The sequence below is a fragment of the Homalodisca vitripennis genome, chromosome 5 (assembly GCF_021130785.1).
Source record: "Homalodisca vitripennis isolate AUS2020 chromosome 5, UT_GWSS_2.1, whole genome shotgun sequence".
Classification (NCBI taxonomy): Eukaryota; Metazoa; Arthropoda; class Insecta; order Hemiptera; family Cicadellidae; genus Homalodisca; species Homalodisca vitripennis.
The window spans coordinates 111586388-111725000 of NC_060211.1; the positions used below are offsets into that span (position 1 = coordinate 111586388).

The 138613-nt window shown below is 33.2% G+C and overlaps 3 protein-coding genes across 4 annotated transcripts; 1 reads left to right on the forward strand and 2 right to left on the reverse strand.

Annotated features, from left to right (window-relative positions):
• Positions 1 to 10014: 10014 nt before the first annotated feature.
• Positions 10015 to 33393, reverse strand: LOC124362705 (probable serine hydrolase). Of its 2 annotated transcripts, none has more exons than XM_046817422.1 (3): positions 33118 to 33393; positions 15562 to 15698; positions 10015 to 13186 (listed from the first exon to the last, which is right to left on the reverse strand). In XM_046817422.1, the coding sequence occupies exons 1-3, from the start codon at positions 33159 to 33161 to the stop codon at positions 12342 to 12344; spliced, it is 1026 nt and encodes a 341-aa protein (XP_046673378.1). In that variant the 5' UTR covers positions 33162 to 33393; the 3' UTR covers positions 10015 to 12341. The 2 variants fall into 2 exon arrangements, with proteins under 2 accessions (XP_046673378.1, XP_046673379.1); XM_046817423.1 differs by lacking the exon at positions 33118 to 33393 and adding an exon at positions 19648 to 19707.
• Positions 29880 to 94559, forward strand: LOC124362706 (tetraspanin-9-like). Its single transcript, XM_046817424.1, has 7 exons — positions 29880 to 30050; positions 71604 to 71679; positions 73437 to 73628; positions 76821 to 77000; positions 78495 to 78606; positions 89529 to 89665; positions 92690 to 94559. Exons 2-7 carry the CDS (start codon positions 71617 to 71619, stop codon positions 92780 to 92782), a joined length of 777 nt encoding a protein of 258 aa, XP_046673380.1. The 5' UTR covers positions 29880 to 30050; positions 71604 to 71616; the 3' UTR covers positions 92783 to 94559.
• LOC124362707 lies at positions 93214 to 112868 on the reverse strand. The gene is made up of 4 exons (XM_046817425.1): positions 112828 to 112868; positions 106852 to 107029; positions 105572 to 105697; positions 93214 to 95205 (listed from the first exon to the last, which is right to left on the reverse strand). The coding sequence occupies exons 2-4, from the start codon at positions 107023 to 107025 to the stop codon at positions 95116 to 95118; spliced, it is 390 nt and encodes a 129-aa protein (XP_046673381.1). The 5' UTR covers positions 107026 to 107029; positions 112828 to 112868; the 3' UTR covers positions 93214 to 95115.
• Positions 112869 to 138613: the final 25745 nt, after the last annotated feature.

A 138613-nucleotide genomic window follows, 5' to 3' on the forward strand; every position in this document is an offset into this window, starting at 1 on the left:
TCTCTTACTGCCGTGTTATATGTTATATCCTATATAGTCTAGTACATTTTTGGACACATTAACATGTTTTTATAACATACTCTGTATCAAGGTTGACCGTATAATCTATGCTGTAAGCTTTTATTACAAACACTTCCCACAATATTATTACCTAAATATAAATATTTAAAAAGTAGAAAATATTACAATGAGTTCATGTTTTATGGCACAATAGTATTTTAATTACGAAGAGTTATAAATTCCAAACACGTAGTCCGTTTGTATCAAAACAAAATATTGTTGTTAAATAACAAAAGTTATTTAGTAGCTAAAGACTCATAAAACATAAATGCTATTGCTATAATGAAATAGATGCAGGATAAAACTGATGTATATTAATGAACTGAATTAATGTTAAATAACAATTGACAGAATTCTTTTCCTGTATTTGCTTGCTATTATAATTCTGCCTTAATTTCCTCCAATAGTAAATGCTCCTCCTCACAATGGTATTCCCTTGTTATAATCTTCCAGCTGTAGTATGACCTGGACACAGGTCTATAGCGATTCTGTGTTGTATCATTAAATTAATTTATAACTAAATTGTATGTGCCTTTTGTTTATTTGTATTTTCACTTCAATTTACTGAATGTGATTTTGGTAATTCAAATAAAATTTTGTAACCAGTTTAATTGTAACACTTAATTTTTAACACCTCTGCCCATATTGTGTGTACAATTAAAATTGACATAGAGCCTTTGAGTTCAAGAGATGTTCTCCAAAATAATCCCAATTCAGCTATTTTGATCTCTTTGACATAGTGGTTTTTAGTGTTATACCTCTAATGTGATAAGAATTTGTAGCTTGCTGTACATTCCTATAATGATTGGTGAGTATAAAATTTGTAGTTAATTGGTAACATGACCATCTTGACCAGAAGCATGTTATTACGCAATTTATTTTACACTTCATACTACATGTATCTGATAGGTGAAAAAATTTAGGATAGCAACTATGATTCAAATACAGCTGAGCATATATATACTTTAAATGGTATTTTTTTCATACTACAACAGGAATATTTTAAAATCTAAAATGTAAGCATAAGTAATGTACGGTTGAACATATATGATTCTAAAGATATTTAAAGTTAATAACAGGTATACATAAATATATTATATGTCTTATATTTCCTGTAAATACGGTTTACTGCAACACTTGTAGGTACAGTTATAATTAGGATAATGAAATGAAATAATGAAATGAAATATGCCTTTATTCAAGAGGCGGAGTTAGGACTATTTAGCCCTCTCTACCACTCAACCTCACATAATATGCAGATATATATATATATATATATATATATATATATATATATATATATATATATATATATATATATATATATACATATTTACATTTAATGACCTTAAAACTATAACAAATTCAATTTTAAATTTAAATTTAACCAAAATATATACTACTATGTAATAATTAAAAATCAAATTTATCAGCTGAATATGTAGAAAATTTTCAAACAAAGATAAATTAAAACTTAAATTAACAATTTACTTTTTAAATAATTTCTTGTTATTGCTACATTCATTCTCTCAAACACACAGCCTGACCACAAGCACGCCACGAGCACCGCCATCCGTCACCCCTACAGACCGCCCAGCAACAAGTCCCTGACCCCCGCCCCAAAACGAGCCCGACATTCTATAATACGGATATCATCAGGAAGAGAGTTCCAGAGGCGACATGCCTGAACAGTGAACGACCTACTGAAGAAGTTCGATCGATGAACAGGAATTGAGAGTAACGTGGATCCCCTTCTCGTAGGTCGCTCACTTATATCGGAAATAAATTTGAAATTTTCGGACAGGTAAACAGGTGACTTGTTTCTGATAACTGAATGTAGAGTTGAAAGAATGTGAAGTTGGCGAAGTTGTTGAAGTTTCAGAAGCGATAGCTGTTTGAAAAATGGAGTCACATGCTCATAACGTCTGAGATTGAAAATAAATCTGATACAATAGTTTTGAGCACGTTGAAGCCTGTCCGAAAGCTCAACAGTCATGTCACTGATCACAGCGTCACAGTAGTTGAAGTGTGGCAGTATGAGAGTTTTAACCAGCATAACCTTGACACTGAATGGTAGATATAAAGCAAAACGTTTTAAACTGTGAATGCCAGCAAATACTCTATTACACGTTATCGTAACCTGGTCATTCCACTTAAGACTTGAGCTCATAGTAAGACCAAGATTTTTTAATTTGTTTTGAAAATTTAGTACGTGGTTATTGAGTTCAAGTTTTGGTGCAACGTTGAAGTCCAAACGGTCGATCAATCTTGGGTTTCCCAATACCATTGCCTGCGTTTTGTCTTCATTTAATTTCAGCCCATGTTTATTTGCCCAACAAGCAATTGATTCAATGTCTTGATTGAGTAGAACCATAAATGTGCTCAATTCATCAGGCGAACAGTGTACGTAAATTTGTAAATCATCGGCATAAAGATGAAACTTAGAGTGCCTTATAATAGATGTGACGTCATTAATATAAATTGAGAACAATAGGGGTCCAAGAACAGAGCCCAGTGGAACACCCCGTGTTACGGCTTTCCATTCAGATATTTTTTCCTTTCTTTGACACATTGCTGTCACCCAGTAAGATACGATTTGACCCAGTTAACACACTCATCGGAGAAACCATACTTCTTTAATTTGATGAGGAGAAGGGGGTAATAAACACAGTCGAAGGCTTTGGAAAAGTCAAAAAGCAGTAAAATGGTGATTAGTCTCTTGTCCATTGCCAATCTGATATCATCGGTGATTTTAATTAGGGTTGTGGTGGTGCTGTGATTAGGCCTGAATCCAGACTGGTATTTAGATAAGATGTTATAGGTATTCAGATAAGATGAAATTTGTTGATGTACCACTCTTTCAAGGCATTTGGAGAGACAAGGGAGAATACTGATTGGACGTAGGTCAGAAGGGGATTGCGGATTAGACACTTTTCTCAACGGACTAATCAATGAACTATGTTATATAAAAATGAACAATTCATACATTTTGAAAGACTAAAAGAAATTTGACCCATACTGAGCCTTTTGAAGTTGGACTGTAGAAATGTATTCATGTTTGAAAATAAAGGTTACAACTTACTTCCAAAAAGGTATCTTTAGTGCTATAACTCAAAAGTCAAAATCTACTAAATTATTATGGCATTTTTGTAATTGAAAAAAACTATAAACTGAAAAACTACAACATCTATAATCAATTGTTTTGCACTCAAATTTTATTCGTGTTTAAAGAATACATATTATAACTTAAACACATAATTATAGTGGTATATACAAAAAACTTCTTTAACATTATTTTGAAGTAATTTTGCCAATGCATAATGACCATATTACAGGACCTATTAGATCTATATTGAGTTTTGGATTCAGATTGATATCTATCGACTATTAAGAGAGAAAATAACATAACAGCCCACGGTCATTGGGATTCTCATCTGTTTTAACTGTAAGTATAGACAAATTTTAGAAATACCCAATCTTTTACATAACCGGTCTATTGTAGTATATTTGTCTGCAAAATTATTTTTATACTTTCAAAACATCCTTAAACTATTATTTTATAAATTCTTTTCTTAATCATTTCCTACATGATACGAATAAAATACAGGAAGCCTTGATGGAACTTTAAACTCAATATACTTAGTTTGACAATTAAACCAAATTTACAGATGTCAGACATTCGTAGGTAGGATGTGTAACTTATCTCAAATATATCCAATTTCCCTTGTCTACCTTTATGTTATACTGTAATGATTCTAACTGTATTTAAGATGGACATTTGTTACTGAATCATCAGCCAAAGTTGAGTTAGCTCAGCTGTGAATAATCTAGCTCTGATATTTATAAGAACTTCTGTGTTGATTGGTTTCCTAAATTCTCTGGTGGCAGTATTGTGTATGTATATATTATAATCTAGGGAATCGAGAGCCAATTTTACATAGTATAAGCACACAATCTAGGTTTTCTTGAAACTAATAGAGACATTTCTTCCAAGAAATAATTATTATTAGTCAGCTATTACTATGTATGACTGAGCTCAAAAATGGTGAGGGGGGTTTTCAAAAAGTGTTAAAAAAATATAAAACGATAATTTTTTTCAAATCATATTTTTTCTTAGCTTAACAGCCGATCATCAGACATATAAGTACAGTAATAGTTATATCACCAACAGAAAAAATACATAGGGGACTGAAAATTCGTCACCGCCAGCCAAGTAATCAGTCTATAGAGTTAGCAGACGATTTAAACATTTATTTATGCGTCTTATCATTGGTTTTGAGAATATCAAGCTAAAGAAAATTAAAATCTGAAAAAAAATAGTCTATCTTTATTTCAAACCCTTTTGATATTTTTACTTTTCGAATCTGCTGAAACTATCATGGCTGACAGAAAGAAAACATGTTGGTGTGCTTGTACAGTGTAAATTGGATCTTGGCTCCTGGACTATATTATTATAAACTGTGCTCCGCATGACATCTTCTTTAACAAAGGAAACAGGATTTTTTCCGGACATTTCCATCGTTCAGTGAAACAAAAAATCAGTAACATTACGTTTTCAAGATCTGCAATCTGATCTCTTCAGGTAAATAACATAATTACAAACTAGGATTAATTAAAATAAACTAAACAAACCATATCAAAGCGTTGTGTCACAAGCTAAGTCAGGAATCACAACCACCATGTTGTGTGTCAAACTTCACTAAACTCTAAAACATGCACTTAATAAAAAACTATACTCAACACTGATCATTAAAACTAAACTACAGAATACAGGTAAAAATACGTCTGTACTAGTCTACCAACCCATCTTCGACTGACCAGAGGCTATTAGCAAATGGCAATCGTCACGGCAGAAAGAAACCAAGATGGCGGTAATATAAAGGAAGGGGACGGAATGGGTCTTTTTTATTATTATTATTATTGGTTCATGCTTTGGAGATGATTATGATGTTATGATCACTAATAAAGGTTCTTGTTCTTGATGCTAATAAAGTAATTTGGCCTGAAAATTAGGCTCTTAAGAATGTTATTGTAATAGAGTAAAAATATCCTCCCATACAATTATATGATGGTAGCCTTTAAATACCTTTATAATTTTTAACCTTTTCATAAAGACTATCATGCATTTTTTATTTTCTGTTTTATCATTATACTATATTAGTTGTATTTAGTTTCAATGATTTAGGTTTCTCATTTAATTATTTATATAGTGTTATATTGGATACTCAAAGCCACACAATATGTAATTTTTTTGAGACTGTTTCAATGAGCCCCATTAATTCAGACTTGAACAACCAGTATCACACACATCACAAGTGAATATCAAAGTTGTACATGCACTTTGGTGTGTTGTTAATACATTTGACCAAGTGTGGACAAACAATGTATTTCCACAGAGCTCAGACTGATATTTAGATAACAATTGAACATGTTAAAAATAATATAAATGTAAAATGCTGATTTTTCACATCTAATGAAAATAAGTTAAGTTATATTGATTTTTTTACTTACAGACTTATATTTTAAGTATACTCATAATATAATTATGAAAACTAAGATTAAAAATAAAATTTTTGTACAAATGTTATCTTAGATTATATCTTCTGAAAATATGGTTATTCAGATTAAGTTAGAAACATTTTAATATTTTACACTTTGGAGATGTTTTCAAAATACATTTATTTAAATCACATACTTGGTCTAGTACTGCAATACAGCTTTTCAGAGCAATTTTCAGGGGACTGTGAGATCAAGAGTCTTTTTCAAATTGGCTAGATGTCTTCCACCAGAAAACTTTAGATGATCATTATCAACTTTGGTAGGTCCATAATCATGTTAAACCAAAATCCATTTTTTATAATGTTTTTACTGTTTAACACCTTCACTGCTGGTATATACTGAGTGAGTATATGTATTCTAAGAAGACAGCAAGCACAGCAGGGGGTGTGGCCTCAGTCAACATGTTAAAGATCCAAGTAATAAATTAAAACATATAAATTATATGCAAATACATATCTCGACAGAAAAATAATACTGTAATAGGACAAGGAACTCATTCAACTAAAATAGCACAATTCTGAATAAACACTGTGAATAGTCTAAAATACTGTAAAGATTAATCAATTATGAAAGTGAATTTAGTCACTGATTTAAATTTGCACTTAAGTATTTATTAAATTTATGACACATGGGTTGTGTAAGCAATTTCAAGTATCTTTGATATTTTAGAATAAAATTATGTTAGTTTAAAATTTTAGGAGTAAGAATTACATTTTTTTAATATTACGTGCCTTGTCCACAAAAATTACAAGTCTAAATATTTTACAATTCTTGATTACTAATTCAGACTGTGGACAAAGAAAGAATGTTCAAGGAGTGTTTAGGGGTTCTCCTTTCTGGACCAAAATATTAATTATAAATCTCAAGCTTTTCTCTATTACCATTTCCAATTCTGAAACTGATACAAGAACATGTGTTTTGCTGGTTGTTTATCTGACCCAGAAAACCTGTAGAAGGCAGCACATGATTTAAAAACAACTGTAAGCCATCTATTTCCAACATGCAAACCATCCCCTACCACAGTATGAATTGTATCAGTAGAAAGGCTCATCAAATGCCATATAGATAAGAATGTATAATAAAGTACAGAAGGGCATTTGGTTCATTTAAGTGTCTAGAATAGGAATTCTCAACCTGGGGGTCACGAAGACATCGGGGGTCACAGAAAAAAAGCTGTTTTTGTTCAAGAAAGATTACCAGTTTATCCTTGAGTCCATGATGTTTTGGTTTCCAGGTGACGGTAAATAAATGGGTTCATTGATTAAGTGCACAGTAAGTACTTTACTGCACATGATACACTGCAGCATATTTTCAAGGGGACGTGAACCCAAACTTCAAATAACACTTGTATTTTATTGTTATTTGAACGACCTTGTTGCATACAGGAAGCACTTACTTTTAAAAATTCATCCATTAAAAAATTATTTCAAAACAAGCAAAATAAACACATGAAGAATAAGAAACGTACAGGTTAGATTGGGCAGACAGAATACTAAGTCATCGGCCACCATGAGTTAGTTCATAAAAATCTCCCACATTTAGTAGCACAGGCTGATTGTGCTTGTCCGCAGGCTTTATAAAGCAATACAAAATTATTGGTTTTACTTCTGTACTTTATTAGTGGAAGAATAAATTTAGTTTTTATCAAATATTTAAATATCAAATAATACCATAAAATAAAACCGTAGCATTTTAGATGATATGAGCCCTAGTTACTTAGTGGTGTTCAACGTCACACTCCCTTCCCCTCCAATTGCAATTTATAGTAAATCAAAATTTCAGAACACAAAAAGGGTGTTGTAGGATCAAAAAGGTTGAGAATTAATGGTCTAGCACTGTTGAGAATAAAAATTTAAATGTTTAATTTCTTTAAAAATAAAATATTGTTAACATTTTAAAATGGTTTAGAAAGAAAAAACAATAGAACAAATCAAATATATTTAAAATGTAACTTATATACATTTTTATTTTTCTACACAAAAATCATTTTTATTATGAATAAAAAATAACGGTCAATAGATTACAATAAATAAATGCATAGAGGCAATTATATAAAATGTACAACTATTCTGCTATTTTACAGAACACTACTACAATAATTATGATACAAAAATCAATTTTAGTATATGTAGTAATTTTGTATAAAATTAAACATACAACATATGTCGACGTTTTCACATAAAAATAAATTTTCGACAAACCTCTGATAACAAACTCCATTTATATTATTTCGGTATTCTAACTAATTTTCTCGCTATCTAAACTTACATAAAATGCTCACTAACAAATGTTACAATTATTACAAGAATGTGGCGTGACGAATATTAGACACTCAGTAACCAAGTATTGATACATTTAGAATAATTGTCATCATTGACTGCAGATATGGGATCCCCATAGTAACCATTATTAGGTACGGCATGTTTGGTAACATCTCATCCCGCAAGAAATGGTTTTCTTTTGAGACTCTTCCAGATTTAGAGTTAAATAAGAGTTACCCCCATAACCGTCATTTCCCCCAATGTTCAGTGAGTTCACAGTAGTAAGGGTAAAATTCTTGATTAACACACGTATCAAAGCTATTTTTGTCATTTTATAGTAAGGTTGGTGACACACACACACACACACGCACACGCACACACACACGCACGCGCGCGCGCGCACACACACACACACACACACACACATATACAGGCCACTCTGTTTAATTAGTAAATTCTGATCGACTAAAATTTGTACATCCAGTAATATCCTAATTGAAACCTGTACCTCCACTAGGTAAACAAGTTTGAGTTATTTTTCTATAATTTTTTGAATGGACAGCTTAGTGAATACATTAATATGCCTTACATTAATGAAAATTTTAATAGCTGGCATTATCAACAAAAGTGAGTTTGAATTACTAAAGAAATATAGCTAAACCGGAATGAGGACCAAGCTAAGGAAGCTGTTTGATCTTCAAAGTCATCAGAATTAGCTACAGTTATTACTTGTAATTACATCGTTGGAGACGTTCAAGAGAATTTATTGGAAAGGACCATCTAATCCTGTGGTTGGGAGGACTGGACATCCGTTGGGGAAAGAGGGTCCAGGAGCCCTCCTCCATAAAATGTGAAATAAATTGAAACTTAAAAATATAGTTTAAGACCACTTTGTAAAAATTTATTTCCTTTCCAATTTAATATTAAAAACATTTTACACTTAAAAATTGTGTTGAATATTATAGCTTACTTGTTATCTTTTAGCATGCCCAAAAAAAACTTTGTTTTATTATTTTGGAAGTAGTAGATTTGAAGTTATATTGATTTCATTTGGAACTGTATGTATAATAATTATTATAAAATATATAATAAATTTGTGTAAGAGTCATTACCCAATCCTGCACTACACTGTATTTAATGATTGCTGGTTGATTTTTGACTGTGAATAGTACAAGTGTAAAAACAAAGATCTACCTGAAAACATACCCAAATACTCTGAACTCTCATTGAATTCTATCATAATATATCAATTTCAATGAAAAATGTAAGAAACTGGCTGTTATTGTTTTGCAATACTGTTATATTTTTATCGTACACAGATTAATTTTTGACAGTTTATTATTTAGATTGTTATTTCTCTAAGCTATGTATAGTCAAAATATAAAATATAATGAAGAAAATTCATACAAATTTTAAAATTTCACTGACACTGATGCATGGCAAGTGATACTCGGTGCTCCCTCTCCTCATATCGATGTCAGAACACAATGGCACTTGTAACTAATGTTGGTTTTTATTGCTTTTCAAAATTATATTATCTACAAATTGATATTGAATATTACTTCTAGTATCTAATGTTATGCAGTTCACCACCACCATCACTGACCAAGGTCGCAGACACAGCTATAAGCCTCTTACTGTAGTCTCTTCTCTGTGCGATCAATATTGTATCTCTTAAATAAAGTCATGATTGTGTCATAAAACACAATTGTGAGATACATTTTAAGCCAAATACAGAGTGAGACCGACCACCCATCCAGGAAGTATAGCGGCTGAACCTACAAACTTATCTCTTTGTTTTATCGAAAACCCCCATATTTTGATCCCGAAGAATTTAGAAAACAATTTTTAACATCCTCAATGGAGGAGTAGGGATCATTTTTTAAACATTTTCAATGTAAAGGTAGGTTCAGCCATACCTCATTTTAAAGGTCTCCACTCATTATTAATCATTTTGAAAAAAAGTTTTTGCTTAGTATACACAGAGTGGTCCATAATTTCAAAGTTGTACGATTTCACAGTTATTGCCTTGTAAAAAAACTTAAGTAAATCCAAATTTTTATCCAAAGTTACCAAAGAGTACTCTTTCTAAAAGCATGTTAGTTGTCACTTTTCAGCTCATTTCCATTTTTTGAAATAGTTTAAATTTAAAATGGCAAGGTATGACTTTCATTACACCTATCAATAGTTCTCTTAAAAACTGAAATTTTTTATATTTGTACTTGTTGCACACAAGAATATAAAATGGTAAACTGCAATCTTAATAATCATAACAAAAAATCCATCTTTAACCCATTTACCTAACTTTTGTCTGTAGCCCGTAGAGCCCCTGCACCAGGAATTAAAATAGTAGAAATTATAGCATTCCACTGAAGCAGTGGCGTAGCAAAGGGAGGGCGCCGGGGGCAGGCCGCACTGGGTGTCACCTTTTTTGGGGTGACACTCACTCGGTCTCTCAACTTTAAGAACAATGTACAAACAAACAAAATTAATAAATCGCTAGCACAAAAATTTCTTTTTCGGGGATTTCTCCACTAGCACTAAATCAGCTCTATGTATAATTTGGGAATTGCCGCAAAAGAGCCTGACGCTGTCGTGGGGGATTCCCCGTCGCATACTAGCAATCTTTGACGTTTCAGTTGAAAAATTTTTCATTTGTTTCGTGAAGTGTGTTGTGTTCGGTTGGCGTGAATTGTTAAACATGTATTATTCTATAGTGATAGATGATAAAAAGAAAAAAATAAATTATATCCATGATCTTAATCATATAAAATTTGTTGCTTTTTACTTTCAATGGGGTGACACAACAAACTTCCGCACTGAGTAGCTACGTCACTGCACTGAAGTCATTCTATTTTTGGTTAGAAGCATTGTAACAAATGTTGGTTTTTCATCTTTTTCTTTTCAGAATTATACTATCTACAAATTTATATTGAATATTACTTCTAGTACCTATATTTTTTACTAAGTTAAAAATGCCTTTAATATAACTATATATATAAAAATTAAATTTAAAAAAACAACTGGTTTTTGAGGCCAATAACTATTTTGACATATTTTATTTATGACTACTTCAAAAACACATAAATTTATACATCAAACCAAGGTTTAAAAAATTAAAAATATACAAATACTAAAGGATTTTCTTTGTCTACACAAAACTCATTGTTTATGATTTGTTTCAAATTTTAGTTGAAGTGAAGAACTAAAACAAACCTATTTAATAAGAATATTTTAAAATAAATTAACACCCTACATTTACAATAAAGTTTGGAAATATATATATTATTTAAATAAAGATTGGTTCACGAAATGTTACTACTCCGCCAGGATTCAAATTCAGATCTCTCACTTGTTGGACTATAGTTTGTCTGGAGACACAAGAGCCCCAGAGGTTTAGGCTACCCCAAACGTGCACACATTGTCACACATGCAGCCCTGCTTAAATCATAACGTAACTTTTATTTCAATTAAGCACATATTAAGCTTTAGTTCTCAAACTGTTAACTTTACAAATTTTAATTTTAGGTCAATATTCTTATAATGTTTTAATTCTGCATTTAATATTTCATTCAAAAAGGGTCCAAACATGAAATGAATAAAACGTTCCTGACGTATCTTAGAAAAAAAGGGTTTAATGATCAACTAAACTTTGTGATATAAGTCGTTAGACTTTATTTCAACAAACACCTGATAATAAAGCAAATAATTACTATATATTATAAAGTTACAAAAACATAACGATATTATTATATTGTTAATAATTTTTTGCTGAACGAAAATGCTTGATATTTACTAAAATGTACAGTTAAAACTATATTTTTCCTAAAACTTTTAATGGTCTTACTCTATGCTCAACAGGGACTCCAGAAACAATTTTATTGATACAATAAATTTTGTTACTATCAAACTTACACTTTGCTTTCAAGACTATAAGTATAAACAAATTTATAATAATAGTAAATTAATTTAATACATAGTTTTGTTGTCATAATACAATGTTTACACAGAGCAGTTAATTACATTTAAGACTCTTTCAATCAATGACATTTCTTTAGCACTTAGCAAACTAAGGCCTCGTATGTGTGTCATCAAAATAAAAGCGACAGCAGACAGGCCGAGCTGTGCTTATGACAGTGTTTGCACGTCAGGGCATAAAGGTTACCTAAACCTCTTGAGTTTCTGGCAAACTATAAGCCGTAGAAAAAATGTTCATGGTTGCAGAATATCAGATCAATATACAACATAAAATTAATATTATGATTCTCTCTTTCCTTACTACAAATCACTATTTACAATATAATACAAATTATATAATGTATGCCTGTCAACATACAGTTTCATATAAATACTGCCCAAAACAGTATAAAACCCTAACCAAATTACAAATTAACTTACACTCTGGACATGATAGTAGCATATTAATATTAGAATATTTTACATTATTTTTCATGTATAGTGTTATAACTTAATATTCCTATAGAATTCGATAATGATAGGGGCAACTCTTTCAGGGTTTGTTAAATGTACATGATGAGGACCTTCAACATTAACCAGCTTGAAAGACTTGGCTGACTCAGTAACTGTATTGATGAAACCTGGAGAGTTTTTCAGGGAATAATCAAAAAATTTTCCTTCAGTAGTACGCAATACTAAATAATGACATTTTAAATTACGTGCCATCTCAAGACTTTGGTTTTCATCCAAACGTTGAAGAGAGTGAATTTTTACTTTAGGATCTCTTGTGAGTGTATATTTGCCTGACTCCTGATGAAACATAACTCCTCTCCTCATCAATATATTTACTGCATCAAGAGTTAATGATCCCCTACTTCCTTTGAGCCACCGATCTTGAATTTCTTCAATGGAGTATTTTGGGTTTTCACTAGGGTCTCTTCTTGACTTTGTAACACTAGTATCTATGTATTTGCCAAGCTTTATCATTTCCCCATCTTCTGAAGCAAATGGTTTGATAACATCCAATGTAATGAGAGAGTTTACGAATTCTGGATATATAGACGAATACAAAAATGCTATAACTCCACCTTCTGAATGAGCCAAGAAGTTGAGCTTTTCTTCCCATTTGAAATACTTCTTAACACGTTGACAAACCATGATGTAATTAGCATTATGATAAAGCATTGCTTCAGGATAGTGTGATGAGAAACCATGACCAGGGGAGTCAATGGCAAGAATTGGCGTAGATTCTGGGAGTAATTCGAAAAGTGGATCAAAAGTTCCTGCATTATCCTGCCATCCATGAAGAGCCAGAATAGGTTGTTTGCTGGTGTCTCCCCACCATTTGCCTATAACCAATAGCACAACTAAATTTCATACCCTTTTCAGTAAATAAACCTTAAAAATACAAACTTATTAATATTTTTCTGAAAAAAAGGTAAATTATTAAATGAGCAATCTAGAAGCTTTTTAGTCTTCTAACAATTTTTAAAATATAAATTTTAGAACTTTCACTGTTATAACCAACTAATTAATCAAATAATCAATTATACTGATGGCAAATAAATAGAATTAATTAAACAAAAAGAAAAAGAGTAGAAGGCCCAAGATACAGACTGGATGAACTCCATAAAGCAGATGTTATTGTTGCTTTAAATTTAGACATATTCAATACAATCTATTAGATATGATTTGAATCAATCAAATGTGGTTTCACAAAATTTAAATCTGCAAGAATTCGATTTCATTTTGAAAAAAATTATTTAAAACTATAACTCTGTTTTTCATTAAAATTGTGATATTTATTTTCAGTTTAACTTCTGTTACCAAATGAAATGGTTCTCTATGCCATATTGAAATATTTCAAGAATTTAATTGTGTAAGTAATGTTTGTAAGTAAAGCAATTTAATACTTTAGAATAGAAATTGCTCATTGTCATAATCTGATTTAGGAGAAAATAGAAGAAAGTTTAAATTGTTGTTGCAAAAGTCTGTGTTTGGTTCTGATCAAAAGTTGTCCAAGACATTTATAACTAGACTGTTTGTATGTCTCAATGTATAAGTGTGAAGTGATAGACTAGAACAACAAGTGTGGAAAAAGAATGTTAGAAAAGTTGTAGACTTTAATATGTAAATACACAGTAATTTTAAGATTATGTTATTGAAGAATAAAGGAAATTTAGTGTTTTTAATTCCAAAAATAACATATATGGCTCTCTTTTACAATTTTAATTAGCATAGAATCAGCATTGTGTTGATTATAGCAAGGCTAAATAAATTGCTGTGCTAACTTCAGTTTACATATTTTGTTCAAATTGTGCAATTGATATAATTCCCCCATACTTCAAAATAACTAGATTTAATGGAATAGATTGTTTTCCATACATTTAAATTTATATTTTAAGATCATATACTAAACTTTTTCAAAACAATGACATTCTACACCAGTTTATAATAAAAAATTAATCATAAGTTCCTCATTAATATTAGTCCTTTACTCTTGACTACTGAGTTTCTTGAAACCTGTCACCACCAGGGCCGCATTTACAAATTCGGCGCCCCTAGGCCTACAGACCAGAGCGCCCCCCCCCCCCCCCCCCAGAGGACTCTGATTACACTGACGTAGAAATCCAGTAAATTTCTTAATTACGTAATTTTGATGAAAGATAATTACAATAATATATATATATGTATATATATATAATAGTATATATACATATATAGGAGTGTTTTGAATAAATAAAAGCAATGAACCAATGAATGAGTCAACGTCGCACCCCGGACCTAGTTGACCTTGGCCACCCGCCCCGCCGAGCGCCAACACCACCCGCCGCCGCAACTTTTTTCTTTTGTGTACTTTAAAATTTATGCGCCCCCTAAAATTTTGCGCCCTAGGCCTGGGCCTAGTGGGCCTATAGGGAAATGCGGCACTGGTCACCACAATTCAACTCATAATACACTTTTCTTCATTTGACAGTTTTCAAGGTATAATTCTGGTTCACAAATTTATCCAAGGTAGCACTAAATCAAATTTTTTTGTGTTAACTATCATTGATTATACTATTTTGGGACTTACTGTGGACAAGAGAAGCTTTAAAGCATGCAATTACACATACATACATTTACACATATCAGAACAAAGTATTGTTTTTTTATACATTGTAAAGAATGTAAACTGAGTAATATTTATAAAAGTTCATAGAAGGCAGAATTATAGAAATACATTCTAACTGTTCCACATACATAACTTAAATGATCGCTATTCTAAAACTTTTATCAAATCAAATATTGTCGAAAACATGTAGGAGGACTCATACTATACTCTGTTGGAATCAATTAACTATTATATTTTAGTTACCGTGTCCACTTATAAATTTTTATACCACTGAACACGATGACTGTGGTGGATACACCTAACTACTATGTTGGCTGGCCTCACTCAAGTCGCTACAGGTCCCATGCAACAGTGAAAATATTACCACTTTTTACAGCTACTATTTTGAAACTTCACTAATAAACTAATTTATCTCAACAAAGAAAAAGGAAGCAGCAAGCCTTTTAAAACCACTTGAACTGAGATTACTTAATTGCCCAAGCAAGTAATATGGATTTTAAGTACAGCAACACACAAAGAAGATTACATCACATTACCCTTCCTTATATTAGTATTAGTATTAACTGCGGATAGCTGACACTTTTTCCTTATTGCTGGATGTTGGCTCACCTGCAATGTGACCCCACGGAACAGGAATCCGAACTTCAGTGACCTTATTTATATTCAATCTGCATGCTCTTGACAAATGAAGTTCTCTGACTAACTGTTTGTACAGTCGAAAAACTCTGGGTTTATTGCTAAGAATTCTGTAAATAAATACAATAAATTAACTAACAAATCACTTACATTTCTTTTTAAAATATTGTTTAATTCAATTGAATTATCAAACACTTTTTGAGATAAGAAAGGTTTTAATACTTGTATATATGAATTTTTTAAGATTCAAATTATAACTTAAGTCAGCTAAAGTCAGTAATAGCCAATACAAAATTGGTTAACGGGAAAACAAGATCAAGTACCACATAGCACAGATGTAGGAGAAATAATGCTCAGCGCAATAAAAGTAATTCCTCTTTTAATGTTCTACAAATTTTTTATTTGTCATTACCATCCATTTAAACATAGTATTGTATTCTTTTTCCAGGAAGAATGAATGTATAACAATGTGATACGTATTTTACCACTCCAGATATTAATTTTGTATTTAACCTTTGTGGATGTTCTTGAAACGTCCTGTCATACTGACACTGGTACTAAGGTAAATTTTACTTATACTGAGGCCACCCATTCAGAGCACACTACAGCTGTCATAAGATAAACAATGAAAAAGGAACTATTAGTTGTACGTTGAGTAGCTGACAGTAATGCCACTGGCAATTAGCACAGGCTGTCTCAGTTAAATGCTGACAAACGAAAAACATATCTCAAGATAGTATCGACCAGTAAAATTAAAAAAATTTACTTGATCTGATCACAAAGAATGCTTGAGAGCTAAAAATATCACAAACACAGGCTGTCTCAGCCAAATGCTGACAACGAAAAACATATCTTGAGATAGCATCGACCTGTAAAATTTAAAAAATCTAGATGGTCAAATCACAAGAATGCTTGAGAGCTAAAAATATCACAAGATAAAGTTATGAATAAAGCAAGTACCAACAAACCACATAAAAGGTTGCGTTTGTGTGCCCCGCCATGCGATCCAATGATCTTGACCTAGATCAAATCAGTATGTACCAGACAATATCTCCCTCAAACTTGATATATATCTTAATTTAGGGTTGGTCGAGGTGGGATAGTTGACACGGATGGTCGAGAGGTGAGCATGGCTCTCACCCACTATACATTTTTTACTTTATGTATTAGCTTTCATATTTAGCTTTTATTTGTTACTTGATTTTTTGTATTTTCCATGGTTTTTATTTAATGAATGTTTTATTTATTTAATAAAACCTATTTACAAAGTTCTCCTTACATAGGCTACTGAAGAAGTATCTTCACATTAAACTTTTATATAAAGGTATTAGAATTTTGTTTAGTTCCTATACTGAACAAATAAAAGTTTGTATACAGTGTATACAATAAAATAAGTTTTATCCACTCTTTTCAAATTACAAAACATATTAGAAAATATATCAATAAAAGTTAAACCGTATTATCATAAATAATATTACAATATATTTAAAAAAAATTTAACTCACAAAATACAATTAATGCAAATGTATAGGTTAGTTTATTATAAAATAAAGCAATAAAAATTATTATGTCCAGAGTCAATCACTCAAAGAAAATATTAGTTTTACTTTTTGTAAGCAATTAATATAAATTGTCTGTCTCCAGTTCTGCTCTATTGTTGGTATTGCACTGATCGCAGATTGCAGTGTATTCCCCTACAAATGAGACAATCTATACATTTTTCAGACCTGACTGTTGTAAAACTTTTCTTTCTTCAGGTAAAATTCACACTTTAAGCTCTCCCAGGTTTCTTAAAGGGTCTTATCTGGTCTTGGTTCTCTTCTTTTGTATTCTCAGGTACCTTTATATCTCACTTCAATATACTGATAAAGTAATAAAATGGTTTGTTCAAATTTTCACTATACAGCACAATTATTTTATCTACTATAATTTAAAATGCCTCTATACATACGTACTTGTTATAAACATAAAAACTTAGACGATAACTCTTCAAAACAATCATATAATCTGAGCTTGAATTTGGGTACTATCATGAGAGATGTTTTTTTTACACCAAAAGTGTGGAGTGGTGCCAAAGGCCGCACTGATGGCCAGGAGCATTTCCATTGACACTTCTCAACCTTAGATCACGTTCTAGATCATCCAACGTAATCTGAAGAAGTTGGACGATCTGGTATGTGATCTGAGGTCGGAAAAGTATCGATCAGAAATGCCCCTGGCCATTAAAGTTGGCTTCGATTGCGCCATCCTGCACTTCTGGCAAAAAAATAAAGACATGCCTTGTGATAGTATTCAAATTCAAGCTCAGATCATGTGAACGTTTGTCAAGGTTATCTTTAACTTTGGTACTACTAGTAACATATTTACGAAAACCTAATCTAAACCTACTTATATCGCATAACTACATTGCATAGTGTAATATTTCAATTCCTAGCCCCATTGCTTGCACGAAATATCCTTAACTTTTACTAGTTACTGAGTAACCTAAAACCAGAAAGTAGATATGAAAACACCAAATCATTCAGCACAAATGTTACTGAAGTAAGAGTATCCCAGTAATGGGTTACTAACACTAATACTGCCCATCTGAAATGGCCACAAGTACTATGGTTATGTACATGTTTTATTTGTGTCATAAGGTGTTAAGACACGTTTATCCTTCAAAAGAGTAAAAAAGTAAGAAAATGTTAAACTGTTTCTGTTGTTATATTTTACAAATACACAAAGCCTGGACAGTTTTTTTATTCACTATAACATTAGCCTATTAATTTTTATACTGTAATTTGAAATCCCTATAATGAAATTTGGTTTAAGTAGGGGTAGGGTACGATAAGCGGACCCGGTTTTTTATATCGAAATTGGCAAACGATATTACTTAATCATAACCACCGATACAATCAATCGATACTGATTAATTAAATATAGCCTATAACTGATTTTGAACAAATACGGTAACTTAAATAATCTATATCAACAGCTGTAAACACTTTCAAATAATACATGTAAGGTAATATTTCAATTTTACATATAAGTAACATTTGATTATTAAAAATGGCAGTCAATTTTAGAAAACTATGTACGACATTGCTTTAAAAGATGATAAGACATGTTTTACGTGGCTTCAACATGCTGGACTTGTACCGAAAAATCCATTATGTGAAATTTGTGGGAAAGAAACAACTGTAACTGTGAGAGGAGCAAATATGGTCTTCTTTAGTTTTTCTAATTTTGCTTATAATAATTTGTTTCATCACTGTAAATGTAAATATTAAATCCATATATTTTAATTTAAAACATATGATTGTTATTGAGGACTATAGATACTTTTATATTGATTGATAGTCTAGGATTTGAGATGCGAATATTAGGTATCGATGATTACATTCTTCGATATAAAAAACTGGGTCCGCTTATCGTACCCTACCCTTAAGTAGTTATATAGAAGATTCTTTACCACTTTGATATAACTTCAAAGATTATTTATACAGAATATCAATGACTCGATAATCATAAATATCAATCATTCGAGTGTTGGACGGTTATTATACTGCAGCTGTAACAATAGCTGGCAATGTTCAACTATGAATATCTACAGGTTAATGGTATTATATTTCGATAGTTTAGATATTTATCACAGATAGTTGATTCGATTGTGTTGGTGGCCGCTTAATGCACTGCAACCACATTCAATAATAAATCATGAGGATCTTTGAGACTCAGTTAGTGACATCACTGTCACAGGGTTCAATTTTCTAAAATCTAAAATAAAGAAAAAGATCCTTCCTTTCTGAAAGTATTATATTATTTATTTTTCAAGGTCTTATGGGATAATCTGAGATAACTGACGTTCTACTTAATTGAACAATATTAGGGGACTAGTATTTATCTTGTTATCACAGGTTAGGTCAAAGTTGTTTTTATTGGAGACCTTAAGTCTTTAGATTTTGGAAAATTAAAAAGAACTGTAGGCCCTTCTTAAGTAACATATAAATTTGTCTCTATCCAGCTCTCATGTGGTTGTTAGATAATTATATACTTTACCGTGTATACCAAACTAACCTCATTCTGTTTTAATTGTTGACAGTGATAACTTAACTTGACTTCACTGGTCCAGCCCGCCGAGAGCTGATTACAATCATATGTTTTCTTTCCGCTTCCACACGCGAACTTGGATATTTGCATCAGATGTGTTTGGAATGCTTTCGGATCGTTCAATGCCGTATAGATTAGCATGGGCGTTTTGTTTATTTGTATTATAATCAATTATTTGTCATTAATCAATGATTCGATCAGTTCTGTATTACATGTCAAGTTAAGCTGTTTTCACCTACAATTTATTGATTTTTCAACTACATTGTATTGGGAATGTTACAGGCAACACTTTTCACAAGTGGAAGAAAACATCTCCTCAAACCATCGTGCCTTCTTGAGTCTAGTTAATTGCACGGAAAAATGCTTTAGCATGCTCTCCTACTTGATTCTCCATGGTGATCAAGCCATAGACAACTCAAGCAAATGTGAGCTTTTCTCCAGCTACTTAAGTGCAGTGTTTTCTCCTCCTTCATTGAATGCCTCTACATTCAACAACCCTGCCCTTGACTGTCTCAACAACATCAAAGTCACTAAGAACGAGATTTTACTCAATTTGAGCACTTGGATATCAGCAAGGGAACTAGTCTTGACAATGTCTCGCCTTCAGTACTTTTCCATCACCGGACCCTTCTAACTGAGCCTCCTCACGCACTGCATGTTCAATGAATCATCGAGTAAAGGTGTCTTTCCTGGAGCATTGAAGAATGGATTTATTATTCGTCCCTGCAATGTAAGGAATTATCACTCGATAACCATTATCCCTGCAATTGGTAAGGTGTTTGAGAGCATCATAGTGTACAGACTCAATTTTCATTTTTCTAATTTAATCCATCCTTCCCATCATAACGTTGTACGTGGAAGATCTGCAGTTTCCAACCCCTTGCTCTTCTAGGAATCCGCATTATCTGCCTTCCACAAGTAAAATCACGTCGACGCTATCTACATTGATATGGAAAAGGCCTTCGACAAAGTCGATCACACTATTCTTTTGTCAAAGTTGAAGGGTTACGGTATTGCTCCTACTCTCTTAGGTGGTTAATTATATCAGTGATCGAACTCTTGTTATCAATATCGGCGCCGTGACATCTTCTCAGTTCTTTCAATCTACTAGGGTTCCACAAGGCCCGATACTAGGCTCATGCCTCTTCAATGATCTCCTTTTGGTAGTTCAGGCCAAGGTGTTGGAGTTCGCTGATGATTTAAAAATCTTCTCTGAGATATCCATGGTTGAGAACTGCAGAGACCTACGCGATGCCTGGTTGAAAGGGGATGGTGTACACGTAAAAAGATACGAGGTGTGATCAAAAAGTTCCAGGACTTTTTATATACTATGGGAATGCAATGTCTCACAGCGATGAGGTTGGCAGCATTGTATTCCCTGACTCAACAGTAACACAGCTGTGTTTGCAGATCAATCATAACATCACTGAAAGTAACATTAGCACAGTTTGTTTGAGATTAGTTTTATAGAGTTTGGCAATTTTTTTTTTTTTTTTTTTTTTTTTTTTTTTTTTTTTAATGAAAGTGAATGTGAAAGAAGAGCAACGTGTTTGTGTAAAGTTTTGTGTGAAACTGAACAAAACGTTTTCTGAAACCTTTTTGAAGTTACAAGAGGCTTTTGGTGAAGAATGTCTAAGCCGATCATGCTGCCATCAGTGGTTCAAAAGGTTTAAAGATGGCCGAACATCCACAGACGACGATGCTCGTTCCGGACGCCCTTCAACGTCAATCAATGATGACAATGTTGTTAAAGTGAACGCTTCTCGTACGATCAGACCGTCGACTAACAATCCGTGAAATGGCAGAAGAGTGTAACATTTCATTTAGGTCATGTCAGGAAATCTTAACTGAAAAACTTCAAATGCGTCGTGTTGCAGCAAAGTTTGTGCCAAAACTGTTGACTGAAGACCAAAAACAACACCGAATTCCTGTTTCTTAGGAACTTCTTCAAAAGGCAAATGACAACAAAAGCTTCTTGGATCATGTCATTACGGGAGACGAGACATGGGTTTTTGGTTACGATGTGGAAACAAAAGCCCAATCATCACAATGGATATCGAAAGGCTCCCCAAGACCCAAGAAAGCACGTCAGGTCAAATCAAATGTGATGGTCATGCTTACGGTTTTCTTTGACTGTAAAGGTGTCGCCTACTATGAATTCCTTCCACAAGGTCAAACAATTAATCGTTTTGTTTATCTTGAAACCCTCAGAAAATTGCGTAATGCTGTGACAAGAAAGAGACCTGAGCTGTGGCAAAGTGGTGATTGGGTCCTTCACCATGACAATGCTCCTCTGAATTAGTTATCCGTGACTTTTGTGTAAAAACGCAATGACTGTCATTCCTCAGTCCCCCCTACTCACCTGACCTGGCTCCAGCAAACTTTTTTTTCTTCCCGAAGCTCAAAAGACCCCTGAAAGGACGAAGATTTCAAACAGTTGACGAAATTAAAGAAAAAAACGACGGAGCTGCTAAACACCTTTACAAAAGAAGTGTTTTCTGGGGCCTTTGATCAGTGGAAACACCGGTGGGAAAAGTGTGTAGCTTCCCAAGGGGAGTACTTTGAAGGAGACAAATTCGAATAACCTGTATGTTGTATGAATAAATGTATAAAAATTCAGTCCTGGAACTTTTTGATCACACCTCGTATCTGTTAATCCAACTAAATGTTATACTGTAACATTTCACGTGATCCAAACTCCCTTGCTGTTTACATACCTCCTCTCCAACATCCAAATTCTGAGATCTCAGAGGATTAAAGACTTAGGTGTTCAATTTGACTGTGGCTTGGGGTTTTCAGGGCACATTGACAGTATCTGTAATCAGGCCAACAAGATGCTTGGTTTTATATCTAGATTTTCAAGAAGAATTAACAATCCAGTGTCTCTGAGATCCCTGTACTGCTCATTTGTTAGAAAGCTTGTGGCATTCGCTAATCCTGTTTGGTCTCCTTACACCAAATGCGCCAAGGATAGATTGGAGGCTTTCCAGCGTCGCTTTGTTCGTCTGGGCGATGTCTGAACTGGCTACAACTATATGGATGTTCCTGTGCAAATTTTAACTAGCGAATTTTAATTAAATCTTCCATTACTTGCCTAGTGTCGCGGCTGATGTTCTTTTACACCTGAAGATAGTCAATGGCCACCTGCAGTGCCCCGAACTTTTTGCTGAGGTTAATTAAAATAAAATAAACTAAAACACAACTCAGCTTAGAGATACAAACATCGTATTTTAACTCTCGTATACCTTTTATCTGTTACCTTTCTCGGGTATTTATAATAACACACTTTAGAAATTTAAACTGTAACGTGATAGATACCATCTTGAGCATTATTTTCTTCATCGCCATCACTACTAGGGGGTGGGGTAGCAGCTCGCACTGAGACATTAGTATAAGCCCTTACGAAAACTTGAAACACGTTCTAATCTTGTTCAGACAATCATAAACGGCTTCATTACGAAGGCGCTTAGACGGAAACCAATCAGCGAGTGACTGAAATGAACATGATTTGTAGTACATTTAATTTGTGTTTAAAGATTTATTCATAAATACTTAATATTGACTATTGTTGATGACTTACCAAACTAAATTAAAGTGTTAAGTTATGTTTAATAATGTTGCTTATCTTTACCTAAAATAACATCAGTTATAAATTAAAGACATTAAAGTTGTCTACTGTCGTAAATTTTCCTTATTCATATGGATACAAACTGTATGTTATAACTGATAAATCATTAATATTATCAAACCATACAGTATATAATATTTAGCGCAATATTCCTTTAAAAATCATCATTTTATACTTAATTGTTCAAATTTTCTCGGGGGAAGGAGTCCCAGACTCTCCTATCATTGGGGGATATTCCATACCCTCAAAACACGAGTCCAAGGCCCGCAACACAGGTATGAGTATAGGTGCCTGTATTGTATAAATCCGGCTCTGAGAGGATTACAGGTTTTTGCACAAAAAAGGATTAAACTATATAGAGTCTTACAACAATATGACTACCAAGAACTTACCATTCTGCTGTTGTGCACTCCCAAGCTCAGTGAAATCAGCAGACTCTATGTACCAGTACCCAGAGGCACCAATACCAAATTTATAAACGCTAAATGAGGTCAACCCAATAATTATTCTTCTGTTTGTTGTACATATGTTACACTCCACGTCTTGAACGATTTTTATCAGTTTCAAATTGTTTTATTTTCAATCAGTATAAAAATTATATTAAAAGGTAAAGGACTAAGATAAACAGTTTTAATGCAGTGTATATAATGATAAGTACCTTCCATAGAAAATATGTCAAACATGATAATTCACACTGACAGTACTTAAAAAAAGAACTGTAAAGAAAGTAAATTGATAATAATTACATTAGTTAATTTGTAGTAACTGGTTTTAAATTAATGAATATAAACACCAAGCCTTAAATAATTAATAAATATATGCTAGCATTCCATTCGGTGGTACACCAGTAGAGCCTATAGCTGAAGCATAACAAAAAAATGACTATTGTAGGCCCGGTCACCATATGTAAACAGATACGTATCTAAGCTATATTTCAACCGGGAAAAGAACTTACATTGGCATCCCTTCCTTCCAAAGACACAAAAACAACATTGTTTACAAATCGTTGTGTGAATTGAAGGTATAATAAATGATTGCTTGATGTCAAATTCAAAAAATGTATGTAAAAAATTATTAATAAACGTTAGGTCAATTATAATACAATCAGAAAACCCACAATGTTTTGAAATCACCCTTCCTGTAAATGTAACAATTAACCACAACCAAAGATCTTCTAAAGTGCAAAATTTAACTATATAGGATATCAATCATATTTTTAAATGGCCAAATATTTCTAGGAGAGAAATGTACAAGTGACTGTATATTAAGAAAGATTGTCCAAGGATATTTTCCTGCATCAAGCAGTCGTAGCCTTATAACTCAGAAATAAGTTTTTAATGAAACTCTTAGTCGTAGTGTTACAAAAAAGAGGATCAGTCTCCTCTTGAATATTAATCTCATTCAAAATAGATTTAAAATTGTTGAAGACAATATATTTAATACAACACTTGAAATTACAATGACAATTAATAACTTGTGAGAGCATAAATTTTATACTAAAATTTTAGGTGGGTTATTGCACAACTCCTACTGAATATTGGTGAGATCGAATTAAACCAAATAATACAATAATTAAACTTGTTACATCCTCAGGTGAAATAAATACAGATTGCGCTTTCAATGGAGCAAAAACAAGCTGATCCACGAAATCGCTGAGTGGAAAGAAGTCCAAGTCTCACTCGCCCCCAGCTGTTGTCAACAAAAAGCGCCACGAATATTAAGTTGAAATGTATATGATATTTTAGATAACCAAATCTAGAAGCTTTTATATTGTATATATATATATATATATATATATATATATATATATATATATATATATATATATATACGTAAAAAACGTTACGGAATAATGTTATACCACTGTTTTAATTCAAATCTATTTTAGGCCTAAAAGTGAAGTTAAAAATGTACTGTGCCAATTTCATTATTTCTTGACCAGGAAAAATCTAATGAGAATGTACTAGATAAAAGACTACATTTTCAAGCCTTTTTTGTCAGATGAACCGTTATCTCGATACAGGCCTCGCTCGGCACACCGCCAAGCGAATTGAGACGCGTTTTGTTGTCGAATGCCGTGGGCCGGGAGAGTATTGAACTTCTTGCCATCCAACTCCTTGGAGGCCGGCTTGTTTTTCAGAGCTTCTTAACATTGCCTGGTTTATAAAGCCCATTTTATACTTTTTACGAGAATGTAACGCGTAGCCGAACAGCGTAGCGGCACTCTGATTATTGTTTACGTTCTACTTGACTATTATAGTTTTTGTCATTGAACAACCTGATCTAAAATCTAAACATATTTGATATTTAGCAACACATTGCTAAATTCAATATATTTATTAATGTTTTATTTTCAATTAAAATACCCGCGATGGCTGAGCCGTGTGAAAACACTTATACCAATATTTTGGCCCATGAAAGTGATTTTTTTCTATAGGTAATGATTTTTTATGGTGCTGGATTTTTATCCACAGATGTCTTGTAGCAGTGCCCCAACGACATGTACCTCTATGCCTGATATTCTTAATCGGATAAGAATACGAAGCGAAGAAGTTCAATCAGATTTTGATTAGGATACGTAACTAGTTTCTGGAAAACAACATCCAACTGTGGTAATAGAATGCATTTCTTTTAGGCCTTCATTAATTGGCAATAATATATTATCTTATCAACGTCATCTGGTTAACAAATAATTCCAGTTATGATCAGAAAGCGCATTTTATATCTAGAACAATAAAGTCTATTATTTGTTCTTTGGAACAAAGTCTTTGGAAAGCTTAGTGCCCTTAACTGCCATTAACCAGAATGAGTTAACAATGAATTTTAAGGGGAATGCAGTCGGTGGATGGAACTAAATTCTTCAATCGAGTATCTCCAAAATGATTTCCTAAACTAATATTGTAGTGCTGAACAATAAACGAAAGCACAGAGTTGAGGAACAGCTTAGTCATCCTTTACCTGGCACTATAACATGTGATTCAATTCTACGGGACTTTCCACTGGCAACTATTCCAGTACTAACTGCAGAAGACTCTACCGCCAGTCACAAAAATTACCCGCCAATCTTCACAACACCTTCTTCAACCTCCATTGTGAGTTGCGTGTTCCGTTGCCATTGACTTTACTTTCCTGATTCACGATGATCAACAAACGCTCATGTAGAGCCTTAAACTAAATTAATTAACAAACGAGAGTCTCGGCCAGTTGAAACTCAGGCCGGTTGCAGACCTACCAGCGGCGTGTGAAAATACTAAAACAAAAAATTCTGAACAATTCTGTGTACTTGGAATGAAAAACTTGCTCATGTAGCACATTCTTTTACTATGAATGAAAGCTGAATCTATTTAATTATTTTTACAATTTAAATTATATTATATCAGATTTGCTTTAGCTTTAAAGGTTTTTTCGCCACAATAGTATACCACAATATCAATCTTTAATAACCACAATATGTAATTGGTGTGGTATTGAATAACTAAAATTAATCTAAGGACACGAATCTGACATATTTCATATAAATTTTCAAATTCGTCCGCCTTCTTTAACTACCTCACTGCGATGGGGACTAGTCATAGGTAGCTAGGCGAGTTCCCTTTGCTGAGGTTTCCATCTGTATATAAGGAAACTAACAACATTTTCCTTTAAAACACAGCTTACAAATACTACAAGCCATTTGCAAAGTAAATGTCATATTTTAAAATTTTTGTTCTAGTACAAACAACGCACCTTTCGATTTTGCTTTGTTTACAAAACTTATATAGGTTCCAAAAGACTCTCGGAAACTACTCTCGGGTACAAATATACAACACCGATTACATTTTTTCTTAAGTATATTTACTGGGTATATAATGCTTCCTGAATTGTATATTAATCCGCTAAAATTAAACGATTATTAGTGTACGCGTCCATAGGAATAGCCCCTTCCACCCAATACACTGAAATTAATATAGCTCAATTGAATTTGCTCGTGAAAAAGATAATAAGAAATAATATTGAAAACGTTCAGCTACAACAGCCTTCATTACTTTCGATACAAACTCCGCATCACTGTCCAGTGTCGTAGGACTTCCTCCATTTCAGTTTAAAAATCAGATAATATAAAAATGTGTAAAACTTAAAAATGTTCTACTTCATCACTGTATGATACAGAACTTTTTATTGTACTTATACATTAAAGGTTTACAGTCGAGAAGCAAGCATTCAAAAAATGATTTCTCAAAAAAAAAAAAAAAATTCATAATTGGCTGATTACTATTCTCTGTGTTGAATCACACGAGATTTAATGATTAGTTTGAGTCAAAACAATGCTTTCTTCCATTAAATATAAAACTGATAACTAAAAAGTAAGTGAGTTTCCTTCAAAGCCTATGTTTATTCAATCAATGGACCAATCGCAGCTGCTCTTTTATGTCACATGTCCAGTTGTCATCTGCTATTTCCAGCAGATTGCTTTGGATTTATTGCAGCAGATTCCTTTTGAGAAATCTCAAGGAAGTGTAACATACACAAGCCAGCTAATTTAATTTCCTTAAATTGGCATCTAAACTTAATTTAACTTAAAATTTCATGTGAAGACATTGTCTCACAAAAATGAAGTATTTTACAAAGTAAAATATTTGTATTTTTTATTTAGTCTGCTTTTATAAATTTCCAAACCATAAATAGTAACGTTTATATTTTCACACTACATATTGAATATTGAAATTTTTACTGCAGTATTCTATCGTGTAATTTTTCATTCGTAACGAAAAGTTTTATTAGACGAAACCAAACACACTAGTCCCGGTGGATTCCATTTTGAAGTAAGAAACACGAGCTTGTGCTGACTTATTTAGAGGACTAATTTAGATTCCATTTTTTATATTCTAAATTGTTGAATGAAATTAATATAATAACGGTTAGCCATATTTTTAACATTTATGTAGTAAATTAAAATATTTATTTCTTTCCACGGCCAACACGATAACCTACCACAATTCTTGATATCCACCTACACAAAACTGCCGAGGTTAGCATAGGAGTATAATTAATTATTCTAAAGCGAAACTGTAAGTCAAGATGTAAAACATTATGATGCCCTATTTATGACTGTTGTCAACCATATTCTTTATTTACTTAGTTAAAATCATTTTTCAACGGTTAATCGTTGTGTTACATTATCTCTATTTCAAGAGATTTAGATTTTATACCCTGTAAACAAATATAACTTAAAGTCATGGTAACATAACTAGGTAGTGATTATCTCTCTATAGTATTTTGTCTCGCAGATTAGAGGCGTTGTTGTTAACGGGAGGAATTTATAAATATATAGATTATAGCTGTTACCCGCGGCTCCTCACGCATTTCCGTCGTACCAGGGACAACATACGCAAATCGCTTTTAAATTATATATAAGTATTCCTGGGTTATTATGGTAGACATCTATATACACAGAAACCACTTATGAATCAATAATGGTTTATAATAAATATAAAAACTTGTTTAATACAAACTCCAGGTAAAACGTTAAAGGCTACTGGGCGGAGGCCTGTAGTTGTAGCGAATCAGGGTCTAAATGAGTACGTATTATAGACAATAATTTAGAAGCAAAAGTACAATACATCTGAGTTAGTAGATCAGAAAATCTAAATACTTTATGTTGAAACATTAAGGGCAGTGGGTGGGAAGCCCTAACCGTGACCACCTTTTGATGTACATGAGACCTTTCGTGTATCATGAAAATTTGTACATAATAAAATTTTATTGGCTTCTAACTTTACCAGAGGGTAACACTGAAATCGGAAAGCAAACCCGTTTCTTCGTAATCACTGTTAGTCAACATGAATTGTTGCAAAATTTCACGCTTTTCGGTTCTGTGGTTTCTGAGAATTCACTAGATAAACATATAACAAATTGAAGGCGTTTTTAATTCGCCACTATCATTATCAGTGGTGATAATAAGTATATTATGTGTCTATTCATTCTTATACCCTCTGAATATTAAAACAAGAAAAAACAATTACAAAGTATTTTTATTCAAATATTCAAGTTTTATTTAGATTTATACATATTTAAATATACATCTCTTTAAAATAAAATAAAACCTAATTGGACATAAAAATAGTGTTTTTACATAAAAAAAATACTTTTATTTATTGAAATATCATCATTCTGTTTTCTTATTTAGATTCATTTAATTTACATATCAATTATATTAATATCCTGTTAATTTGTAGTTCACTATTTGATTGTTGATAACTCTGTATAAAGTTTATCTCTAATAATTCATAATACTAAATATACGATTCACGGATTTTAATTTCTTAAATACTGCACGATATATTTGAATTTATGTGTAGGCCTAGTTCGTGAAAATAGATCATAGAAAATTCCTTTTGTCTGCATATTTATTGCTTAATTACGTATGATAATAATGTTATGTTATGGTTTAATGCACTGCGTAGAGAAACGTTTTGTATTCCTTTATCGATATTCCCTACGAAAGGAAAAGATAATGGTTCCTACGCAACAATGATTTGCAGTGTAGTACAGCTGAGATATTTTTTGTTCTGTTGGCAGCAGTGAGATCGGCGCGCGGCAAATCAACATCAGCAGTTGCCGGCCGTCAGTCGCCCGGCTCGAACGCGTGGTTCAAAGTTTGTACGTGTACAATTTGTTTACGAAAACGGTTTCATCAACTCAATAAGACGTGTTTGAGATGTGATTTAATATAGACGTATTTCTGTGTGTGTATTTCTGTCATGTAAGTAGTAAGTTGTATTTTTTAAACATTGCGTTTATTTATGCTGGCTTTATTTTCATTTTTAACAATGTGTTTTGACAATTTTAAAATCTAAATACTATAGTACATAGACAGTACCATAATCAGCATGAAACTTGTGGACTATATAACTTACTATCTTCTTCACTTTTTGAATTTTAATGAAGAATACTATTGGTAGACATATTAAGACCGTATTTATGATATTGTTAACTTGTCATTAATCCAAAATGTTTAAAATTTGAGAAAACTTGTTCAAGGCATAATATTGTAAGCATCATTATGGATATTAGTTCATATGCAGTGTAATAATATTGCAATCATTGATATTGCTTACTCCGCTACAAGATGTTTACGCAATTTGCTGTACTTGCAATCGCCTATGATTCAATATACACAGCAATATATCATGAATACCAGTTATTGAGAACAGTACATAACACATCAAAGCTCAAATAAATTTAAATTCCACCTTTTTCTCGTTGATTTATATAATTATTAATGGGGCAAAGGGTGAGGTATTTTATCAGGAGTTTTTACATAGTATGGATAAACGACCAGGCTTAATAAAATTGCATTAGCAAGTTTTGAGTTATTTGAATAAAGTGGCTGGCTTAGAACTGTACAATTGGCATAGCGTACATTTTTCGATTGTGTTCGACATACGAATACACCACATCTACACTACACTACATCGCACCACCTGTTAACCCGCCTTGGCTACGCCATTGTATAAAGTTTTACTCTGGCAGATACTTTTGGTGAACTCAACGTTCGTAAAACGTTCATAAGAAAAGTATTTGTCTGTAAATGTTAGCATTTCCAGCAGGTCTACATACACTGTGCGTTATCAGTAGGTTCGGTGAGACAGTAGGCCTACGTATGCATAATCTTTATTTGCTTAACTTTATGACATGTTAGGTCATATCAGTACCGAGATGTAGATAATTTTCGTGTCTATATTACTTCGGTTTTGCAATTCTCCTGAAGAGAACGACGCCGCCGTGACATTTTTGGCACCATTCCTACCATTGTTTGGGTAGCGCCCAAGGTTTGTTGACGCCGAGAAACGCATTAATTGAATTTGACACCGTTAATTTTATGGTTACAAACTCTAGGTTGTGCTGCTAATTGCCGCTGCTGTAAGCGTCACCACGGTAGATAATGTCTCGGAAAAAATGCTCCTCTGCGGTTCGGTAGAAGGTTTAGTAATTTCGAGTACGCTTTCTCCTTTAATCGTTCTGATGAGCCGAGCTCAAATGTTTTCTCCCCACAATAATGTCTGGAATTAGACACGGAGAAACTGAGCATTCTGGAAGACGAGGAAACTGCTTGTGCTCCTCTGTTAATGGAATGTTTAATTCACCTCACGTAAGACAGTCGTAGAGCAACCACTGCCTACAGTATCCGGGTGGTGAGGAGGCAGAGATTTACAGATGAGGACCTTGAAGTGACAGCTGAGATGAAGATCATGTCAGGTCGAGTGAGTCCACACTCCAGAGCAGGCAAGGTCACTTATGTAAGTGTCCCCTGTACGTCGACTGTACGTCAATCGTACGTCAGCTAAGGAAAGCACTCTTCTCTAACCTCTAGAAGTAATGTACATGTGCAACCAACCAAGATAAAACACAATACGTGAACACAAGCGTAAAGTTGAATTAAGTAAAGATGAGAAGGATATATTTTTCCGTTTTTTACTGTACGATTTATGCATTTGTAGAAAAAAGCACGAGTTATGCTATTGTTTATAGAAATTGTTGAAACGTATACCTAATAATAGTACCGTTAAGTATTTCTAGACAGTCTAAAACTAGCGAATTTCTTATTTCATTTTGTTATTACTTTTAGTAAGCTGTAGTACGGTAACTATTAATGTATAGATACAGCACGTCTTCGTTTATATATATATATTTTTATCAACATTTTCTCTAACTCACCGACTCACTACCGTATCGAGTGGGACAGTCAACAATGGATCAATATAACCACGCTAAGAACAATGCTAATGTAATGAGCTATTGTTTTGAAGATAAGGATGATTGATTTCACTGTGTCGCTATTGTGTTCATATGTATTTTTCTCGCTTTTAAACGTGCACCTTTCCAATTATTTTACTGTAAAAAAGAGAGGCGAATACAACAGAATTCACGAGAATTAATTACATTGACAATTGATTGGAATTTACATCATTAAAAATATTTGTATGTTAGGGTATGCCTTAAACTTTTAAAAATGCCATAAAAAAATAAAAATACCATTAAAAAGGTATAATATTTATTCCAAAATAAATAAAAAGAACATTTTTGAGCAACAGTCAACAAGAGAATAAAACAAGTAGAATGCATAAAAAAGTCCTACAATAAGTAACTGAAATAATAATGTTCTGGTTAACCTAAAGTTTTGTTAGTATCATATTTCCTTATTGCAATTTGGGGCTTTACCTGGAAAAATAAATTTACAAAAAAATAATTTCATAGCATCCCCCTTGCCATAAGGAATGTGAATACGTCATCTTTTTAAAGACGTAGAGGTTGGATTACATCAGATAACAAATTTTTAAACTAAGAACAAACCATTGATAAATAAATTTTATGACATTGAATGAAAACTACGTTCCCGACAGTTTTAATAGTACAGTACGATACTATCGTATGTGTTATGGAATATATCAGTTACAAAATATACATTAGAGTATATTGAAGACCAATATTAAGTTGGCTAATAACTATTGAATATCTAAACGCACGTGGTGCCCTTGAAATGTTTTAGAATAACTGGATATTCTATAAACAGTTAACTATAATTTCCCTCCTTTGTATCAACGGAGTATAATAAAATTTGAGAGTTTAGTATTGTATGTATCTTTCGGACAACTTTGAATTGGGGTTTATTAAAAATTCTACAAATGTATGTGATAACTTGTGCTTGAATCTCCTGGTAACTTTCGTTTATGACACATCACTTTTGTATGAAGTATGAAAGGACTCGTGTAGTGGGATATTAGCGAGCGTAGCGAGCTGTGTTGGCTGCAAAGTAGATAGGGGCGTACCTTAGTTTGTGACGTCTTCCTTCATTCTTGATGTAGGCGGCCATGCTTTTAAGTCCTGACTTATAACCGAATTCACTGGTTGTCCATTGTTCTGAAATGTTCTATGAGTTCGGCTCCGGAAAGTTTGACGATGGCGGCCGACAAATATGACTCCAGGTGCTAATAGCCGAACCCAAGAACGCCAACCGGATGCCCACGCAGAGTCTGGACCGGACCGCGCTCTCCCACAGCTTCCGGCCTGCACCGACCGCAGTCCTGTATCAGAAGAAAGTAAAGGAAATGAACGCTACTAGAAACTAACCCAACATTTATTCCACTCTTTAATCAACATCACAAGATATATGACAAACAGTGTTTGGTCTTCACTACAAACGATTAAGGGGAGGTCTCGTTGAAAAAGGACGCATTGCTTATAAAATTGAGATCGTGGTTTTCTTGTTTAAAATTTGAGGTCTTCCTTTATGAGAACAATACAAATATTACATGAATGTACATATATTTCAATGAGAAAAATAATTTTGAATTCGCGTTGACACTTGGATTTCGATTTGCGCGACCAGAACTTCGATTCCGGTTTAGCATACGAGTACATGTTTTATATTAGTAGTGAATCTAATTTAGTATTGTTATGCTATATTTTATCTCTCTTTTTCTAGGTAAACGAAAAATTTACCCTAATTGTTGTTTATCTGTGTTTTGACAGTTGGTAATAAACGAATTGTGTACAATTTTCTTTTTTGACTTCAGTAAAGTTGATAATTTTATACCTAAAGTGGCAGTGGAAGCATGTAAACGTACCAAAAACATGCCTCATATCATTGCAGTGCTTCTTAAAAAAAACCTTCCGAAAGTAAGATAAAATAAAACTATAAGATAGGTGTATTTTATTTCGGTTATAAAACGTAAAACTATATTTTATAAAACGGTCTATTTTTGGAAATAGAATTTATTCATGCTTTATTCGCAAAACGAGTGTTTTGGCAATTTTCGGGATACAACTTTGAAATTTTACATGGTTATTTTGTAAGTACTTAGGATCAAAATTATGTATGGATCTTTAAATATCTGGTTTAGTTTCTTTGATCTTAGCTTTAAAAATAATAAAACGCTTCTTTTCTTTTTAGATCTTTTTAGTGGTTCAAATACATGAGATAGTTTAGAATGAATGCATAAAGTTGTGGCAGATATTATGGAGTTTGAAACAACACTTCAAACATCTTCATACAACCTTTGTTTGGGTACCTTAGGCGTTTTTGTAACTCTTTGCAAAACAAGGTGAGAGGGGGAGTTGATATGGGTGAAGAGGGGTAGTTGTCAGATTGCTAAAAATTATATGTTTTTGTCTCTTGATAGAGTATTTACGTAGTCAATGAAAAACGTTCAAAACATTGCAAACATTAATTGGCTACAATTTTCATGATCAACACTATTTATATTTATATGCCTGGTAGCATTAGAAATACACCAACTTCGATGGCTTACAAGTTATAGAACTGTACTTGCGTTATATAACCTTACTTCACTATTTTTTATTGTAAATAAACCAGATATGCTGATAATCCTATCTTGCTGTTACACATAAAACTATGTAGCTATGGTCAGTCGTTTTAGGTCTGTAAGTGCGACGGCTTTGATCTTAATTAGCAAAGCCTACTTTTATATCAAAATGTTTTATTTTAGTTTGGATAAACACATAATGGGGATATTAGTAACAGTAATCTGTTCTACTCACTGTTGGCATCGCGTACGTTTATTACAAATTCTGCTGAAGTAGTGTAAGTTTATGGTACCCATAAAATCGCCCATCTTAGTAACGCAATCACTTCGTTCTGTTTGTATAGTGAAAAGACCTTTGTAGAGTTTTGTGTGAGTAGTGTTTGTGTAGAGTTTTGTGCTATAAGAACAATGTTAAACCTTACACACTTTCAGAGTCTTTTTATTGTGGCATCTAATAGCCATTTCGTTTTTCTTATAAATTGTACATACTTGTTGAGTATTTAAACGATAAAATACAAAACAGTTTGAGACTGTCTTTCGAAAAACTAATAAAATATCGAAAAATCAATAATGCATTTGGATGAATATTGAATAGATTTTTAAAATGTGAAATCTTTTACAACTCTGCGACCAAAAGTGCGGTGGTAAAAGTGTTTAAATGTTGTTTATTGTGAGCCTAAAATCAAGATGGCCGCCTGGACGGTCGGCGCACAATATACTATATCAGCTTTCTTTTCTCTGACTAATAATGAATGTCAATGATTGTCAAGGGATCGTTACAATAAACAAAAGTAAAGTCCATTGATTTTAAAGCTATTCTTCAATCAAGTTTTAGTCAATATTGTTTGCAATTATTCGTGAATAAATATATTTTATAATGTTGTAGAAGAACGTTTTTACAAAGAAGGGGATTTGTTCTCGCGGGGCAACCCAAATTTAGGCCTCCCCGCAGATCTGGTGACATATTGCAAGTGACACTCTGCCACAAACGTGCTAATTGTGACCAGCTCCGTGTTTTTGTCATGGTAAATCGCACTTCTCTGTCCGACTTACTGTTTGTTTCATCAAGACGTACGCTAAACAAGCCGACCTCATGAACCTTAAGCTCCCCTCTTAAGGTTTACAGTTAGAAATTGTAATTACAAATTACTTAAATTCACAATTTAAAATGTAAATACTCTTTTAAGTATATAATCAAAAACGCGTAGGCATGATTGAATAAAATATTAGACTAAGTTTGCAAGTATTACAAATAAAGAAAAATTAGCTACTTTCAAAAGGAATGACTGGAAAACGAAAATAATTATTCCCATTTTATTTTGCTCTTATACAATGTATAATATACATTTGAAAACAGAGATATACAGTACACACGTTTTTCCTTTATACATATGCATATAGGTGAGATCGCGTCAACGCGCGCGCGTGTGTGTTACGTAATAACGCATAAATAAATTAAATATATCTCTGCATTGCGTTTAAGACCCTATAAGGTGTATGTCAACAAAGCCGGACGCCTTGAATGCCTGTCATGGCAGGTTAAGTAGTACTAGGAGAACCATAATAGTCAATCAAGAATCAATCAATGATGTGTGCGCTAGTGCTGAACAATCAGAAATGATTGGTTCAATCTGGCAAACAGCCCACTTTAGTAAGAGTAGGCTATGTGGCTAGCAGACTCCAGGTCTCATTGTTGGCAAGAAGGACACTTGGAGTGAGTCAAACAATGTGCCGGATCAAAAAAGTGTATTGTAAATAATTGATTACTTACACTAAATGTAATAAAAGTGTAATACGTACCGTTGGCTATTTGGTACACATCTATAGTGAGGCAGATACATTTTGACGGAATCAGGGAAGTTTTTATTTATTGTTATTGCTGCAGTCTGGCAAACAGCCCACTTTAGTAAGAGTAGGCTATGTGACTAGCAGACTCCAGGTCTCATTGTTGGTAAGAAGGACACTTGGAGTGAGTCAAACAATGTGCCGGATCAAAAAAGTGTATTGTAAATAATTGATTACTTACACTAAATGTAATAAAAGTGTAATACGTACCGTTGGCAATTTGGTACACATCTATAGTGAGGCAGATACATTTTGACGGAATCAGGGAAGTTTTTATTTATTGTTATTGCTGCAGTCTGGCAAACAGCCCACTTTAGTAAGAGTAGGCTAGTGACTAGCAGACTTCAGGTGGTACTCATTGTTGGCTAGAAGGACACTTGTAGTGAGTCAAACAATGGTGCCGGATCAAAAAAGTGTATTGTAAATAATTGATTACTTACACTAAATGTAATAAAAAGTGTAATACGTACCGTTGGCTATTTGGTACACATCTATAGTGAGGCAGATACATTTTGACGGAATCAGGGAAGTTTTTATTTATTGTTATTGCTGCAGTCTGGCAAACAGCCCACTTTAGTAAGAGTAGGCTATGTGACTAGCAGACTCCAGGTCTCATTGTTGGTAAGAAGGACACTTGGAGTGAGTCAAACAGTGTGCCGGATCAAAAAAGTGTATTGTAAATAATTGATTACTTACACTAAATGTAATAAAAGTGTAATACGTACCGTTGGCTATTTGGTACACATCTATAGTGAGGCAGATACATTTTGACGGAATCAGGGAAGAGTTTTTATTTATTGTTATTGCTGCAGTCTGGCAAACAGCCCACTTTAGTAAGAGTAGGCTATGTAACTAGCAGACTCCAGGTCTCATTGTTGGTAAGAAGGACACTTGGAGTGAGTCAAACAGTGTGCCGGATCAAAAAAGTGTATTGTAAATAATTGATTACTTACACTAAATGTACGCCCACTTTAGTAAGAGTAGGCGAGTAGCCGGTAGACTTCAGGTGGTACTATCGGCAATGTGGACATTTGTAGTGAGTCAAACAATGGTGTGAATCAGGGATGTGTCTATTTATTCCTATTGTTGCAGTCTGGTAAACAGCCCACTTTAGTAAGAGTAGCTAGTAACTGGCAGACTTCAGGTGTCACTATCGGCAATGTGGACATTTGTAGTGAGTCAAACAATGGCTGGAATCAGGGATGTGTCTATTTATTCTGATTGCTGCAGTCTGGCAAACAGCCCCACTGTAGTAAGAGTAGGTTACGTAACTGGCAGACTTCATATGGTACTGTAGGCAATGTGGACATTTATTTGTAGTGAGTCAAACAGTGTGCTGGAATCAGGGAAGTGTGTATTTATAGTGATGCAGTCTGGCAACCGGCCCACATACAGTGCATACGTAAATGGCGATTACTTCTTGTGGAACTACCGTCATGTAGGATACCGATACAACGATGCTGTGAGCACATATAATTTTAAAAATATGGGTTTGGAATGACTTAGTGAAATTGCTATTTAACAAATCAAATAGATTGCTTTGACATGCTCCGCATGCGCATGGACTAAATGTGAATGCAAGATGAAGAACACAACTATGCTAAATCCATACAATGTTGGACAAACAAAGGAATTGAACTGTATATTTAAGGTTTAATGAACTCTATATTAATTTAAACGAACTATTGGGTAAACGTTAGCAAAGCTTATCACTCGAAGGGAAATGTTTAATTTCTGTCTGACTTTCGCACGATATTTACTAAACAAACTGACCTATAGACTCTAACCTATTTGCAGGAACCTTCATTTTATATAGGCGACATCGAATACGACGATAATGTAAGTCACTTCATGCAATTTGGGTAAGCGTTGGCCAAAAGTATTTAATTGGTCTTAGAGGTAACCAACGAAAAAGTCGCTGGATAAATAAATTTGTTAAAAGAAGCAGAATCATATCACATTTTAACATAATGAATGAGCCATAAACTTCAAATATTGCATGCAACCTAAGCGAAGTCTCTTACTCAACGCGCAGTGTGGCGTACATAATCTACCTTGTATTTTATGTGCTACTGTAAATAAATCAATTGCCTTAGTCAAGTTTGTAGGATATTGTATGTAATTTTTATATACCGGCATTTTTATTTTATAACTTAATTTTACTGTCACAATTAGTCAGCACTCTATATATGCCCTATTATTAGTCACACTAAATAAAGACAATCTTATTTTAATTTTAAAAATACCCATTGCAAAAGATTAATTATACATAAATGTTGTAAATTGCATTTTTAATTACCTTTATTTTCTGCAGTTTCGAGTTTTTTGTTTTCTGCTTAATTTTGCTTTATTTTAATCTTTAAATTCTTCTTTGATTTAATGTTATTTTGTGTTATCTCCAGAAACACAATTTTCTGGCCCGTAATGTAACTGAGAAAAATTTGAAAATGGGGTTGTTTCAATGTAAATTTATAAATTATCAATGTGTGTAAAACTATGAATTACGGTACTGAAGGAAAAGTTGTTTGTAATTATAAAATATCTTACATTATAAAGAATTGTGTTTGTCACTTATTTGGTTTAGATTAGTAGATATGACAAATTCCAATTCAATTAGCCTATCCACATTTGATTATTTATACTGGAATTGGTTCCTGAACTTCTTTGTATTCAATATGATGTATTTTTCTAGTTAAAAGGTCCTATGTCCCTTTCTATACTGTCTGGAATACAGATAACGAAATTCATCATAGAGAGGTCCTTCATATAACCTGAAATTTGGTTTAGCTTACTGTTAGTATATGGAGACTTAAAGGGAAAGCTAGAGAAAAATAAAAAAACATTATTTAAATTTACTTTATTTCAATTTCGAATGCCATTTAGTAGTTCATTTTACTGACTGTAAAATCCGATTGCAAAATAGGACTAACAAAATTAACGTCATGAAAAATTATGGAAACACACCTGAATGCAAAAAACAAGTTTCGAGCTGTAATTTGGTTATAAATTCTTTAAACAGTATTGCCCTTCTTTCCCTGTACACCATTCATTTATTTGATTGAGCCCGTAAAACAACACAGAACTTTCCAAAACCATCAAGTTAACATATTGGACTGCCTGATTAATTCTAAAGATACAATGTAGCGGAAACCCGAACGTAAAGATTGTACGTGTACGTCGTCGGTTACATAAGTTTCTGTTCGTAAGTGTGCGTCATTGTGCGTGCGTTGGTTCTCCACACGTACTGCCCTGTACGGTATACCTGTACCACGGTTAGGTCTAACAGAAGACACGGGAGTACTAGTATCTGGAGCTAAACAGAGATATATGAATGCTGGACACGCGGAAGTGAGTATTTATACTGATTGCTGCACGCAGTCTGGCACCCGGCCCACATACAGTACACGTACTGCCCTATACGGGTATACCACGGTTAGGTCTAACAGAAGACACGGAGTACTAGTATCTGGAGCTAAACAGAGATATATGAATGCTGGACACGCGGAAGTGAGTATTTATACTGATTGCTGCACGCAGTCTGGCACCAGGCCCACATACAGTACACGTACTGCCCTATACGGTATACCACGGTTAGGGTCTAACAGAAGACACGGAGTACTAGTATCTGGAGCTAAACAGAGATATATGAATGCTGGACACGTGGAAGTGAGTATTTATACTGATTGCTGCACGCAGTCTGGCACCAGGCCCACATACAGTACACGTACTGCCCTATACGGTATACCACGGTTAGGTCTAACAGAAGACACGGGAGTACTAGTATCTGGAGCTAAACAGAGAAATATGAATGCTGGACACGCGGAAGTGAGTATTTATACTGATTGCTGCACGCAGTCTGGCACCAGGCCCACATACAGTACACGTACTGCCCTATACGGTATACCACGGTTAGGTCTAACAGAAGACACGGAGTACTAGTATCTGGAGCTAAACAGAGATATATGAATGCTGGACACGCGGAAGTGAGTATTTTATACTGATTGCTGCACGCAGTCTGGCACCAGGCCCACATACAGTACACGCACTGCCCTATACGGTATACCACGGTTAGGTCTAACAGAAGACACGGAGTACTAGTATCTGGAGCTAAACAGAGATATATGAATGCTGGACACGCGGAAGTGAGTATTTATACTGATTGCTGCACGCAGTCTGGCACCAGGCCCACATACAGTACACGTACTGCCCTATACGGTATACCACGGTTAGGTCTAACAGAAGACACGGAGTACTAGTATCTGGAGCTAAACAGAGATATATGAATGCTGGACACGCGGAAGTGAGTATTTATACTGATTGCTGCACGCAGTCTGGCACCAGGCCCACATACAGTACACGTACTGCCCTATACGGTATACCACGGTTAGGTCTAACAGAAGACACGGAGTACTAGTATCTGGAGCTAAACAGAGATATATGAATGCTGGACACGCGGAAGTGAGTATTTATACTGATTGCTGCACGCAGTCTGGCACCAGGCCCACATACAGTACATGTACTGCCCTATACGGTATACCACGGTTAGGTCTAACAGAAGACACGGAGTACTAGTATCTGGAGCTAAACAGAGATATATGAATGCTGGACACGCGGAAGTGAGTATTTATACTGATTGCTGCACGCAGTCTGGCACCAGGCCCACATACAGTACATACGTAACTGACTGTCTTAGATCTTACAGCTGCAATCCAATAGATTCGCCTCTCAGCTGACGCGAAGGCCGGTCTGGATTCAAACAAAGATGTGTTCTTCATCCTTGAATCCATCAGAAACAATTTCTGATTAAAGAACATATTACATTTTGATTTAAAAACAGTTAACAATACAATTCAAAACAATGAATTTCTCTGCGTTTGATTTTAATTAATCCCTTGAACACAATAGAGATAATAATTGCTCTTCCCGATTCATATCCACTTTGCGAGAACAGCCGTTGTGCTTACAGCCTAATTTTGCTTATACCTACAAAAACCAGACATTTCTCATCCCTCCAATTTTTTACTATACTGAACTATACAATGTATGTCAACAGCCACTGAGAATATTACTGCTTAAAATTAAAAAAAAAAACGTTTTATTTTATTTAAAATAAAATAAAGTGTAAACTTTTTGTCTCCCTGGTGTTTTCTTATTAAATAAGTATTTATTTTTTTATGTATGTATGCATATAGGCCGTATTATTAGTCACACTAAATAAAGAAAATCTTATTTTAATTTTAAAAATACCCATTGCAAAAAACTAATTATACATAAATGTTGTAAATTGCATTTTTAATTACTTTTATTTTCTGCAGTTTCGAGAAAAGTTATAATTTTGCTTTATTTTAATCTTTAAATTCTCCTTTGACTTGTTATTTTGTGTTATCTCCAGAAACACAATTTTCTGGCCCGTAATGTAACTGAGCAAAATTTGAAAATGGGATTATTTCAATGTAAATTTATAAATTAACAATGTGTGTAAACGTATGAATTACGGTACTGAAGGAAAAGTAGTTTGTGATTATAAAATATCTTACAGTAGAAAGAGTTGTGTTTGTACTTATTTGGTTTGAAATAGTAGAAATGGCAAACTCCAATTCAATTATCCAAATTTGATTATTTATATTGGAATTGTTTCCTGAACATTGTTGTATTGAATATGAATTCTTCTTGCAGTTACAATGTTCTATATCCCTTTTTATACTGTCTGGAATACAGATAACGAAATTCATCATAGACAGGTCCTTCATATAAGCTTAAATTTGGTTTAGCTTACTGCTAGTATATGGAGACTTAAAGGGAAAGCTAGAGAAAAATAAGAAACGATTTATTACAATTTCGAATGTCATCTAGTAGTTCATTTTGCTAACTGTAAACTCCTATTGCAAAATGACAACTAACAAAAAGGATCGTGATGGAAAAATTATGGAAACACACCTTAATGCAAATAACATGTTTCGAGCTATAATGTGGTGATAAATCCTTTTAACCGTATTCCCCTTCTACCTCTATGTTCTTATATACACACAAAATAAAAAGTAAACAAAATAAGCCATTTATGGTATGTTCTTTATCTTACAAATGAGCTGACGAATAGGCTTATTCATTTCCATCTTTGTAATTAGTATTTGTTACTACACAATTTCTCTTATTTCACTTCCACAAAATGTGTGAATGATTAATATTTTGTGATGATATTAATGCTTTTATACAAGCATTTTACATAAAATGTATAGTGTAGTTAGCTGTACTATATAGAAGACTATATAATAAACATATTTTTTCTATATAGACGTACGAAAAATAAAACATTCTAGGTCGTAGGTTCTTTATAGTTGTTTTTTTCTTACTTCAATGCCCTCTACAAATTACTAAACATGGAGCACTCTTTATAAATTACTGGAATCAAAATCCAATCTTGTTACTGTTTTCCTCTTCTGATTTAATTTCATTTAAAGTCATAATAGTTTTTTGCGCAGTTATAATGAAAAATTAGTTTTTTCTGGTGTTTTCTCAATGCATCAGTTAAAATTTTTATTCAGTTAAAACCATAATAGAGTTGCATTAAAATTTTAACACAAAGTTAACAGGACTAATTTTTTTCGAATTTTTAAAATTTAACCTTTCAAGGAAAAAGTAGTACATTTTCTAATAAAATTCTTATTGTACTGACATAAGCTTTGTAGGGTCATATTTATTGTTTGCATTATTGAATTTTTAGGTAATAAACGTTAATGAATCCAATGATTAAAAATGGTTATATTTGTATTGGTATCATGTAATAATTCGGCGGCTGACAGTTCGCCGTGACGTCACGTTATGCATCACGTCATGCGTCACGTGTCACATCCACACCGTCTGGATAGATTCAGATATTTCCCATTTCCCCCACCTTTTTATACGACCTTTGGGTCCTCAGTGAAAGACCTACTAGGCACAGTCCTGACTTAAGTCGCCGGATCGGAGTATTACAATGTTTCGCTGCCACAATGGGACGGTTGTATAATAAATTTATAGTTTGACATATTAGCTATGAAATATAATATTGCAAGAAATGCTGAACATGCAATAATAATTACAAATATATTTAATTCTTTTAAATTTGAATGTGGTATTTTCATTAGCTACAGCGGGACATGAAATATTAGTATTAAATGTAATAGGCCTACATTTGAAAATCACATTTTATACAGTTTTATAATCTTGTAATACATACAAATGTCATAATTAGTGAAGAATTTAGGTACCTAACGTAGACTGTTGGCCAGCCTGTAGTGAGTGGGTTCTGTCAGTGATAAAACAGCTGTCAGGCATGATATGACACATTCTTGGCTCCCGCTACACCTGATAATCTTATCTGCAACCTTCGTACGGCCGCTTGCTTGGCTCAGATTGGAAGACAGGTGTGGCCTTGGACAACGATGTTATTCTTACTCGACGGCACTGTACACTCATTCGCTTATGTTTAAACGAAGCTAAACTCGTAATTTATCAGCCACCGAATTGGAGGACAGAGAAAACAATAGTTCATTTCTCATACAATAAAACTGTCACATCGTTATTGATTTATTAACACTAACATGATCTCAAACCACTTCTCATATTTGGAGAATGAGTTGTAGTTCAGTATTGTGAGTTCTCAAGGCCCACCTGACACTCGCGATAAGATAAGTGATAGCTCGGGCCGGTACGAGTGAAGGCTCGAGTTTCACTTTATGGCAGTTAGCCATTTCCCATCGTCTATGGCAACTGCGCTTTGTTTTGGTCACATTTCACTGGTTTCTCAGGTAATCATAATCAGTCCTTAGGATAACTCACAATATAGAAAGGCGGTGTTCAATTGAACCTTTCGGTTTTACTTTCTAGAGAAACCGCAGTAGTAAATCTAACGCCATTTTTTATTTAGGATCTTGTGTAATAGGTATGACTTACAAGAGCTAGCATTGTTCGGCTTCCAAGCAACAAATCTTTTACGTACGAATTCAGTAACCATGATGCAGCAGTATCGGAGCTGATGACCTACAAACCACAGGGGTGCTCCTGTGTTATATGGTTTGTACGCTGTGGAAGTGGCCGGATATATATATATATATATATATATATATATATATATATATATATATATATATAAAATCTGAGGGTGTCTTTAATTTGGAAGTACTGTGTTAAGGTCAATATGATTGTACTGTATTTTCGATGAGTACAATCATATTGATTTTAAACTAAAGTCACATTACCACATGATCGTATAATACGGGATCTGGTCTCCTCGGAACGCAGATTTTTTGCTTTCTCGACTCTACTGTCGCCATAAGGGTTCTCTAAGGCAGTTGTATGACATTTTTAAGGTCGGTGTAAATATCGGGGTGGATAGATAGATCTATGGAAGTTAGTCCACCCATCCCACATATGGTGGGATAGGTGGACTAACTTCCATATCCGACCGGTTCTGTGGGTATGAATTCCCTTCCTACCAAACCCTCTTTCTACTACTGTCTATGTTCCCATTTGTTTTCCTTTAAGTTGGCGAAAATGCAAAAAGCTCCAGTAATTAGTGTTTGGAGTATGAATGTCACTATGAAGTGTCAATATTTACAACAAATTACTAGGATTACTGGTAAGGCTCTTGGCTGGGACATGAGTACGATCTAAGACTATAAAGTAACACTGTCGATGTAGAAATTATGTATCCCCGAGTTTGAGTGATGTTTTGGCCAAACCAACATACCTATGAAATCTAATTATGTCACTACTTTTAGTAGGTACATATGTTTTGTACATATGTTTTGGTATGTAGTGTACATACCACTGAAACATGTAGCCATGTCATTGAGGTCAATATCTACGAACAGTGAACAGATTCACTAGTATTGGGTTAAGTCCCGTGAATGGTAGTACTATACCTGGCCGGCGAATCACTTTGTGAATATTTGTTCTAGTGAGATTCTTTTTCCTCCTTTTTGTGACCGCAACTTAAACATTCGGAGAATTAGCCTACAAAAAAAAATGTTTTGAATTACCACATTGTAACATTATAATAAACAAAGAAGGGTGTGGTGTACACGTAAACTGCTAAATTATTGCAACTAGGTATGTATATACAGTCAACATCATAAACGGATAGAAATAGTCCAAAATATGATTTGAGAAGCTGAGGAATGGAAAGGATTTATAGATAACGGATTCTTCTCTATCTGAGGTCCTTTTTCATAATTTGATGCAACTAATGCTCTATTACAGAGGCAATCGTGTAATGAATTGTTGATGCGTTTCACAGGATCTGCTTAATGTCAGCTACAAATGTGAGTTCATTATTTGAGTCTAGCTTTTTATGCCAATGTCCATTGGAATAGCCATATCGCACAGTTCCCACGCCTGCCTTGACCTTCCAACGACTGATGATTCTCTCTCTCAATTCCGCGTCTTCAGCCTCCGCTTTATGACTGTCCGTAATTTATTGCTCTGAGTCTGAGGTAACGGTCGCCAAGAGCAGTAAGTATAGAGAGGCCACTGCTCGCGCCGCACCGCGCCACGGCCGCGTAATCTTGCTTTGTTTGGCTCTGGTCAGCTGGCCCGGCGCGCGTTGGCGGGACTTCAAAGTCGGTTGTAATACATTTAGCTACAATTTCACAGCTGATTGTAAGCGTGACCTTCGCTCTGAAATCGTTACTCTAAAGTGGCGTTCGTCATCTTACCACGATGACGTTCATTGTGTAGTTTCACTGACTGAATGCTATTTTAAGCTCACGTTTAGAGTTAAAATTAACCTAATTAAAATATAGCATGACTACTAAACACACTCAGCGGTGTATTCGTAGTCGGGAGAGGGGATGTGGATCCTCACCTTAATAAAACTTAAGTTCTCTGATAAGGCTATATAAAGTTCTGATGGATTCATCCATCGCGTCGAACGAATCTCGCTGTACATTTTAAAGCTATATCTAAGTAAATGTATTTTAGAGACGTATATAGAATCCCACTCATTTATCATTTTATTAAAATGTACGAATTGTAATCTTTGAATAATGGACGCTAATTCACATTTGACGATATTCACCTCCTAGGAATTATTATTACAGCAGGATTCCCATTTGGAGATATTCGTAGAGACAGAGATCAACAATAGAAGTCCTCTATTATTAAAAACCTTCTATTATTAGTCTCTGATATAGAGGTCTGCCACTCATATAAGATTAAAAGCAAAGCCAGGATAGTTCACTTCTGGTTAGTATATACCATCTACACTGGGAACAGTAAATAGGGAGTAGCCACGGACGTAGCCAGAGAGGGGGCCAAGGGTTCCGGAACCCCCTCCAATTTTCATTCAATTAATTTTTTATTAAACTATTATTATTATTTAAATAATTCAGTATTACAGACATGTATTGATGAAATATCGTTCTCAACAGAGAAACCGGCCAACAACCTTTTAAGGAGCAACATGCGGCCTTACTCTCTGGCCACTACTGGAAATACCAGTTGTCTGGACCTCCAAATTTCATTCAATTCATTTTTTATTAAACTATTATTATTATTTAAATAATTCAGTATTACAGACATGTATTGATGAAATATCGTTATCAACAGAGAAACCGGCCAACAACCTTTTAAGGAGCAACATGCGGCCTTACTCTCTGGCCACTACTGGAAATACCAGTTGTCTGGACCTCCAAATTTCATTCAATTCATTTTTTATTAAACTATTATTATTATTTAAATAATTCAGTATTACAGACATGTATTGATGAAATATCGTTCTCAACAGAGAAACCGGCCAACAACCTTTTAAGGAGCAACATGCGGCCTTACTCTCTGGCCACTACTGGAAATACCAGTTGTCTGGACCCCCACATTATTTTCCTGGCTACGTTCTTGGGAATTGGTAAAAACATATTCCTATTAGTGAGTTTTACCTATGATCTGGGCAAAGTGGATGTCCAGCAGTGGCTACTTACTAACCGCAAATATTAAAACATTGGGGTAAAGAGAACTATCGTTGGGTCTAGTTTACGGTGGACCATAATTATTGGTGCGCATGTGACTCCCTTAATGGGCATTTATTTAGAAGCCTAAAAGTGAGGGAGTTTGGCTTCCCCACCCCGCTATGACTGAAAGAGGCTAGAATAAATATAGTCTTTCTTTCTACCAAGATGACATGAGTGAAGTAGGCTCCATTGTCCCTCCTCATGGGATCTCGACAGAAGGTCTTATACCACCTACCCACCCTGTCACTCCGGAAGCAGCGCAAAGATCCTTTGGACTAAGTGCAATGAAGAGTTTCCTCATCTTCTTATCCTAAGTGAATAAAACAGAAGGAGCAAACATATGCAAGTTAGTCAATTATACTACTGCATAGTCCGTTGGTACATGTCTTTTATACACATCACTACATTGATAAGGAGGACATAAAGCCTAGTATTACTGGTAGTTTATCGTGTGATCAAATCAACTATTTAACATTTTTAAAGACTTGTGACACATTTTGCAAACGCCCTATATCTTTAATAAATAACAAAACTTTATTTTCTAGAACCTAACAGCGATAAGCCTCTCGCAGTTATTCGCTAGACATTCAGCATTATGTATGTCTTTAATAGCCTTCTACTTGGCTAACCGTGATTAATGTAGAGCAACAAAAGCTGAAGATTATTATGATTTATTGCCCGTGCATAGGTCACATAAAACCTAACAACATCTTTAATGTGCGTTACTGATGTGACAGTAAACTGACTCCCACTCAAAGACAGCGGAAGATAGCAGTAGGATCACCGTGGCGGTGGCAGTGACTTTCCAGTTAACTAACTGTACCGGAAGACATCCTGTTTGACACGGCTGCTGCTACCGCTGTATTTATCCAGATGGCCCACTGACTGTGATGTCAGTCACTCATTTGCTCGCTGCTTGTTTCCTCTGCTCATTAATAGAATTCTCTTCAGTAGGCTTTTAGAAAACAGGGATAAGAAGGCCTTCTTAGAAATTATTCACTAATGGATTTATATTTGGATTCATTTGATGTTATAGTAGTCCATAAATGAGTCCATAACACAATTACTGAGTAAGACACGAGTGAAGCCTTCCGTCAAATAAAGTGAAACGTCAACAGTTCCCATCATAAATCAGTTAACATTACAGATAAGTTAGTCTACTCTTAAAAATGGATGAATATTTATTATTCTTTTGCCAAAGTTACGATTATTTTACATAGGCTATAATAAAAAAGAACATTTTTAAAACTTAAAAAATACGTTTTATTACATCTATAAATTGAGACATTATCAACAAGATGTAAGACCTTTGATTATATTGCTGTAGACAGCCAATTCTGCACTTACACCTTTGGGGTTTTTATAAAACAATTTATGAATTAGAAAAATAAACTTTCGAAATTTAGTTTAGATTGTACGTAGTATATTTTGTATTAATAAACGTAAAATCAGTTACACAGCGGTAAGCTGTGTATATTCCATAAACAAATAAAATAAATTAATAAAACAAAAAATACATTTAGAAAATAATGCATAAATGATAAATAATTGAATCTTTCAGTCTTGAATTTTACTATCTGTGTCGCTTTCGGTATTAGTGCGGTTCCAACATAGATTTAATATAATGACCTAAAGTAATTCTTAAAAATAGTTGGTTCTGTAACAAACTCAAATTACGATTAAAAACACAAAAAATTATGGTTGCCTGTAAAGTCGGTTTTACGGGCGAAGATTTTACGTGACAACGTCTTTTTCTCGGTAGAATATTTATTGATATGAATATTATTAAATTGCACAATAGGAACAAGGAATTGAATGAAAATAAGAATTGCACAAATTTTAACTATAGAAATATATTTTGTTTACTAAAACATTGTACATAATTTGAAATTAATTAAAATTTGTTATTGTAAATGGTAAAGTTGAATAAAACATTTACTAAAATTGGAATTTGAAATTCTTGCTAAACACAGTTAAATTCTAACTCCGCGCGTGGTGATTGGTCGGTTTAGTTCGTTTGTTTGGTCGCACTGTTATGACAGGTTAGAGGTTATAATTTGTTATTTTAAATGTTTGACTAGCAATACGCGCTGTTTCTTCTCAATCGACTGAATTACGATTGATTGCAGAGTGATTTAAACTAATAATTTACTTAACACTATCAACATTTGTCAATAGTATGACATAACCTATAAACTCAGTTTCTCAACTTTTGTGTCAATGTAACAATTAATCAATCAATCATAGTTTACGATCATGAAATATCAGTGTACAATTATTTACCTTTATTGTTGTAGTTGTTGTAAATGACGAATCTAAGCACTCCACATTTTCACGAATAAACATAGTTATCTGCTTTATCCCGTGCGGCGGACCCACTGGACGGGCATCGTAACGTTACCGGGCGTTACACTTTTTCATGAGTGACTCCGAGCCGCAACCTAATTTAAGACGTTGTCACGTCAACAATTTTGGTTTATTGAATGATCTTATTTCTTATCATTGACTTAATTATTTTTGCATAAAAATAATCAGATTGTTCTATTTTTAGATATCTATAACGGCTACATTGGGTGCAAAACTACCGTTCTCAGTTATCCCCATTCCCAGAATTATTACCAACTAGTTAAACTCCAAAAAGTTTCCCCTAAATTCAGGCTTTATAGGAAAAATCGTCCAATAATCAGTTTTTGCTAACATTGGCGCGGCGTCTAGATCAATTATAATTTAAATAATTTTTCCACTTAATTCATTATATTATATACATTTTGTTAAACTCCAAAAAGTTTCCCCAAAATTCAGGCTTTATTGGAAAAATTGTCCAATAATCAGTTCTTTCCAGCAATGGCGCGGCGTCTAGATCAATTATAGTTTAAATATAATTTTTCCATTTAATTAATTATATATAAATTTTGCTTACTACCACACAATTCCTATGTCGTACGGGGTGTGCTAAAATCTCGTAATGTATTTGCTTTATGCTGAAATAGCTGTTAGCATACTTACTAATGTCACATTTGATGTTTTTATCAACTGGACTAGATGTTTATACTATTTGCAAGTATAAACTCGGTGAGGTTGAAGCCGTAATGAAGCCCTTGCCGTCAGTCCAGTAGACGTTTCGATACCAGTTCAAGATGTCGCGCCGCGTCACGTCGAGGAGAACACCAGAGATTTGAATCTCATAAATTGAAACGAGCTGTATAATCTTAAACGCTTATGCTCAATTATATGCACTTTCACAAGACAGATGTTCCTTCGCGTGACTGTCATCTTTAATCTTATTATCAAGCCACATCATATTATCAAACAGTATTGTAACTATCTGTGTGATGTGTACTTATCGCGGTCAATGAGATCTGTTAGAAAAGTTTCAAGGTTTTACGAGACTATCAAACAATATTATAACCAACTGTGTGATGTGTACTTATCGCAGTCAATGAGATCTGTTAGAAAAGCTTCAAGGTTTTAGTAGTTTATACGAAATTATCAAACGATGTTATAGCCATCTGTATAATGTGTACTTATCGCATTTAATGAGATCTGTTAGAAAATCTCGTGGTCATAGGAGTTTATCAAACAATATTATAACCAACTGCTGATGTTTACTTATCGCAGTCAATGAGATCTGTTAGAAAAGTTTCAAGGTTTTACGAGACTATCAAACAATATTATAACCAACTGTGTGATGTGTACTTATCGCAGTCAATGAGATCTGTTAGAAAAGCTTCAAGGTTTTAGTAGTTTATACGAAATTATCAAACGATGTTATAGCCATCTGTATAATGTGTACTTATCGCATTTAATGAGATCTGTTAGAAAATCTCGTGGTCATAGGAGTTTATCAAACAATATTATAACCAACTGCTGATGTTTACTTATCGCAGTTAATGAGATCTGTTTGAAAATCTAAAGATTATAGGGGATTATCAAACAGTAATATAACCAACTGTGTGATGTGTACTTATCGCAGTTAATGAGATCTGTTTGAAAATCTAAAGATTATAGGGGATTATCAAACAATAATATAACCAACTGTGTGATGTGTACTTATCGCAGTTAATGAGATCTGTTTGAAAATCTAAAGATTATAGGGGATTATCAAACAATAGTATAACCTACTTTGTGATATGTACTAATGACATGTACAGTTAATGAGATCTGTTAGAAAAGCTCAAGGTTATGAGGTTATCTAACAATATTATAATCAAATATGTGATTGTTTACTTATCGCAGTTAATGAGATCTGTTAGAATAGTTCACGATTACAGGGGATTATCAAACAATATTATAACCGACTGTGTGATGAAATGATTCAAGAGTGTACGAGGGTTATACAACCCTGTTTAAAACTTGTAAACGTATTTTAAACTGTTTACATTTTCTAAACGTCAATCATGTCATCATCTCAAATAAATAAACATATGTGTGTGTGTATATATTTTTATATATATAAAACATAACAAAATTATTATTTTCTGTCTATGTCTGAGAATTAATTGCGGTATTAAACGAGGTTTTCAGTCACAATTTATTTTAATGCTAATTTAAAATACTATGACTTAAATTCATAGTTCATATATTCAAATTACTTATATTCAAACTGAAATTATATATGAGGTATGGAAAATGAAAAATAAACAAACATTAATGCCAATGTTGCATTTGCTAATTGTGTGTTCCATACAAGAACGAGTTAAGCCTGCGTTCTACAGCTGGCGCCGCGCTTAACTCCCTTCTCACGGCTGGAAGAGGACTCGACCTACTTGCGACCTTGGTCTTCAGCTGATGTGTGTACCTTCTGCCAGCTTTCTACGTCCTGGCTACAGATAACGGCGTTGGCCTGATTGAAAACGAAACTTTCATTCATCGTATAAAACCTACTTTAACTGGCCATGTGAGGTCATATAGCTTGGCCTTGCGTAATTTACATATATGCTATAATATTTACGATAGTTAAATAATGAGCAAGTCAAGGTCAGTCAAGGTGTCTTTGTTTTACACCATAATACTTTAGTGCTTATTTTACGGAGTGTTAAAGAGGTAGATGTAGAGAGAGACAGACGTTAACGTGAGTGCAACTCTAGTTCCCTACTGCGAACATTTCCCAACAAACGGTGTTGCCACTCGAGATGGCGCACAAACAGACTGTCTGTTTACAGCCATCAATCTTCCATCAAGTGCCTATCTCGTGTCTGCTAAATACATTCTAGATCGGATATCCTGTGCTAGATTCCAAATATGTTTATAAAAATATTCAATCTAGAAATTTGTAGTATCAAATATTAATATTTCCCGAATATTGGATCCCATATTTTAAGAAAATGAACACAACATAATAAAAAGCTATACCAAACTAAAGTCTCAAATCTTGTTGTTCTGTTTGGTTTTGGACTACCGTTTATCGTTGGTGATTTGATCTAGTAAAATATCTTTTAATACATGGTTTATCATTTGCCTCTTCAAAGACATTTGGCTCCTTTGTCAAATAACAGCACAAAATGAAGTGTTAAATATGTCGCAAGAACTTAAGATTAAACTCAAAACGCGTGGATTCAAATGTTGTCTTTGCAAGATCACCATTGAAATCATGTGGAGCTTGCTACCTTTCTTTACTGATAGTTTCCTTTCCCGCTTGAGGCAATGAATACTGCAATACTGCTTGAGCATAAGGCTATGGGGTAAATGCCGGCAAAACAGAGTGTGGAGAGGCATTTCTTTAAAGAACATTTCATATTATAGTAAAACTAATAAACATAAATAGAAGTGCGCTACATCATGTATTGCGTAACAGGCTTCACTGAAGTTTCGTGCTAAATTTAAAGTATGCACATACATATTTTAATTCATTCATGTAGTAATCTGCGGACAATTATACTTCACTGACTTTCAGTTAAATGCCTTAGAGGGACATGCACCTTCATCGAACTCTACCTTGTTTATGTAGAATTCAATTTCATTAAACATGTAAATCTAGATTTAATTTTTTTTCTCGAGACATGCTGCTTAGGCATAGTTAGGTTTCGCTGACGTTCAGCCATATTCCGTGGAGGAACATTCGCCATGATTAAACTCTCTCTTGTCTGTATATAAATGAAGTTTAAGGCTACATTTCAAGGATACAGTACAATTTGTTCCCAACATATCAAGTCAACAGTTGCTTCATTAACGCTAGCCAAATTTCATGTGGACATGCACCATCATTGAACTTGATCTTTATTCTATGCAAAATTTCCGGTCCATAATTATTTGTTTTCAAGATATCTTGAGGAAATTAGACAGAAAGACGACAAACAGTTTTTTGAGTTTCTAGTATACAACTAAATTCGTGCAAGAGATAATACAGCGGAAGGACTTACGCCGCCATCAAATTCGATGTTGCATATACAGAAAGTTCAATGCAGAATTTAAAGTCTATAGCTAAATTTGTTCTAGAGATATACGGATCATCAGACAGGTGAGAATTTTTCCAGGCCCCTAAGTAATAGGCTGAGCGTTCAATTATAAACGACGAGTAGGTGTCTCGTCTCAATTCCTATGTAGGTGTCTCAATCTCGTCGATGATCTTGACTGGACCATACTGAGGATATCGTTATAATAATCGACAAAAAGGAAAAAAAATGGCGTGACTGATACTTGGATTGGTGATCTGACTGATCCTGTTCTTATAAAAACCTGAGTTGAAAACAATGTTGTATGCTATGGCTCAAAAGAGAAGAGTTCAGAATGAATTTTCATCCATAATTCTTATTTCTTCAAATAGTCCTCAATTTCCAATTATGTTTGCCATATTTATAATTCAGATCAAGAAAGTTACTGCTCCATATTTCTCTGTCTTCCCGTGCCGTATAATTGTCTAATGGTGTTGCACGGATATTGTAGTGGGGAGGGAAGGCGGGCAGAGATCTGTGGGCAGGGAAAGCACGGCCAAGGACCGCCACGGCGCGACAGGACATTTCTCCGCAGGACTACGGCGAGGCCGCGGTTCAATGAACGGAGAAAGCCCCGCCGGACACTCCCGGACTGATCTAGGACCTCGTCACGCTGTAGCACTTCTGCAGGAAGTCATTTGCTCGTTACTGAGATTGCAATAATGGTATCGTTTAATTAAAAAAATAATTAGATGACATATTTATATAAATTGTAATAGTAATGCTGTCCCCTCAATATTGAGAACTATATTCTTAAAGTAAAGTGAAGTAAAGTAGTCTTATTTTACCAGGCGAAGTTAGGGATAAGAAGCCCTCTCTAACACTTAACCTGGGGACCAACGACTTAAAGGTGACTTCTGAACCACCAGCAATGGCCGGGCAGGCGGACTACTTGCAAGGATAGGATCGCTCAGCGGTCACACATCTAAGCAGCAGCCACGCTCGTTGTTGCTTGATCTGGTTATCTTGCGATAACCGTTGTACCCGTTACACTGCGCCATTGGCATACTCTTATGATTGTAATATACTTGTAGTCTGTTCGTACAGTTTAGTTTTAAAGCTGAAACTACTATGTTAATCAGAATTTCAGATACCCGATCTACTAACAATCTGTAACAAGGCCCAGTATTTAACCATGCAGCCTGCCGCTTCCACTCATATTCCAAGTGGTATAGCCCCTTCATAATTTTATTATTTTAGTATCTATTTGGTGTTCGAGTAATATATATCCAGAAAAAGCAAAATTCATTCCCACCCAGTTTGGTTCTTACCAATTAATCTTGGATGGTTCGGCATACTCTGAAGGGCCTTATTATTTTAGTCGGGTGGATACCCAGTGGGTTCTAACGAGAGGAACTTCGATACAACTGCCATGGTAGATCTTTGGCAACCTGACTTGAAATTTGACGCATAATGCTACAGAGCTTGCTGTGGCAAAGCAATTAAAGACTTTGCTCCCACCTAGCTCATCCACTTTACTACTTGGTTCGTATTTTCATCCAACTTACTCGGGTGGTATATAGGGTTTACGGTTTGGTAGTGAGTGGTGATGGAGATACACACCGCACCTAGTTAGTTTATCATCTCGGCCATTAACACTCTCTAATCGTGTACATACCGTACTAGAGCCTTGTGTGGTCGACCAGGTTCGATAGTGTATGGAAATTACTGACTGAACACTGTACACCCCCTCACTCCGGACTTCCCATCAACACGAAGCTGCTGCTCTACAAAACGATAGTCCGCCCCATCGTGACATACGCGGCTCCTGCCTGGTATCCACATACCTCCAAGACGACCAGGAAGGAACTAGAAGCCTTCCAGAACAAGACAATCCGACAACTGACAAACACACCATGGTTCGTCAGAAACACGGTCGTCCTACGGTCTGCAGGACTACCCAGCCTGCATGACTTCATCACTGGCCAGGCGAGAGCCATGTATGCAGCAGCAGCAATCCGAGTGGGAACACATCCGTGAGTGGGCGACCAGGGAAGCCGTCCATCCGTGGAAAATCCCACAACTAAAAGTAATCCTAGACGACCCACCCTAGAAGACTAAATAAACTATACTATTACGACCTTCCACTTAACTCCACTACCTAATCTACTACATCACTTTTCTCCTACCTAAATACAAAACCACACACCCAAATTTCCCCACGACCCAACGCAAAATAGCCCCTCTTGGGGCTGGACGTACTGACGACCAGCAGCCATTCTGCTTGTTGCAGAGAAGCTGCCACAGAAGGGACAAGAGTCCCGGCCTACCCGCTGCCTCCTGCCTCCTCCTCGGATGGAGTTGGATAGTTTATGGGGGGCTTTAGATATGCCCAGCTGGAAATGAAGAACTTCATGGCCTTGAAACAGAACCCCTAGGTTGCTAATATGGGGTCTTTTTGCAAGAACGCTCGATTATGGCTCACTATCGGTTGGCAGTCTTTTGACTCACTGACTTCATCAATTTCATCTTTCCTAATATATTATTTTCTATTGTCTTCAATAATAACAACACCCATATTTTATCATTTAACGATTCCAGTAGTTATAAGAAATCCTATGTAGGTAACGTGCTTTTAAGGTTATATATATAGTTGGTCTCCTAAGCCTTCATAACCTGGCATTTAACTGTAGAGCTCTACTGGCAAATACCTGTTCGTTTTTACCGTATGAACTAAAACGAACTCATAGTTTTTTATTATTCATTTTTGTTGGAAAAGTCACCTCCTCAAATATACAGAAAAAAGTATTTTATACTTGAATTGGATCTCATCATAGCGCACCTTGATCAGTACACAATAACACAATTTTAAAAGCGTGACTTGAAACATCGTAAAATGTCAGTCTATTTATTTTTTTTTTTACCTTTTAGATCGTATTGGCAAAAAATGGTGTATGTAAGCCAACATATCTAAATTTTCACTATTACAAAAAATTTGTAATTAGAGCTAATACATCGACGTAAAATAATATGTGTAATCTATTAGTAAAGAAAAAAAGTGAATTTTTAATTATTTTGTTTTAGGTATGTATACGTTCTATACTATATGTTTAACTATTGTTGAGAATTCTCAAATTATTGACTCTTATAAAAGTAGCAAATCAAGGTCATGCGCCAATTAAGATAATATTATTGTGAAAGAGTCTCCTACATGAATAGTTCTGTTGTAGTATTTCTCAACTCTCCTTATCTGGGAGCTCGCACTTATCCGAGTTCACCAGATAATGTTATCGCCGGAATATAAAAATAGTAAACCTGCCTGCTCTGCTGTGTAGCCCTGGAGTAGTACACACACTGTGAAAGGACTTGTTAAACGTTTATTAAGTAGTTTGTGTGCCCAAACGGGTACTTAGCGACTAATACATAATAAATGACTAATATATAATAAATCAGTAATTATTTAGCATACATTTGAAATATAATAAGACTAGGCTGATGTTTTATGTACACAATATCGATATGGCAAAAAGGAATAATCCTACATTTTCATACGCATAATTAGAATAATTCTAAGAAATCACGCATTTCCAGCATTATCACATATCGATGTTTGTTTAAATAGGATAACCCGTGATTGTAAACATGTACAGTACTTACTATTTCAGTGGATATCATTACTTATATTTATTACTTACTTATATCCACTTACTATTACTTATACTTCCTTCTTTTTCGTTCGCAAAATTACAATAACAGTGTATTGTCTATTATATAAAAATTGAAAACTGTTCGTGTGTAACAGCATCACTCACAAACGGCTGGACGGATTCGCCTAATTTTTTTTTTAAATTTGTTCGTCTTGATCTGTAGAAGGTTATAGGATACTTTTTATCCCTTTCCCGATTCAGGATTCCGCACCACTGGTTACAGAAATACCCGTAAGAAATGCATTGCAGCAAACATATGTTATTAAGTGAAGAGTCTTTTCAAATTTTTAATCAGCTGTTCTTTGTAAACATATATAATGCGACAAAAAATATATTTATATACAGGGTGTAACTGAATATCACCGACAAACTTCAGGAGGTTGTTCCTGAGGTCAAAAACGAACCAAAAAGTTCCTATAAAATGTATGTCCTAAAATTGCATCGTTTTCCGTCTGTCCGTCTGTTTGTGTGTTTATTACATTAAATTTTTTTTCTAAACAACCATTAAAGGTACAAAAGTTAAACTTTTCAACATATGCCTAATCTAGTAAAGATTGTCAATTTTAAAAAAAATTGAAAAATTTTTACTCAACAAAAATTCAAAATGGCGGCTAGTTAAAATCTTTGATGGTGAATTTCTCAAAAACTACTTCCTGTATAAAAAATTTACTAGAATATAAAAAAACAATATAAATTTATTTATAAAAACGAACGGTACCTCATTTTTTGAAATCGCTCAAGAAATAAAAAAGTTATGGTATTTTTATTAACCTAGTTAACATATCACATTTACAAGTTTTTTCTTGTTTCAAAAAAACTTCAGTAGCCTACAATTGTTTAGAACATTCAACAAACATATCTCACATTAAACAAAAGAGTTTTAAGCTGTCATTATTAAGAAATACGGAATAAACTTTACAACAAATGTTCAATATGCCTTCCATTTGATGCGATGCATGCATTAACACGTCTGGTCATTGATTGCCGAGTTTTTTCAAGTATTCCTGGTGTATTCCTTACAGTGTTACAGGCTGCAGTGATACGCTATAAAAGGTCATCCCTGGTATTTACTGGTCTTCTTTCATAAACTAGAGTTTTCAAATGGCCCCAAAGGAAGAAATCGATTGGATTTAGATCTGGCGACCGAGGCGGCCATGATACAGGTCCCCCTCTGCCTAATCCATCTTTCCCATAAGTTTTGTCCAGAATTTGCCTTACATCTAGTCTGAAATGCGCGGGAGCTCCATCATGCATGAACCAACAGTGCTCTCTCACACCCAAGGGAACATCATCTAAAAATTTCAGGCAATTCGTGTTGTAAGAAATGTCTGTAGTTTTCACCATTTAGTATGTCAGGTAATACAAAAGGACCTAATAAACAGTCTCCAATGATGCCTGCCCAAACATTTAATTTAATCTGCTGTTGATGTCTCCCTTCATGAATGGCTTGTGGGTTTTCATCAGCCCATTGATGCATATTGTAGTAGTTGGTTATTCCATCTCGATTAAAACAAGCTTCATCTGTATACACAACTAATGATGTAAAACCCAGGGTTGTTAGCTTGCTGATAAAACCATTGGCAAAACTGTAAAACGTAATGGAAAGTCAGCTGGACCAAGGGCTTGTACACGCTGAATAATGGTACGGATATAACATCTGCTCATGTAGAACTTCGCCATACTGTCTGTCATGTGGTCTACGTTGAGTATTGCTCCTAACTGCTTAGTACTTACGCCTGGATCTTCCTCTACTCGCTGTAAGATGTTTTCTTCCAAATCAGGAGTTCTACGCTGTCTCTGTACACCTCGGTCTGCAGTAGAAGGTAACAAAGTGCCAGTCTCATGAAGTCGGTTGAAAAACAGCAGCAAAATGTTGAACGAGTAGGTTGTTGTCGATTTGGAAAATGATTCGTAATACAGGCGGGATGCTAGGCGACTATTACCGTTAGCTTTTCCATACATAAATATCATGTCAGCTTGATGGCTAAATGGGTAACCTGCCATCTTCAATAGAATAAGAACACTATCGACTAATAATGTTTCTACAAGTGAAAGTAACAGATCATATCTTGTCAAAAATAAACAAGGAAATGACTTACTTTTCTGAATTCATTGTTGTTCTAATCAGCTGTGTCTCAACATGAAAAACATATTCAGCTGTTTAAACCATGAAAGTTGAGTCATGTAGATTGCTTGTTACAATGTCGTTTTTAAAATTTAATACTAATTTATCATGTTTAAAGTTTTTTAAACCCAAAATATTGTTTTATTTTTATACTGCCTAAATACTTACATTAACTTTTGAAACAAGAAGAAAAAAAACTTGTAAATGTAATATGTTACTAGGTTAAGAAAAATGCCATAACTTTTTTATTTCTTGAGCGATTTCAAAAAATGAGGTACCGTTCGTTTTATAAATAAATTTATATTTTTTTATATTCTAGTAAATTTTTTATACAGGAAGTAGTTTTTGATAAATTTCACCATCAAAGATTTTAACTAGCCGCCATTTTGAATTTTGTTGGGTAAAAATTTTCAATTTTTTTAAAAATTGACAATCTTTACTAGATTAGCATATGTTGAAAAGTTTAACTTTGAACCTTTAATGGTTGTTTATAAAAAAAAAATTTAATGTAATAAACACAAACAGACGGACAGACGGAAAACGATGCATTTTAGGACATACATTTATAGGAACTTTTTGGTTTGTTTTGACCTCAGGAACAACCTCCGGAAGTTTGTCAGTGTATTTCAGTTACACCCTGAATAATAATATATAATATAAATTTAATTACTACACTTATAGTTTTAAAGCATAGAGTAAGCTTTAAGAGAAACGACAAATTTTGTTTAAACTGTTTCTGCAATCACTGTTAAACATAGACTTTACTATCCAGATAATACAATTCAAATTTGACGTAAAAATTCACCTTTAACTGCAATATTTATTTAATATAAACCATGCTCATGCTTGATCAGAAGAGCAATGCAGATATCATAATTACTATCTTACGTTGGCTACAAATATAAAGAATGTTTATAAAATCAACCTTAGTTGTTTTTTTTTTGACAGAAGTATCAGGAATGTGGTACATACCTTCATAATGCGCCCAAGAAGCTCACGAAGGAACGACTATCAATTATCTTCAGCAATGTTTAGAATGTGATAGAAAATGAAATAAGTGAATATAGTGTACTGTTTTCAACGGGAAATTGCGTGCGAAGCCGCGGGAAACTTATTGAAATGCGCAGCGAAGCGCGCCGGGTCCGCTAGTATTATATAACAACATTAAGTTGTATTATCAATGTCAATATTGTATGTAATACTAAGATTTTTAAATCTACTGGATTACTGGGTTTTCTACTGATACCTTAATATTACGTAATAAATTAAATTAAATAAAGCTGAGTATAAACCTTGGATATAACCAAGAAAGTTTAAGTAAACAAATGTTGAATTGTATACATTTTAAACCTTAAATTTTAAAGTTAGTTATGTGTCATGAATTTGTCAACTGTGTAGACTCTGGACAACAAACAATTTTTCAGTTTTCTTTTGAATGAATGTTCATCGGTTTCTAAATTTAATACACTCTGGGAGTTTGCTGTAACATCTGACTCCTGCTTGTGACGGAAGATTTCTAAATAAATTTAGTTTGTGTTGCTGAGATCTATTGATTGAGTTATACCATGTGTCATATTTGCAGATGAGCCGCGAGTATTTTGTTATTATCTTTAGTATGGTTACACACCATCACATTAAATTTAGCTTTACAGTTTCGAGATAACCTATTCATGCACTGTCTAAAACTTTGAAATATAAAAGCCAGTCCATGATTTAAGAATATGATTAGAACATTGCAAAGATTAAACTTTAGGTATAACAGTAAATAGCATATGTTCTAGTTCAGCTTTGTTCGAGACTTCTTCGATCTGTGTTTAAATAACCAGTACCCCTAACTGCTAATTCTTATTAAGTTATCACTGTATGTGGATTAGATGCAAAGATTTAAGTTTACACCTTCATTGATCTTAAACAAATATTAAAAACATTTCTGTTCAAAAGGATAACGGATATTTGTAATAGTTATTAAATAAACTTAAACACTGCGTTTCAAAAACTGGTATTTGTCCTTTCCAGAGTTCAAAAAACTAGATATAAGGTTAAGCATGCACGTCCATTTTCATATTAACAAACAATATTTTGTTATAACTGAAGAAAGACACCTCTTCTAGTAACGTAGTCTAGAAGTTTTCTTTTTATACACAAGACGAATTTTTCTAGGCAAAGTTAGGAGATCTGCATAATACACATTCTTGTGCTTAACCTGACAAACAATGGCAAATGCCAGAGATCCTGCTTACATTTCAAAACATCCATCGTCATTAAAGAGTTTTAAATAAAGATTCATATTGTTCGGCTTAAAAATAAGTCATCCCAAATCACCTAGTATTTCTTTTCAAGAGGACCTATGAAACAGCCCGATTAAGAAGAGAGTCATGCTCTACACGAAATGTGTTGGTCAGAATTTCGCTGAATGGATGTTTCCAAGAGAAGGTATTTATCTCCATTACACCGCCCTCTCGCCGAGCAAGGCCGCAGGAGGGAAGGATCGGTATCTGATGATATCAGAGTGCGGCCGAGCCTGTCTTTAGTGGGCGCTGCTGCACTAAGCAAGCGGCTCTCATTTACATGATGACTGGACCACGGATATTGTCCGTGAGCTCAGTCAGCTGCAGGTGTGGCTCGGGCACGTGCAGCGTACCACGCAAATCTGGTCATATTCAGCTTCAGCATTTTGTACACTTACACCTGATTTATACTTCTTGTATAAAACGTATACGAGTCTGGTATTAACACTTTGACTACCGAGTGACGTAGTGTAATGTTAGGACACACACCACAGAGTGCTGGTAGTTAACCTCTTATTGGAGAGCAATCCCACGTTTATCAGATTTTAAAAGAGACAATATTGTTAACAGGTCCAAATTTATATAGATATTCAAAATTTGTACCACCTTGAGACAAAAACATATCTGATCACTTGATTTAAAAGCTGGTTGTAGTGAGTTTTACTCCTCACGAAAACGATGTTAAACTTTAAACACTTTTACACCATATCTTTGGAAGTAGACACACGCTGGGAGTTTGGGATTTACATTTTTTTGAATATACTTAATTTGCATCCAAATGATTTTTACTTATTCTTGTTAAGTGTATACTTTTGGAGTGTTTAGTCGGAAAAGAACAGACACTTTTTAACCAACCAATAAAAAACATCCAAATAACTAAAAAAACTTTTGGATGCGTATGAATATATCTTTAAAATAAAATATTAACCATAACTTTATAACCATACGTACACGTTTGAGGTTTACTGTTGTTCTTACAGGGCTAGAATAAAGATAGCCGTAATCACATCCGGCAAATATGAGTAAAAGATAAAATTCAATAAGTGTAATGGATGAATGTGCTGTAAATTACGAGTATTACTTAACAACGCTGTTTTACTGTGTCTTAACAAATATCATTAATAACTATATCAGTGATAACTAATAATTTCATCATGAAATTCCAAGTGGATTTCGAACCACCCAATGATGGAATTTATAAGATATCAAGGCATCGAACGAGCTGGTGCTGACATCACATGATGCATTTAACACAATTATAAAACTCTAGATCGTCAAAATCTGACATCATGTATCTCAATTATAGGGCAAAGTCGCGTAAGTGACCAGTCTTTTTCAAAGTCACTGGATCATACGCACAGGTCTGTCTCCCAGGCTATGATAACTTAGGAGTGTTACCCACTCCGACCCTCAAAAGTAAAATGACTCTTTTTTCCATATTGGCAGAAAGTCCCTTTTCTACCTGCTTCAGAATAGGCTATACTCAAATAAATCGTAGCACCTTGTGTCTGCGTTGGTATTATTTAACAATGTCCAGAAAGAGTGTATCCTTCCCACATTAATTCGCGGTCCCACGCCCACCCCGCACCGTGATGTAATATGGGTCGATGTGTCATACGGAGTACAATATGTAGGCTAAATTACGCCACCGTGTAAGATAATGCTGATACCACACTCACAGTCAGTAACCATACGCAGGTTACACTAGTTATTATTGAGTTATGGTTATTTAATTAGCGTTATTTTAAATATTGGTTGCTCGATCCACCGTTATTCGAAGACTGCCAGAAGCATATGACATGAGACTGGGTTGACTGGCAATCTCATCATGATAGAACGATAACTTTCTGTTTCGTAAATAAGCGAAGTTTTAAACCAACATCTACGTGGTTTCATAGCTGATTACCACGCCGTTACATTAAATGCACTTTCATAAGATCTTTGTATTTGGTGAATTTAATCGTATACTACTACACGAAAACCTTAGATTCATTAACAACTTCTTTGTCTGAAAATGCCCGGAAAGTAAAAACAACAATCCAATTTCAGAACGACACGATGTCTAGTGTTGATTCGGCCGCTTTGCCATAGTTACGCCGTACATTATTCGATTATACGGCTTTTGGCGTGATGCTCAATCTTCACTCTATCTAGGTTGATCTATAATGCGCAGTAACGTAACTTGAATTTGAATTTTTTTTAATTAAAAAAAAAAAAATACTTTTGTGTAAACTAGATTTAATTTTTTAAACAGTACTTGACACAGCTTGAAAAAGGTAAAACTATTTTGTTTAATATTTTATCTCGTGCAGCCCAAAAATGTCGAATAACATGTTGTAGGATACAGTAACATACAGTTTATCTTTTAACATGAATTTAAGATGGTTATGACCAAAAAGCAAAGATGCCATATACAATACACCGAATGGTTGTTCATTACCAATAAATCGACAACCCCAACAGTTAGTATTGTAGTTTATTGGATGGAGTACTAAATATGTTCATAGCTCTATATTAATACATAAAGGTCCATAAACCTAATTTTAAATTCAATTATGAGCGAGGTTATTTGAGAACAGCACAAAGATAATAACTATGTTAAAACGCGAAACACTTTGCCATCCTTAACTCTGGTCTTGAAAGTATGAGATATATCTCATTTAAAAGATATATTTCATACGCATTCCAAAACTTTTACGGCCTATTTTAGTCATACAGTTCTGTAAAATGGCGCATTTTAAAGATACAAATAATATACATCCGAACTTATCACTTGTTTAACTATTTTTATTGGTCGTTCAGAGAAGAATGATCAAACTTTATAGCACTTAATGAATAACATATAAAAAAACTGTTTACATTACAAGAACAACTAAAAAGTGTTTGAATTATCTTTAAAATTAGACATCTCCCATAATTAATTGTACGGTCAAATATAAGGGTGGAAGATGGTTTGAAGTTTAACATTGTTCTTGTGGGGTAAAACTCTTGTCTTTTCACAACACCTACTCCTTGGTGATATTACATTACGACTATCTACAGTCCGTAAAGGCTTGATGTATGCTATCCATATAACTCACTATTTCACGTTTCTCTTGTATGATATTGTTGGATGTAACGACAAGCGGTAGTACGAATTGTTCGACAACCGCAGATGAAGACAACCTGATTGTTGTAACACTTCCTGTTGACGGCGCCGGGCCGAGCCCCCAGTGTCTGCCAGTTCTCAAGGCAGATCACGTTGCGCGGTTTCTCCACAAGACCTCGTGTCCTCTAAGTGTGTCGCCTGAGGACAATAGACAGCAGCGAGAAGCGGTAGCTGAGCTTCCAGATCTGGGACAGGACTGTCCTGAGCTCCTCAGGTTGTGGATCGTGAGAAACCTTGTAGTCAGTTGAAAGGTTAACCGTGTTCTCAGCAAATTAATTTCCTACTCTATACTTGAGAGGTCCAGATAGTACTCTGGGGCAGGATTCGTAACATCGTGAGGTAATATTCTGTTTTTAAACATCTTATTCGATATATGTCTGCATATCGATCTATAAACCTCAACCCTTGTTAAGTAACGAGGTAAAATACCCAGCAGGGATCACTTCTGGCTGGTTTATTACTTTACGTTTGAACCCACCACTGAGCACAGCAAAATCCGATGTGTCACTTAAATCTGAGCAACCTTATGGATGTCCAGGAGCGGCACATCACTAACCGCAAATGTCGAGATTCTGGGGTTCATGGACAATTCGATAGGTCTAGTCTACTGTGGGAGATGACTGTTGGAGTTGGTGGGGTTTGTTGCCTAACTATCAGAGGTTCTTGCTAGCCTCAACAAGAGTGTGCCACCCCCTGTCTACTTTGATTGGAGAGCTGGCCTCCCCTTCTTTCGGGGAGACATGACTTTGAGATGTAGTGCACTCCCTAACCTCACCCATCCTGAATATCCTATCACTCCGGAAGCAGCGCAACGGTTCTTACAGGACTAAGTGCAATTTATAAGCTTCTTGTCCTAAGAGAACAAGATAAAAACGAGGTAAAATCTGAAAGAGTAAGCCATACTAAGGCTAAAGTGTGTAAAACATTTAAAACTTTAAACAACGTTAATTAATTTTACAATTCTACTAATCTTTATGAAACAATTCTGATTAAATGCAATATTAGTGGAAGCAATTTTTGTTACTAATTTAATAATTTTCAGATGAAAACGTGTGTGTGTTGCGATCATTTCGACCCCTAAAAAGGCAGGGGATGCTTTTAGTTAAATCAATTTTAAATTTAACAGACGAAACTTGTTCTTGTTTTAGTTAAAATTAATTTGATGAATAATTACTGGGAGTTGTAATAGTGAAGATAGATTCATCAATCACAGTTACGGATGATAATTATATAAAAAAGTCATTATTGATGCTGTTATGTTTCTTCTATTTCTGATTTGGAAAACAGTACAATTAATTAATAAGTATGCCTACTGCGTGCTCTTCAGATAGTCAATAAGCTAACTAGACAGTACACCATTGTTTGAGTTTGGCGAGTTTTTAGCACCGTCTCCAACAGACCTGGTGAAGAACAACCGGCAAGTGATCCCAAACGGTCGTCGACTCCACAGCGTTTGTCACGGGTGGTTTTATCTCACCACTTTTCCACGGCAGATTCACGACAGCCGGGGAGTGTGAAACAGCTGTTTTGCTACAATTAGCTGGTTGCGCTCAGCTCAATTTCACCCGCTGTTAATTGGCCGTGGGAGTTTCCGCGATCTATGGGATCCTGCCAGAAACGATGACTCCGTGTTATTCATATGTTAATTGTCCCTTCCGAGCCTGTTTTTACGTTGTGTAATTTATATTTTCCATTGTTACTCAGAAGCCTGTTTGCTAATGGTGTTGTATTCACACTGAACGGCAGGACCTAGAGTCCAGACTGACAATATTTCTTACAAGTCTAAACAGTAAATCACTCTCCTCTCTCCACTTTCCCCGACATTACCGCGACAAATTGATTCCATTCTCAGTTGGTTCTCACCGGTTCCCATTTTTGAACAGTCATTGTTTCCAATGTACAGCCAATTAATGAGTGTCTTGTGCTTTTCATCCCGTTGTAGTTTTGTACGTTTTAATTTATTTTGATCATACTTTTGTAATAAAAACTCTTCGTGATATATTTATTCAAAATTTAATCTTGATATAAAACTTGTTTCCTGTAGATAGACAATTCTTTTACGAGTGGCACTCTTTTAAATGCTTTCTATGTAATCCGAGTTGCTATTGAATGCAAGTATATAAACATGACTGATAGAAAAAACTGCTATTAACTTACCTTGTATGTCATTGGTGGCAAGCACAACTGCCTCTCAATCGAATACTGCTCTTTCTCGGCGTTGGATTCCAAGAAAGCTAGTGGGCGATTAGATACTATTGATATTATATAAATTGATATAATTCACATATTCTATTTAGAAACATATGTAACCAATTTCAGCATTTAAATTTATTTGAATAAAGTAGTATTACAAAATTTAAATATAATGTCACAGAACTGTTGTTACAAATTGGAGTCCAAGGATCCGAGACTTTCATTCACTCAGACTGGGAACCAACCTGACCTTGACCCCTCCTCATCCCCGGCGCTCGTCATATCGTATGTGGTCTTAACCCTTAAATGTTAATCGACAAAATTTTGTCGGTCAATGCCGCTTCTGTGGTGTTAACCGTCAAAATTTTGCCGGTCAAAGATTCCCTCGTATAAGTACTTTTTACAATATACTCCGGTAATGTATCGATATAATTCATGCACCATTGGATTCGGGAAGAAAAATGCTAGGGAATAGATGAGTTTTATTCCTCTTTGTATTATGGTTATGACGTAGCAAGCTTGTCATTTTGAACGTAAAAGAAAACGACACAGTTTGTTGTGACCGCCATGTTGCCGCTGCCTTTCAGTATCACTTTCGTGCCGAGATGTGGATATTTGTAAGTTTTAATAGTTTTACGCGTGTTTTAGTGTCGTATTTAATATGTAGTGTGTTTTTTGATGTCGTAGTAGTCTAAACATATATATTTTAGAATAAATCAACTTCTATTTACTTAAATATGTTTGAGAAATTACCGGCTTTGTGTAAGCTATGGCAAAATGACGGCTAAAATTCATTTCACATAGTTTGTTATTGTTTTCACTTACTAAACGTTATTTATAGCACTCTTTTAGCTCTGAAGTAACTATTTATTTTTGGTAAATAGATAGTTTTCACAATGAAATATATATTTCCTGTAATTTCTTTGGTTATATATAATAACTGTTTGGGTTATTCTACAATTTTTCCATATATTTAGTTATATTTATAGTTTTATAACTACATAATATTTCCTATTACTTATAAACCATAAATTTATAAATTTTGATATAATACAAGCTTTAGAAACGATTTTATATTTTGCTGAATGAAAATTTTTTGCAAAATTTTTGAATAATGGCAAAATGCAACTTTTTTACTTTTCAAAAAACAATTTATGGTAATTATTTCATTAGTACTGTATATTCTATTTTATTCTAAGTAAGAAAATATGCAATATAACATGTATTCATAGTTAAATGTATTAGCAAAACTTGTTTTACCAAAGTCTTACGTGTACATCTGATTTTCAGAATTTATGCGCATTGCTGCTTTTTGTTCTATAGCTTTATGATGCTTTCATAAATGTGTATAATGTTTATGTTTTTCTGAAACTAGATAAAATTTGACACAGAATGGCTATCTCACTTTTAAATATATCTCACTATAACTTCATTTGCTTGGTATGGTCCCCCCAAATTTTGAAATATTTTTCGTAAATTTTATATTTGATTAAAACAAGTGTTTATTAAAAAAATTTTGTATGGTTAATTTTACAATATAGTATAATTCTACGTTTAATCCTGAACACAAAAATATATACTTTTTATAATAAATAACAAATAGGCTATATAAATATTGCTTTTATTTTATATTTTTCATAATTTTTTTAAAAAAACCTTGCGTGAAGCTCCAAAACAGCCCGACACTACAGGATGAAATGACCGCCAGTTCTAGGGTTAATTCTACCGATGGTTTTGTCTAATACGACAATATTATCTCTTATCTCCTGCATCACACAACTACATTTCTACATTTTATGCTTTAAAACACACCGACACGTAACAGTAACACTTTTTTCGACATCTAGATAACATACACTTTTTAGTACGACTCTAGCCTACGCACAGGCTGCTTGCCCATGTAGGCTAATTTCCATTTTAGAATATATGTTAATATGTAATAAATAGTCTACTTAAATTATATAAATAATATTATCCAACTACTATACTTAAAATTAAATTATTTTATTTTATCGCCACTTAGTAAGTATAGTAAAAGGGTAATTTACTATTTATCAAATGTAAATAAATCTAATATCTATGTGTATATGTTTTTGGAAATAAAAAATGTTTCTATTCTATACTGCCAAAGACAAGGACGTTGGACTTAGCGAGGGGGATCCAAGGGACCCTCCCCATATTTTAATTTTTTACAATTACTTCTTTAGTAAACGCATATTATTATTCAAATAATTCAGTATTACTAACATGTACTGCTGAAACGTTCTCAACAAATAGCCTAAACGGGTCAGGAACGTTTTAAGGAACAAAGTGGGGCCTTACTCTCTGTCCACTACGGGAAAACTCAGTTGTCTGGACACCCCTCCTCCCAAATTTTTTCCTGGCTACGTTCTTGGCCAAAGATAATCAATCCAAACCAGGCGTATCACTGAGGTTAGTTACTAGGACCAGAGAAAAGAGTTCACTAGTAATGCACCATTTTCCACTAATGGTAGTACATACCTAGGTCTGTGTGTTTTACTGGATAGCGTTTTGAGTAGCCTTGCAGTGAGACCTGCAACCTATATTTTGTGTGGTTACTCCTACTCAATTGAATCGTCGTAAACTAAATGCTTTCTAATTTTATAGTTCACTATTAATTCTTGCTCTTTTTGCTTTCTCTCATTCTGTTATAACCTATAGTGTGACGATAACTAGGCCTTGAAAATTAAATCTTGCCTTTTTTGTACACTTTTTGAAGATTGACATATAATTTTAGTAAAATATAGTACCAATAGCAATATATGGATATGTTGGGACAAAATAAACATTATTATATTGAAAACAAATATGTAACATCCTTAGCCACTTCACAAGCAGACCCCGGGTGCAGGTTGGGCGTGTGAAATCGATTTAATATGGGAAGGCACATACATACACTCTTCCTGGTCATTGTTAAATAATACCAACGTACGGTAACGCAATTTATTTGAATATATGATAAAGAAGTAGGGAGGGTAGTATGGAAAAAAGGAATTTTTTCTAGGGTTGGAGGGGGTGACAAGAATGTCTATTATTATTGTAAAAGTATGTAATATCCAGTAACTTAAAAGGAGTTCCCTTTGGGACTGTTAGCATTGCCTTATAATCCGGATACTGTTTTTTTAGGTTTTTTTCAGATGAAAAAAGGATCTAATGTATTATAATCATGTTTCCTGTATCATATAAGATCCTCACTAACTCTTTTGATGACATGGAATTTTGTAAAGGATTGGTTGGTTCGGACCCTGCATAAACCTGCATGATTGCTTTAGATATTATTTAGGTAGTAACTAATGATATTTACTAAGACTAGTAGAATACCCTATAATGTCATTCTAAATCTCTCATGTTTCTTCTGTCTGTCTCCCATCTATTCATGAGATAACACTTGATAGTAAGGTCCTTTAGGGACATAAAACTTGATACCTCTGTTCATATTGGTCCAAAGAAGAACACTATTGATTTTGAGGTAAAATGGTTAAAGTTAAAGGTAATAATAAAATTCTAATATTTTTACATGTGTATTAAGAATATCCATGTTGGTAACAAGAAAATTGCACAGTAAACAATGTTGTAACAAACTCTGTACAATCATATGACATTTGTATAAGTGACATATTAACATTTATAATGACGCTGCTTTGTTCAATTGGTTAGTAAAGGTTTCAATAAGTTCTGTATGGTCTTTCGATATACTGTTGAATTGATTTATTTAATAATATAATTACTGTTCAAAAAATACTTAGGATAGCAAAAATTAGCTATGCAATTCTATTACACCCTCTTCTTCATCAGAAAATTAGACAAGTATATCAATACTTAAAAAATTTAAAAACTGTGGGCAGTTGAGTTTATTCTTCATGGTGTTCATAAGACAATGTTTACAATATGTTTTGAAGGTTTTTGTATTATTAAATAAATCAGCTAATAATGATGTTTAATTTCAATGATCTAATTTGAAATTTCAATAGTTTTACTTCCTTCTTAATAATTACAGAAACATTGAATGTAAAAATATAATTTTTGAATGCAGAAAAATGTTGTACATTCACAGTTATTGTTTTCGAATATACTGAAATAAATAAATGGTGATATGGCTGTGTGAGGAACATCTTCTCTTAGTTCTATATTATCTTTTTGGTCAGTTGAAATAATACCTTGCCTTGTGTAACTATCTGATGAGGCAGTGTCTTGTGTTTCAGAAAAAAAATTTTCCAACGGATTGGAGTGGAAATTGTATGAGATATATGTCCTACTATATGAATTTGTCTTTTTGTCACTTATAATAGCTTGTCTTTTGTTTCAGAACAAACTATCCGATGGGGCGGAGTGGGTATACCTGCGTGAGATACATCTTCTGCTACCTGAATATCATTCTCTGGGTAAGTTGAGCAGTTGATACATCAGTTTGTTTACATCATGTTACATATACTTTGTGATGTCATAAATACATAGTTAAATCATCTACCAAAGTACTAATAAAATAATAGGTGTTTGATGATAACTGGGAATTTAAAGTTAATATAGTGATCATAAAATAAAATCTATTTTGTTAACAGTTAGCCTACCAATCAGCACAATATCAAATGGGGAGTATCACCACACTCTACTACTGTAATCTCAGTCTGGTAAAATTAAACGTGGTAAAAATATTGTTTAATCTTGCTTCAAATTTAGTTCTTAATTGCATTTAATGTGAAAACTAATGGCAGAATACAAGCCTTACTATTCTTAAAATAAATTTAAAAAATAATCCTTTTAAATTTTGAATATATTACAAATGTAAATATAAATTTGTAATAAATTTAACCATACAAACTTTTTACTATGTTATTTAGTAAACTTAAGTTACTTGTTTAGAAATATATATAGAAATAAAAATAGATTAATTTTATTAGATGTGTACTAGTACTTAGGTCCACTATTTATTTAAACATCAAAAAGGTTGTTATCTACAAAACATGTATTAGGGGTCTACTTAATATTGAAAATGCTTTACAATATTAACTATTTTTTAAGTTATCTAGATAACTATTGTTACCTGAATTTAGAATTTGGAATACTGTACGTATCACATTGCTTACAAGTAGCAATCAGCTCCTCTTACAAACTATCACAGCTGAATAAATAAAACCAGACTCATCAGTGATATCATTTAGAGAACTGTTCTTTTGCAAGCGACTTATACTGTTACTTCACCACTGAATAATAAAATATGGCATCAAAGGCTAACTTCAGTAATATTTTTTCTCCTTTTGTGCCACTTACAAAGGTATACAAATGTTAAGTTTCTTAAAATTAGATCAGATTTTCCACAGATCTTAGACCTTGGAGATCTTTGCAGATTTTAGAACTTGGTAGCTAATTACACAGAAACAGCTGGTGATATGTGTTATATATACTACAGGGTATTCAATAAATCAATTCTCATCTTATATTTTAAATAAAATATTTTCATTTTATGGTGAAAATTGTGACTAGCATAAAAAGAAAGCTTAATTCATAAGGTTCCTTCACTATTTTCTGACACCGCCGTGATAGTGAGGAATGCATCCTGCATGAGCAACATGTTTCTTGCACTTTCCCACGTAGAAAAAAAACTTGCCACTCTTGTTCCTGGAGCATGTTAAGGTACCTTATAAAATTGGGTATTTACTTTTCAAACACCTTGTACGAGTATATACGTATATTTTCTGTCCTGTATATACAATCCTTCATAATGGTATGTTACTTTCTACACAAACAAATGAAATGCTAAAGAAAACTACCATTGAGGGTATCTGTTTGTCTGGTTTGATACTGACATAATATAATGTAGGAGAACATTAAATCATATATTTTAAAACTCATTAACTGCAGTGATTTAATCAATATTCATATTGCTTTGATTTTCCCACCAACTTAAAGCACTGACTGTTTGCTGACCGTTCAGTCTTAAAATGTTTTTAGTTTTCAAGTGTTCATGAACTAGTACAGTGTTCTGATAGTTACATTAAAAGTATTCTCATTACAGTCCCAATCATTAAATTGCTCGTTAGCTGTAAGTTATTGATTTTTTCATTGGAACTCATGAGAACTTCAAAAACAGTATTTGTATTCCGATACATATTAAGGAGATGACACACAGTCGATTGTGCAGTTGTCAGCTTGTGGAGTGCTGGGGGTTGGTGTATGGCTGAACTACTCTCACAATGGCTACACCACGCTCCTGCCACAGTACGCTCTGGTGGGGGCTGATTCACTCCTAATCACGATCGGAGCCACCCTCTTCATCATCACGTTCTTCGGCTGCTGCGGCAGTTGGTGCCAGAGCAGATGTCTTCTCATTACGGTAAGTTTTCTGTTGGTAGTGTTTTCGACACTTTCACTCACAAGTGGCACAATGTCTAATCTTGGGCTGTGCAGGAGTTCCAGTTTGTATAAGCTATACAAGCAAACATGTTACTTATTAACTCCACCTTAGCTATAGTGTTAATCTAATACTATGTTAACACTTTACAGATTTATGCATTAAACACTATTACAGGTATATAAAATAATACGTTATATTGTTGTTGATATATGTCACGTTGTTTCCTTTAAATAATATTTGTATCTATCTCGATCTTATTGCTTTTCATAAGAAAAAGACAATTAGCAACTTATACCAACATATTATAGTTACTTGTAATAAATTAGTAAAGTTTGACCATATAAAGACATTCCATTTTAGTTCTAGTAGTTAATTACGAAAAATTCCTAACATTTTAGTGTAAATATTTTAGCTTTCTATGTTGACACAGTCTAAAAGTTTCCTAAAGATATACAAGAATACATTTATGAGAAAAAAATATATTTCATACGTTTTAGAATAGTATAAATTTTACATTTTGTTTTACAAAATACAGTCCAGAGAATATTTTTAACATAATATTTTCAATATCACAATTTCAGTTCAAAATATTTTTTGATGGTAAATATTTTTCACTGAAAATTGGTTTGATCATTTTATAGTATTTTATGTTCTCTGATAATATTTCTTTTTATAAAATAACTGTAAATATCTGTTGGTTAAATATTAACTATTTTGCTTGATTGTGCAACAGTTTTAGACTCCTATTTATATGTGTACAACCAGAAATGGTACCTAACTATTCTAAAATTGATCACTAAGGCATCTTAAATGTTACTTTTGAATTTTATCATTAAAATTTATTACTGTCTCACACAGACATCCCACCAATTAATCAGCCATTTATTTAATCTCATTTCAAATAGTATTAGAATATCAATTATGTTGTACAGATCCAAAAATATTAAGTAATACATAAGAATAGTCCAAAATGTTATTGTTTGGTTAACTTGTGAAACTATCACAGGTTCAATAAATTCAGTCAGGACTGACAGGCTTACCCGTGCTGATCATTATTTAAAATATTATAAAAAAAAAATACTTATATTGGCCATGGAAAGCCTTTTCATAAACTTCTGATATCGTAAGTAAAATAGCTATAACTATGTAATTATAATTATCTTATTTGTCTCCAAATAAATATATTATGGATATGGTATTAAAATTGATAAATATAAGTTTTCCTCAAACCTATCGAGAAACATATTAGTTTATTTCATTAAAACTGTACGGACCTGTAACAAATATCTACTCTGAAGTTTTCCTTAACAGCTAAGATGTTATTAATGAAAAGTACTGTATATAATATGTACTTGTCAAGGCCTTTTCATGAAATTTTCATATTGAAGGTGAACAGCTATAGGTCTATAATCATTAATATCTGATTTGTCTCCAATTGGCTATATTATGCTTCTACGTATTGGAATTGGCATATCACAAATCTATTAAGAAGCAAAGTAGCTAGTCTTATTAAACCTGCAATGACGATCTAACTTTGAAGTTTCCCTTAAGATTGCATGCATGGCTTATAATATAATATGGTTTGCAAAGAATCGCTCAGTTATATTAATATTGTGCACTTTTAAAGTCTTTTATAGGATTAATTTTGTAAATACCAACAAATATATTAATTCTGTTGCAGAGTACAGTAGCTTTTTTATAAAAAAACTTCACTAATTTCATCAATAAAAAAATTTTGAATAAAAATATTTGGTACAGGAAACTGGTTTAATATCTGACATTAATCGTATCTCATATTTATACGGTATTTAATTAATCCCCTAAACTCAAAAGTTATAAGACTATCTGATATTTTGATACAGGTTATAAGCATAAAAGAAACATAATATATGATCTAATTTTGCTATAAAAATTGTAATAAAAATATACAACTACATAAACAGACTACAGAATTCAAACATCAGTTTAATATTTTAGAATTTAGAGGGCTAATAATTCACACAAAAGGAAGAGTTAACATACGCTCTCTTAATTAATCGTAGTATGCCCAATCAGTGCAAAATTTTAAAAAGTGATTCTTACATTGTCATTTTTTAGTTGTGGAGCCAAAGTGACAATTGTTCTTTACAACCAATCAGAGAGTGAAATTAACTGCTTATACCACTCAAAGAAAATGTATATAAACCTGTATACACTAAAGACATCATATTTATTCCAAAACCATACATACCTTTTTGCCCTTTAGTTCCACATCCAGTCAACAGGATGATAAATAACTATAAACCAATGTTTATTTTATAAATTACTTATTATATTATATTTAGTATGGTTATACTATATTATATGTTTAAAATAACTAGTAAAATTAAATATTTTACCATCCATTAACACAAGATTGAATTGTTTCATTCATGTTTAGTACATAATAAATTAAGAATTCTTGTCTTTTATACTCTTACAAGATGATTTATTAATTTTGTACCGTATTAATTAATTTTTTCATGGTTTACTCTATATTTCCTCGTTCTGAAAAACCCACATAAGTAAGTATTTAAAAAATACTTGTGTTAGTTATCATGGCTGTATAATGAAACAGGTTGTTAGTGTTATCTTAATGTACTTGCTCTATCTACTAAACCTTCATACAGTAATTATTGTGTCTTTAAGTTTTATTTTGCCATTTTCTTTAAGTGTCAGCATAGTTGTTTAGATGTAAAAACAAATGTTTCCACTTACAAAATAACTTTTATAAATCTGTTTTTTATCCTACTCTAAGTTCCAAACTGTTCTAAAATTGTTCTTTGAGTATCAAGAGTAGTAAAATTGCATTACTCAATTATTGCAATCACTCAATTTTTATTGAAATTCACACCAGTTTTCCTTCCAAAAAACAATGTTATGGAATGAACCAATCTGATAATTATTTCATTTTAGTTTTTAAGATACTCTTTGAGATTTTGAATAAAAAGCTTTGTATTTTTTATTCAGAGTAAGGACAAACAAACAGTCTTTCATTTCAGTTCTAAAACTCCTCAGTATAATTAAATAGCCTTGATCACTGATCAGGTTGCTCTGTTCCAAGTAAACAAACAGACCCATTGATGAGGTATAAATAATTCATTGCTTTGATACTATAATAGGAGTTGAACACTAGCTATTTTTATGTTCCAGTATTTCACTTTGGTGATATTCTTGTTCATGGCGGAATTCATGTTGGCAACACTGGCATTCGTGTTTCGAGAGAAGCTGGGATTGACGATGAAGGATGAACTTCTATATGGTATAGAAGAGCACTACCTGAATCCCCCAGACAATGGGATGGAAGTCATCTGGGACCACATACAGAGAGAGGTAGACCGAGATACAGCTTTGTAGTCATGGACAGTTTGTTGTTAGATCTCATCTCCTCATTTGCTTATTGTGACAAGATCTGATGCCAGCCTCTGTAGAATATTCCTTATTTTCATTCCACTTTATTTCAAAGGTAGATTATTTTGGTAAAAATGACAAAAACTGTCATTTAGTGTTTCATTTTTAACATCTGTATTGTTGAATGAGATTATTATTTCTTTCAATACAGTCAGAATAAATATGACTGCCTAGAGCAGTACTGTACACTAACCTTAAAAGAAAAAAACTTAGTTTTAAAATATCCTTTTAGAACAATCTGAAAAATACAAGCATTATTTCTAGCTGCTATTTTGAAATTTCAGATTAGCCTATAAACAAGGGATTTTGATTATTATATATATTGATTTCTTATTATATATTGTTTGTAGTTATGCTACACTACCTTTTGACATCTTATTGGTTAATGTATTATGCGTACATTTGGCAATAATGTTACATCAAAGGTACCTTCAAACACACAGCTTTTTGTTTTTGGTTCTCATTCTATGTAAGGTAAAGTTTGAATGTATTATTAACTTAGTGAGTATTCACTAAGTTAATAAATATTGCTTTTTAAATATTTTATTTTACTTTTTGACATTTTTACTGTCTAAATAATTTGTTTGCCACATGTTTGTAATAATTAAAGATAGAAACGAACTTTAAATTTGAAAGTTGTTCAGTTTTTTATGACCTTTAATTGGATTTGAACTTTCATCTTACCATTTGAAATTTTTGAGTAATGGCTATTTTTATATTTTGAAAATTAAGTTTTACCATATTAGAGAAATTTATAAAATATACTTCCATGCATAGTATCTATCATTTATTTAGTATTCAAATGTTTCAGATTCAAATGACCCTCTGTTTTTAGGCACATGCATTTTTACTTTTTACTAAAGATGTAGGCACATACCTACTTAGGAGTAGGTAGTGGGGAACCCGTTTAAACTAAACCTCTGAGTTAGCCATTTGACTACTTGACATTTTGGATGGGTAGTCTGAAACATCCTTTATAATACATAATTTTATTTTTATATACAATAGAATAGAATAATTATTTAATTACATTGTTAATGAATAAATTAAACACTATCAACAACATAGCATCTATTCATCATGTTAGACAAGTTGCAGTGGTATATTAAAAATCGCTTTAGATATTTATACTAATATCATTATAAAACAATCTTAATTTTCCATTAAGAAGTACATATTTCACTTCAGATCCAATTTACAGGTAAAATATAATGCAATGAAAATGTAAATAAAACTTACATTCATTCAAGTCATCAATGAAATACTATTTGTACATATTCTTTATTGCATAATCAATTTTACAATAATACATGTGCAATATTACTATACACTTTTAATATTAAGTTCGATTAGTATTAGTTGAATATTATTACTAGAAATTAACTATTGTAAGTTTATAAGATATTTAATTTTCAGTTTCACTGTTGTGGAGTTACAAGTTACGAAGACTGGTTTGATATCAAGGCTTGGCCTGGTCAGAAGTATGTTCCTGAATCGTGCTGCCTATCAAAGTTTGAAAATACTACAAGTACGTAAGCGATCATCAGAATATATTTGTTATACTAGAGATTTTTTCATTCAATAATTAAGTGATAAGAAACATCTACATAGTCAATACGGTACATAGTAAATATTGAAATGAATAACTCTGAATAGGATAAATAAAAGAGTGAACAAATTCTTAAGTTAGTTGAAGGATCTGTCCATGTACTTTATGTTTCAAGTATTTGCATACTATACCGATCGATAGTGAGTAACTAAAACTATAACTTTTGAAATGATCCAAAAGTGCTTTCATATAATTATCTCAGGAATTACATTATGGTCTTCTGGAATTATAAGAAATATCATCAAATATTTTCATTTGGTTTGAAAAATTAGTCTGTAGTTAACAGAATTGTTAAAAGGTAAAAACATTGTTACAAGTAACAGAATTGAGCTTATTAAGATAAATATTGATCAATGCACCAAATATAGTTGCTATTTATAGTTATTGTGAATCAAAATACAAAGTACCTATACTACAATTAATCGTGTCTAACAAAATAATAATTTTACATTGGTGGTAAAAATGTTTACTAAGAACCCATTGAAATAGGAGGGTAAAAATTTCATAGATTTTGATTTGTTCAAATTCTTTGTAATAGCTTTGTCATTTGCTGCAATGCCTTACTGTGATAAAAATTTTGAGAGTTTGGTTGGTTATTTGTTTGAGTAATAATCGTAGAAATGAGTGGCACCAACAATAATTCTTTTCTTAAAAAATGAGTACTTAATGTGCCAATGGCGCAGTGTAGGGGGTACGGAAGTTATTGGGAGATAACCGGATCAAGCAACATCGAGTGTGGCTGCTGTTTAGATGGGTGACCACTGAGCTATCCTGTCCTTGCAAGCAGCTCGCCTGCCCGGCCATTGGTGGTGGTTTGGAAGTCACCTTTAATCCATTGGTCCCCAGGTTGTGTTAGAGAGGGCTTCTTAGCCCTAACTTTGCCTAGTAAAATAAAATATCTTTATTTTACTTTACTTTACTTATGCTAGAAGTGTAGGTCAAAATTTATCAATCTTTGAAGGTAGAATTGAAGATTGTTTTATCATCCATTACTGATCACATCATAGCATATTACGTCATTGAAATAGTCTTTACTTTTTGGGAGACACTTCAAGATTTGTAAAAGTAATCAGTTCAAGTTGGACGTTACTGTCTTAATTATGAAACTGAGGTCATTGACTTTTGTTCCACAGTGAGTTGAGATTGTTAAGATCATGAAGTCTTCATTGGTGACCTTTAGGTATAAGTATGCCTTACAGAAACAGCAGGATCCATGTATAATACATAATTAATTTTCTAAATTGGGTGATTGGTCTGAATGATATGTTTCATTGATTTAACATTTATTGTTGAGTCACAGACAAATGTCGTAATCTGCTTTTGGGATAATAACCAATGATGAATCGAAGTTGGTGGTTATAATGAGTGTCATGATTCTTTAGTTGTTGAATTTGTCCAATTCAATGGTGACCTAATCGAAAAAAACATAAGGAATAGTCAATAGTCAATAGTCAAATATTCTTTATTCAAAAACATATAGTACATTTCTTACATTAGAATAGTGTCAAGTTTCAATAATATAAAATAAAGACTACATCCAAAACTAAATCTAAAAATCAAATTGTTATTATTAAAAAATACCCTTTTCAAATTCCTCTATAGAGTACAAAAGCTAAACCTGTCAAAAATGCTTTTAAACTTTTTCTTAAATATATTACAATTGTCCTCTTTTTTAATTTCTTCTGGTAACTTTTCCAAAAATTTATTTCCTGCAAATGTTGTTTTTTTTTTTGTAGAACTCCAGACGGTAACTCGGAAAATTAGACTCATTTTTGTGTCGTGTATTGTACGAGTGAATAAAATAATGTTGAATCCCTTAGTGGGTTGTATCTTAGGAACATTATGCACCTCATAAATAAATAGCCCATAAACGGTCAATATTTTTAATTCTTTGAACTTTTCTTTGACAGAAATCATTAAAATTCAGATGTAACATGACTCTGACTGCTCTTTTTTGGACTTTCAATATTTCCGTGAGGTTTTCCATTTTTGTTGTTCCATATACACAAATGCCATAGGCTATGTGAGACTGGATATAATGAGAAATAATAAATCAATTTTAAAAGTTTCCAAACTACACAAATTTAACATCTTTCGAATTGCAAATAGGCCTGAATTTATTTTTGTTTAAAACCAATTTAGTATGTTCATCCCATGACAAATTACTATCAACCAATAATCCTAGAAATTTTATCTGATCAACCCTCTCAATTACACTGTCATTAATTTCAATCTTTAAATCTAAAATTTGATTGGATTGTTTTGTTTTAAAAATTTACAAGCTTGGTTTTATCAGAATTTTAGAGTTAAATTGTGGTTACGAAAAAAATTGTTCAATACAAGCCAATTCGATTGAGGTCAGTAACTCTATCTCTTCTACTGTTCTTCCCTGAAACTTTCAAGTTAGAGTCGTCAGCATAGAGACAAAGTCCTGAATAAAGGCTCAAAATTTAAAAATTTTGCTATGTTATTTAAATAACACAAAAAAAAGGAGAGGTCCTAAAATGGAGCCTTGCCGGTTTACCCCTACATTTATTGATTCAAGGTTGGATTGAAATTTAACTACATAATTTTTTTTCAGTAATGTGGTTAATTTGAACAAATTGTTTTCTATTAGAAAGATATGATTCAAACCAACTTAATGCATTGTTTTTTATACCCAACTCTTGCAGCTTCAGCAATAGCAGTGAATGATTCACACTGTCAAATGCTTTAGACAGGTCCATAAAAATTCCTATTACTTTTTCTCCTCTGTCTATTGCCTCTATAATTGATTCAATAAAGCTTACCACTGCTGTGATTGTTGATTTTTGTTTTCTGAAGCCATTGTTGAATAGTCTCCAGAATATCAATATTCTCTAAAAATTGCATAAGTCTGCTATAAACTACTTTTTCATAAATTTTTGATAGTGATGGCAATAGTGATACTGGTCGATAATTTTTAATATCCAAGGGGTCATTTTTTTTGTAGATTGGGATAACTTTTGCAATTTTGAGTTGATCAGGGGAAAATACCACAAATAAATGATGAATTTATTAAATGTACTAATACTTTGCTCAGTTGTTTATTCACAGTTTTTATGATTGTCATTGGGATGTCATCATGGCCACTTGAAAATTTGTTTTGAAAAGAGTTTATTATCTTTTGGATTTCCATCTCATCTGTTTGTGTTAAATAAAATATTTTTTCAAAATTAGAACCAAATAAATTTTGCCCACTAATGACCGATAGATTATTGTTTATGCAGGTGCCATTGGCCGTATTTACATTGGCAGATATCATTCCTGTAAAGAATTCATTGAAAATATTACTTATTTTCAGTGGATTCACAATTACTCGGTTATTATTTTTTAATTTTGATGTTGTTAAAGCTCTTTAACTTGTCACTAGTTTCTGAATTTATTATATTCCAAGTAGTTTTATTTTTATTTTTTGACTTTTTAATTTTTTGATCAAAGAAATCTTTTTTAGCTGTCAGTAAATTTGTTTTGTAGATTTTATTTTTGTGTGCTTACATAGTTTAGATAGATTCAAATCATTTGTTACTCGAGCTTTCTTCTTTAGTTTAATTATATTTTGTTTTTCCTCCTTTAACTCTTGGTTTATCCATTTATTCAGAACTTTTTTTTTTTTGTCTTAAAACATTTCTTTGGAAAAGATATATTAAAGTAGTTGATGAATGTACTGTAAAATATACCCAAATTTTTCATGCACAGGTGAAAGAAAAAACCGTTTCTGCCACGTTTCCCTCTCTAATAGTTCTTTGAACATTACCATATTTTCTTCTGAAAAATCCCTCTTGATATTTATTAAACAATTATTTCTTACATTATTTCTACATGTATTCACTATTTCTAATACTTGACCATCATGGTCAGATAGCATAGTTATTACTCCAGTTACTAATATTTGATATTTTTTTTTAAACTAGTTAAGAAATTATCTATTGCTGATACAGACCCTTGGAATACTCTTGTTGGGAAATTTACTGCATAATTCATATCAAAGCTTTTCAAAATATTTTTAAGTTTTACATGTTGGCTACTATTTTTTTTAAAACATTTATATTTAAGTCCCCTGCTAAAATAATATATGGATATTTTTTAATAACTAAATCTATAAGACAACTTAATTTATCCAAAAAATACATCAACATTTGAGCTGGGGGACCTGTAAAGACCAATTAAAACAAACTTAAAAATTTTTAAAAAGGAACAATGTTGCACAAAACTCAAACTGTCTCTCCTCACACACAAACCCTTTGGAAGACGAATTGCCACCTGTGTCCACTCAATTTGTTTCTTTACTTAAGATTATTACTCCTCCCTTATTTGAATTTTCTCTGCAAAAATATGATGTTACTCTGTAATTGTTAATATTAAGTCTGTCAATACTTTGTTCTCAGGTAAAGATGGGTTTTGCTGCCTTTCAAAGTTGTAGACAAATTATAAAATTCAAGATGCTTCCAATTGTCTTTTAGAGAAGTGGTTCAAATTGTTTGGAAATTTCATCAATTGAACCAACCATTTATGTTGCTGATTTTAATTCTCAAATTCCTAATCCACTGTCACCCAAGGGGAACATTTTGGCCATCAGTAGAACATAAAGTTCAACTTTAATTTTTTATACTTGCATGAAAGAGTGATTGAAACTTCCTCATGTCCTTGATGATGTCACTATATTAGGAAGGGAAAACTATGGTTGTTGATGGTGATACTATAGATTGTAATAATTTTAACTGAAAATATCAACCACAAGACAATCTATAGTGTGAATAAGAACATCTTCAGACCCACATAACACTACCCAGATCAGAGTTATGTGGGTCTGAAAATGTTCTCATTGAGTACGAAAGGCCTCACAAAAATAAAAAAAAACATATATTATTGGAGTGTTTGTTTTAAATTAATATCTAATTTCCAATAAGAAAAGAGCTTCAAGAATGTATGTTAAAATGTTAATTTAACAAATATATAAGCAGAGGTTTATCCAAGATTACACCAAAATATTTGAAATCTTTCATATTCTCTGTGATATGACAATCACAACTCATTATACACAGCTCATTTCATAATAAATTAAAAGCTGCACAAAGTTAACCAAAATTAACAAATTTATTTTGATTTAAATTAACTTTTTCTCTGTTCAACATTCACCAATCCCTAAAAATGTCAAGATTGCTGTTTTCTTGTAACAATTTCAAATACTCGCTAAATAAAAAAATGATGATATTGTCAGCAAGAGTACAAATTTAATCTTTGATATTTCTTTAAAAAAATCATAGATAAAAACTAAAATTTTGTCATTGCTAACATATGCTGAATTTCTGAGCAGACTATATAATCTGTTGCTGTCACTCTTATTTATTGTTGAATGATGGCCGTGCCATCGGCTTTGAGACTGAAAATCAGTGAATTCTTTGATGTTTTGTGATGGTCAACACTTGTTTGTTGAGTCCGAGTGGGATATCGACAGTATTATGAATAAGATGGATCATATAGTGGTGATGCAGGGGCTTGTCTGTTATCTCGGCTGAAAAAGTAGAAAAATCCAAAATACTTACATCTCTTAAGATCTCCCTAAAAGTAGGTGCTTTTATTTTCCAGATTTGTACCTCTAAATTGAAGAAGGTAGGTGGGAGCACACATTTGTATCTCTGTTGGGATAGTAAAGTCTCCTTTGAAATCTCAGCACTCTCACCAATTTTGCACTCTTTCCTTCTTCCTTGCCTTTTTCATAGTTTAGTGTTTGAGCAACATTAGGTAAGTTCACAATATTGGATTACTCCTATTCTTCGACTTGGCATTGGCCATGGCTGTCCATAAAAGTAGCTACTGGCTTTTTTCATAACAATATGCCAAATGACGGACTTTCTCTGGTTTGATGTATTGGCAGATTTTCAACACTTTTATACCATATCCAGTGGTTATGGCAGTTTTCAATTCCTAATGGGGTGAGTAGCAAACCTATTGGGTTTCTAGAAATTATAATGTAATTTTCTTGTCGTGCACAATCACATAGCTCTTAATTTGGTCATTCGAGGGAACAGAGTTCTTAATAAGTTGCTTTAATAAGTTACTAATATAATTTCTTGGAAGATAACCATTTCTACAATTTCGTCAAGTCAGCTAGCTATATGAATTTTTCTAGATCTCTAAAATTGTAGGAGACTATTGTAAGGATCAGATCCCTCCAGCCATCTCATATGTAAAAGTTGGATTAGATATAGTGGTGTAATTATGACTTGGTTATGTGGGTATATAACACTAGGACTATGTAATAAATCTGAGTAAATATAAATTTGAATTAATTATATAGGTCTAATTCAAAGTCAAACTTTTAAGTGCTGTATTTAAAACAAGTTGCTGTTGTAAAATTTGTTCTATGTTTAAGTCTCTTGAGGGGGTACCTCCATTGATAAAATAAAAGGGATCAGTGTTGTGGACACTAGCAAACTTTGTATGGTTTCGTTTCTCTCCTATAATCAGTAGTGTAGTAGGGCCGGAGCGGTCCGGATTTAAAAAGCGGAGCGTTGCTCCGGTATAGCATCTAGAGCCGGAGCTGTGAACTGGAGCGCCACCCGCCTGTAAAGAGTGGTAGGCGGGTGACGAGTCGCTGGATAATAAAAAGGCAAGAACAAACCCGCATCACTTATATGTCCGTTGAATGGTATCAAGGTAATTGTAGGCGCTGTGCAATAGACAACTCATGTAACTCGCAACTAGCGCCTTCATAAAAATCAGGATGCTCTCTCACTCTCCCTCTCCCCCTCCCATGACAGGTGTGCCACACCACCCCGCCCGTCCATCTCATACTAACTGCAGGGAGTGTATACTTACACAGACAGGTCGAGACTTATTCGCGTTCCCGGTCTCTATGTTGTCGCGAGTGCTTGTATTAAGCTGTTATCGTCGAAAGTCTTAGTCGTAGTGGTTGAGTTCAAACAGCGTACCGTATATACTGTTAGTTTTGTTTGAGTTGAGTCCTCTATAATACATTTGTGAAAGCCTATTACTAATTTTTTAATTATTAGTTTGTGAATTTTGTGAAGTGATGGAACCACCTATTAAGTCATGATGCAAAAGAATAAATTCCATTATTGTAAAGTCACCAGCTGATCTAAATTCAATTTATAACTCCAGTTGTTGTAAATTTACTTTGCATAACAATCACCTTGTTTTTGATATTAAGATTTAATGTATCCTGTGGTATTTGGTCTAAAGGAAATTACTTTATTTTGTCTGATGATTCAATTTGACAATAGTTTATGTATTTCTATCTTATATGTATGATAATTTGTTTGATGTTTAAAACCTAAAACAAAAATATATAACGACATTTTTTAGTGCCCCTAATATGACTGACTCAAATCCAGTTCCTGGAACATCAAATCCAAAAGCTAAAATTAAAATAAGTAACCTCGCTGAGCCTAATGAAAAGGAAGTTTCAGCAGATGAACCCCCCCCCCCCACAGAACACAGTGGCCTGAAGTTTGGGACAGAAGATATGTGGGAGAGAAAGAAGGCGGGCGGCTTTTCCTTGGTAGACTCAAAGGAAGGTAAATTAGGCTGTAAAATTTATTTTGAAGTCGGTAATTTGGGAGCCTACAAAAAAGAAATGTTTCGCTTTTTTTATGAGTGGCGTTTCGTACAAAGTTTGTTTTTATGGCTCAAATAGAACAAATCAACTCAAATCTTTGAGGAAAAAGATTATTGAACATAAACAGTCAAAAGCTCACCAAATCTCGATGGACCACAAGTAATTGATCAAATGAATCAAGCTCAGCTCGAATCAACTAAGGCTGTGTTTAGATCGGCATATTTTATTGCTCAAAACGACCGTCCGTACAGCGACCATTTCGGATTGCTTGAGCTACAAAAACTAAATGGGTTAGATATCGGCGTAGGCCTTCATTCAAGGTATAGCGCGGCCGAAAATTATAGATCATATTTCAAAGGAAATTAAAATGCGCATTTGAATCAAATAAAAGAATTTCGGGAAAACTGTCAATAATCATTGATGAATATACAAGCATCAATTCTAAATCCGTCCTCATTGTATATTTAAAACTTTGAATTTAGCAAGGATAAACCACCAAGTACTTTATTTTTGGACTTAGTCGAGCTTTCTGATCAAAAAGCTGAGACAGTTTGTAACAGTGTTCACCAGTGCCTTGAAGGATATGGTTTTAATGGCGAGTACTTCAAACAAAACTTGGTTTCCTTTACAAGCGACGGGGCAAACGCCATGTTGGGAAAGCACTTAGGTGTAGCAAGGAGATTTTTATCTGTTTACCCTAATATTATCTTATGGTGCTGTATGAATCACAGACTGGAAACTGGCTATTGGGGATGCCATAAGTGAAGTAGCCGGGGGGTTAAAACCATTTCCAGTCATTTCGTGGATAAACTATTTATTCATTGTACAGCACATCTCCAAAGAATAAGCGAGAGTTAAAAGAATGTGCACAGGAGCTCGATATTAAAATGAATAAACATCGGCAGAAATTTTAAGCACGAGGTGGGTAGCAAGCAGTTTTCGTAATGTTTCAGCCGTGTGGTTTGGTTATCAAGCCTTAGCCAGCCACTTTCTCTAAAGCAATGGATGATCCAGAGAGGAAACATCACTGATAGATGCAAATATAATGGTTTATTGAAGAAGCTGACTTCCATAAGTTTTTGTTAAACTTAGCATTTATGTTATGACGTTCTTGCTGAATTGGCTTTGTTGTCTGAAAGTCAGGAAAACAGAAAGCACGTCCCTTGTATTTGCAGACAAACTGATTCATAGATCAATGAGATATCTGGAATCTTTTGAAAGAAAAATCTGGGACAAGAGGGGGGGGGGGGGTTCTGGAGGTACAAGTCACCATGAGGGAAGGCTGTTTTGCTTCTGTAAAGTTAAATGAAAACCTAAAAATCATATCATTTAATGGTAAGCAGTTGATTTCTAGTGTAATCAGCAACTTAAAGAAGAGAATGTTTACCGCTAGCTTAGCGAAGAAATTATCAAGAACGAGGAGTTTGTAGAGCAACTAAAAGTTTTGGAACCCGAATACTGGCCTACTGATATTCAACCTGGGTTTGGCCAAACTCAATTGGAGCAGCTATACAAAACGCTTCAAGTTGGAAATCAACAGAGCTGTGACTGCTTACAGGGATTACTTGGACAACAGCAGGCGGGTACCTGATGGACTGCAAGAGCTTATAAACTGCACTAAAATAATAACCTGTAGTTCCGCTGACTGTGAAAGAGGGTTCAGCAGTATGAATAACATACTCACACCATTAAAGAACTCATTGACAGTAAGTCATTGTCTTAGCCCTACTGTTTTTAAAACTCCAAGGTCCCCCGCTCCGCAGAATGGAAGCCTGACCCCTATGTAATGACATAGCTAAGCAGACATCGTTTAGCAGCCGACACCCAAACAAGATAGCAGAACCTCCAAAGAAAGGAAATGGGAATGGAAAAAGGAGAGGAATGTTGGGGACATTACTTTAGAGGTTATCGCACAATATTCATGTTCGTGTTACCGTTGAAATATGTAAAAATATTACTTTTACAATATTTAATAGTTTTTACAATGCATTCTTACAGTATACTTTTTCAGGCTACAATAATGTATTAGCACGACAGCACAGTAATTTTTCAAAGTATGTCTAAAATCATAGCTTTCTTGTTTGTCATTAAAAATGTTCTAGCCTAGTTTACGAAATAAAATGGTCTTTATTAATATTCAAAAAGATTTTTATTGCTATACCCAGTAACTAGCCGCTCCCATGGTGTAAGTATAATATATTTTATATTACAGTTTTCACCATGAAATAGCTACTGTTTATAAAATATATTTAATAATAAACCAGAATATATCAAAGTTTATTACAATTAATTGCTCTAGTTAAGTGGGTAAATCAAACAGTTTAACTGGAAGTCTGCAAATGTAACGCCAAGCTGACCTGTGCGAGGGGGGCGGGGGGGGAATCAGCGCGGTATGTACACCTTGGCAGTACATTATACTTACACCATGGTCGCTCCGGTACAGCTAAATTCTCGGCACTACACACACTGCCTATAATTATCCCTTTTTCTTGTTCAGTTTCTGTTTTGTTGCTTTCATTTTTTAAACTCAACGAAACGGTGTGTTGCAGAGAAATTACTGTGTGTTTCTCCATCAGTAATGTTCATCAATGAGAGAACATAGTCAATTAGTACTCTAGCCAAGAAAGTAAAGTTCATTTGTACTCACTCTCATCGCAGTATACTATAAGGACAAATACAATTTTTTATCTGAATATGGGATTATTATTGCCCTGTAAAGTAACTAATATATCCATTGTATGGGCATTTGATTTTCCAGATTAACTATCAAAATCTATCTATTAATTAAAACTATCAATAAACTATAAAAAATATAATATTGTATTTGTATTTGTATGAGTAAAATGATAATCTTTATAAAAAAATACAAGATGTAATTGATTTCTTGAATAATTATTGAATTTAAATTCAAAACATTGTAATAAAAGAAATGGTTTGTTGAAAGAGAGTGAGTTTATAGGTCACTGTTTATAAAAAACAAGATGAAGGTAACAGGAATAACAGGAAATACAGCCAAATAAGTAATATCAAAAGTGTTCTGGACAATTGGCACCCCTGCTAAATAACTAGCATTTGGGTATACATGTGCTTTGCCTGTATGTTTTTGTAATCTGGTTCCTTTTGCTCCCTTTAATTCTTCAGCTATTTATCTGTACTATAAAGTATGAGTTGTATTCTTTATTCTTCCATGTGTTAAATGATAGAGAATGCACATCATAATGATTTAATCAAATTGTTGTAGATTGTGGTCATCAAGAACCAAATGCTTATAACCCTGAGATGTGGTACATGAAAGGCTGCTCTGAACAAGTCCAGATGTGGTTCATTACAAGACTCCACATTGTCGGCATTGTAGGCCTTGTCATATCATTTATTCAGGTAAGAATGCTGTACTTTTTGGAAGACACCAAAATATGGAAGTGCCATCAAGATAATTTTATAATTAATAACAGACTGATAAAGTATTTGGTTTAACAGTTAAACGTCTTGATCTTGTATGAGGCATAACATATAGCAGAGTTAACTTTCATATAGCCCAAATGTTAACTTGTCTATCTTCATCTTTTTATACCTGTATATTAGGGTAAGATTTATTTCAATGAACAAGTGTGGCATTATAATTTGAAAATGTTTACGGCCCATGCAATAATTTATCAATAACAGATAAGACTGATATAAGATTTCTTGGATGTCTTTTCAACAAATTCTAATCTTTCTTTGACTGCGTAATTTCAAAATTCATGATGACTCATTACATTGCCAAGACCATAATATTGCCAATGATTTGTAATGTCACATGGTTTTAAATATTACATTAAATTCCAAAAATATATCAGAAAATATATATTAGTTGGCCTTCACCAAAACTAAGTGGGTACCTTTATCACTGAATTTAATAAGTCTGTAAAATTTTGAACAGTAAAATTTCAAGATGATCCCACAAAAATATGGGATATAAATAAAATTTCAGATCATTGGCTTCATACTAAAGGATATATGTATAGTTTATCAACAATGGTTGCTAATTGGTGGCATGTTAATATATTCATGAGCTTGGGACAATTCTTTTACCGTACATCCAGTGCCAAATTTTCAGATGTTGGGGTCCTAGGCAGTTTTTTGTTTAGTATTATAATTTACTTGTAATAACAGATTATTAGATTAACATAAAACTTTCAGAAAGACAAATTGTGACTTTTTAAAGCTTTTTAAAATATAATTTTAATGTAAAAACATAAATATATATTTCCTCTCTATTTATATTTTTAGAGAGTATATCACTAATTGAGAGTAATAAGGCTGTATGTTTGAAATGTTATCATATATTTGACTTTTATAGTTTTATATACTATCTATCTATTAAATAACTCATTTAATAATCAGAAATTTAACATCTTTCTATAAGAAAAAATATAATGTTTAATGTCATACATCAAACCTTTTAAGTTCACAATAAACACAATGCGTTATAATCTACATGATGACTGTAATAGGGTTTGTATATGCCTTTTTTATGTATTTGTATGGTACAACCCTATAATTAAAAAATTGATTTGTTTTGCACATAGAACTAACAAATTCTTTCTGCAACTTTTGATTCAGTGTTTTATATTGATTTATATGTATTTTAATATATTATTTTAATTCATATGGAATAACATCTTTTGATAGTCTCCAATTTGAGAGTTGAATAAAAAATAAATTATAAAAATTGATTTGATGATGAAATAATCTGCTTGGTCCATGGCTCTCAATTTCCGGTTGAGTACTCTTACACTTGACCTATGAAATCACCAAGTTTTCACCATAAAGTACTGCTTGTTAAATGGCTGAATTATTTTATGCATTTGTGGGGAAAAAGTACATCCTAATCCTAATCCTAATAATATTATAAATGCGAAAGCGCCTTTTTTGTTTGTTTTGCTTTCATGCTTACACTATTCAAACCAACTGTATTGAAATTATGCATGGACATTTCTGGGGAATTTAGGCCTACTATTATTTCGAAAATCTCTCTGGGCTACGCCCCACAGAACTCTAAAATAGCAAAAAAACGCCAACTTAGTCTTTAAAGCTACAAAATATTAACTGAAAAATCCTGTTAAATTTAATCAACCGTTTGTGTCTGTTGTGTCATTGTATTTTTTTTTAAAAAAAAACAACTATACAGCACAACTATATTTTAAATTCATTTAACCACTATTTAATTATAACATTTATGTTTCATAATAACTGAGAATGTTTATGTGCAAGCATGTCTAAAAACTCAAAACTGTTTGGCTTTCTTGACATTACTACAATCTGATAAACAAGACTATAAATGATTACTGTAATGTTGGATACACTTCCTAAGGATTTCCCCCTTTATCAGGGCTAGATGATTTTGAGTGTAGTGGATTTTTCAGGCCCAAGTATGTATGTATTTTCTCTTTATCATGACAACAAGGCAAACTCAATTATGGCACTGGAAATGTTCAACCAAAATAAGATTGTAGCCGTTATTTCTTGTACACCATAATGTAAATTATGTTCAAAGATAATTGATATAAATAATTGATATAATAATAATACCGTACATACTATTTAATTACGTTCAAAAACGTTTTTAAAATGTGCTCAGCTTTATTTATCAGCTTCAAGTTGTGATAAAAACTAGTTTAGGTGTTCTTCATTCAACTGTCACCACACTAAATAAAAATCTAAATATTCTGTTGCTGTTTTTTATTGATAACAAACCCTGTTTGGCACGTTGTATATTTATAAAATCTTGCAAGAGCAATAAACAATAATTTCTCAGAAAAAATAATATGCTCTTGTTTAAGTTTTTCGACTGTTTAGCTGAGTTAATTTATGAAGTCATAAGAAAAAAATACATATTTAACAAAAAATAAATGTTTTTGTATGTTTGACATTTATTATCTCTATTTTTAATGCTAGAAATAGGTGAAAAAGTTTACTTCATTATATGTAAACCCTATAGGTACTAGACTAAATTAATCAAGTTATTTTAAAATATAAAACAAATTTATTAAAATAAACATAAATAACTCACAAAATTCTTCAGCAAAATAATCTTTAACAGGTTTTAACATCACTGGGTCTCCTTACTTCAAACTTAACTAAGACACATTCTACCAGCACCGTCTTGCAGTACCTTCAATCAGTTCTCTCTCCCTTCAATATCGAATTCTTCTGTCAGTTTCTTCAACATGTTGTCCCTGAATCTTCTTTTAAGCCTCCTTCTTTCCGTTCTTTTTTATGTACAATTTTGAGCAGTCTAAATGTGCTCTACACTCTTTGAATGTCCTGACCTATTCAGCCTCTTTTTCACAATCCTTTCTTCAATATTCTTTGATTGTCCTTCTATTCTCTTAAAATAAATCATTAATCATTCTTTTTCAGCTGTTTGGTCTGATCTCATCGATGTTGCTGTTCTGCACGGTTCGACACAAGCGCACATCCCACACCTACAAGTCGTACGACACCACATCCTGACTACTGGACAGGGATTCCAAGCGATCCCCTAGTGACAAGAATCCTCAATTTAAAGACACTAATTGGTGCTAAATATTCGGTTTGAGATGAACTTGGTTGTTTGACTTGGAAAACCAATTAACTTGTATTCAAACCTTGATTCTAAGAGCTTTAAAACAGCTTATACAGGTGATTGCTTTAATTAAACAAAGAGTACACCACTACAATAAGACAAATGTAAAATATTTTGTACAAATAATCCACAATGGTTGCAGTCCTCTAGTTATTTAGTGCAGTAAGATACGGTCAGAAATAGAACCGTAATGTACATATTATAAACTTCTATTTATGATTCTTTAAAAACCTAGTCAGTTAGTTTTATATAATTATTTAAAAATGATAAATTCAAATTAATTTAATGGTATTATGGAACAATATATTCACACACATTCTTAGAGTTATATCATTGTTTCAGTGTACGCTTTAATAAATAAATTTATGGTACAGAAAATAGTGTATTATAAGAATTACAAATTTAAAATAACATATAACGGGAATATTTGTAATGGGAAGTACTAAACTTGTTCTCGTAACAGGTTAACTTAATGCATTTAAAATAATATGTTTGCATACAAAAATGAGCTAACAACTTATAGAGGAAAATAGCCAACACAAGGTACATCTTAATACTATCCTAAAATTACTAGACTGTGCTTATAATTTTGTATATGTAGCACCTTTAAATTTGCTTCTTTGTCATTTCCTTCACCTATATTATTAGGTTTTCTTTAAAATACAGTATAAAAATGGAAACAATATGTAAAAAAACAAACTGTGTGTTTAAAATTAGTTGTATAAAAATATGTATATTACAAATTGTCATAACATCAGGTAGTAAATAAGAAATTAAAATAAATGTATTTATTAATAAATACATGCAATATAAAATAAAATAAATGCATGTTTTATTTTAATTAAAATCACAGATTTATGTCAAAATATTCAGAGTTCATAGCAACATGGTATTGCTATAATTCAGCATGTTGGAGATGATTCACTTGGAAGGGTACTATACTGGCATTTAGATATATTGGGCTGTTTCAGTTTCTATTGGTACTACCAGAGAAGTGCTAATATTAACTTTTAGTATTAACGTCTTAACACTATCGTTAAAATGTTATATGACTTATTTTATGCTTATATTAAAATTTTTTTGACATATCTATGCTGCCCTTCTAATAAGTTGGAAAGTTTTCTGTAGTTGTCTGCTCAAGATATTATATAAAGGACAAAAAATATATACATTTTTAAATAGATAATTTCAAACACTTATAACGAGTATGATAACCTACTTTTTTATTACAAAAATAATTAAATTAATTGAATTATATATTATAGCATGCTATACAAGAAACATAACTAATAATGTTGCTTGTTGTTGTGTGTAACAAATTTTTGTCTCATTTGGGAGGCAGCTGGTATGCCAAGACAACACATATAAAAATAAATTAAAACAAATGAAAAATGTACACTAAGATTTTCTAAAAATATAAAAATGAAAAACAAATGTACTATATTTGAGTAATACAGAAAGAATATTAGTTTTCAGCATCTTTGCATAAAAATGGTTGAATAGATTTTAGATTAGTTACTCCTGGTTTTTTGAAATGTACTATGTGGTCATTAGATGTACATTCCAATACCACTTTATACAGGTATATTTCCATACTTGATTGTTATTGTTTTAACCATTTATTCATTAAAATAAATATTATAATATAAAAACAATGTTTACAAATGAGTGAGAAATTATTTCACCCTCACACAATCCTTTTATGTGTATTTTTTGTTTTGCCAATATGTTCATATTTGCAGACTTAATAATGTTATGGAAAAGGTAAATACAACCAAAATTTAAATCCCATTTTCAAATTTGATTTGACAAATTATATGTTTACTATCATCAAATACAAACCTTTGTGACAATGAATAAATACAATACAAAATGTACTAAAAAGATAAAGTACGAGTACTATTATAATACATTTGTTTAAGTCTGTAATTATATTTGTTTATTTTAGAGTAATAAAATGTTTGTTTGTAGACTTTAAAACAATTTGTTAAACACTGGAATACATCTGAGTCATCCCTAGTGTTTAATAATAATGAATTATATTTAAATAAATTTAAATAGCAAATAATGTTTTTGAAAAAAAAAAATCAAAGGGCACAATAATGTTGAACTTTCACAAAGTAGTTTTAGCAAATATAATACATCATTTGCCTTATTTGGTGAGCTAAATTGAAGCAATTACTACTCTTTTGATTTTATTTATATTTAAAGTACACTAGTACTACTTCTGTAAGCCAACGATTCTTCCTCCAATGTTATCCAGGATCTCTGTCAGTTTACGGGAACCTTGGCTCAGTGCTTGCTCTGGTACCTGGAAAACAACGGAAGACATAGAAGTTCTATAAACACTATTCTGTTTATTGTAGCTAAGCATTATGTTCAGTAATCTAGATCTAAGAATATAAGCTGAAAATCCTATTCCAGATGCCCTCCAATTTCGATTTTGATAAGTAAGTATTTGAAAATCTAAGCCACTTTATCAGTGCTAACAATTAGGGAGACCTAGGAATTCTAAATGGATGGCAAGTAGGTAGAGTTTGAGTGACAGTGTTTGAAGTGGCAGACAAGTGGTTGCAGATTTTATATATGTATCGTTTAGAGCTGGACATAAGACAACATGATCCACTGTCATCAATTTTGTTTTATCATTATGTATACATGGTTTTGATCTCTTGCTTGTGTCGATGGTCATCTATTACTGCTGAGTCTGAGTGCAATCTTGAAATAACTCAAACAAGTGGTGGGGCTGGTAACATCAGTACTGGAGTTTGTCTTATCTCTTGTCCTTAAATACAAGGCTAAACAAGGTCAAGAAAGTCACACTACCAATGTTTTCCATAAGAAAAAATAATTTATTTACCACATGCCTGTTTCTTGAGAATGGTTTGATATTGTCAAGGATTTCAAAATCAACTTGATAGAAGGATTTGGAGAAGGTAAGAGGAGCATGGCCGTTTTTGACTTAGGTTGCGTTATGGGCAGATATGTAAGTTCCCCTCCCCTACAAACACAAAGGGAAACCGATTTGGTTTTTTTTTCAAAGTCAACATACATACATTTGATTGTTTGGTCTGTGTGGCCTTCTCAAAAAATGCCTCCAATTTCGGAAAAGATCATCGTGTATTATCAGACTTGGACAGATGGTAAGGTAAAGCATTCAGAATCAGAGCTCGTAGATTGTGAATACAACCCTTTTAAAAATTTCACCATTAGTTAGCACTGCACAACAGAATATAAATTTAGTGAAATTCTGTGAGTGGTTTATGACATCTTAATAAGTAACAGAGTTGTGTCCTATGTAGCTGAAGATTTTGTTAGAATGAAATGCAAAGAAATATGCAAAATATGGTGATAAAAAATAAATAGGACTAATATTAGACCAAACATTGAGGAAGGATGGAGCTATTCTGTAATCAACTGCATAGTTAGTGCTCCAGTACTGCTAAATTTATGATGACCACTGATGTTAAGGGCAGGAATACTGTATTATCTCTTGTCCATGCATGATCACTTTGTGAGGAATCTGATCAGCTCAGGGCATGGAAGTGTTAGTTAATAAGTTTAAGTTAAAGTTTAAAAATCCAGTGACTATAGTTTCATTGAAATAATCATAACCATGAACTTCAGTATAAGGCAGTCAACAAGACTGGGAGGGGCTATTCAGTCAGGTTCAACCGTTTTAAGGACTTTTCCATCAGGTTTTCTGTCATATTAAATTTAATTATTACGTTGATTAAAATGTTAACAAATATTTCTTTGAACAGACTTCTCTTGATGATTTTAAATGTTGAGAATTATAAAACCCCTGTCTAATTACTAAAATATAAACAGATATGTTAGAATGATGTAAACTGATTTAACAATAAAGCTGTTGGAAAAATGATGTGGGAATTTACTATTAAAAATCTAATGGTTTCTTTGAAATTGGACAAACAGAAATGTATTAATCAGTGAGATAACATCTAGAGGTATGATTTCTGTTAAAAATGACATTATTTCTTGCCAGGTTTGACACTTATCACTTTAACACATCATTCAAGGTGCTACTATCTCTGATTGGAGACCTTCGGACATTGTTGCAATACACGCTTAGTTTGACTACAGTATTTAAGCTGGGATGTCAACCTTTTTGTAACGTGTTGTTAGTAACTTGATATTATTATGTTAGAGTCAGGAGCTAAGTAGCTTTATTTTCTGTTTATTTAGTGTTTCATTATACTGTATATGCTCTGTGTGGTTTGCAATGGTGGGGCCAAGTACAGTTTTAGATAACAGAATTACAAGGCCCTTTGTTTGCCAGTAACTTATATTATAACCAAGCGATCTGTTCGGAGTGTGCACTTGCCTACTTTGACACGTAGCACGCCTCCTAGAAAAGTTCAGAGCATGGTAGAAGTTATGTTGCAAATAGTGTAAATGAAAATTAGATGACGATGTAACTTAGTAAAATTAAACTTTTAGACTAATAAAAACTTTTTGTGATTGTTTCCAATCGATATCTGCTGCCATGTGCTGCTATCTTCAGTCAGAGTCACAACCTATGACATCACATTTCTGAGGAATTCAGTGTCTGAAGTTTTTTTTATTGCTGTTCCTAGAATAACCTCATGATGTTTATAAGCATTGGCAACAGAATTCTTGGAACCCTGTGCAATTAAGAAATCCGGGTACTTAGATTTAGGCATCCAATCTACTTACCTTGTTAATTCACTTCCCTTCAACACAACAAAACCCACATATTGGCTACATATTAACATTGTTTGTATGTATATATATATATATATATATATATATATATATATATATATATATATATATATATATATATCATTTCAATAAACATTGAATCACAAAAAGTACTTGCTCCGCCGGGACTCGAACCCGGATCTCTTACTTGCCGGGTGAATGTGCTACCATTACACCACAGAGCCCTTACTTTTCGCGATTCAATTATTTTGTATTTGGCCGTTTCTTTCACATATGTGTTTCAATAACCAAACTAACATATGATCGGAAGACCAAATACCTGTCAAATGACTTTTATTTACTTTCATTAAATTTTTATAAAAGTGGCAATAGCCTAATTTAATTTCAATAAACATTGAATCACAAAAAGTACTTGCTCCGCCGGGACTCGAACCCGTATGTGTGTGTGTGTGAATAAATATTAGTAAACAAACAGAAAAAAAATTGGAGACATACTAATTACATTTCACGTTACTCATTTTAACATCAAGTATCATGAAAATACAATTTGTCTTGTCCTCTTCCTTGCAAAGTCATCATCATATTTAAAACTCCTTGCTAAATCAGATTACATTGCCATAATACTGAGATCATTCATCTTTTCTTGGTTCAATAGACAATAGACAAGTTTCTTTATTGATATATTCTTAAAGAATAGTAATAGAGTCACATATTATTTCAAAAAGTTAGCTTATGATGAAACAAAGTCAAGGTTTTTGTAGTCTCCATTCTCCATTGCAGGCGTTCAGGAACTCATCCAGTGTATAAAAAGGTTCATTTACTAGGAGGTTATGCAGTCTTCCTTGTAGGGCATTCCTCTTCAATCCTTTCATTGTATCTGGTAGAGCATTCCACAATTTCCGGCAGATGTAGGATGGTTTTTCTTCAAAGATTGGTGCGATGTGGGGGCAAAACGTAGTTAGTTGCATGACGAGTATTGTACGAGTGGAAGTCTTTCCCTGTTTGAAGACTCAGACTATGAGCATGTAGAATAACTTCTTGAATGTACAGAGCAGTGATAGTCTTTATGCCAAGGGCTTGGAAGGCTTGCCTGCAGCTTTGTTGAGGTTCAAGGTCAGCGAGGATTCTGATGGCTTTTTTCTGTAGGATGAGCACCCTGTTGAGGTTCCCAGCAGAGGACCCACCCCATACAGCGATCCCATACCATCATGTGCGTTTCTACTAGTGAATAGTAATCTGTTTTTGCTGTTTCTAAATTTCCAGTCCATTTTATGCGCCGCACAGCATATATACCTGTGCTGATATTTTTGCACATGGCATCCACATGCTCTGTCCAGTTTAGACTTCCACCCAGGATGACTCCTAGAAATTTAACGTGGTTTTCAATTTCTATGTCAGGTATTTTTGGAATGTAGTCTTTTCTTTTACTACAATTAATCTGTATTGTTTTTGATGGGTTTACAGTCAAGCCATTTTTTCTGCAGTATGTCAGTGGTTTGCGCAGGGAGTTGCAGGCAGTTGTATGCACTCCTTCTGCTGTAGCATCACTGATTAGGAGTGTTGTGTCGCCAGCATACATAACACAGGTGGTGTTGTGGTCTTGGATGTATGCTGGGAAGTCATTGACAAATAAAACAAAGATGACTGGACCTAGAACTGATCCTTGTGGCACTCCGCGTGTGACTGGTTGTGGGTTTGATTGAAAGGTGTTTTTAAGGCTATGTGTAGTGCTCTGTACTTCAACTACCTGTGTTCGCCCTGAGAGATAACTCATAAACCAACTGTTAGCTATACCAGTAATGCCTAGAGATTTAAGTTTTTTTGATATGAGATCATGTCCTAGACAGTCAAATGCTTTGCTGTAGTCAAGAAGCAGAGCAGAGATGTATTGTTCTCTATCTATTTGGTCAATGATGTATTCAATTAGGTTGATGATGTGGTTGATTTACCTTTCAGAAATCCATGTTGACAACTAGTGACTATGTTTAACTGCTCCAGGTGGGTCATAAGTCTATTGAGAACTACTTTTTCAATTATTTTATAAAAGGTTGAAACAAGTGAAATAGGACGGTAATTTTTTATTTCAGTCGTTGATCCTTTTTTATGTTTTGGATACACTTTTGATTGCTTTAATGCAGCAGGAAACTTACCAAGGCTGAAAGATGCGTTTATTATGCTGATCAAAGGTGGTATTAGCTCTTCAGCACAATGCTTTACAATTTTTGATGAGTATTCATCCATTGCACTTGACGGTTTAGATTTAAGGGAATTGATGACCGCTCTTACTTCTCTGTCACTTGTCGGGCTTAAGTTGAAAACAGTTTGGCAGTTGTCTGTTATGGACTGGTTGTTTGCATTGTTGTCATGACTTCCTACTGTGTGGTTGCTGAGTTTCAGTGTTGCTTCAGCAACTTGAGTGAAGAAAGTGTTGAAATGTTCTGCAACTTCAATTGGATTATCCACCACTTTGTCATTGATTACAATACGGCTTTGAGGTAGGAGTTCTCACTGTCCTTTTCTTTCATTGTTAATAACAGTCCATAGGGCTTTGGTTTTGTTGGTGGCTGACTCAATGAAATTTGAGTTTGCATTTTGTCTTAGGGCTCTAAGTTTATTGTCATATTTTTTCTTCCTTTCCACCATAACTACTTTATCTTGGATATTTCCTGACATTTCGTATCTATACAGTGATTTAAAAAAAGTATCTTCGAGGTGTTTTGACTCATTGTCATAGCACAAACTTTTATTTTTTGATTTCCTTTTACTTTTCTTCATGGGGCAAGCGATTTCAAGTGATAATTTCAAGGTTCCTAGAAATATATTGTAGGCTGTATCAGCGTCAGGATCATTATGGATGTTGTCCCAGTTTTTGTTCAGTAGAAGGGATTTTAGATTGTCTAAATTGGTTTGACTAAAATGCCTTTTAAAGGAAGTCTGTGGCAGAGTGTTTATTTCATATCTATTTATCTGGCATATCTGAGCAGTATGATCAGAAAGTCCTGTTTGTATAATGGCTGTGTCAACATTGTACTCAGGTATGTTGGTGCGTATGCAATCAATCGAAGAAGCTGTGTCGTGAGTAATGCGGGTGGCAAGTAGGGGCAATCTTTTGATGTTATGGGTGGACAGTTCAGTTTCCAAGATAGTGTTATCTATGGTTTTTTTCATCCTGTCTATATTAAGAGTTGATTAATATATTCATCCTGTCAATGTTGATTAATTAGCACTTTTTATTCTTTACATCAAACTGCAACTTTCCTCTCCTTGACTTACAGATACAGGGATGAAACAGAACAATCTGATTGCTATAGAAATGTTTGGGAACAAACTATCCAGTAGAGTCTTCCTTAGAGCCTTCAGAAGATGTAAGGGTTGAAGAGATTTGTCTCCTAAGTTGGTCTTATGGATCGAGTTCAAGTGTTTCATTTCATTGAAAATTTCAATGTCTATGTCTTCTTTGTATGTCTGGTACAAACTCAAACATTGCTTTCCAATTACATCGTTTTTTTCCTCAGTATAAGTTCAAAGACAATGAAAGAGGTTACTAATTTTTTCTGGAAAATTGTAATCTTTGAGTAAGACCCCATAAGACTGAGTCAAGAAGCTAATAGTTAACACTGATTCTGAAATTTCCCTTTTCATGATTACTGGATGTTACGATACACATCATGTTGATGAAACATCTCTGGTTTCGTCACGGTAAATTTTCTTTTCTTCAGTCTTTTCTCTTAGAAATCCATTTCACATTCTAAACTTTCATCTATGTTTGTTGCCACTAGCTTAGCCTCAGTGTAGAGATTACTCCATTTGTGTCACAGAACTTTTAGTTCCTTCATTAGGTCACTGATGTTCTTTGGCTCTATGTCAAGTGTTGCTGATTGGGCTTGTAACACTTTATTTTTGTTATCAATTTCAACAAGCACTTGTTGACATCATGATGCACTCAAATATTTTAGGTATTTCATTAGCCCTTTTAAAACCTGTCTTGCACACTTAAATTAAGCTCCTTACAGTCATTCCTTAATTATCATGTTCAATTTTATTACGGATAATTTATTGTGTTTTATCTACAAAAATCTTTTGAATTAATATTTTCAAGAAAAAGGTTGTAACGGTTTTGATTGATTGTTCATTATTTATGATCATTAACACATTTATATAAACACAATATTGTGGTCTACAATATGACAAACAAGGGGCATCCAGAGTGGGCCATAGGGGCCATGGATTCCTTTGAGATTTTGTTGAAGAACTTTTTATGAGAAAAAGAAAGTTAATCATTCTTGTAATGTAACCTTAAAAATAAATTTATCAACTTTTTTTAACTAGATTTTGAGTATGGGTAAGTTTTGTTAAATGTATTCTTTGCTGTATGGAAATGCTATATTGCCTGTAACAGTAATGATGATGGTAAACTAAAATTCTGGTGGCTCTCTCCTAAAATGAAGACTGCCTTTAATGGCAACTCAGTGCATAGACGTCCCCAAAATCAAAAAACTATGGTGGGAGGTCAAGCCATGGTCATTTAGGTTGTAATAGATTTCTCTACCAGTCGCTAGAATGTTCTTGATATTCCTCAAGTTTTACACAATTTCAGTATGGTAAACAACTTAGTATTTCCTACCACTCTATCTAACTTATTTCATATAATCACTTTATAACCATTTAATTTTTTTAAGTGGGATCTGCCTCTGTGCTTCTTGCTTGGTATATCCATGCAACAGGTATGTCTGATAGTATATTCCTGGCTGCTTGTCTAGTAAAATATCTAAATGTTTGATGAGTTCATTTCATGGAATGTGTGTTTCAAAAAGATTCAAACTTGATGTCATACTAAAATACCATAAAAACCTGACCTTCCAGAACTTTCTGGTAATGTATGCAACATCTGTTATCTAAAGAGAGAAAGTTTGACCCATTCATTTCTTACTTACATGGTAACAACACAGTAAACATTTCAAGACCTTTAACTATTATCTTTCAACCGCTAAATTTATGAGGACACAGGATAAGAAAACATCCAGAAAGTCACTGGAGTGTCATGTTGTGTAGTATTTATTGGGTTTATATGGGTTATAATACTAGTATACTGACAGTTTAACTCATATCAATGAGTACTTACAGTTCAATTTATGGTGCAATAGAAAAGTACTGGTGTGTTGTGTTTTTGGGTATTTGTTGAGTTTATCAATTTCAATCCGTGGTTGTTAATATTTTGTAAACACTAAATTCAAAAGAATTAAAAAAATAAAAAGAGGTATTATTGTTTCATAAAAACTTTCCCTGATGACAGCAAATTGATACTCACCATGTGGCACATGACATACATTACCTGAATCTACCAACAAATAAAAATAATAATTGTTAGTTTACTAGTGTTTGTTGTCATCATATTAATTAAGTTAGATTTAATTTTATGCTCAAAAGAGGCTTACTCTATGACTAAGTAGTCTCTGATCGCCTCTGGTCACCGATTATTCACTATTTCTGGACCAAACTATCTTCTGCTCTTGCTAATCTATTGGCATCTAGGATTGCCTACCATGTATGGCTAAATCTATTCTATTTAAGACTCCAGGTACAAAAGCCATACAATTTATAATACAAGATTTAAACTTCGTCATAAAAATTGGTAGTCTACCTATTCTCAACATTTATTTGATTGAAGCTTACCAAATTATATTTTTTACCTTATTAGTACTTTTCAAGATGTTATGATAATTGAACTACCATTATGTGTACTTTGTAGTACTAAATTTATTAAAATAAATAAATTTAAGATTTTTATTTATGAAATGTCAAATTTATGACAGTTAAAAATGTATTTACAATGTGGTATGTATCAGCAAACGAACTTACAAAAAATTAAACTGATTACAACTTAACTCCCAATGACAATCAATGGCTTGAAAATATTTATATTCCTCCTGGGCCTCCATCTCTCCAGCTTCTAAAGTGTTCAAGAATTATTGTGGGTTACAATTTACTCCACAGAAAGTCTTTAGTAATTTTAGTTAAAATCTGGTAACAAACATCGGGGTTAGGCTAGTTATGCAGCAAATATTTTTCACATTTGAGCCCTATCTTGTTGGCTCAAATAACATTCATAATTTATCTGGGTCACATTTGCTCCGTAAAACGTTCATACCAATTTTGTTCAAAATCCATTAATCAATAAGATGTCATACTTGGCTGAATTAAACATGGTTTTGAGAGTTGAGACAGTACATAAGTTATGTAAAGGTCATATTTTTGTATAAACATAACATTAGATATACAGTATATGAAATATATTCCAAAAAATCTAGACAGAAAAGGAAGCTTGATACAAATTTCAATATATAGGTGGGACTCACAAAAATGGTGGGATCCAGAGCTGCAATTCAAGGACATTATAAAAACTGAAGACAGGTTTTATGAAACAATGAAGTGTTGAGAAAGAACTTGCTTATAACAATGTTCTTGGAATGTGGTGGATTTCTGCATTTGGAGTTGTGATCTTTCATCAAAATTACTATAAAGAATCATTATTAAACTTATGTGTGACATCCAGTATTAGGGTAAATGAATTCAAGCGACGATGAGGCAGCCAACAAAATGCAAGAAATCACAACTGTAATGTTTGTTTTATTCTTTGAATCTACTCTCTCCAACTTTCATAGAAACTAAAAATAAACACACTGAATAATAATCTCTTACTAAAATATTCACAAGCTTTTGTAAAACATTTAAAAAAAGGAAGATCCTCAGAAGTATACACTCAGGTAAATGTTACTCACTGCTTTGATACTCAAGGAAGCTATTATAGTCATAGCTAAAAAACCGTCAAAAACCAACAGTGTTTTTCGATATGTGAGAGCTAATGCTGGGTTTTGTAGATTATTGATTTAGCCAATGTTGAAGAAAGAACCATGTTATACTCATAGGAGTTGCTAATGAAAATCTTAGTTATAATTTGAGTGTTATATAGAGTTCCATTGAGGACAAACTTGTAAATTTGAGCTGAAGTAAAACTATTCATAACTACTATATTTGAACCCCATGATTTTATAACTTATAACTATAAAACAATAATTGACTTAGTTCATTATTATTTGTTGCCTTTGAATAACTATATTAAAGAAGTAGTGGCATGAAATGACAATATAATATGTACTTAATAATTTTAAATAAACTAAAAAGGTACGAATTCACATTACTCAAAGTGCAGCATCCAAAATCTGATGCTTTCACAGACTTGACTCCTGGTATCTGCAGTCATCTTCATATGAAGAGATCCAAAAAAAGACAGGGACGAAGTAGCTCAAAAAGAATTTTTTAATCGTTTTTACATACGTAAGAGGTATTCAAAATACAAAAATAGTGTAATCTAGGTGAAGAGGTATTCTTATTCTCTCACAGGTGCAGACTACTTTATTATATAGTTCCAAATTCGAACTGTAATTCATTTATACTTATTTAATCTTAGTATTTACACCTTTAAACATCAAGGTAGTTTAAAATTTAATAACGATTGTCTTAAACATGATACTAGAAAAAGCAAGTGATGCTATAATAGTATATTACCACCTAAGTAAGACCTTAAATAGCCACGTTTTTTGTCTCTAAACATATTTAATGTGTTGAAACATATATTTTACAGTTAATTTGTACTCTAATAACTCAATTTAAAAGCAAGTTTCATTCTTACCTTATGTGGTAATTAAGATATTGTGTGACCTGGCTGTGTGCTGTAGTTTCTAGGATTTTCAATAATTTATAATGTTTTATAGATGAAACTGCGTATTTTTGTGTCATTACTCAATGATTTTAAAAAAAATTTTCTTCATACCTTGGTAGTAGCACAAAAACAAAAATGTAGTAAACAAATTAAACTTACTATAAATTCATTGATACAAAATATGAACAGTTTTAAATTAACATCATATGTAAAATTACATTAAATTAAAGGAAAGTTAATAATATCTTACCCTAAACGCTGAGTTGACCAAATTAGAAATTCCCTCCACTCCTTTGACTACTTTTCTTCCCAAGGGATTTTCTCCTGTGTTGCCATACTTCTCCTCCTCTGTGATGGTGTCTACAATAGGTTTTGGCTGAACAGACAATATTTAAGTGATTACAAACATGTATTTATTAAGTTATTAGTTGTGTTTATTGGCAGTTAGGATTAATGCTGTTACTTCATCACTATCAGAGTAAATTTTTATATCAGGTGTGAAGTAAATTGTCACAACTAGACAGCCTAGAGGTTCCCAAAAGATTTTTATGAAACATTATGATAATTTTTGTTTTAATCATCAAATTTCAATCTAAATACAATTATATTTGATTTGTTTTTATTCAGTAAAGAAAAGGTTGCGACTAGACATCTAAATTATTCTTTTAAGTATGTTTAGCTATCAATGTAAGAGCTTCAGCCAGTACTAATGGACCTAAGTAGTCTCTAGTAGAGGAAGAATTTGTAGGAGTCATATTGCTGCCCACTATGCTTAAAGGACTATAAACTTTTTAGAAGTTGTTGCAGTCCAATGTTTTAGTGGAGTCAATATAAAGAACAAGCAGCTACCTGCAGCTTCTCATGCCATTACATAGTATGAACTCTTCTGATTATATTTTATTATTCTAGTTCTGAATATATCCTAGGCCAATGTTGAGCCTGGCTTGTTGCTACAATCAAGAAATTATGTCAAATAGTGTATACTTTTTATGGCCATTTTAATTTACTCCAGTCTTAGTATTTTTTTCCACATTGTTGGTTTTGCCTTGTTTTTATTATCAAGAAAATATATATACATGAAAGACTACTTCTGTGCAAAAAACAACTGACAGATTTTATAACAGTCATTAAATTTATAGTAAAAGTTAAACAGTAACTTTGTCGTTGATATCTGCATTATAGTGCTAACCAAAAACTCTTATTGTACATTAAATAATTTCAGTTAGACCTTTATTACAACATTATAATATATATAACTTGATATATTTATTTCACAAAATCAATGGCTGTTAAATATTCGGTAGAATATAAAAGATAAAACCAGCTACAATAACAAAAATGAAAAAATTGCATATTATATATATATATATATATATATATATATATAATATATATATATATATATTTGAAACCATGCAAAGAAAAAAATATTAAAATATTAACTAGTACTAATTTTCAAATTTTAACTCAAAACAGCAATATGAATTTAAATTAGATGAGTTCTAATAACTTAAAAAAATACTTTCTTACATTTAATGCTTTTATTAATCCTCGTTGAACAAAGTTGAAACCAAAGCCTTCTTTAGCCTCAACAACAATATCTAGTGGAGACTTCCGAGGCATCTCTGCCACCTCCGATGGCAATCCAATCACACAGCTGATCAGGAGGTTTGTCATTGAAGCCAACACAAGATAACGATACATCCTTCTAGAACAACAAAAACCATTCCATCTATCAATCATGTAATTTTAACCTAAAAATAGAATATAAAAATATTTGTATATGTGAAAACACTGGATTTCATGGTTGGAAATAATTTAAGAGCATAATTTATAAGTTTGAAAAGGGCAGGGCGTTTTATTTGTTAAACAACTATCAGTTAGATATATTTCTATTTACAATTTGGTTACAAAGTGTTACAGTTACAAGAATTTGATGATAAAACCCTGCTCCTTTAACGTCAGTATTGAATATGTTATAACTAGTACAAGACTAGTATACAGTAATAATACTTTGGCTGTCGAGCAACTTTAGTATTAGGAGTTATGCCACACACCATTAGCTATGGACTATGTAATACTCAGCAATTGAACTTTGAATGCTGTTTGGAGTAGAGCAACTTTAGTATTAGGAGTTATGCCACACACCATTAGCTATGACTATGTAATACTCAGCAATTGAACTTTTGAATGCTGTTTGGGAGTAGAGCAACTTTAGTATTAGGAGTTATGCCACACACCATTAGCTATGACTATGTAATACTCAGCAATTGAACTTTGAGTGGTGTTTGGAGTAGAGCAACTTTAGTATTAGGAGTTATGCCACACACCATTAGCTATGAATATGCAATACTCAGCAACTGAACTTTGAATGGTGTTTGGAGTAGAGTAATTGTCACTACCATAGTTATTGGCATCTTTGTTTAGCAGATATTATTGCAGAAAGGGAATGCTAGTGAAGTAAATGTTAATTTTCTTAGTCACTACATGAGTTACCAAGTCTGGACTTTATTTGGTTACAAGAAACAGAAGACTTAAGTGAGTAATATTGAAATTTTATATAACAAACAATAACAAATATATGTTTGTAGATTTTTGTTTATCTATAAAGAATTTGTGTGTGTGTGAGTGCAAATTAATTCCCTATGAAAAGTTAAAATGAAAAATGAAAAAAATAAAAAACCAAATATTGGTATTAGCTTATGAATGTTTAGTGTACTGAAACGCTCGTTTCTTGGACTACTTGACGAAAGTTTAGCCTGATCAACTAAACAAAGTTATATTTGCGTAGTGGCGCGCCAACGCAAAACTCGTCAATCATCAAGGAAAAAACTGAGTGTGTCCGCCCCGACCTTGACCAGTTAGATAACTTGGTAGTTGTTATCTGTTACAATGAAGTAGGCTATCAATGACGAAAGTTGAAGTTCAAGGTTCGTCCACCTAGCGCTGGGTGTGATGAGTCACGAACACACCGTTGAGCTTAAGAGTTCCTGGTCTGTTTAGCGAAGTGCAGAGTTAAAGACAGGTGACCGACCCTCTTCAGCTCCGTGGGAGGATTTCCGTGATGTTCTATATTTTGAAGAGGGTTCTGGTTTTCGTTCCAGACTGTACGTCACGCAGACTGCAACGCGTCTGGACATTGAGTGGCACAGACTGTACGCGGGGTCTACTGTGAGATTCGCTTACTGTGAGGAGTACGCGCACCTCACTTCCTTACGTCACGATTAGACTGGTTGTGGAGTCACGGGCCTGAGAAGTGACTGCGACACGATAAGTCAAACTTTTTAAATTCTTGTATGGCCATACTCAAATATTGAACTTGTGTACACGTTATTTGAAAGCAGCTGTGGACTTAGTGGACGGTTGCGGGACTCGCTCGCCAGTGAGTTATTGCCAACTAGGGATTGCCTTCGTATTTTAGTTTAGTTTTTGCCTTAACTTTTATGAGTAAAATTGGTACCTATATTTATCTGTGTATGGTCTATGTTTAAATTGTAAGTCTAGCATGGTGGCCACCTGCGTCTTAATTGTCATGCCTCTCATTTATAAAATATTTTACCAAGAATTGGATGGTTTTTAACTGAAACTTTAGTATTTACACAATTGTTCTGTGTTTATTGTATAACAACTAAGTGAAGTTTGGCACATCATGAACATACCTGTTAAATATATTACTTGTCGAGAGCTAGTTTAATTATTTTACTATTTCGGGTGAAATTGTGGACCTTAGATTCACATTACTTAGTTTATATAAAAATAAAAATCGGCTCTTAAAATCACGTTTTAATTTATATCACAACCTTAATGGGATTAATAAATTCAAGTTATTGATAATTGGAACTTGGTTGTCACTGAAGTTAACCTTTTCTTATGATTATCTAAATAGTATAACTATAGTTGGTGCATGCCGATAGTATTAAAGTACTGAGAATAGGTAACAATTACTCAGAAACTGTGGTATAGGAACTGCCAGATACTTAGAAGAGCATTTTCTTTATTTATTATAAAAACCAAGCCTAGGCATAATTTAATTCTAATTGAGAAAGCTATAGGTTTTTCAATTTTGTTCAGGTCCATAAGTTAAGTGATTTTGTTGTTGAGGTTTGCATGCGCGAATGGTTACTTGCTTAAACTAAGTCTGCCTTACCAGTGAGAGCTATACCAACTACGGGAGGGGACAGGTCCCCGTATTGTCCCTAAACGAAAGTAACCCGCCACGGGTTGGCACCCTGATAAAAACTTACATTCAGCCTACACTTGGTATTGGTAATAACCATAACACTGCCTGCTGACTTTACTACTTCAATCCCGCCTATGCAAACGATTGGGACCGGGACGTTACAGTACTACTTCAGACAAAAGTAGTGTATGAATATCTTCAAACTATTTAATATTAGTTTAATTGTTAAGTACTTGTTATTGCATCTGGTAAACCAATAGTTTAACTGGTTCTTTCAATTCACATTACACAACTTTAGAGACCAAGATGGGATTTTTTGCTCCTTAAAATACCAGTGGGGCGTAGCCCGGAAGGATTTACGAAATAAAAATAGGCTTATGTTCATCCTATAGATCATAAGCGTGTCCTTGTAAACTTTCGGTACAATCGGTAGAATAGTTTATAGCCTACGTGAAAGCAAAACAAACAAACAAAGGCACATTCGCTCGCAATTATAATATTATTTAGCTGTTGCCCGTGGCTAAGCACGCGTTAAAAGAAATTCTAAGTCCGTAGTCCACTTTGTCAAAGCACTTTGCTTTAATATGATGGTCCTCTAAGATGTATTTAATACGTAAGTAGGCATACGATCAGGTTCATAGAATTTAATTGTTTATGGTTAGATGATCAGAGGTTTAGAAACACTTATATCAAGTTTGACGTGTATAGGAGCATTTCTGGTTCAAACGAAATATATTTCCAATATCACAACTGAGTTTGCCTCGTTGCCCTCATCAAGAATGTATATACAAAGGTCTCAAAAAACAATTTAGCTTAAAAACGCTTATTTCTAGCTGTCCTGATTTACTTCCGGTCTAATATATTTTTAGCGCCATAGATGAGTTTGTCTCATTGTATCGACGAAGGAAATGGTGTATTTACCTATTTAGGAATGAGAAACCTACTTCAATCAAAACGTGTCTAGTTACGGGCGTTTCAACTCACTAATATTCTAATGTATTTACAGTGATACAGTTGAGTTAGCCTTATTTACCCAATAAACAAAATGTATTATATAATAAATGTAAACATCCATATATATATATAAAATATATGGTTTTTTGGCCAAAAACCTAAAAGCGTCAACTTTAGGTCGTTTAAATTAAAGGTATAATATACTTCTTCTGTTATAAAAGGCTGTACTTATGACTTTTGCCACGTTGAAGAAAATATACATACATCTTAGAACTAATGACAAGAGTTTAGTTTCAGTTAAATTTCGATTATAAAACATCCTAATTTGATATTATATAAACTATATGAAGTGCCTTTGTTTTTCTTTCACGCGTAAACTATTCAACTGACTGTACTGAACTTTTACGAGTGGATATTCTTATGGTCCCTGGGATGAATATGTTATTCGTGAAGCCAAAGTAACAGCTTTTATAAAAAGTTAATGTGATTCTCATTGGAATTAATAAATCAGTATTGGCCTTCTGTACAGTTGTTAAATGTTAGCGTGATTCATTCAGAGATATTAACATTTATATACAGTACCTTACGTTTTAGACATTGCTTTGTCAGTTACTCTCTCAAGCTAAGTTTAGGCTAATGAACGGTTCATCCAGGCTCATCATCATTTTTTAACAAGCCCTAATGTTATAATGACCCATGACAGCTACGTCATGGCAAGGATAAGTAACATGCTGTTGTCATTTTAGTCTTCGTTGTACCTCGACAATGTGAGACTGTGTGTGTGTTGTGTGTGTGTGTGTGTGTGTGTGTGTGTGTGTGTTTTACAGTAAATCTTATAAATTGTCCTATTAATGTGATAAAAAAATCAATAAGAAGTATTCCATTTTCATTATATTTGTTTATTTTTACAATGTCAAAGCGAAAGTTTTCAACTTCGTATTAATGTGTCCATGGCTATTTTATTTACACTTGGGGTTACTTTGAGTTATTGGTTCAAGAAAGGTATATATCTACATTTTAATGTTGTAACACCTGATTAATGCACCATTTATAGATTTATATTCATAAGGATAGTTTGTTATTTCCTTTGAAAATTATTAACAACTGCATGTTTAATTTTACACTAAAAGAATACACTACACAATTAATTATTTACAATCCATCTACATAATAGAAAAACATTTATTATTATTTTTCGAAACATTAATTTTATTAGTAAGAAGTAAAGGGTTTGTAATCATATATAATTATTCATCGAATCTAACAAAATTTAAAAAAGTTTACTTAAATTATACATTTTCAATAAAAAAAGGTTATTTAATTGTTCAAAAATTAATTTGACTATTGTATTTAGATGTAGTAAATTTAAATTGTTTGTCATTTTGAAATCAAACAATCCTAAAATGCTGCATTGCATTTGGCGGAACGGTATTATATGCAGTATTTCAAATTATAAACTAAAAGTTTAACTTAGTTTTGCAGAAAAAAAGTAAAACCAACGGTTCTGTGTTCGTAATTGATGTTCGTAAAGCTCTATAATTTACTGGTAAATTAGATGAAAAAGGCAATTGAATGCTTTAAAAAATGCATAAACACCATGTCGTTGGTAAGGTGTATTATATACTCTGTGTATGAATTTTAATTGGGCTAGACTAATCTAAAATTATTATTTTAAAACCAGATACATTAATGTGTTAATATAATAGTAATGAGTTAATGCATTTTGTATTTATAAGTACTCATGGTTGCTATTTATGATTACTCTACTGCTTATGTAATATCAACTCAATATAACTAAACTGCTGTAAAACATACTGACAAATCACATGTTTACTATTCCATTATAACTATTCAACAATGTAAACTATGTGAATTCTCCAATAAATAAAACAAATAGTTTATGAAATAATGAATAATATTAAGCAAACAACGAAGAAAAGCACGTGTTGATGTTAACAACAATTAAGACAACAATGAAGATCACTAATCAAATAATAGGATGAATTGTAAAAATTAAAATTAAATAGTAGCATGCAGTGGTTTAGAATAAATTAATGTACTGTAGTAATTGTCTAATTTTGAAAATATCACATAATCATTTTATTGTTTACAGTAATAAATTTAGTTTGTAGGAAACGTCAACACAAAACTACAGCATTTTGTAACCTAAGGTATTGTGTGTATTATTTAAACAGATACCGTGTAAAAAGGATAGTTTAAATTTTCTCAAATTAATTATAAATATCTGATGATTATTGATGGACCAGTTAAATCAATATTATAATAGTACCAGACACCCAATTTTTATAAAACTCGTAGTATATTTCAAGATAAGAAATCATTTGTGTATCTACTTGTGTGGAGGTACTCACGTAGACGATGACAAGTCCGGCAGACCACTCTCCCTACTCCCGCTGCGAGAAAGTAAGAAAGTGACCAGAGGTTCTCGTACCTACCGCAATCCTCATTAGTTGCTCAATACAACCGGACAGCTAGGGTGACGTCAACGGCTAGGGATCTGAGTGAGGACTGACGTTGAGAATCAGTTTAGGATACGGAGGTTTATTTTCGTTTTACACGGTATAATTTTGTTGTTCAACAAATGCCGACAAATAAAACATGGCGGCAGTACGTCACTCAACGCGTAGTAGGCTTCTCTGAGTTGGTATTATTAATATTAAGTCTCCGGTGCTGTTCATTATTAATATTCTGCGGCCAGACAGACAGACAACTAAACAGAACAGATTTTCTTTATTTCCCTCCCGGCAGATAAAAGAAATTATGACAGCCTGCTGTGTGATAGGCTTCCATGACGCTCAGCCAAATTCTATGGATGGACATGCAACATCATAGACCTCAATCTTGTTCATGTATAATTGAAGTTTCATGCAAAATTTAAAGTCTACTGTATACAAATTTATTTATTCTGCGATTTCTTCGTTGGCACGATGGTTGCTGCCTATAAGACTAATCTAAAAATATTCGCTAACGCTCAGCCAAACCACATGGTGTGGCATACACTCTCATCGAAATAACTGTTGCATAAATAGAAATGAAGCTTCATGCGCAACATTTCAAGTCTATAGGTAAGTTCTTTCTCGAGATATCGTGCCGAAAGAGAGCCAAACAGAAATTAAATTTGTGCAGCCCCTCGAGTGATAGGCTTCGCTAACGATCGGCCAAAAATTCGTCATGCCTTTGTGTTTTATCAGCACTGTATTTAGTACTTTTCTATGAGATTGTTTAAGTGATGAGTCTCGCCGAAAGGTGGTAGTAGACGACAACGAGTATCGATTTGAGCGTGGAAAGCTCAAGAATTAAATCCAACATCTTTCATTGAATATTCTACAGACTGCCCATCTTCACTATTATGTCACCAGTGGTACATATCAAAACGATTAAATGGACAAGCATGTTTAAATAGGAGACTTTACTAACTTTTCAGTGACCATAAAAATATAAACTTATAATTTTGAAAGTTATCCACAATATTAGTATGACGGCCAACTTCTAATTTGTTACAAAACACATATTTTGTCGCAATTTCCAATAAAAATAATAATATATAAAAAAGTTTATTCTTGACCATTTTCTTTTTTGACCGTTTTAAAAATAACACATTTTTCCAAGTATCATGTATTGTTTGCCATATAGTCTATTATTAGTTTTTGTAGGCTAGTTTTGTAGCATTAATGTAGTTGCATAAGATAACTTCACAGTTTTAATTCTAGAAGTCAGGAAAAACTTTTTTTACAGAAAACGGTTTTTTATTACATGGCAAATAATTCATTAATAAACGGCATGACATTTGAGCAGATAGAATACAGATACGGTTCTCTTTATAGCACGAATATACTTTTAGTTACAGAATTCACCACAAGATAGCATCACAAACACTTCGGAAGCAACTGAGTGCTAAATCCGAGTGATTTCCCTACCAATGAATACTAAATCGGATTTTTCAAGACGGAGGGTGTTTAGTTGAACAAAAGATTGTAAAATTATTGTGGAATAGCATTTAACGGGAAAAGTACAATATATAATTGAAGAATTTAACAAAGTACAATTTAACTTAATATTTTCATTACATATCTGTATAAGAATTTATGATTAGAATTCAGACTAATTTCATGGGTAGAGTATGTCAATTTCTAATAAAATATATCTGTTTCATTTAACCGATCTATTAAATAACGATAAAGATACAATAATGGCAAGAAGATTTTTAATCATTGGTAACATTAAAAGCTGAATTTGAATAAATTAATTATACAATTATTAATTAATTCAATCTAATTAACTAATTAGATTGAATTAATCAATGAGTAGCCTAAAATGTTCTTGGCGCATACAATATCTCAGAATATTCCCATACTGATAGTTAGTTTTAACGCATGTACATTAAACATATCTATTTCAGATCAAAATACTTGATGTTGATTGATTTAATCAAGAACACAAAATATGTCGTTTAAACGACAAAATATGTCGTTAGGCCTACGTTGGTAGGCTTTGCAATTAATTCTTCAGTCATAATACTCTGTGGGGGTGTTTGAAAGCTGTTTTCAAAATTTGTTTAGTTTAACACAATTGTTTATGTAGTTCAACACAATAAAATTTTACTTAATTACTTAATAAATTGTTTTGTTCATGCGTGTAAAGAGCTCAGGAAAATGTCTACTGCATTTAAACCGGTAACTATATAAGGTCTTCTGCACGACTTCCGGAGTGACAGGATAGGCAAGGGGAAGGGAGGGGACTGTGACCGCCTACTGCTGAGATACCAAGGTACAGCCGGCATGAGGCGGAATAGAGGGCAGTATCTTAGCCATGATAACTTGTAAGAAAGTTAGGCTTCTCTGTTCCAGCCTGTACCAGTCAAAACGGGTAGGGGAGGGCTCACCTTCATATTTACTCATATTCAGCCTATTTGTTTATTCCAGCGGTACTGACCATTTTTTTACAATAAAGGTGCAATTTAGATGGCAAAGTGAAGATAGTACATGAATGAAAGTAAGTGCAATGAATGACATCATTGAATAGATAGATCATAGAATTGAGTGACAAACTGCATAACCCTTCTCTTGAAAGAAGAAACAGACCCATGTAAAAAGTCAACACTCCCATATGTCTCGCCACCAAGCATCTGAAGCCTTGCCACTCCACAATTGTATGAATAAGGTGTACGGAGGAATCTCCGATTGAAGACTGAATGGGATCTCGTTTCCCTCGGTATACTCAAATATATCAACACTCATATTTCCTTTGGCGCATTTAGGCATGTCCATGTAAGTCTCAGCTGTTTCATTAAATTTAACATTAATTTCAATTCACTGTTACTGTAGTTGTTATTATGCTCCGAGAAAAGATGTTTTGTTTTCCTACAGTTTAGCCGACACTGGTAACTAAGCCACTTGGCATGTCCTATAGCAATCTGGCCTGACGTGCCCAGCATACAAGTCTGCCAGTCACCTTGGCAGATCCGTAGCTTAGTGTACTCGTATACGACTCCTCCATTACTGTATCTTTATTTCATGTTTTAATCTCTTAGAGGAGGCTCTGTAATAACTTCTACTTCCCTCTGTTAATATTTTATTACGGTATTCCAATCAACTAGCATTTACTATATAATCGCTGTAAATTGTTATAATACTACTATATATAATGCAATAATACCCATCTAAATTCATCTGATTCCTGCTGAAGCCTAGAAACTTTACTGGGAATTTTGTTCCATTCCTCCTCTTACCACTACTGTCTCCATTTTTCTAAGATTTATATGGCTTCCTCAGAGAACCCCAGTCATATTTTCCATGAAAGAATTAGAAAGTTTAAAATTTCCTTAGCATGTCCTTAAAATGAACCAAGTGATCGTGCACGATGTGATACGACCATATCCCCGCCAAGTAGTTGTGTACGCTAAGAGGCGACCATATCCCCGCCAAGTAGTTGTGTACGCTGTGATACGACCATATCCCCGCCAAGTAGTTGTGTACGCTGTGAGGCGACCATATCCCCGCCAAGTAGTTGTGTACGCTGTGAGGCGACCATATCCCCGCCAAGTAGTTGTGTACGCTGTGATACGACCATATCCCCGCCAAGTAGTTGTGTACGCTGTGATACGACCATATCCCCGCCAAGTAGTTGTGTACGCTGTGATACGACCATATCCCCGCCAAGTAGTTGTGTACGCTGTGAGGCGACCGCAATAATCACCAAATGTTAATGCAAGTTCTGAGAAGACCAAATCTTGAAAACATGTCTAGATTCCATACCAAGTGCCATTACACGCTCTGAGACGCTGTATCATTCAATACTAAGTAATATTACACACTCTGATGCGATCGAACAACGCACAAAGTCACGTGTTAGCTCTGAGCCACCATATTGGCGATAAAGTTATGGGTTTTAGCAAAAGTAACGAACTAGGAAATTGACTCTAATCTTAGCAGAGACTTAATTCAGTCAGAACTAATCAGATCCGGTTTATGAATTCACTATGCAATGCAGACTTATTCATAAGTATCATGATTATTATGAGTATGAGTCTTATGAATACGTTTTCATAGACATTGTAAACTGTGTAAACCTCATAATATTGAATTAGTGCGTTTATTCTGTAACATTATTTGAATCTTGGCAATATCATGGTTTGAAGTATTAAAATAACACTATCAAACATATTTAGATTTGACTGAGATGATATGGGGCACTCACCGTTCTCAGTAATGGTCTCAGTATCTCAGCCAACCTGTTATTCTACATGTTGGGCACGAAGGCCTGGAGTAATATCGTTTGAATGGAATTTAAATCTAATTAATTAGGCCGTTACATGCAAGGTTATAACACTTCTACATCGAGGCAATCTCAAGGTAACCGAATTGGCAATTTGCACTTCAATAATCTGATGATAATTAAAATTGGTAACTTATAAAAAGCACTGAAATAGCTGTGCCAAATTGATACATTTTAAAACAATGTTTCGATTCGAAAGTTTCATTTCAAAGTAAAAAGAGGTGAAGCTGTACTGATACATGGAGGGAAGGAGCTGGTTAGTAAAAGTACCATTGTACTAAATTGTAGTAGTAAAATTAAATGTAAAACTTTTGTGCGGTTTCTGCATCTTGGATGACTGCAACAAGGAGAATTTAAGATGGACTTTACTACTAACTAAACCTAGCAGATACGTTGGGGGAAACCCGAGTGATGATATTTTTGTTTACCGTACTTAACAAGAACTGGTTTTAACAATATTTCATTTTAAGTGCCAGCAAACTGTCGCTTGTAACTATTACTTTATACTTGGATCTGTTGTGTGTTTTACACCACCGTACAATTACGACATCCAAGCTGTTAATACCCAGTGAAGCAATCACTAGACTAGACTATAGTGTTGAGTTAGGAGGAAGAATACCTGTAAACGAGGAGGTAGTCTTTACATTGCAGTTGGCACACACGGTTTAGGTTGGATTATTTTTGTATTTCAAGTGATAGTCCTTTAAAATAAATTTTTGAACTAAAAATAATAGAAATTTGTTTAATGCTCTGAGAACAAATATAGCAATTTAAAATTGGAAACTGTAGGCCTATTCGTTTTAACCCATCAAATGTAGCAGCTGAAGATAAAAAAGAATGTACATGAATTGTAGCTTCAGGGAATGACATGTTTTTCTATGATATATAACTTAAATAAATTGTATTTTTAATACATTGTATTTAAGAATTACATGTTTGAAATAAAATATTATTTAAAGAATTTATTGTTTTTTTATATACGAAAATCACGTCATTCCTTTTAGTCATATTTCTTGTGCATACAGCAAACATTTAAAATCTTTATCTCTCACTCTTTTGTATTCAAAAAGGCATCGTAAAGGGCTATAACTACATTTTTGTATTAAAAAAGTACCCCGATCGAACTCCGGCTGCACCACCTAAACATGCTAAGCATTAGAGGAAGCATCGTTCGGGTAAACATGAGTACTTCTTGTGAAGGGAAAATTGGCTCAAAAGGGAAAATATAACCAATAGGAGGTCTAGACGAGTTGGCAATGAATATTTGGGAAAACGATTAGTTTTAAAATCTGGAACCACTAAGAGCAATAAGTTTCAATTCGAAATGAAGACCACAGGGGAAAAACTTGGTAAGTCCATTTTTTCGTTTTTTTTATTTTGTTGCCATGCAATAGAAGCAACTAAGTACTTTATTTGGGAAAAATCATATTGGGGAATAAGTTGATATGTCCACAGCAACAAGCATTTGAAAATGTAGTGTACAGGGGAAAAACTTGGTAAGTCCATGTGATACAGGGGAAGAACTTGGCTAGTCCAGAGAAATTATTCTTTGTAGTGATGGCCAGCCTGATTTAATCCATATGTGAAATGAAAAACAGTGTTGTCTTCTGGTTTATAGGTTATGTTTTAAGCTCTGATTTACACATGTGCTGTTTATAGGTTATTTTGTAGGCCTTATTTCACACGCACTCTCAATTATAGTGGTGTACTATTCGATTGTGATTTAAGTGTATTAAACATAATGACCAGTGATTGTGAGGATTCGGATAATCCTGTTATGGATATGAAAAGTAGTAAGAAAAGGAAGAGTTTTGGGAGAGTAAAAGATGTACAGAAGAAGATGAAGTTACAAAGTCATGAAATAGGTGAACCTTGTTCTTGTACTAAAACATGTTTTGACTCCCTACCAGAAAATTGCAAAAAAGACATTATTGTCAACATGAACAATATGAAAAGTAATGATAAAGTAAATATGTACTTGGCTGGCCTAATTTCATTAGTCCCAATTCAACGACGGAGGCCGAGGAAAAATGAAAATGAAGCAAGCTTCCGTGACTGCTCAGTTTGTTATCGTGTAAGAATTAAGCAAGAAGGCGTTGTGGAGGAAATTCAAGTTTGTAAACAGGCCTTTATTTCCTTACACGTTATTACCAGGAGAAAGGTAGAGATTCTGGTTTCAAAAATTAAAAAAAAATTGGCGTGTCGCCTAGAGATTTAAGAGGGACTCACCAAAACAGACCTAAGAAATTGAAAGATGAAACTATTGCGGTAGTTAAGGAGCACATTAGTTCATTCAAAAGTAGGAACAGCCATTATAGTTTTAAAAAATCAGACAGGGTTTATTTAGATGAGAGCCTAAACATTCAAAAAATGTTTGACCTGTACAAGCAAAAGTATCCAGAGCATGCAGTATCTTATGAAAGCTATAGAACGATATTTAATAATAACTTTAATATAAGCTTTGGATACCCCAGAACCGACACATGCTCAACTTGTGACAAATACACAGCAGAGACTCGGGCTTTAGATTTGAAATTGGGGTCAAATGAAACAGATCAAGGTGTGAGAGAGAAGCGTTTTGAAAGAAAAGCGTGCCCTAGATGTTAGCCACGAGGTGCATTTAAGAAAGCAAGAGACTTTTTATGTTCGGAAGAAAAAAGCTAAGGATACCGCAATGCAATATGAGACAAAAGAAGCTATTAGTATGGACTTCGCCCGAAACTTTCCTTGCCCGAATATTGAAACAAATGATGTTTATTATAAGAGACAACTTTCTGTGTACATGTTCAATATACATGTTCTGTCAAATAGAGCCAGCTATTTTTACGTTTATCCAGAAACAGTGGGTAACAAAGGAGCAGATGAAGTTTGTTCATTCCTTTCTCATTTTGTCCTAAATTTTCTCCACCCATCAGTTAGAGAATTGGAAATATTTTGCGACTCATGTGGTGGGCAAAATAAAAACAATGTTGTAATCAAGCTTTGTCACTATCTAGTTCATACTGTGAAGAGATTGACTTCTATTAAGTTTACTTACCCAATACGGGGACATTCTTATCTAGAATGCGATAAGAATACTGCTCTAATAAACAAAAGAGCGAGGTGTGAAATTCCAGCAGACTGGTGCCATGAACTGGAATGTGCAAGAGTAAAACCATATCCATTTGAAGTGATAAATGTTGAGAAAATACCAGACATAATCAAAGGTTGGACGAATCATTTGGATTTAATGTATGAAAAATCTCTTTCATTTGAAACTAGGCCGATGAGAGAACTATTGATTGATGAAACAGTTCTGATCAAAATTCGTAATAATTTAAATGGGGCTTGGGAAGAAGTTCCATTGAAACCCCCCGTTCAAAAGAAAAGGAAAGCGAAACTTCAGTTTCCTTTAACAAAAAAACAAGCTGAAATCTTTGATCTAGAGGAGAAAAGGAAACGAATGGCTCGACTCATGAACAACCTTACTAATGGAGAGTTTCCTCTTCCAGAAATATCGTATGAAGGTAAGAGATATTAATAATATTTTAAGATAGTTACGTGACAATGATTATGACGTATTATCCAGCAAATATCTTGTTGTTCTGCATTTGTATGATTTTTGAATCCATACTCGATCTAGACTAACCATTAGGATAACAACAATTTTATAGATACACACAAGCGTTTATCCTCAGATAACCGTGTTATTTATGAATGTGTTTTTTAGGGCTTTTACCAATATCTGAAGAGAAGTTCAACGACATAAAAGCACTGAAGCAGTTTTGTGGGCCGGAAGCTAAAGCCTACTTTGACAGCCTACCTCACAAAACTTGAAGATAAGATTAATTGTAGCCTACGGTTTAATATTCTAATACATACATTTCAATGATATTAGTTTAATCCTCATTTAAATTAAAAATAATTAAAAAACACAACGGCTTTACTTATTTACATACCTATACTAAAGTGAAAATTTAAATTAAAGGGGAAAAACTTGATAAGTCCAGGACGTGATTTGGAAAAAGTTAAATAATTAGGATATATCAATACAAAATTATAGTTATAGGTGAAATAAGAACATAAAACTACATAAAGCTGTTAAATAAATAGTTCAAAAATTAAATATATCAATATTTTTAATGTTTTATGACTTTTAAAGTTAAAAAATGCTCTCCTGAAAAATTACCGAAAGTGACTTGCCAAGTTCTTCCCCTGTGGTCTTCAAATATTAAACTATATATTTCAGTGGAATCAATTCCAAACATACCTTTATAGCCAATGGTAACAAAGCATGCGTCAATTATTTAAGATTTAAAGTGACTGCTACAGTAAATCAAGTTTCTAATTACTTTCAAGGTGATTCCGTAAACTGGTCCATAAAACATTCTCTTTTTTAGGACGTTAAGGTAAGATTGGTGTATAATATTTGAAATCGCAATAAACCTCGCAGACTTGTATGTGTTACTTGCTGGCCCACACTGGTGGCCAGAGCAGTAGTGTCAGACAAGTATGAACAACAGTGTTTTTATTAACTAACGATAGTCTATATGTTAAAAATAATTAAAATAATCTTAATTTACATTCCACTGTCAGCATATTTATGCATAAAAAAATCAATCCTGATTAAACATTGTTTCCTAATTTTATTTACATTTACAGGAAAACTCATTTTTACTCGGTAGCATTGGTTTTTAACAAACAAACGTTAATCATTAATTAATTATTTTAGATTGAATTAATGCATTATTCTTGTGACATAAATATAGCGTTAGTATCTAAATGGAATTTGAACACTTGTAAACATACTTTTATATTCACTCTTGCATACAGTAAATATAATGTAGCCCATGCTTTAGTTAAAAAGAAGAGGTTCTTGATCCCCCTTAGCACAACCACACACCCCTCCACCCCAACAATGAACACAATTATTAGGATTCACTGCCGTTTATTGCTGTGGGTACCTTGAAAACTACAGGTAAACATCACGCCAACCAGGATGGTTTCCGAGCTTATCTATTACCAAATGTATGAAATATATAAAACACACAAGAAATATTTAAATCAGTTATAAGTGGCATTTTAGGTTAGTTACTATACAAAACCATGCAATAATCCTTAATATTAGCCTATAATCTGATGCTGAATAGAAAGTTTTTTAATGAGATTCAAGTCGTTATTGTTATGACGGGATAACGAGGGTAGAGAGAAGGGGAGTTGGAGGTATCCCTGTATTGTTATCACTAGCTGTGTGTCAGAAGCCGAGTCTGGAACACGATGGTAGTAAGGTGGGGAGTTGGAGGTATCCCTGTATTGTTATCACTAGCTGTGTGTCAGAAGCCGAGTATGGAACACGATGGTAGTAAGGTGGGGAGGTGGAGGTATCCCTGTATTGTTATCACTAGCTGTGTGTCAGAAGTTGTGAGTATGGAACACGATGGTAGTAAGGTGGGGAGGTGGAGGTATCCCTGTATTGTTATCACTTGCTCTGCGTCAGAAGTTGTGAGTATGGAACACGAGGGTAGTAAGGTGGGGAGGTGGAAGTATCCCTGTATTGTTATCACTATCTGTGCGTCAGAAGTTGTGAGTATGGAACACGAGGGTAGTAAGGTGGGGAGGTGGAAGTATCCCTGTATTGTTATCACTAGCTGTGTGTCAGAAGCCGAGTCTGGAACACGATGGTAGTAAGGTGGGGAGTTGGAGGTATCCCTGTATTGTTATCACTAGCTGTGTGTCAGAAGCCGAGTCTGGAACACGATGGTAGTAAGGTGGGGAGGTGGAGGTATCCCTGTATTGTTATCACTATCTGTGCGTCAGAAGTTGTGAGTATGGAACACGAGGGTAGTAAGGTGGGGAGGTGGAGGTATCCCTGTATTGTTATCACTTGCTCTGCGTCAGAAGTTGTGAGTATGGAACACGAGGGTAGTAAGGTGGGGAGGTGGAAGTATCCCTGTATTGTTATCACTATCTGTGCGTCAGAAGTTGTGAGTATGGAACACGAGGGTAGTAAGGTGGGGAGGTGGAAGTATCCCTGTATTGTTATCACTTGCTCTCCGTCAGAAGTTGTGAGTAGGGAGAACGACGACAAACAAGAACTATACCAAGGCCAGTTCACCTATATAACATGGACATCACATCCGCCTCTACCAGTTCTCCGCGACAGGTAGTGAGGCAAGCAGGTGAGCCACTTTAAACTGTTCCGTTCATCACGGCATATTATATTGTTATTGTTATTACTATTATATTCAAGGATCGTTGTATATTTGAAAGGTAACTCTCTTTAGTTTTTCAGTTTTAAATAAAGAACAAATATTCACTACTATTTTCTAGAACGTTGAACTGTAGATAATTAAAAATGTGTACATTATTTAAATAAATATGTACGTGAACAATATCTTGATTGTTTTTAATTCATTGAGATTAGTTATATTTATGGATATTATTTGAAATATACATTTTCAATCGTCTATATTTTATAGTTACTAATTCCAAGGACAGGCAATAATAAAGATGGAGAAAACTTCTGAGCTGAATTATTTGGATTATTCTTCATTCTTTTACTCCTCAAAATTAATACATAAGATCTTATGTTAAATTTAAAATGTTAAATATAAGCAATTTGTATTAGCACATAGATGTTACCCTATCACCTCTTCTAAATTATATGGGGTGTAAAAACAAAAGAATTAATAAAATTATGGTTTAAACACTCTTTAATTTTTCGGAAATAAATACGGAAATAAAAAAAGACAACTAAAAGAAAAAATAACTGGGAACTGTTCAAATATTTTACAATATGATGTTTTTAGTATGGCTCATATAAAGCAAATGGAACCAAAATGCAAGCTATTTTTTAAGCATTACTTCTAGAAACAAGAACACATTTACTATCTTAAATTATTACATGATAAATAATTTCAAATTCATTTGTCAACAAGTGTTGGTTTTCTAAAATGAAGATTTCTAAAAAGTTATATTAATCATAGTATTCAGTAATATACTATTTATTTATCAAATTAATTTAATAATTCTAAATAATACATTCACACTTAAAATAATTTATAACATTATTTAGCGGTTAATGTTTTATATATATATATATATATATATATATATATATATATATATATATATTTAGAAATTATATATATATATATTTATATATATATACATTTATATATATATTTATATATATATTTATAAATTATACATATATATATAATTTTAGTTATAGAAATTGTATTTATTTTAACTTTCAATTCTTACGTTTTACTAAAATATTCTTAATAATATAATATAATATAATATTCGACTAAACCTTCATAGTTACATAATCCATACGTCTAGCCGAATAATGTTTATTATAACAAGGTAATTTTATTATATCTATCAGCACTTCTTTTGAATCCCATACCATCTCTGAAGAGACAAAAATAGGAACATTGCATTAGTGATTCCTCAGTTTATTTGTAGGCTTTTAAAATAGTGATTTGGGCAATCTTCATATTAACCAAAATAAAAATTTAAATATTTAACATTTTGTACATAAAATATGAGTAGATAAGACGTGTTTCTAACAATAAAATGTTTATCTCCTTTATTAATATTTCCCTAAATAAAGTAAAACATTCATGGTGTTTTATTCAGCCGATATTCCTTGGATCTTGGTACTAAATCGCCTAAATTTACTTCTTTAATTGCTCGTGGTTCATTGCGAAGTGACCAACAATAAATGAGTTATGTTCTTCTGTCTTTAAGAAGGTTACCTGAAAGGACCATAGCGCTGAAATAAAAGAAATAACAACCCAAAACTAACCGCTCTACCATATTGCTCACTTTCTGATCGTATTAAAACAATTATGCTAAGCTTTCAAAGTTGGGATTATTTTGAAATACCTTCACTGAGACATTAAAACAGTGTACATTTTCCTGTAATTAATTTTTATCTGAATTGTATATAATAGATGATGTTATCCCAATTCCATTTACTTATTTATTTCTAAATATCTTTAGAAAAGCGTTTCAAACAGGCTATGTCTCTACATATTTATATATTATTTATCTTAATGGTTGTATAATAGGTGGCGTTATCCGTCGGCTGTTACCATATGCTGAGCAACTTTGCGTATATTTATAAACAAATCTCATATAAATTGTATTCTACACACAATGAATTTCAAGATACTTTTAGCTCCATTCATATTTCCTGCAATTGTACTGCGTTCAATTTTGTAGAGTCATTAACACAGGTTTCAAGCCGATTAGATGAGTCGTTTGAGTTCCATTAACATATTGACTGTGTCTTAGTAACCAACAAACAATCTTATAATGAGTTTCCTGACAACAGACCACTTACAGCGGCAACAAAGCAGTTACCTACAGCGCTTAGATTCACATAAAAAAGAACGACGCACGAAGTGCTTTACTCATTACCTGGAATCGTTCCGTTCCTGGTAAAACAAGAAGAGTGGGAAGCCAGTTTTTCTGGAGCTGTGTGTCAGTCATGGTGGTTGTGTGAAACTTGCTAATACCAAGGTTGGCCCGGTATAATGAGCCGTGTAGCTTCCTGGGAAACTCACCTCGTACAGGAAATATTAATATACTGGCTATAAAAAAGTAATTCCTATTCCCCAACATAAAAATCTAATTAAAGACTTTAGAGGTTGCCTACTACACCAAGAGAAGTTACATAACACAATTAAATCAATCGCAATTTTTGGAAAATTCTTTTTGTAGTCAGGTTATTACGGTAATAAAAATGACGGAGTTTTTTACGTGCTTATAAGCCAATCAAAAATTATTTTTATATTAATACATTTATGTATTAAATTGGAACGAAAATCAAACGCAAAGCTCTGAGATATGTTTAGTACACAACAATTGTTTTGTACTCTTAATTATTTCTTAGAATTTTTCCGAAATGAAAAAGTTGATGGATGATCGTAGAGAACCCATCATTAAAAAAATATTAAAACACACCTGACACTCAGTATAAGCTTGTATAGCGAACCAATCCAAAATGATTGGCGATTTCAAATATACTATTCTGTATTTTGCTTGAAAGTAATAAGCAGAATCCATTTTAGGACAAGAGATAATTATATTTATATTTTAACACACGTATGATCATATGCGGCATAATTTAATTAAAATGTCATCCATTAGTTGTTGGTTGGTAGATACGCTGTTTATTTTGTATGCTAACAATCACAAACAATAGGTATTTAACATTTTTACCTGGATAAACTAAAGCATAGTTTTAAACTGTGTTGGGTTTTGTTTGTTGTTATTTAAATTTGGGTCACAAGACAGGGATGCTAGAGGTTTTCCATTTTGTAGTGGTTAGGAAAATAAAAGTGTTATTTTAAAACAACCTTTAAACTAAATAATGAGCAGTCTTGACATTTACTAAGTATCTTATTAACCTCTTTGACCTACCTTTTAAATATATGTTTACCCTATATTTCAAGATAGTATAATATACAGTACGCAAAATAACGAACTTCTTCTACAGTTCTAGAAGTATTTGTATTTTCAAGAACCAACAGTATTGTACGCAATGATTTACATCAGACATCTGTTCTATTTAGTGCTTCTCCCTGGTGGTGAGTTCTGGAACTAGTTCAGTCTGTTTGTTTATACCCTCTCAATTTTTCAACATACCTCGGACATTTAGGTGTCTTTGTTTATGTAATTAGATTAATTTATGAGTGTTTATTTTGATTTATTTTGAAAATTTAAAACCTAGGAAACCTAAAAATTATTGTGTTCTCATTTGTTTTTACCAATTAATAACACCTTTTTGTGTACAATTTAACGATTACTACTGATCAGTGTTTAATTCCTGATCTAAATATGAATGAAATCCTAGACAAGTCTGAAAGTTTCATTTAATTTTAACAACATTGAGCATGATGAATTATTATATGCATGATATGTACAGACTTAGACTATTATATGCATGATGAATTTTCTGTATTTTAAAATGAAATATCCTTATATTAAACAAAATATTACAATAAATCATTTGTATTTTCCTTCTACTTGGCATATTGTACAATAGAGTGTAACAACACTATTGAAAAGAGTGATAATTCTTTTTTAATGAATAATTTTTTATTGTTAAGGTTAGTACAACCATAACATGTTATAAAATTTTTTGTCGATTTAAAATTAATATTGAGGTTTGAATTGAGTTACAAACTTTTGAACGCTATACTGTACAGTGTGTATAAGAAGGCTAATCGATTAAAAAAGCATGTGAAATAACAGAAATTAAACTCAAATTTTGACACAAATCACCTGTGTTGTTTTTATTAAATTTTAACGTTAACGGAAAAATATTAGTAACAGCAGATGGTTAAAAAAACTTATTTATTTGGTAATTCAGTAATTCAACTGAGATGGTTTTAGTCTGGCATGTGTTGACTATAAAGCAAAGAATAAAAAAATGTAGAGAAGAAATCCCGCTTTAAAGTCGGTGCCAAAATTTGATTATACGCGATCTCACGTGGCATATTCTGTCTGTCTCCCTGGAATAAATTAACTAATAAAATAAAAGAGCCTGTATATTACTAGCGTTTCTCAGTACAACAGCTTTTCAGATTAAATCAAGTTTATACTTATAAGTATTACTTATAACTAAATAACAATGAACCAAAATTAGTATTAAATAATAGTTAAAATGAGTAAATTAAATTAACAAGGATGAACTGTAACATAACTTCCAAAAGTTAACATCATAAAACATTTTATTTAACTGGAATGGTAAAAATAGGTTGTGTCTTATTTATTTGTAAACGCATCAGATATCAAAGATGCTTTAAAAAGCCCGGAAAGAGAATTCATTATACAACGTAGAACCGAGGTAAGAGAAGCCAAATTCCACTCTGGGCAACTAAAGCTGGCTACGCTGTCGGGTGCTACGCAGGGAATCTCTCGCCAATGTACTGTAGCTCCCCAAGTGTGAGAACCTAATAGACCATTATGTTAGTAAATACAATGCACATAGTTTCCATTGGAGATAAATCCATCAATTTTGTCCTACTAAGAAATTTTAAATTATTCAGGCTCTGCTTTATAAAACTTTCGCTACAAATGGTTAGCTTTTTTAATTACATTTTCACTTATTGTTTTGCAATGTAAATAGTTTCAGTAAAGATAAGAGAATTGGGACAAGCAACCTGATGTAACATAAACGCGTGGTATACAATATATTAAATCAAAATATGAATAATTATTCAAATATAAATAAACCAGGTTATTATCACGTTTTAAATGAAATCTGTAAAGAACGCAAACGATGAAACAACTTCAGTTAATCAAAAACTAGGTACAGTACTTACTAGCTCTCCCTTCGATATAGTGCTTAACTAGCGCCCATAGCCACTTTAGAATGTATGAACTCCATGTGATCTGAAAAAATAGAGGATAGTCATAAATGTGGACGTGTCAGCCTAAAGCTTGCTCATATAATAGGATTATCAACTCTTATATTATAGTTTCTTGATTGACTATTGTTACTATTTCTAAATGTTGTGATGAGAACACTCAACAGCTAAAACCATGAACAAACCAACAAATCAAAAATAAAGGAATTTAGTCTTGCATCTGGTATGTTTAGTATTTCTGTCTAAATTACATGGTAGCCTTTTTAACATCTCAAGGATTATATTTCAGTACAGAGGTGACGCCAGTACAATATAGCCTACCATGTTGTTTATATACCATACAAAAACATACCATACATCATATTTATTTATAAAGATAATTTGTTCCGTCACATTCAGATACATTTTAACACATTTTATAGGTAACAATAATAATTTATGTGACAAGTTACTATGAGGGTATGAATCATAAATCCTCCGTGATTGGAACAAATTGTAAAACTAGTTCATTCATAAAGTTAAATATTTCTAATTTGTATGGTCCCATATTGTGCTATTATATCTATTCATATAAATAATAAACATTAAAAAAAAATATTTTAGTAATTTTAAATATCAGTGAATATTTGCTGATGATTGTTAAAGTCTAAATCAGCCTGTCCTTATAATCGGATTTGTTAGTCGGCAACCCTGAGGGATCGTCAAAGTCAATTTTGAAGTTTGTAGTTAACTTGGGAACCAGGTTAACTTTGGGTATCACACTCCGGTGACGTGTTACTGTTCTACGGGTTGCTGTGGTTTGGCGTGTTCCGTATTTTATCAAAGGAAGCATAGTCTGTTAACTTGATCTTCACCTGAGCATTGAGTCATTTTTTCATATAATGTTGGTATTATCTTAACATCAAATGTAGTTCAATAAGAACATCCAGCTCTGTTGAGTTTGTAATAGCTACAGATAGGAAATAGGAATTTGAAAAAATAATTATATTTCAGCGGGAGCTATTTTTTGGCGTAAAATATTAAAGAGTTTTAGAATTTATCCATTTTCTAGATATTTTTAAAGTATGTACTTTCAAAGGTTAAATTTTACACATACAAAACATTGCAATCTGAAGTATAAGCACTAATGTTTTAATAAATTATTAAAACACAAAAAACCATAATATTTGCATTTTTTGTTTGTTTTTTTTTTTAGTAAAAATACAACATTTTCAGTAAATACCATTACCATAATAAGATAATATTATTTATTTTATAATTTTCGTATAGTTTGTAGAGGCGAGAAGAATATCAGTAACTCGAGTATAAACTTCTACATTGGGGTAAAAATAACCTTTAGTTTACTGAACACGTATTTTCTGTTAACGATATTAGCACTGCTGAATACTATCCATAAATTTGGCCCTCTTTACAAACTTTAATGAAGAGGATTGATTTTTATAATGCTTAAATTTCTTCTTTTCTTTAGCACACAATAGCAATGATTAAATTCATGCACTTTTATGTCCTTATTTTTGTTCGTAGCTTTATGGGAGAGGTCTAATTTTAAGTATGTAATTAATACACATCCAAACCCTTTTTATTTATTATTTTGTAAAGTGTATACTTTTTAAATACGGTATTTAAACAGTGAAGTACAAAAACGAATGAGATTGTGGCATAGCGATTAAAAATATCGAAAAAAATTAGCCTTTGGCCTTTGGAATTATCTTTAAAATGAGACATTTGCCATAACTCTTAAAACTAAAATAACGTTGTAAAAATGCCAGTACAGCTGGCTCTTGAACGAAGATATTATTGATTATTATTATTAGACATGTTTTAAATTAGGGTTCCAATTAACTCAAAGAGAAGATTGATTTTGAATCACACTGTACAAATCCCTTATATTTAAAATAAGTTCAGTATAGATATATAGTTCCCGCCTCAGAAAATGGAGTTATTGTTTTATATTATAAATATATATTCCCCTATTTTTTTGAGGCAGCAACCAATCTATGCTGAAATTATTTTAAATATAATGGTTTTGTACAGTGTGATACAAAATCATATATATATATATAATTGTCTGAGATGTTCCTCTTATAATCTTCTGTCACGTCTCCTGAGTTACGATGATCAACATTCAGTATGAAGAAGTTTTTACAGTGTACAAGACACACCACTGATTCTGTGGGTGACCTGTTTTAGAATGAAGACGGCCCTTCCACTGATCGCTGTGCTGGCTAGCTTTCTCTGCTTAGCTTCAGACCGAGTTAATGCGGTGAGTGGATTTCACTTCATCACTAGTTATAGGGAAGTAGTATTTCAACTCAAGACTCCTCGTTTCTTTCATCCAATCTTCGGTAACATCAGAGTGTATCTGTTATATTATATAACATTGTAACGTTCTCCCTGTGGTCTGATAAAAATACCTAGGATGCCTCTTGCGAGATGGCTGATAGTCACATTATTAATAAGTAAAACTGGAAAATATACGTTTAATAACATTATATAAGTATGTGAAAGTTCATTTTATGATATCACTGAAACAAATTATTGTGTCAAAACCTACATCACGTAACCTACAGTTTAGTTATACAGTTAAAATACTAGGCCTACTAATTTTGAAAAGCCAAAAATTGATCTAATTTCCAACAAAATTATTGAATAAACAAAATAATTTTTCGGTACCAGAACAGACAGTTTTTTGTACGATTTTGTTACGCACTAATATTATAATAAGATTGAATACAAAATAATGTTAACTTATGTTTCAGGCTCCAGCGCCACCCGAGCCGGCAGGCCAAACATTCTTTGACAGAATATTCAACGTAAGTGTGGTTTTTTATAACCAATTCAGTACCGACTAGAGTGACATAAAAAGTAGCAACCTTTTGCTGAGGATACAAGACATTCTTTAGGGCGTATGCCGTACAACAAGTACAGTATTGTTGTGCTTACACACATTACCTTGAAATACGTTCTAACAACTTCATTTAACGTTTGTAACTAGTTTATTTCATGCTGAAAAACAACTTAGAAGTCTGTCCAATTAGATGGATACTAAATATTTGAATTCAAAAAGAAAATGCAAATTCTCACTGCATAACACCACTATGTGTTTTATTAGTTGGAAAGATGATTTGTCTAGCTGCTTATATAGAAAAAATTATGAGAAAATGGCTGAGTCTGTACTTTAATTGCTTCAATGCCAGGCACCGCTCCGATAACTACGACTTAGGAATTAAAAAAAAACCAATTAAGGCTAAACTTAATAATCGTCTAAATGATTTCAACTATGCATAAAAATTAAACAATTAAATATATTGTTGTTTAGTGTTGTTAAGATTGCCTTAGCCAGAGTCAGCCATTCAACAGTTAGACTGTTGAAAAGCTGTACAACCAGAATAAAATGAAAATTTTACTTTTTTAACGTTCAACGTAGTTACTGAACATTATCAGGGAGTTTCAAAGAGACAAAACATCAGGGCCGCGGAAACAAAAGCTGTCTCTTGGTCAGAATCACCATAATTTTCAGGGACTACGATTTTCAAACCTTACTCTTGTCTAAAGATGTCTACAGAAAATGTAAGATTTGGAGGAATTTTACCTTTTTTATTGCTTAACAGGTATTTACTACAGGTATGTACCTTCAGATGAAACTTTCTGTGCTGTTGTACATACAGTTGTGAACCAGGGGAAATCAAATTTCCGTGCCTTATCTGCATAGATGGAACCTAATTTTACCTATTTATCTTTTAGTGAAGAAGTTTACTGATGGCTAATCTTCTTTTACAGCATTTGCTCAAATTCCATTGTATGTTCCCAAATCACAAACGTTTTATACAGGGTGAATATAAAGTCAGGACCTCCCCCTCTACTTTTTTTCTATAGTTAATATAAAGAGATATCCTTTGGGTATTGGTGCAATATGGAAAAGGAAGTTTCATTTTATGGTATTGAAAATTTTCTTTGTCCCCCAAAAATGCGAAACTTTGGGGGCAACCCAAAAATTTCAAATGTAAACCCCTATCAAGTGACCCCTCATTTTAAAGAGCATAAAAAACTTAAATAGTGGTGAAAACCAGAGATCGCTATCTCTTTTCCAACGACATAGCCAATAAAAATTGTAATTAAGTCTTTACAACCTAAATTTATTTTGTATTGGGTACAGTTTCCATCTGCGTGGAAACAGGTTTATTGGTTGTTTGTGTTCTCAATGAGTGAGGCATGCAATGGACAAAGAATCCAATGTTATAAAGTAAACTGATAAGGAGTTTATTGTCAATGAGTGACTGGGCTTTCCTGGTTCGAATTACAGTTAGTACAAACTAGTCCATTCTTTGTTTCAATCTTGTGAGAACAGGTCATACTTTGACAGTAGTTAGTATCTTATTGGATCATTAGTATCCAGTGGTATTGTGTGGTTACTGTTCCGTGAAGTATTTGGAGAAGTTTTTACGTGTTTTAGTGTTATTACAATAACTTATTTAGATGCACTTTCGCATTGTAAAGTTTTAAATAATATTATCTAATTAATACTGATTACGAGTAAAAAAATACTGGTAATTGGCACGTAGTCTCGAAGATAAAGTAGAAAATGATATTTACTTTCGGGGCTTCGAATGAAAATTATCATGAGGCAGAAAAGGCGGTTTAATTTGGCACATACCGATAGACCTGTGACAAGGAAATACTTAAGACCTTTAGTAAATAAGTTCTGAGAATTTGCTTCCATCAAAGATGCCCCACGCTCAGGTCGGCCTCCTTTAGGCGGGTGACAAACAGTTTGCACAATTTGTTGAAGGTCCGCAGCAGTCCACCAGATTAGTAGCAAATGTTTGTGATGTTTCCCAAATGTCTGTGGTAAAGGTACTGAAAAAAAATTTCACGCTTATAAAAATTAAGCTTACCCATGAGTTTAAACAAAGACGATCAGACTGTTGTCTACAATTTTGTGAAGAAATGGAAGCACTAATTTCTGCACATCCATTGTTTGTTCGAAAACGTTGTGTTTAGTGATGAATGCAGTTTTTTTCGTCAATGGAGATGTAAACAAACACAACCTGCAGGTACTGGGACACAGAAAATCCTCATGTTTTCCGTGAATCTCGCACCCAGTACCCAGAAAAAGTTATTGTGTGGGCCGGGGATTTTTGGGAATGACATTATAGGACCATTTTGGAATCTCAATGGCTAACTGTATTTGGAAATGTTACAAGAATCAATTTTTCCTTCAATAAATACTGTTATTAGGGAGAAATCAACATGAATTTGAAGAAGAAACCATTCATTTCCAGCAAGATGGTGCCCCACCACGTTATCATCGTGCTGTACGACATTTCCTGGGAACTCAGCTACGTGGTCAGTGGATTGGTAGGCGTGGTGTAATAGAATGGCCTGCGCGGTCTCCGGACCTTACACCCATGGACTTTTTTCTATGGGGTCACATAAAATCCATAATTTTACAAAACACCAGTAGCAAACCTTGAAGATTTAAGAAACAGGATTATAGATTCTTGCAACAAAATACCACCTCAGACTTTCCTAAAAACGTCAGAGAGGCGTTCACCCTACGCTTGTCTCACTGCCAAATAGTAGGATGGCTTCAGTTTGAACATCTGATTTGACTTCGTGACGTGGTGAGTTATTAAAATTGTTGTGGTAATACTGGCTATTATTTCGGATTAGGAAAGAGATAGCAATCTCTGGTTTTCATCAATATTTAAGTTTTTTCATGCTCTTTAAAATGAGGGGTCACTTGATAGGGGTTTACATTTGAAATTTTTGGGTTGCCCCCAAATTTCACATTTTTGGGGACACAAAAAATTTTCAATATCATAAAATGAAACTTCCTTTCCATATTGCACCACTACCCAAAGGATATCTCCTTATATTACCTATAGAAAAAAGTAGAGGGGGGGGGTCCTGACTTTATATTCACCTTGTATAGGAAAATAACTATATAAAACGATCTACAATGTAATGCTTCACTACAGAGTAGAAGCAACCACTGCCTACTAAGAATCAGTTTTATGGCGTTAATCAGTGAAAATATAAAACGTCTTGTAGCTATAAAGAAAACAGAGCAGGTCACCGGGCTTGGAAATCCAAAGGTTTCCTATGAAATACATCTAAGCAAATGAATTTATAATATGGTAGGCTAGCTCTCTCAGGCATTTAGGATGATCTAGAATTGTATTCCGTTACGTAATACACACTAACTTAAGGGACGTTTTTCTCTCATCGTCATCAGCGCGGGGCCCAATCGGGTGACCGGAGGCATTAGTGTCAGACCCTTCGGAGACTACATACTTTCTAATCTTGTTTAAACAACCACAGAGGCCGTTTACATTGGTTAGAACTCCTATTTCTGTATTTTCAGGATGTTATTTGTTGAAAAATTCAGATTTGGAGGTATAATTTGACCTACTGTACCTGCATGTTGAAGTGGTCTTTCAGCATAGATGGAGTCTAATTTCTTTGTAGACCACAAATGAACAAACTTTCCTTCATATACCAAAATAAAAGTAGTGGCGATCAATTCAAGATTTTATCGTTAAAAATACTAATACAAACATTGATGGAATTATTAAAATAATCAAGGGCATAAAAATATCCATTATCGAAGTGACTGTCAATCTACAGTAATATAGCTTCCTTTCGATGAGGAGTTTTTGCAAATACTTTTTAAGTCTGAAAGTCATATATTTCGCTTCATGAGCAGTGTATATTTATTGTTACACAAATTTGTTTCAGATTCCAAGATCCGTTATCAACTCCGTAAACAAAGAATTGAACGATAATGGTAACTACCCATATTTAATTTTGCATAATTTAGAAAATTGTTTATTTCCTTATTGGATAAATATGTTTTATATTTAAACGTCACTTATGGCTGAATTTTTTTAAATTTACTGCATGTTAAGTAGATTTAACTAATGAAGTATGACATAAGTTATGATCGGCCTACATAAAAATATTATGGGTAATATCACATTCATGCAACTACGATTTCTTAAGGTGGTTCGTTAACCATTACATGTACAATATTCCATAGATCCTATATGGAACCAAATTAACCAAAACCATTGCCCTTTTGTGTTATTATGTTTTCATGAGCTAAAATGCTCATGAAAACATAAAAGAGGACAGTTTTTGTTGTAAATTATATTTATTTCAATAATGTTCATTGAAGGGTCTAGAATCGCATTATTTTGTAATGTGGAAAAAATGTAATAGGCTACACTAAATGAATATTCACGAAAGATTATGTATTAGGATGATTTATTAAATGTATTTTATTTTTACGCAGTTCTAGAAGGCCCAATTAGCAAATTGCCTACGTAGCTGGAATTAATTCTTGTGGCAATAGAATTATATTTCAAGATCATGTCATGTGATATAACAATTGAACGTCAAAACGGCCTTAACAGGACGGACAGCGTCTTAAGACCTTGTTTGTGTGTAGGTGTGAAGTGTAAGGACGGCAGCTTGCCAGAGGACAAGGACGGCAAGGGGACCTGCCACGACAATGCCCTCGGGGTAAGTTACTCGTTTCCTCTTACATTATGCATGCACCAGGGCAGTATCTAGGTATTTTTGTACTCGGTGAAAAATCTTCTCTAGACTGCTTCTCAATATTCGCTATCATAATGTGTCTTCACCATAAATATAGTATATCCTCTTAAGTTGTTCAAGTGTGGCAATTAAGTAAAGGAATTGGATGATGATTCGCCTGGCCGGTTAGAACCGCTTATGTTATATAAACAAAAATGTCCAAATTTTTAGGCTACTATCATATGTACCCGAGCATTTTCTCAGCCCTCACACTCACGACCAATATGTAAAGAGCGCATCATGGCGCAAAAAACCCTTTTATAAATGGTGTACCAAGCGGTCTTGAGACGAGTCATGGCCATTGAAGATTCTCCCCGAATCCAAATCACTTCCGATTCGTTCAATGTTTAAATTTAAAGACCAATGGATCAGAGTTCAGAAAGTTTGGGACAACAAAATGTTATTCTTAGTGATAAACTGTAGGGTCATATAGATGTAATATGTATATGAAAACATTTTTCATGCTGGCTCAACACATTTAGGTTTAATGGATTCCAAAATTAAAGCAATTATTGTTTAAAATAATAAAGGCCAATGAGGCAGAGTCCGAAATGTAAGGGCCACAGACGTTTCTTAGTGACTAGTTTTTGGCCATAAAGATGTATGTAACTTTGTAGACATAATTGAATGATTGAGGCTTTTTTAATTCCCTCCATATATCCAATATCATAGTAATCTACTCCATCTAGATCATCTACTACTGCTGTCAAGTAGATCTACATTCCTTGACATGTCACGTGAGCGCTGGTGCAATTTCATTGTAGCTTTTAACACAATGAGGCACGTTTTACGTTTTCATTTTTGTATGTATAATGGAATGTGTGTGTGTGTTTGTGTGGTGTGTGTGTGTGTGTGTGTGTGTGTGTGTGTGTGTGTGTGTGTGTGTGTGTGTGTGTGTGTGTGTGTGTGTTTAATTAAAATTTTGGACAACTATTCATCTTGGGCTTCATAAGACTGAAGATGGACTGTAATTAGCCTAAAAATGGCTGGATATGATAAATACAAGACTCATACAACATATTAGTATAAGTTTTGAAAATATTACATTTATGAAGTTACTACTCAATATTACTCATTGAGTTACTAAGTTTTTTTTGAATTTGTCGCCCACACTATATGTTTTTATCATGAGCAATACTCTCATAGCTTATGGGAATTTTTCAAACAGTCCCCTCAAAAAGTAGCCTAATTTCAACTCATTCATAACTAATTGCTTTGTTGATTCTAATTACAATAATTATAAAACTGGGTTATAAGAATAGTATTATTGTATTAAAATCTGGAAATGTTCATAGTTTCTGTAAATCTCAGCGGATATACACCAATTATACAATAATAATAAAAAAATAAAAACAATATCAAGCTCATGAGCGACAACTTAACTTAACGCAACTTAAAAAAAAATACAGAATGGCGAAACATTAAGAAACTAAAATAATATACATCAATAACAATCTGAAGTTTGGAACTAATTAATGAGCAATAACAAATATAAATGCAGTGGGGGGGATATAAACATAACAGTACAAAATTAATTATAAATATAATAATAGAACTATAATATAAAATTAGATAACAATATAGATGATAAATATAATAATAAATATAACATGAACATATAATCAGCAACTGTAACAATAGTAATAACAATCACGCTAATAACAAAAAAAATCCAAACATTACTTTAAAACCTTTTGGTATTTCTAATATTATCAAAACAAAAACGCAAAAATATATTTAGCCCTACACTAAAAAAATTAAGTATATTTGAGATGCCGGTACCATCCTTCGGACCAGAAAAAACCAATCATCTTTAAAAGAATTACACATATTCGCTGTATTTTATTGTTTATTTTTGATTGAACAACTATTTAAATTTTTTTCAACTTTTAGTACAATCCGTGTTTGGTTTTATATGAATGATTAGTTTATGCAGTAGAATTGATTACAAGTTTGTATGGAAATAATCTTCTTATTCATGTTTATATACTTAATATGCACCAAGATATATATATATTTCCCCACTGGAAATTTAAACGGAAATCCGTCTATGTTACAACTCGTTTCTAATCAATCCAGAACCGATTGGAGATTGGCCACAACAAACTCTAAGACCATTCTTTTTAAATGTACTGTAGGACTGGTGCACCTACTGGCACTAACATATGCAGCTGTTGTTTTACATTTGTTCCATTATTACTGATCAAGTCAACTCTAAAAGAATTATTTCCTAGTTCAATATGTTCATTCTTCATAAGAAAACTGTTTGTTTACTTTTCTTGGTCTAATCTTAAGTTCAGTGGAACTATCTCTAAGTGTTCACCAAACTCTTTGGCATTAGTAAATTACACTGTTTAAGCCATTCTATAATCTTGTATTAAACAAAAACAAC

Bases quoted from the DNA above. Each gene is read 5' to 3' on its own strand.
- LOC124362705 (XM_046817422.1), bottom strand. From the start codon at position 33,161: ATGGCCGCCTACATCAAGAATGAAGGAAGACGTCACAAACTAAG. The intron at 15,699-33,117 runs GTACGCCCCTAT...ATTTATTTACAG, and splicing joins GGAAGACGTCACAAACTAAG to AATTCTTAGCAATAAACCCA. The intron at 13,187-15,561 runs GTGAGCCAACAT...TATTGGTTATAG, and splicing joins TCCGTGGGGTCACATTGCAG to GCAAATGGTGGGGAGACACC.
- LOC124362706 (XM_046817424.1), top strand. From the start codon at position 71,617: ATGGGGCGGAGTGGGTATACCTGCGTGAGATACATCTTCTGCTACCTG. The intron at 73,629-76,820 runs GTAAGTTTTCTG...TTTATGTTCCAG, and splicing joins GCAGATGTCTTCTCATTACG to TATTTCACTTTGGTGATATT. The intron at 89,666-92,689 runs GTAAGAATGCTG...ATTCTTTTTCAG, and splicing joins TTGTCATATCATTTATTCAG to CTGTTTGGTCTGATCTCATC.
- LOC124362707 (XM_046817425.1), bottom strand. From the start codon at position 107,025: ATGTATCGTTATCTTGTGTTGGCTTCAATGACAAACCTCCTGATCAGC. The intron at 105,698-106,851 runs GTAAGAAAGTAT...TTGTCTGTTCAG, and splicing joins GATTAATAAAAGCATTAAAT to CCAAAACCTATTGTAGACAC. The intron at 95,206-105,571 runs GTAAGATATTAT...GTTGTTTTCCAG, and splicing joins TGGTCAACTCAGCGTTTAGG to GTACCAGAGCAAGCACTGAG.